Source organism: Oncorhynchus tshawytscha, linkage group LG09, assembly GCF_018296145.1.
Source record: "Oncorhynchus tshawytscha isolate Ot180627B linkage group LG09, Otsh_v2.0, whole genome shotgun sequence".
NCBI lineage: Eukaryota > Metazoa > Chordata > Actinopteri > Salmoniformes > Salmonidae > Oncorhynchus > Oncorhynchus tshawytscha.
Window position 1 is genome coordinate 71,840,438 of NC_056437.1, and position 116,318 is coordinate 71,956,755.

The 116,318-nt window shown below is 45.5% G+C and overlaps 4 protein-coding genes across 7 annotated transcripts; 1 reads left to right on the top strand and 3 right to left on the bottom strand.

The window, feature by feature from the left end:
• Positions 1-5,255: 5,255 nt before the first annotated feature.
• On the bottom strand, positions 5,256-17,965 carry LOC112258610 (glycylpeptide N-tetradecanoyltransferase 1). 4 transcript variants are annotated; one of them, XM_024433104.2, is made up of 12 exons: positions 17,810-17,965; positions 15,532-15,640; positions 15,123-15,267; positions 9,616-9,734; positions 9,350-9,441; positions 9,034-9,150; positions 8,695-8,865; positions 8,476-8,584; positions 8,148-8,318; positions 7,724-7,891; positions 6,936-7,073; positions 5,256-6,658 (listed from the first exon to the last, which is right to left on the bottom strand). In XM_024433104.2, exons 1-12 carry the CDS (start codon positions 17,917-17,919, stop codon positions 6,638-6,640), a joined length of 1,470 nt encoding a protein of 489 aa, XP_024288872.1. In that variant the 5' UTR covers positions 17,920-17,965; the 3' UTR covers positions 5,256-6,637. The 4 variants fall into 4 exon arrangements, with proteins under 4 accessions (XP_024288872.1, XP_024288870.1, XP_024288869.1 ...); XM_024433102.2 differs by having other exon boundaries at positions 15,526-15,640; XM_024433101.2 differs by having other exon boundaries at positions 15,526-15,643; positions 17,810-17,951.
• A 2,458-nt stretch (positions 17,966-20,423) lies between these two features.
• On the bottom strand, positions 20,424-50,171 carry LOC112258602 (1-phosphatidylinositol 4,5-bisphosphate phosphodiesterase delta-3-A-like). The gene is made up of 15 exons (XM_024433081.2): positions 49,811-50,171; positions 36,013-36,180; positions 29,245-29,473; positions 28,246-28,375; positions 27,141-27,366; positions 26,601-26,802; positions 26,343-26,487; positions 25,721-25,873; positions 24,634-24,765; positions 24,367-24,520; positions 24,019-24,135; positions 23,432-23,610; positions 23,073-23,208; positions 22,457-22,606; positions 20,424-22,363 (listed from the first exon to the last, which is right to left on the bottom strand). Exons 1-15 carry the CDS (start codon positions 49,905-49,907, stop codon positions 22,215-22,217), a joined length of 2,367 nt encoding a protein of 788 aa, XP_024288849.2. The 5' UTR covers positions 49,908-50,171; the 3' UTR covers positions 20,424-22,214.
• Positions 50,172-54,136: 3,965 nt separating this feature from the next.
• Positions 54,137-56,053, top strand: LOC112258618 (protein HEXIM1). Its single transcript, XM_024433117.2, has one exon. It carries the CDS (start codon positions 54,496-54,498, stop codon positions 55,609-55,611), a length of 1,116 nt encoding a protein of 371 aa, XP_024288885.1. The 5' UTR covers positions 54,137-54,495; the 3' UTR covers positions 55,612-56,053.
• A 5,746-nt stretch (positions 56,054-61,799) lies between these two features.
• Positions 61,800-102,817, bottom strand: LOC112259182 (rho GTPase-activating protein 23). Its single transcript, XM_042327376.1, is given in 26 exon segments — positions 61,800-62,831; positions 63,042-63,073; positions 65,134-65,227; positions 65,584-65,625; positions 65,782-65,907; positions 66,128-66,217; positions 66,527-66,600; positions 66,741-66,819; positions 67,098-67,250; positions 67,474-67,592; positions 67,699-67,817; positions 67,934-67,995; positions 68,232-68,540; positions 69,310-69,447; positions 69,624-69,663; positions 69,782-69,893; positions 70,617-70,772; positions 80,703-80,877; positions 80,879-82,288; positions 84,033-84,087; positions 86,412-86,490; positions 87,373-87,459; positions 87,966-87,990; positions 93,884-94,081; positions 101,023-101,185; positions 102,660-102,817. Coding segments are annotated over 26 exon segments (4,959 nt in total). The 5' UTR covers positions 102,803-102,817; the 3' UTR covers positions 61,800-61,952.
• Between the last annotated feature and the right edge of the window lie 13,501 nt (positions 102,818-116,318).

Below are 116,318 nucleotides of genomic sequence, written 5' to 3' on the forward strand. Positions count from 1 at the left end.
CCTAAACTGCCTCCAATGTCATTTTAGAGAACCTGGCAGTAAGGCCAACTGAGTCAAACCACAGACCACGTGCATGTCGTTGTGTGGGCAAGCGGTTTGCGGATTTCAACGTGGTGGCAGTGGGGTTATGGTATGGGCAGGCATAACCTATGGATAACGAAAACAATTGCATTTTATCAATGTCAATTTGAATGCAGAGATGCCGTGACGATATCCTGAGACCCATTGTTACAGACCTGGATCTATCCTACCCTGCCTTTCTAAAGCCAAGTTAACAAAACAGATCACCGTTCATTTCGAATCCCACCGTACCTTCTCCGCTATGCAATCTGGTTTCCGAGCTGGTCATGGGTGCACCTCAGCAACGCTCATGGTCCTAAACGATATCATAACCGCCATCGATAAGACAATACTGTGCAGCCGTATTCATCGATCTGGCCAAGGCTTTCAACTCTGTCAATCACCACAGTCTTATCGGCAGACTCAACAGCCTTGGTTTCTCAAATGACTGCCTCGCCTGGTTAACCAACTACTTCTCAGAGTTCAGTGTGTCAAATCGGAGGGCGTGTTGTCCAGACCTCTGACAGGCTCTATGGGGTGGCACAGGGTTCAATTCTCGGGGAGACTATTTCCTCTGTATACATCAATGATGTCGCTCTTGCTGCTGGGGATTCTCTGATCCACCTCTACGCAGACGACACCATTCGGTATACTTCTGGCCCTTCTTTGGACACTGTGTTAACAAACCTCCAGACGAGCTTCAATGACATACAACTCTCCTTCTGTGGACTCCAACTGCTCTTAAATGCAAGTAAAACTAAATGCATGCTCTTCAACCGATCTCTGCTCGCACCTGCCCGCCGTCCAGCATCACTACTCTGGACAGTTCTGACTTAGGCATTTGTAGTTGTCCACATTTTCTATGTGTCTGGTTAGACTAAACTCTCCTTCCAGACTCACATCAAGCATCTCCAATCCAAAATTAAATCTAGAATCAGCTTCCTATTTCACAACAAAGAATCCTTTACTCATGCTGCCAAACATACACTCGTAAAACTGACCATCCTACCGATCCTTGACTTTGCCGATGTCATTTACAAAACAGCCTCCAACACTGTACTCAGCAAATAGGATGCACTCTATCACAGTGCCATCCATTTTGTCACCAAAGGCCCATATACTACCCACCATTGTGACCTGTATGCTCTCGTTGACTGGCCCTCGCTTCATATTCATCGCCAAACCCACTGGTTCCAGGTCATCTATAAGTCTTTGCTAGGTAAAGCCCCGCCTTATCTCAGCTCACTGGTCACCATAGCAGCACCCACCCGTAGCACGCACTCCAACAGGTATATTTCACTGGTCACCCCCAAAGCCAATTCCTACTTTGGCTGCCTTTCCTTCCAGTTCTCTGCTGCCAATGACTGGAACCAATTGCAAAAATCACTGAAGCTGGAGACTCATATCTCCCTCACTAACTTTAAGCATCAGCTGTCAGAGCAGCTTACATATCATTGCACATGTACATAGCCCATCTGCAAATAGCCCACCCAACTTCCTCATCCCCATATTGTTATTTATTTTTTTGCTCCTTTGCACCCCATTATCTCTACTTGCACATTCATCTTCTGCTCATCTATCACCCCAGTGTTTAATTGCTAAATTGTAATTATTATTTTGCCACTATGGCCTATTTATTGCCTTACCTCCCTAATCTTACTTAATTTTCACACACTGTATATAGACTTTTCTATTGTGTTATTGACTGTACGTTTGTTTATTCCATGTGTAACTCTGTGTTGTTGTTTGTGTCGCACTGCTTTGCCTTATCTCGGCCAGGTCGCAGTTGTAAATGAGAACTTGTTCTCAACTGGCTTACCTGGTAAAATAAAATTTTTGTGCCATTCATCCGCCACCATCACCTCATGTTTCAGCATGACAATGCACAGCCCCATGTAGCAAGGACCTGTACACAATTTCTGGAAGCCTGCATACTCAGTCATGCCACCCATTGAGCATGTTTGTTCAATGGACTGATTTCCTTATATGAACTGTAACTCAGTAAAATATTAGATTTTTTTTATTTCACCTTTATTTAACCAGGTAGGCAAGTTGAGAACAAGTCCTCATTTACAATACAGTAAAAACAAGGCTATGTACGATGTGAGCAAATGAGGTGAGATAAGGGAGGTAAAGGCAAAAAAAGGCCATGGTGGCAAAGTAAATACAATATAGCAAGTAAAACACTGGAATGGTAGATTTGCAGTGGAAGAATGTGCAAAGTAGAAATAAAAATAATGGGGTGCAAAGGAGCAAAATAAATAAAATAAATACAGTAGGGAAAGAGGTAGTTGTTTGGGCTAAATTATAGGTGGGCTATGTACAGGTGCAGTAATCTGTGAGCTTCTCTGACAGTTGGTGCTTAAAGCTAGTGAGGGAGATAAGTGTTTCCAGTTTCAGAGATTTTTGTAGTTTGTTCCAGTCATTGGCAGCAGAGATCTGGAAGGAGAGGCGGCCAAAGAAAGAATTGGTTTTGGGGGTGACCAGAGAGATATACCTGCTGGAGCACGTGCTACAGGTGGGCGATGCTATGGTGACCAGCGAGCTGAGATAAGGGGGAGGATCTTGTAGATGACATGGAGCCAGTGGGTTTGGCGACGAGTATGAAGCGAGGGCCAGCCAACGAGAGCGTACAGGTCGCAACGGTGGGTAGTATATGGGGCTTTGGTGACGAAAGGGATTGCACTGTGATAGACTGCATCCAATTTCTTGTAATTTTTAAATGACATCACTGAAGTCGAGGATTGGTAGGATGGTCAGTTTTACAAGGGTATGTTTGGCAGCATGAGTGAAGGATGCTTTGTTGCGAAATAGGAAGCCAATTCTAGATTTAACTTTGGATTGGAGATGTTTGATGTGGGTCTGGAAGGAGAGTTTACAGTCTAACCAGACACCTAGGTGTTTGTAGTTGTCCACGTATTCTAAGTCAGAGCCATCCAGAGTAGTGATGTTGGACAGGCGGGCAGGTGCAGGCAGTGATCGGTTGAAGAGCATGCATTTAGTTTTACTTGTATTTAAGAGCAATTGGAGGCCACGGAAGGAGAGTTGTATGGTATTGAAGCTTGCCTGGAGGGTTGTTAACACAGTGTCCAAAGAAGGGCCAGAAGTATACAGAATGGTGTCATCTGCGTAGAGGTGGATCAGAGACTCACCAGCAGCAAGAGCGACATCATTGATGTATACAGAGAAGAGAGTCGGTCCAAGAATTGAACCCTGTGGCACACCCATAGAGACTGCCAGAGGTCCGGACAGCAGACCCTCCGATTTGACACACTGAACTCTATCAGAGAAGTAGTTGGTGAACCAGGCGAGGCAATCATTTGAGAAACCAAGGCTGTCGAGTCTGCCGATGAGGATGTGGTGATTGCCAGAGTTGAAAGCCTTGGCCAGATCAATGAATACGGCTGCACAGTAATGTTTCTTATCGATGGCGGTTATGATGTCGTTTAGAACCTTGAGCATGGCTGAGGTGCACCCATGACCAGCTCTGAAACCAGATTGCATAGCAGAGAAGGTATGGTGAGATTCAAAATGGTCGGTAATCTGTTTGTTGACTTGGCTTTCGAAGACCTTAGAAAGGCAGGATAGGATAGATATAGGTCTGTAGCAGTTTGGGTCAAGAGTGTCCCCCCCTTTGAAGAGGGAGAGATTTTTGTTCAGTATATTTATTGCATTCATTCATTGGATGTTTTAGTACTTTGTGCCAATCATAAATATTGAATCTCATTCTAGATCTGTGGTGCCATTGTACTTCAATCTCTGACATGAGTATTGACAAATCATTATTCTTGAAGTGCACAGTTTACTCATTTCCAAATGAACAGAATACTAATTTAGAAAATGTGCTTGCTATACAAAAGGTTTAGACTCCCACAACACTATTAGTAAAAATGCATCATTTTGCATATGCTCTTTTCAGCAGAGGCAGGACAAATCTGCCAGTGGAAGACAGCCCTCTCCCTGTGGGTTGTTTCAGACAGTCATCTGGAGGATACAGCCACAACCTTGAAGAGCCCCCCCCCCCGCCACTGGAAAAAACGTAAAAGAACAAGATTGAACAGTCAGCCTTTTATTGCAAACTCAGAGACATATATTTATTTGAAATGTATGGCTTTGGCCAAATGGTTTTCTGTAATAGTCAAAGCATAAGCTATTATAGATAGTGATCAACCGATCGTAAATCCTTAATCTAAGGGAGTGTGACCCACCCAGATCCACGTACCCTCCATGAATCAGTGAGACCAATCCTGTGAAGTGAAGAGCAACTGATGCTGCCAACACTCTCTGCAAGAACGTCCTTGGAAAACAATAGTATGCTCAAGAGCTGAAGAGGTTTAAAGACAAAAATATTTCCTTACCACAGGACACTACACTCAGAGGTGTCGAACCCTCGAACTCGACTTCGAAGCCAGTTCCACTGCATTTTTTAATTGTTGCCCTCTAATCAGGGACTGATTTAGACCTGTGGTGCACTAAATTATTTGTACGTATTATGGATACCCATTAGCTGCTGCCAAGGCAGCAGCTACTCTTCCTGGGGTCCAGCAAAATTAAGACAGTTCATACAATTTTTAAATATTACAATACATTCACAACACACCTTGTGCCCTCAGGCCCCTACTCCACCACTACCACATATCTACAGTACTAAATCTATGTGTATGTATATGCATGTGTCTGTGCCTAGGTTTGTGTTGCTTCAAAGTCTCCGCCCCAGGTTGAACAGAAAACCGAACCTCGTAGGGGAAGAGTTGAATACCCCTGGTGTAGAAGCTGCTGGGTGCCTTCACCTCCCTGTTGCTCCTCATTGGTCATCAAAGGCTTGGAGTAACCCTGGATTGTAAACTGTCATGGTCAAAACATATTGATACAACAGTAGCTAAGATGGGGAGAAGGCTGTCCATATTAAAGTGTTGTTCTGCCTTCTTAACACCACTATCAACACGGCAGGTCCTGCAGGCCCTAGTTTTGTTGCACCTGGACCACTGTTCAGTCATGTGGTCAGATGCCACAAAGTAGAAAATTACAATTGGCTTAGAACAGGGCAGCACAGAATCCAAATGAATTATTTTGCCTGATTTTGGAGTTACACCTCTTAAGTCAAAGGGGTGATGGGTAAGGCAGAAGTAACTCAGTGAATATCTTCATGATAAATGAAAGGATAGAAATCACCTGAGAGCAACCATTACAAAACCTCACAGCAACTTCTATATTTTATTTTGCACAAAAATCCCCCTGCATCTTCACATTTGTTTTCCTGCATCATAAAACCATGAGACCAGTTATTCATTTCGGTTTGCATCCCATCCAACACTCTACATAAAAACAAATAGGTTTACTTGGGGTGTTACCCAGCCCCCTCCCCGGCCCAGGTCCCCAAATCCTTGACAGTTTTAATTCTCAATTTCAGAGGTGTTCTACCCACAAACAGTATCCAGTCCCTTCCGTGCCCCGTCTCAGCAGCCCCCACCCAACCATTTCCCTACTCCAAATAACTGCTCTCCCGGCCGCAGCTTTCAAAAAAAGAACTTTAAAAATAACAGTCCGAACTACTCCACTTTGTTAAGTTCTTGTTGAAAGCTGTTCCATTTATACGGTCATTGTTGTATTTTCTTCTGAACAGGGCTTCTGAATGGGTCATGACAGTTAGTAAAGATGGGACAAAAAAAAAATATATATATATATATAAAAGAAAAAGATGAAGGACAAAACCCCTCATTTACCCCTCGGTCAGCTGTGTACAGAGTCAAGTCTAGAACGCTATAGCACAATAGCAAAAGAAGAAAAACATTGACAGAAGCCCTTGTCTTGTGTCCACGTTGGATATTAATGACCTTATCTTTTTTTTTTTTTGTTCTTCTTCCTTTTTAAATGTTTTTGATTGTTTTGATTTTTTTCTCTCTAACACTGTACTTCTGGGATGATGAGAGATTTCTTTTGAAAAAGCGCATTGCACACATGAAGGAATATAAAATGTTAGCGTCTAGTGCAGGGGTGGGCAATTCCAGTCGAGGGCCTGCTTGGTGTCCCAGTTTTGCCCCAGCCACAGCTAACACACCGGACTCCAATAATCACGATTTTCAGTTTAGAATGCAATTTGATTCAATCAGCTGTGTTTGCTAGGGATGAAGAAAAAATGTGACACCAATCAGGCCCGAAGGACTGGAGTTGCCTACCCCTGGGTCAGTATGTGTTAGTATAATTTTCCTGTCATGTCTGTCTTACTGTACATGTATGTTGTGTAGTTACACATGTGTGTTATTTGGCGAATTGTGCAGTGTGTGTATAAGATATCTAGTACAATCATGACAGACTTCAGTTGGGATGGTAACTAAAATGGCTTAAGGTCCATGTTATGGGAGGGAGAGAGAGAGAGCATGGAGAAGGACCAACTCCCCCGACTCCCTGCCTGGCAGCGGTAGTGCAGGTCAAAGTTCAAAGGTCAAGAAGTAAAAATGGGCAGTGGGTTCTCTTTCCTGAAGCAGGAAGTCCATCGGTCCATCTGTCAGGTGGTCAGTGCGTTTTGTGGTCTCCTGGCCTAACTGTGACGCTCAGTGGGGGTGGGAGGGGTTGGATGTCACTGTAGTACTAAGCCAACCTGTGAACCACAGAAAAAGGAAGGAATCAAGTCAATGGTTCCCTCCTCTCTCATTACACTTCCTCCTTTTGTACTAGAAAAAATAACTATTTAGCTCTTAGTGGTGGATATCTCCATAGGCATGATCTAAATACCCCTTGGTTTACAGTACAGTCTAGGGAACAAAAAACACTGTTTCAATATCATCATATTACCATGGATAATTTATATCAATGTGAAAAATAGTCATCTCTCTAGGAACTGACTGAACTATCAGTAAATATGAACCATGACGCACCTTCTCTGATCCCATGCTAGGACACTTCCAATTGTACAGATAATACTGTAGATTCCCATCTCCGATGCCAAACTTGAGCTTCTCAAGGAAAGTCTTATTCTCCATCAGGTCCAGTGCATTGAAAACGTCAAACCCTTTCTGGATATTGACGATAGGGATGAAAGAGGGGGATACAGAGAGATGGGGGAGAGGGATTGAGTTGTGTATAATTCATTGTTATCTGAGTATACAAAAAATTAAGAACACCTGCTCTTTCCATTACAGACTGACCAGGTGAAAGCTATTATCCCTTATTGATGTCCCTTGTTAAATCCACTTCAAATCAGTGTAGATCAATGGGAGGAGACAACTAAGATATGTGTGCCATTCAGAATGTGAATGGGCAAGACAAAATATTTAAGCGCCTTTGAACAGGTTTGGTAGTACGTAACAGGCACAGCAGTTTGTGTCAAGAACTGCAATGCTGCTGGATTTTTCACACAACATTTTCCTGTGTGTATCAAGCACGGTCCACCACTCAAAGGACATCAAGCCAACTTGACACAACTGTGGGAAGTATTGGAGTCAACATGGGACAGCATCCCTGTGGAACACTTGACACATTGTACAGACCATAGCCCGACAAATTGAGGCTGTTCTGAGAGCAAATAAGTGTGGGTGCAACTCAATATTAGGAGGATTCCTAATGTTTGGTATACTCAGTTTACACAGTAAATATTTGACCTGGTACCCAAATCCAACTCCCATTTGACCGCCGACCCCCAGCCACCTGAAGAGGACCAACTCACCGACTTGGCCAGAATGAGTGCGTCAGACATCAGGTCCAGCAGGGTGGTGGTGGTGTGCACGTTGTAGAAGGAGTAGGCTGCCTTGAGGCTGCGGTGCACTGGATGGTTCATGATAGTAGAGGGGAGCGTGTAGAAGCTCAGGAAGTCCGTCACCTTGCCCCCAGAGGTCTGCCACAGGGAGAAGACACACGTCCTCCAACTTTACATTCACTCAATTTTAGATGTGTGTGAAATGCATTTCCAGAGCACTGACATAATGTGAACAATGTTGTCAAGAGGTAGAAGAGTAGAGGGTATCTGGGTAGCTGTCCATATATGGTCGTGTGTAATGGTCTACTTAGTGTATACCATATATACTAAGCGTGTAAGGTGTTGTAATGTTATGGGTGTCTACGGTAGTGTACGCTTTATCAATGGTACTGACTACGACCAGGTAGGTGTCGATGATGCTCTCCTGGGGCAGCAGCCAGTGCTCCACCTCCTCGGGGCTCATGACAGGGGCCAGGTGGAACTGGCTCAGGTACTCCAGGAGCAGGCGATGCACGGCCGGGACATCCTTCCTGGTCATCGGCCGCAAGCCAGACGTCTTTGGGGACTGGAGAGAAGGAGATGGAAGGTCATGGCAATCATTTTCAATGGAGAGTTTTATGTCAACACAATAGACATTTCAAATAGAGGCATCAGGTGATGGCTGAGCGGTCGGGCGTTGTGCAGAGGATAGCCTCCTAATGGCGCTTTGCTCACGGACTCACCTCATTCAGACGGTACAGCTTCATGGTGCGTTGCATAGTCATGTTCCGGCTCAGGTGAGAGAACTTCACCTCGATCAGCTTGCGTGGGTTCAGAGAGCGATGCCAGTACCTATACAGATAACAGATTTTATAATCACTTTGTTTTTGTGTTTAAGAGCATATGAATTTGGTTGGATGGGTATCTGTCTGGTGTGGTTGGTGTGTCTCTCAGTGACCCACCTGCAGGTGCCCACAGGTTTGGGCAGTACCACACCAGCGGTGTAGACAGCCTGGAAGATGCCCTTCAGGTTGACCCGTCTGGTAATCTCTCGGATCAGGACTGGCGCTACCCGCTTGGAGCGCAGCTTCTTGTGGACGCACAGGAAGTTGATCTCCACCATCTTCTTATCTCTAAATGTCAAAAACAGCCTAAAGTGACTAAGGCCTCTTAATGTCTGCCTTCTTACAGCAAATGAACACAAGAAATGATATAGTCAAGGAGCAAATGAATATTACATCCCTATTGTTAGCTATATTAAAATACTACAGTGTATGGGAGCATGATGCATATTCACTGACTGGTCATAGATGCGGATGTTGGCAGGGATGGCACTGATGAAGCCCACCAGCTTCTGGTTGGAGTTCACCCTCACCCCACAGTGCCACTGGGGCAGCCAGCCGGGGGGGCGCAGAGCCCTGAGGTAGAGAGACATTACAATTACAGGTCAGTTCCCAACTATGAAAGAACCTGAGGGCCAGGTTTTCCTGGTCAGAAAAAAAAAACCTGCCTTTAAAAGATAAAACAACATAAAATAGCTGTCTATTGAAAGAGATTGTTACTCAGCTAGTCTCATTTATGTAACAAAGGTGACGTAGCTAAGTAATAAAGGGTTACCAGAGCAGAAACTCTGGGGAGTAGTCGAAGCGGAACATGTTGTCATCATCCTCCACGTAGTTCTCATTGAGCAGAGTGTACAGCTCCTTCAGCTAAGAGGAGGAAGAGTAACAGACTGAGCCATGGGAAAAAAGGTCTAGGGTTAAATTGAGTAGGGTAAAGTGGGGTCAGCTGTTGGAATAACCACAAGTGAAGTATTTTGATTGCTATCACTATATTGTTTTGGGACACTCTGGGGTGGAGGGGTTGTAGAGGAGCCTGCTCACCACAGCGGCATTGCCCAGGTCCAAGGCATCCCACGTGAAGCCTGGAGGAAGGCTGTAGGGCTCCTCCCGGATGTTGTCTTTGTCAGGCTCGATGGAACCATGTGATGTCACCATCTCCCCTAAGGTAAACAACAAAACGCAATGTAAGAGGATATTAGCAATCTGCATAATCAATGTAAAGATACAAAGCATACATCTTATTTAACCTTTAACTAGGCAAGTCAAATTCTTATTTTACAATGACGGCCTACCCCGGCCAAACCCTACCATGGGATTGAACCAGGGTCTGTAGTGACGCCTCTAGCACTGAGATGTAATGCCTTAGAACGCTGCGCCACTCGGGAGCCATTATAGGAGGTTTAGTCCAAAAACAGTGTGCCCAAGTGGACTACTCATATCAAATCTCTTCAGGTCACTACCGCTTTTTAGAAGACACAAATAAAATCCTTGGCCTATTTTAACAATGAAAAGCCTGTCTAAATATAATTAATCTACACTGAACAAAAATATAAACAACATGCAAAGTCTAGGTCAAATGTTTCATGAGCGGAAATAAAAAAGATCTCAGAATTGTTTCATATGCACAAAAAGCTTCTCTCTCTCAAATGTTATGCACAAATATGTTTACATCTCTGTTAGTGAGCATTTCTCCTTTGTCAAGATAATCCATCCACCTGACAGGTGTGGCATATCAAGAAGCTGATTAAACAGCATGATCATTAAACAAAGGTGCACCTTGTGCTGGGGACAATAAAAGGCCACTAAAATGTGCAGTTTTGTTACACAACGCCACAGATGTCTCAAGTTTTTAGGGAGTGTGCAATTGGCATGCTGACCGCAGGAATGTCCACCAGAGCTGTTGCCAGAGAAATTAATGTTAATTTCTCTACCATAAGCATCCATCATTTGGAGTCCACCTGTGGTAAATTCAATTGATTGGACACAATTTGGAAAGGCACACACCTGTCTATATAAGGTCCCACAGTTGTCAGTGCACTTCAGAGCAAAAACCAAGCCATGAGTTAGAAGGAATTGTTTGTAGAGCTCTGAGACAGGATTATGTCGAGGCACAGATCTGGGGAAGGGTACCGAAATATGTCTGCAGCATTAAAGGTCCCCAAGAACACAGTGGCCTCCATCATTCTTAAATGGAATCACAGACCATTTCAAACCCTACCGTAACTTCTCCACCATGGAATCTGGTTTCCAAGCTGGTCATGGGTGCACCTCAACCACGCTCAAGGTTCTAAACGATATCATAACTGCCATTGATAAAATACAGTACTGTGCAGCAGTCTTCATTGACCTGGCCAAGGCTTTTGACTCTGTCAAACACCGCATTCTTATCGGCAGACTCAATAGCCATGGTCTCTCAAATGACGACCTCACCTGGTTCACCAATTACTTCTCAGACAGAGTTCAGTGTGTTAAATCAGAGGGCCTGTTGTCTAGACTTCTGGCAGTCTACGGGGGTGCCACAGGGTTCAAATCTCGGGCAAACTCTCTTCTCTGTATACACCAATGATGTTGCTCTTGCTGCTGGTGATTCTCTGATCCACCTCTACGCAGACGACACCATTCGGTATACTTCTGGCCCTTCTTTGGACACTGCTTTAACTAACCTCCAGACGAGCTTCAATGCCATACAACTCTTCTTCATGGCCTCCAACTGCTCTTAAATGCAAGTAAAACTAAATGCATGCTCCTCAACTGATTGCTGCCCGTACCCGGCCGCCCGACTAGCATCACTACTCTGGACGGTTCTGACTTAGAATATGATGACAACTACAAATACCTTGGTGTCTGGTTAAACTGTAAACTCTCCTTCCAGACTCACATCAAGCATCTACAATCCAAAATTAAATCTAAAAGCCTCCTTCGCTCATGCTGCCAAACATACCCTCATAAAACTGACTATCCTACCGATCCTTGACTTTGCGATGTAATTTACAAAATAGCCTCCAACACAGTATTCAGCAAATTGGATGCAGTCTATCACAGTGCCGTCCATTTTGTCACCAAAGCTCCATATACTACCCACCACTGCGACCAGTATGCTCTCGTTGGCTGGCCCTCGCTACATATTCGTCGCCAAACACACTGGCTCCAGGTCATCTATAAGTCTTTGCTAGGTAAAGCCCCGCCTTATCTCAGCTCACTGGTCACCATAGCAACACCCACCCGTAGCACACGCTCCAGCAGGTATATTTCACTGATCATCCCCAAAGCCAACACCTCCTTTGGCCGCCTTTCCTTCCAGTTCTCTGCTGCCAATGACTGGAACAAATTGCAAAAATTACTGAGCTTGGGAGGATCTGCAGAGAAGAATGTGCCAAGATTGTAGTGTCATACCCAAGAAGCCTGGAGGCTGTAAACGCTGCCAAAGGTGCATCAACAAAGTACTAAGTAAAGCGTCTGAATACTTACATAAATGTGATATTTACATTTCTAAAAAACTGTTTTTGCTTTGTCGTTATGGATAATTGTATGTAGATTGATGAGGGAAAAAAAAAACAATTTAATCCATTTTAAAATAAGCCTGTAACATAACAACATGTGGAAAAAGCCAAGAGGTTTGAATACTTTCCAAATGCACTGTAGCTAGCTAAAAATGAGCTGGCTAACATTGAAATCAAATTGATGCAGTCAAGACAGGCACGACCAGATGGGATGAGAGACAAAATTGTCAAGGACATAGGTTATCTAACAAGGGCGAGTGTTATGGGACTTTGATCGCCAATGACATTATTTTGAATTGCGAAACAGGCCCTCCATTAATAGAGTTATTATGTTCCTCAACTAATTCAGCGCATGGTTTGTTCTCGCTCTGCACTTTTTCTAGGCCCGATGGCTGTTTCCTGGTCTCTTTTTACTCTGCTTCCGCCCACCTCCGCTACTGTTTTCTAGAAATCCCCCCTCCCCAGGTTCATTTGGAGCGAACTAGTGCTTCTACACCTGCATTGCTTGCTGTTTGGGGTTTTAGGCTGGGTTTCTGTACAGCACTTTGAGATATCAGCTGATGTACTAAGGGCTATATAAATAAATTTGATTTGAACTATGAGGTCCCAATAACAACAGTGGAGAAGATGGAGCGAACCATTACCTCATACGTGATGAAATGGCTGGGTGTCCCACGATGCCTGAGTAACATCAGCCTCTATGGCAAAGGGGTCCTTGAACTACCTCTTACAAGTCTAACAGAGGAGTACAAGTGCTCTAAAGTAAGACTTCAGATGACATTGAAGGACTCCAAAGACCAGACCATTAGCAAGGCTGCACCTCCCCTACAAACTGGATGGAAATGGACATCATCCAAGGCTGTGCAGCAAGCAAAATCAGCCCTGAGACACCAAGACATTGTGGGGAATATCCAGCATGAAAGAGGAGGCTTTGGCCTGGCAGCAAGCAAACCAACGTTCCATAAGGCAACAACATCATAAGAGCTGTTTATGATGTGCTTCCATAACCAAAAAAACTACATCAATGGTATGACGAGGACCTGACCTGCCCTCTCTGCCCAGCTCCAGCGACTCTCAGGCATATAATGACAGGTTGCAAGACCAGCCTCTCACAAGGTCGCTACACCTGGAGGCACAATCATGTCCCCAAGAGCCTGGCTGCAGCACTTGAGACCAAGAGGAGTGCAACCAATTCATTACCTCCAAAAACAAGCAATCCCGTCAAAACAACAATATTAATCCGGGACAGACAGAAAAGGCCCAAGCATCCTCCTACGAAGCCAGAAACTGGACACCTAGCCATGGCCCGGGACTGGAAGATGCTTGTCGATATTGGCCAGCAACTCATTTTTCCACCTGAGATTGCTTCTACCAACCTTAGGCCAGACATGGTACTCTGGTCCCCTTCACAAAAGGCAGTGTACATCATAGAGCTCACAGTCCCGTGGGAAAACTCTGTTGAAGAGGCCCTTCGAGTGCAAGAAACTGCGTTACAGAGTTGGCAGCAGACGCAACTCAGCATGGCTGGAATGCAAAAGTCTCGCCAGTTGAAGTGGGATGCAGAGGATTTGTGGCTTCTTCCACCATCAGGTTGCTGAAAGAACTTGGAATCCATGGACAGGCTCTGCGGCAGACCGTCAGAGCAGTTTCTCAAGCAGCTGAAAGAGGCAGCCAGTGGATCTGGATCAAACGGAAGGACCCTTGCTGGGCTATAACTTCATGACCCCCCCACCCCCACCTGAGAACCCAATTCAGATCCCTCCAACTTTTTATTTTTTTATTTATCCGTTATTTTACCAGGTAAGTTGACTGAGAACATGTTCTCATTTGCAGCAACGACCTGGGGAATAGTTACAGGGGAGAGGAGGGGGATTAATGAGCCAATTGTAAACTGGGGATTATTAGGTGACCATGATGGTTTGAGGGCCAGATTGGGAATTTAGCCAGGACACCGGGGTTAACACCCCTACTCTTACAATAAGTGCCATGGGATCTTTAATGACCTCAGAGAGTCAGGACACCCATTTAACGTCCCATCCGAAAGACGGCACCCTACACAGGGCAGTGTCCCCAATCACTGCCCTGGGGCATTGGGATATTTTTTTTTTTTAGACCAGAGGAAAGAGTGCCTCCTACTGGCCCTCCAACACCACTTCCAGCAGCATCTGGTCTCCCATCCAGGAACTGACCAGGACCAACCCTGCTTAGCTTCAGAAGCAAGCCAGCAGTGGTATGCAGGGTGGTATGCTGCTGGCATAAACTTGAGGGCATATGAGGTATGCGGTCAGCTGTTGGGCTGGCTCAGGGAAGAGGACGACCCTGCCTTGCATAGTCCCGTGGGAAATCTTAATGGGGCATGGGATACAAGCTAAGGCTTGATCACCATTTAGCTGGTCACCTTTGATGAGGGTGTTTAGTGATTAAAGGCCAAAACACCCACTGATTCGAAGGCACACTACTGAGGATGTGTCCCAAAACTGACATCTTAACCCAGTCTAAGAAATAAATCTCCCATGCCACTGTCAACATCACGGCAAATTTCATGTGAGTGCATACCATCTATTGGCACAATGGACAGTTTTAACATCTCGTCCTGTGTTTTATGATTCTGATTCATTTCTGTGATGTCGGACCAGGGCTCAGGTTTTCAGCTCACCGAGCTTTGGTCAGACCAGAATAAAATGTTCAGTTCTGATAAGAAATCTAAACTGCATTCCGGTCTCGTCTGCAGTCCGGCAGTGTCAAGTATGCATGAACTTTGAATTTATGGTGACTTTGTGAAGTAAATACGCTAGGTTCAAGGCTTCCATGAAACAACCTGCTTGGATATTGTGCTATTTTATTTTTGACAATCTGCTACTGCACATGTGTATTTTGTGGAATTGCATTAGTGCGACATTGGGGGAAAATTATGTAATTTCTTGCTTTTCAGGAAATGTGAAGAGTGGGCCCGGTACAGTCCCGGGATCCCGGTTACCCATGTTAATCCGTACTAGTCACTACAGTGAGGTTGTGGAGACATTTCTGTACCCCTGCCAAATGTCATACCTAGCTTGGGGACGGGCTGTGTGTCCCAGAACTGGTAGCTGCGTCGGCTTGCCTCCTCCATGGTTTTGGCAGGGCCCTGGCCTACAGAGAAAAGTTCAATTGCCTTTTGGATCTCCTGCAGCTTATCAGCAGGCAGCGAGTTCACCTGTGTAGAGAGAGAGAAAGAGTAATGTAGGGTTGAAAAGGAAATAAATTGCCAAATGCAAAACAACATCTGCACAGACAAACACACCCACTAATCTCCATTCAGTTTTGTAGAGGCCGTTTTCAAAAGTTACAGAACAATAAGTCAATGTCAGTCTTTCTAGCACTACTCTCGCAAAAGGAACAAACAGAGGGACAAACACAAAGCAAAAACATTTGCCCCCACACTCACTCATGTGGCCTACACACATGTACATACATCTACCTTGCCTAGCGGATCCTCCTCTGCAGGTTCTTTATTTGCCCCAGACTTCTTCTTCTTCTTTTTGTTTTTCTTCTTCTTGGCACCGCTGTCATCTCCCTGGACCTTGTCACTACCATAGGACAACAACAAAAAAACATGTAACTAGAAGACTTTCCATAGGCCAGGAGAATGCCACAACTGTTTCAGTCCTCTTCACTACCATCCTAGAATACACCGTTTTTTAAAAGATTGTTGCCAACCTAAGTGACCTTTTGTCTCAAATACACATAACTTACAGTTCATCCCTAAGCTAGTTTAAATTGGTTGGAGTTATTCCTCCATCCCCTGATCATCAATGACTCTAGAAGAGACCCCCACCCCCACCCCGAGGCCCATTTCCTGGGCAAGACAGGGAGACAGCAGTATACTTACAAGAACAGGGTAATAATCCCATTAGCGTCCAAGAGGGGAGTGAGGCTAGGGACTGGCCTGTATTTGTAACACCAGGACAGATGGTGAATCACATGACCCCCAGGGGGGGGTATGTGTGGCTATGCGTGTCTGTGTGTACGTGTGTATGAGGGAACAATAGACGACCAAGCATTCAATGGCTTATTCGACAGGCTTCCATTCTAGCAGTCGAGCCTAACTACCATCCAGAATCATTCACCCTTTGGTTTCATTTAGCTAACTAACGTTAACATGAATATTTGATTTGATAGCTAACTTATTTATCTACCTAGCAGGGTTCCAGATGCTCGCATACACGCTGACATTGTCAAGCCATAGAAGTGCTGTAATCCACACCCAGTTTAAATAGGTTGTTGTTGAAAGAACAAATATTGCTTCAATGCAAGCAAGAGAGTTTTAACAATGGTTGCATCCCAGCTAAACAAATAGCAAGCTAGCTACATGTCACTATATGGTTAGGCCAACCCTGCAATTTACAGAAGGAATGTTGAGCAGTGACTTTCATTTTCTCCTGGCAAAATAAGGGCGCTTTAGAGCTCAAACCCTGGCACTTATTTATGTTTTTTTTGGGGGGGGGTGGAACCTAACTAGGTAGCTCTGTGAGTGAGCAAGAATGAGGTAGCATAATAGTGATCACTTGAACAGGATTTTAACTTCTCTATCAAACATATGAAATGTGGTTCATTTTCTCTATAATTTAGCCTAACAGGGTAGAAATGTATGAGTGGGCCAAACAGACTAACAACATGAAACATGGAAAAATAGATAACAAAAATGTGTGTTTATATTGTTGTACCTCTGCACCACCGTTTTCCCACCAAAGAAATTATGCAACTTCCTGAATGTGGTGTCATTTTAGAAAGGGATTGTTTTCGTAAATGGAGAATTACAACAAACTATCAGGGACAAAGAACATCTTAAATAATAAATACAATAACCATGAAAAAAAACGTTATTGATAAGACAATTTAACAAGGACTATAAAATAATGTAGATTTAAAATATTACAGGCTTAATATTTCATGGAAGTTGATAAATAATGTTTTAAAAAAAAAGCACAACATTCCCTTTCAATAGCCATATTTATGTGTTATGGTAAAGTACACCTGACCATATATTTAATGCCTTTTGGAATCCACATTTTACACTAAATAAGAAGTGACATTTCCTGGGGACAGAACATGCAGCGCATGGTAGGAATGAACCAAATACACTAAATACATTAGCACCCATCATGCTGGTGTTGCTATGCTGAAAAGGAAAACAGACGATGCATCAGAGTAAATAATATGTTGATTGTTTTTGACAGACACTGTCACAAGTTCGGGAGTCAGCTAGCTAACAAGTCAACGTCGTAAAAAGTCATAGCTGCCTAGCTAGTTAGCTAACGTTATTAGTGTCACATTTGAGTTAGGACGTGGTATTTAACATTTGGGCGCTGTTCTCGATTCGAATGCCAGGTGTTCCAGTTTAATATTTTACTGCAATCTGATTTGTGTTGGTCTTCACCGCATAACTGTATTTAATTTATCATAATAATGGGTTCAATTTCTTGTGCAGTGACCGAAGGTAGTTAACTAAGCCTCGCGATAAAAGCAAAAGGAGGAATGGGTTGAAACCCCGCCCACAACAGGAAAATACCCTATTTAGATCCAATCAGAACGAAAAGCAGGTAATTAGTAAACCGTTATCACCAATCGTTCAAAAGAAAGTGGGAGGGATTAGTTGAATTGGTATGCCCTACCTTAGGTTGCATCGTATCTTTAAAACGAGCGTAAGCGCATGACACATTTTCTATAATGCTACAAAAATAAGTTTGCACCCTTACCCATCATCAAAGTGATGCTCTTCATTTTCGCAATCACTGCAATGTCCATGGTCTTCTTCTACTTCCTCTTCTTTCTCCGGCTTCGGTGCTGTCTCATTCTCATCCGCCATCTTTAAACCAGGAAGTGAAGAAACACCGCGTGCATTCAACTCCTCAACACAACCTGCGATACTATTGGCTGACTGTTGTGGTGCATTCTGGTTCCTGTAGTCATTAATGTGACAGGTTGTGAAATCTTAATTTTAACAACACTTTCGATGCAGGCAAATGGATGCATAAGGCTTCATAAGGTACAAGTCCCTAAACAGGTTTGAGCCTCAGTTGCCTATTAAGCAATGTCACGTAGTTGTGACTCACTCAATGATTTATAAATACACACTAGATGATCGCTCAGATGTGAACTAAAAATAGAAACAATTTAATAAAACAAATTTCCTTTAACTATTGTTTTTAGAAAGTACCTCTTTTACTGTCCCCACTACAACAAAAGTTACTTAAATACATGTAAATTGTAATACTGTAGACTTCCATTCATTTCTATGAAGGACAGCTTGCAAACTGCAAATAGTCTGTGTAGCCATTTGATTAGATGTTCAGGAGTCTTATGGCTTGGGGGTAGAAGCTGTTTAGAAGCCTCTTGGACCTAGACTTGGCGCTCAGGTACCGCTTGCCATGCGGTAGCAGAGAGAACAGTCTATGACTAGGGTGGTTGGAGTCTTTGACAATTTTTAGGGCCTTCCTCTGACACCGCCTGATATAGAGGTCCTGGATGGCAGGAAGTTTGGCCCCAGTGATGTACTGGGCTGTACGCACTACCCTCTGTAGTGCCCTGCGGTCGGAGGCCGAGAAGCTGCTATACCAGGCAGTGATACAACCAGTCAGGATGCTCTCGATGGTGCAGCTGCAGAAACTTTTGAGGATCTGAGGACCCATGCCAAATCTTTTCAGTCTCCTGAGGGGGAATAGGTTTTGTTGTGCCCTATTCACGACTGTCTTGGTGTGCTTGGACCATGTTAGTTTGTTGGTGATGTGGACACCAAGGAACTTGAAGCTCTCAACCTGCTCCACTACAGCCCCGTCGATGAGAATGGGGGTGTGCTCTGTCCTCCATTTCCTGTAGTCCACAATCATCTCCTTTGTCTTGATCACGTTGAGAGGTTGTTGTCCTGGCACTATGGTGTTGAACGCTGAGCTGTAGCCAATGAATAGCATTCTCACATACTGTAGGTGTTCCTTTTGTCCAGGTGGGAACGGGCAGTGTGGAGTGCAATAAAGAATGCATCATCTGTGGATCTGTTAGGACGGTATGCATATTGGAGTGTGTCTAGGGTTTCTGGGATAATGGTGTTTATAAGAGCCATGACCAGCCTTTTAAAGCACTGCATGGCTATAGACATGAGTGCTACGGGTCAGTAGTCATTTTGGCAGGTTTCCTTAGTGTTTCTGGGTTACACGGACTATGTTGGTTTGCTTAAAGCATGTTGGTATTACAGACTCGGACGGGGAGAGGTTGAAAATGTCAGTGAAGACACTTGCCAGTTGGTCAGCGCATGCTCGCAGTTCCCGTCCTGGTAATCCATCTGGCCCTGCGGCCTTGTGAATGCTGACCTGTTTAAAGGTCTTACTCACATCGGCTCCGGAGAGCGTGATTACACTATTTTCCGGAACAGCTCGTGCTCTCATGCATGTTTCAGTGTTATTTGCCTCGAAGCGAGCATAGAAGTAGTTCAGCTCGTCTGGTAGGCTTGTGTTACTGGCCTTTACTATTTATATTTTTTACAACTTATACTTCACTACATTCCTAAAGAAATATTGTACTTTTTACTCAATACATTTTCATTGACAACCCAAAGTACTCATTACATTTTGAATGCTTAGCAGAACAGGAAAATGGTGATATTCACACACTTATCAAGAGAACACATGGTCATTCCTACTGCCTATGTTCTGGTTGACTCACTAATCACAAATGCATCTTTGAAAATAATGTCTGAGTGTTGTAGTATGCCCTAGCTGTTCATACATTTTAAAAACAAGAAAATGGTGCCACCTGCTTAAGGAATTTGAAATGATTTATACTTCTACCTTTGATACTTATATTTTAGCTATTACATTTACCTTTGATACTTAAATATATTTCAAACCAAATACTTTTAGACTCTACTTCAAGTAGTATTTTACTGGGTGACTCACTTTTACTTGAGTAACTTTCTACTAAGGTATCTATACCCTTACTCAAGTATGACAATTGGGTACATTTTCCACCACTGTATGATGCACGGATTTATGTCTTTTGATTTCACATTACTCGTACATCTTTACAACATCTGGATAGGTGAAACGAGTAAAACTTACAAATGGGGCTTTAATCATCTACACTGATACTAAATGAGTTGTGATAGTTTGATGTTCTCCAATGAATCCAGCACTACAGACGAACTAGACATTTATACGGCAGAAGGAGGCTCTGTGTGTGTGTTGTGTGTTAGGATGTTGTGAATACTATCTCCTACTTCACTTCCCTCAAAAATAAATCTGTTTTCTCACACAAACACCATTCAAGCACAAAAACATTGGAATAGTATGCCAAATTTGAAAATACAGAAGGGCACAGTTGGGTTAAAATATTTTTTATAAAAACTGAACATGCTACTCTTGGCTTTCACACAGACAAAGAAATACTGTACTAATGTCACTTACTATACTGATGTCAATGAGTATATTGCTCCTGAAGCTCAGGGAAATTATTTGTTTCTATAGTACTATAAAGACATACCATCTTCAAAGTTTGGATTCAATGGCTTTTTGTTGTTAAATAGACTGGGAGACCTTTCAGATTTGGTGGCTGGATTTAAACACTGACCCATATGAATCTGATGCCCACAGAAATAAAAGTCACAACAAAGTACACAATGAAAGAGACACTAAGGTAAACAGGTAAGAATACTGTCTTAGCAACTACAAGAAAGAATACTAACAGCTGTTTCCATTGAAATAAGGCAAATAAGGCATTTCAAACTGTCAAAACCATTTGCTGGTTTTCAAAATTAAAGTGACTTTGAATTTAAATTTAGATGACCAGAAGAAAGAACACAAATAATAAAGTAGTAATAATACATTCTACTAGTACATTATGGATTACTGCTTCGAAATGAAAAAATGAAAAAGCTAATACTTCAATTATATGTATTCAACATAATCGTGGTCAATTGCATTAGTCTTGATTTGACCCTCTGTAACTTTGATGCTGTTTTTATTTAGCAAAAGGAAGTTAGTGTCAGAGAAAGTACATGCAGTATGCAAATAAATTCATTTCACTGAGAGAATTAGAATACTGTAACTACATTAGAATCTAACATTTTACAACAATGTTAAATATAATCTAAAAACTTCTATCAGCAATTTCACACAGAAAGTAGTGTGTTTCATCATTTGCAACAAACACAATTTGTTGCCAACACATTAAGTGTTGAAATGTATTAATTCTGTCACTAAGGTTAAGGCATTCATTCAGTATTTTGGACTGTGTCATGCCAAGTGTGACAGACCAATACCACGACAACTAGACTTAATTTACAGATAAAATTGAGTCAATAAACACTATCGTTGTCTTGGAAAAAGGATCACAACTACAAGTCTTGCCCTGATAAAACACGTCTAGAAGTTTCAACCATAATATTCTGTAATAGTAAAAAAGTTTGAATAATTGATTGGATATATATAGATAGTGCTTTTCTACCAACCGAGGTACTCCGAGAGCTTTACATAGTAGAGGGAAACTCACCTCATCCACCATCAATGTGCGGCACCCACCTGGGTGATGCCCGGTGACCATTTTTGTGCCAGAACGCTCACCACACATCAGCTAAAAGTAGCAAAAAAGTTAAATATTTCTTAACTTTAAATATGTAAAAAATGTCGGGATACATCTTCATGATCTGCTCCAGGGACTCCAGGACACAAATCTGGCTTTGAATATAAAAACAAAAACTCTATATTGGCTTCATAGTAGGCAGACGGCTGCCAGGTAGAGTTCTGGTGTAAAACAGGTCATTGCCAAAGTCATGTCTCTATGGAAACAGACACAAACACTCAATGCACTGACGACAGAGTACAGAATACTCTCACAACAGCAACACGCCAGTGACTTTCTCTCCCAGCCAACACTATTCATCAACAGGCAAGACTATCATCCAGGTTTCACTGAGAAGGAATGATGTCTTCCTCTCTGTAGCCAGGGAACCGTAGATGTCCTGACAATTCTAAATTGGGTGTATGAAAAGAGTACTGGGACATAGGCAGGTAGCAGCTTGTCCTTTTCACCCCAATTAGGGAGACTTTCCCCCCCAAAAGAGAAGCATGACGCTTATCAGATAAGTGTGGCACTAGTTCAGGTAGATATGCATCATGCTTTGCCCTTGCTCTTAGCCAAGGCCATGCGCTCGGACACAGTCTTGATGGGGACCCCCTTACCGGACACCTTGACATGGATGAAAAGGGTGGAAGGAGAGAGGCTGGAGCCATCTGCCTTCAGCAAGTGGACATGGCGGTAACCTAGAGAAAAATAGACCCACTGGTGTCAGTGTCACCTCACAGACACACTAGCTACACAAACACCCCTACAATACAGAGACAGTATCCTAGTACCTGTACGGAGGCTGGTGAAGGGCAAGGTGTACTGGCCCACAAAGTCATTCTTGGCTTTGTGGTCATGGTCTTCCACTACAAAGCGTACCAGGGCCAGCTCAGGGACCTGCAGCTGGAAGCTCAAAGTGCTGTCCCAGCGTGGGTTAAAACCTGCAGGGGGCATAGGAGAGCTGTCAGACACTGCCATCCAACACCATTCACAGCCTGAAACTACTCAACAGACCGGGATAATGGCACTCTACACCGGGATAATGGCACTCTACACGAGAAGTATCATTTTCTGGTACTCACATGTCTTAGAAAATTGTACTGAGCAAAGATAATGGAGTAGCTGGGGTATCTATCATGTTTAATTATCATTATGGTAAAAATAAATATGGGAGTACGGAATAACGTTCCTGATCAATTTCCTGTGTGGAATAGTGCCCTAGGTGGTGGGAGTCATACAGGTGCCCTGGAATACTTATGTTATTTCATGGTAAAAAAATAATTCCTAATACTATTATGTTCTTCTAATTCTATTTCTAATATGGTTCATATGTGAACTCAAGGGTGTATACAACCCATTTTTTGAATGGGAGTATAATAGATGTGCAATAGATGAGTGGAAGGTTACCATTGTTGTCGATTCGGTGGGTTTTGTCTCTGGAATTATCAATGGCCACCCCGTGAATTTCCACCCACACCTGCGGGTCCACAATGGAGTTGGGCTTGTCTGTGTTGATCTTAGGCAGCTGCTGTGCTGATAATATCTGAACACAAAATCACCCCAATTACTTTTTTTGCCTTTGTAAATAAAACTCTAATATGAAAATGATTCAAATGATTTTACAAAATTACTAATAAGGTGAAGTAGTTTACTACCTTGGTCTGCTTCCATAACACTGCTAACTAAAATGTGCCCTACTATTCCAACAAGGCAGTTACCACATATAAACCACCACAACAGAATCTGATTCCCAGCAGGTTTCTCACCCGTATGGTGAGCTGTGTTGGGATGTGTCCTGGCCCACCTCCTGTGATCTCTGGGTTGAAGCTGGAGCTGGGGCTGCACAGGAAGCTGGGCTTGAGGATGTATCCACAGCGGCCGTTAGGCAGGAAGCGGCCCTGGTTCAGATCCATCTGCTCCCCTGGAGTCTGGAAATTCAGAGCCACTGCAGAGAGAGAGAGAGGACAGACAGGGGTGTGAAAGGAGACCACAACTACTCACAACTACTCATAATAACTAACCTCACACTTTGCTGCCTGGTAAAGTGTGTTTTGTTGTTCACCCCTGTGAGTAGAGAGCTGGGGACAGGGGTGACTAGAGAGCAGGGGACAGGGGTGAACAACAGAACACACTTTACCAGGCAGCAAAGTGTGAGGTTAGTTATTATGACTATTAAAGTGAGGAATAGGAGGCAAATACCTAACATTTGCAATGCTCTCAGAGGAGGCACAATGTAAAATAGCTTTCTATCTCCAGGGACTTCCAGGCTAGATAATGTTAAATAAATGAGCCACCTGTACCAACTCCCTCCTCCATCCCACCTCCCACACCCCTTCCAGCCCAGAGTGCTGACCCATCGAGCAGCCGCCGTTCCACATATCCTGGGGGTCGTAGTTGGAGGATTGGAGGCGCTGCCCGGAGGGGTAGATCCGGCTCAGCTGCCTGCTGTTGTGTCTGACAAACAGCTTTCCTGGAAGGTGATGAGAGGACAGGGTAAGAGATCCACTACAGTACCTCAAACGCATATAAAAAAAGACAGACACACACAAATGTGCACGACAACATGATGCACAAATGCACCCATGTATACAAGGACTCTCTCTAAAACTACAGTGCCAGTAAGAACTATGAGTCGGATCTAATCAGGAACTGATTCACAGAAAACTGTTCTGTTCGAGGTATGTCTTCCTAAGCCCCTTGCCGGTGTCCTTGATGTGTTTGAGGGCGTCATTCTCATTGAAGGATGACAGCTCATCGGGTGGTTTCTGGGCAGAGTGTTGGAACCCGCGGAAGGGGACACTTCGACAGTACACCACCAGTTCAGACAGCTCTGGGCTCAGCTTAGATGAGACCACCTGAGCCAGAAACACAGAGTGCACATGAGAAAAGCTTGATATATTGTATGTTCCTGATCAATTTCTGTAGACTTAGTGCCGTCTCAGTCACATGGAAGGTAAATGTGTAGCACCTTGGCAGGGTCCTTTTTGTTTCTGCTTGATGCCTCGTCGTCCGAGCTGGTATCAACGCTGCTGGTTTTCCCCAGCTGGTTCAGGTGCTGAACATCCTTCTTCCCCTTCACCAGGATACGACCCCTAAGCTCCTGCAGAGGGAATAAAGAGATGCTTCAAAACATATGTAAATATTCCTGTTAGTATTCCACCATCGTTCCATAAACATGCGAGGGATGGGAGAGAGAGGAGAAAAATACAACATGTTTCTTATGCAGAAGGGGACAGGGGTGAGTAGAGAGCCGGGGACAGGGGTGAGTAGAGAGCCGGGGACAGGGGTGAGTAGAGAGCCGGGGACAGGGGTGACTAGAGAGCCGGGGACAAGGGTGACTAGAGAGCCGGGGACAAGGGTGACTAGAGAGCCGGGGACAGGGGTGAGTAGAGAGCCTGGGACAGGGTGTGTGTCCTAGAGAGCCGGGGACAGGGGTGAGTAGAGAGCCTGGGACAGGGGTGTGTCCTAGAGAGCCGGGGACAGGGGTGAGTAGAGAGCCTGGGACAGGGTGTGTGTCCTAGAGAGCCGGGGACAGGGGTGAGAAGAGAGCCGGGGAGAGGGGTGAGTAGAGAGCCGGGAGAGGGGTGAGTAGAGGGCCGGAGACAGGGATGTGTGTCCTAGAGAGCCGGGGACAGGGGTGAGTAGAGAGCCGGGGACAGGGGTGAGTAGAGCCGGTGACAGGGGTGAGTAGAGAGCCGGGGACAGGGGTGAGTAGAGAGCCGGGGACAGGGGTGAGTAGAGAGCCGGTGACAGGGGTGAGTAGAGAGCCGGTGACAGGGGTGAGTAGAGAGCCGGTGACAGGGGTGAGTAGAGAGCCGGTGACAGGGGTGAGTAGAGAGCAGGTGACATGGGTGAGTAGGAGCAGGTGACAGGGGTGAGTAGAGAGCCGGGGACAGTGGTGAGTAGAGAGCCGGGGACAGTGATGAGTAGAGAGCCGGGGACAGTGATGAGTAGAGAGCCGGGGACAGTGATGAGTAGAGAGCCGGGGACAGTGATGAGTAGAGAGCCGGGGACATGGGTGAGTAGAGAGCCGGGGACAGGGGTGTGTATCGTACCTCAGGAGAGGGCAGGTCCTTCAGAGGGTGGTCTTTGAGGGGCTTGGTGAGCAGCCTCTTGCCCAGGATGGTGCGCAGGTGTCTGGCCATGACTGTCTGCTGCTCCACCGTACAGTGGTTCTCAAGGGACAGGATCAGGGGGTACGGGGAGGCCTAAAGGAAAAAACAAGGGTTGGTTCATAAGAGGCCACTCATTAAAATGTAAGAGAAACCATAAGCTCATTAGGAAATAAGCCAGGGTTTATTCTGGACTACACTGAGGCCAAGAAGCTGTTGGACAGTCTTATTAGACTCCGAGCCAAGACTATGACTGTATCTTGAACTGCATGTTGGCAGAGGCAGAAAGTCAACAGTCTAGATTGGTTTTCAGCCACTGGCCTGCTGCCATTTACTTGTTAACTCTATTTTGTTGAGATGAGGAATACTTTGCTTTCCATAAAGAGTCACATACGGAAGACATATGTGCATGATGGTTAAGGAGAAACATTTGGCCTCCCTATAAACCACATAACCATCTGTCCATCATCCCCCCCCAACCCACTAAGAGGGTCTCACAGGACAGGTGTGCTCCCTTTTCATTGTATTTATTTTGCTGTTGTAATTTTTGTAATAAATTGCTCACCTTGAAGGCATACTGGGCGATGGTCTCGATGACCTCTTTGAAGGGCACCTTAGAAGTAAGGGTGTGTCCATGGTAGATGACAGGCTCTCCTTTGTCCCCGTCCCAACAATCCAGCTCCACACATCGACAGCCCTGGTTCAGAGCTCTGGTTCACACAGTACATGTTCTTAGTGTGCGTGTGCATGCGGGTTTATGTGTTTTGCATCTACGCGCCTGCATATGTATGTTTGTGTGCGCATATGTGTGTGCATTCAATACCTGATGTATGGCTCGGCGCTGCTGGCGCTGGTGACCTGGTCCTTGGTGAGGTAGGTGTTGTGTGAGGATGAGATGAAGTAGTGGGCCAGAGGTCTGGTCATGTCCTGGTGCACCCTGGCGTGGTCGGGGTTAAACACATCGTTCTCCTGGGACAGCATGTACACGGTGAAACCATTCTGGGTCATGAACTGGTTGTTCTGGGCTGCAGGGAAGACATCAAACCATCAACCTTTTCTGAGGGTTATGAACAGGAAGTGACGGGTACAGACATGCTCATACGATTGTGGGAAAATAAAAGTCAGGTGCGGAACTGGCCCTGAATTTGCAGCAATTAAATCACGTAAAACGTAAATGCATAAAACATTCAGATGAATGAAAGCACAGCGAATATAAGGAATGTAGTATAAAAAGATGTGAAAACGTATGCATTCTGGATTAGTCGCTCTGGATAAGAGCGTCTGCTAAAGGAATCAAATGTGAAATGTTTTGGTCAGAAAAATCCAAGGCTAAAAGGATGTTCCCGTGTTTCTTCGGGCCTACCCCAGTCGTTGAGCTCGTAGGTACGGATGAGGCTCTGAGCGTGGATCAGTGACGCGTCCTCCCCCTGGTCTCCCAGGAAGTCTCTCAGCTCAGCGGTGGACAGAACACAGCCGTTACCAGAGTAGTGTCTGAACACCGCGTCCAGCTCCGGCCGCCTCATCAGGTCCCTGCAGAACTCTTCGATCTCTACGTGGTCCAGACGGCCGTCACACGACCGGTCAGCTTTCTGAGAGAGGGACGGACGAATAGAGGAGAAGGAAGGACAGACAGAGAGGAGAGGGAGGGAGGGACAAAGAGACAGATGGGCGAACGGACGGGCGGACAGACAGAGAGACCTTGGTTAAGGCTGATCTGATTAAAAACACTAAACATTCACAACCCCTCCACACATTTTCAAAGTAGTTCCCTAAAAACAGAGAGCTAGATCAAAGTTAATACCTTCAATTCTTATAGGTGAGCCATGTTTATATTATCAAATGCCCAGCAACCCCATCCACTCCCACAATTCATACCATATAGACAAACATACACTCCACACATACTGCACTGCAGTTGGTTTGATATTCAGTCTCTGAGGAGAGGGCTGGGCAGGGTTGGAGAAGGAATCACATGGCGAAGGAAGGAGCAGGAAAACAAATGGACATTAACGGAGAGAGGAGCTGAGAGACGTAGCGGTAATCCTCAACTATGGAGAAATGACTGGCTGCCTGATCATTTGAGAAGGGGATGGGGAGAGGGGGAGAAAGGAGAGGGGGAAGATGGAGGAAGATGGGGGAGATGGGGGAGGACAAGACCTTCAGGGGAGACAGAAAGACAGCAGTAGAGAGAAGAGGGCGGGAGAGAGAGAATGAGTGTGTGAGTGAGAGAGTGAGAAAGAGAGCGAGGGGCCTCCTGGTTGCTTGCCACTGGGTTGGTAATTGAACACAGACTCCAGGCTGGGAGAGAAACGCAGCCCCAAACAGCACACTGGGTAAACAATGGCCTTCAACCAACAACAACATCTCGCTCACACACATAAGCACACACCCATGAAGTCAAGGCCTATACGTTAAACATTAACGTACAAGCATACTAAACGCTGCACACACATACAGCATGTGCTCACCTTGAATAGCGAGCGTGCGTACTGTTCATTCAGGTCTATGTTGATCATCTGCAGCAGGCGTTTGACCTCGTCGTAACTCATCTTCCCATCGTCGTTCTCATCAGCCCGTCTCAGGTAGCCACGGATCCAGGTGTGGGGGGTTAAGGAGAGCAACCAGGGGAGCATACTGAACCTCTAACCCGAAACACATCCTTAAAAGTACATATACTATGGTATATACACAAAACACATCTATACATACAAGCAGAGTTGATGCACATGCATACTGTATATAGGCACATTACAGCCCACATCCAACTATGGGTAAGGGTCAATTGCATCATTTCTTAATTTACAGCAATCCCGGAATCAATTGTGTAACCAACCATTCAGAGGAGGATAGGTGTCTAATTCAACTACCAGGAATTGAAATGGAATACACCCCAGTCTATGATTCAGATGTGTGTTGGCTGTAGATACATGTCCTGTTGTGCCAACATCCATCTGAAGTCAAAATACTAAAAGCCTCCTCCAAGGCCACTAGCGGAATAGAACACAGGGCTGACGTAGAGAGAGGAGCCTATGACACCTCCCTCTTCCAGGACACACACAACAATAGGAGCTATTGCAAACACTGCTGGGACCTGCCAGTGTTAAAACCGCACCGCACTAGCCTGGACATGCCCCAGAGCCCCTACTGCTCTGTTCTCAAGATCTGGCTTTGCCTTTTACACAAGTGTGTCTGTCGTACCCACGTGTCGCTAACAACCCAGCGGCTATACCAGGGATCATGTTTGACAGGATATCCAGACTATATTTAGACGCTGCTTCTTTGCTGGGCCATTGCTGCACATCTTAGGTATGCTGTGGATGCGGGATGGTGCATGTGACAGTGTTATGTTCAAAAGTCAGTCACCATTGCGATCCTGGCTGCCCAGCCTGCACTATATTTACCTTGAGTCGAAAGCTGGCAGCCTGGCACAGCGCAACAAAGGCCCACAGGAGGGGGGTAAAGGATATTGGTCCAGTTTCTCCTTCTGGGTCATGTTGGCCACGCGCTCCTTCAGTGTGCGTATCCCCTGGACCCAGCGCCTTGCCTCCTCCTCACAGGGGCAGAGGAGGTCCAGACTCTTCCTGGCTCCTCTGAACACCACCGTGAAGCACTGATTCTCTGGTACCGACCCGGATAGCCTCCGCAGAGCCTCAGACTGGCAGCCCTCACGCACACACTCCACCTCTGTCACTGAGACTGGCACAGGGAGAGGTGGGGGAGGGGAGGTGGGAAAGGAGGACGGTGGGGGAAGCAGAGAGGGGGATTGCATTAAATCTGGGTGAAGAATAAACAGAATGACAAACGGCACCAAAACACGTGGAACTTGGGAGGGAGGCTCGGAGCTGAAAGGTCGTGAACTTCAGGGGGAGTGTGGTAACACCCACATAGCAGTGTGACATGGCATCTCGGTGCTGGGGTCCTGATTTGGCAGTTAAATAATACGACCTGTACAGACACAGACCTGCGTCAGCTGCGGCTGCACAATATGTTTGCAACTCAGGCCGACATTCATCTGCATGACAAGGTCCAAATTTAACTAGCAACTCAAGTGTAGGCAGGACCTTTGGCCCAATACCATGACGTGTTTGTGTGTGTAACGAGATAAAGGAAGAAAGAAGGATGCCGTCTCATTGACTTTTAGAGAGATTATCATGCATTTCAGATCTCATTGATTTCTAGAGAGATTATCATGTACTTTAGCTCTCATTGATTTCTAGAGAGATTAGCATGTATTTAAGCTCTTATTTATAACAGTAACAACTGTGGGAGTGGGCAGGGCTTTACACGTGATGGCTGACCCTCTGCCCAGCAACACAACACCAGCCTACGACCACATTACCCTTCATGCACCACATCCAGAATAAAGCCCGGTGAAGATTTCAAACATAAGACTATGTCCACTACAACGACAAACCCCATATCCCTTCATTAATTGAATAGCTAGAATTGTGGTTGGGTTGGTGGAGTAGCTTTCAAATCAGTCAGTTGATTTAAGTACATTTAGCAATGCCTTTCTACACTGGGATCAGCTTTCCAGGCAAATAGTGACACACAGATCAACGATGGCTCAGCCACAGGGCTGACAGTGCCAGAGGCAACTGTCTCTTCTGACAACGGCCTCTTTCTGCTGAACAGCTCCCGCCTCTCCGCCTCCTCAAAATCGCTGACAAATTCCTGCCCCATCGCTCCATGACAAGAGTGACATTTCAATGCGGAGAGTAGGGGGGGTGTGGTGTGTGTGTGTGTATGAGACTGGCACAGCCAAAGTGTTAAGTGCGGTGCATATTCTCTTAAGCCCATCTGAACAGAGGGGATCATGCTGAGCTGCATGTGCCAGACCCAAAAGGCCCTTGAGACCACCTGTAGTCAGCATGTGTGTGTGTGTGTGTGTGTGTGTGTGCGCGCGCGCGCGCGCGTGTTAATGAGCATGCATACGTCCTTCGACTCAGCCACTTTTGTGTTATCAGTAGCTGTCTGCTGAAGTGGTCAGCCTGCCTTTGTCCTGTGGCCTGTCAATGTTCTGTAGCGTTAGCCAAGTGTGACTGAAGTGATACCGCAACACCGCCACACTGGCTCTAATTGTGGCCTGATTGGGGGAAGACGACGTCACAACCCCTGACCCCCCACATCAGCCACCTGGCCTCTCATCCTACTGTACATGAGGCCTTATCCAGAGACATACAGTGACTTCAGAAAGTATTCAGACCCCTAGACTTTTTCCACATTTTGTTAGGTTACAGCCTTATTATAAAATGGATTAAATCGTTTTTTCCTCATCAATCTACACACAATACCCCATTATGACTAAGCAAAAACAGGTTTTTATAAATCTATCCAAATTTTTGGAAACATCACATTTAAGAATTCAGACCCTTTACTCTGTACTTTGTTGAAGCACCTTTGGCAGCGATTACAGCCTCACGTCTTCTTGGGTATGACGCTACAAGCTTGGCATACCTGTATTTGGGGAGTTTCTCCCATTCTTCTCTGCAGATCCTCTCGAGCTCTGTCAGGTAGGATGGGGAGCATTGCTGCACAGTTATTTTCAGGTCTCTCCAGAAAAGAGAGAACCCCTAACCCTAAACACATCCTTCAGTGGCGCTCTGGAGCAGGTTTTCATCAAGGATCTCTGTACTTTACGCCATTCATCTTTGCCTCAATCCTGACTAGTCTCCCAGTCCCTGCAGCTGAAAAACACCCCCACAGCATGATGCTGCCACCACCATGCTTCACCGTAGGGATGGTGGCAGGTTTCGTCTAGACATGATGCTTGGCATTCAGGCCAAAGAGTTCATGAGTTCATGGTTTCATCATCAGGCCAAAGAGTTCTTGGTTTCATCAGACCAGAGAATCTTGTTTCTCATGGTCTGAGAGTCTTTAGGTGCCTTTTGAAAAAACCCAAGCGGGCTGTCATGTGCCTTTTACCGAGGAGTGGCTTCCGTCTAGCCACTATACCATAAAGGCCTGATTGGTGGAGTGCTGCAGAGATGGGAGAACCTTCCAGAAGGACAACCATCTCCACAGAGGAACTCTGGAGCTCTGTCAGAGTGACCATCAGGTTCTTGGTCACGTCCCTGATCAAGGCCCTTCTACCCAGATTGCTCAGTTTGGCCGGGCTCTAGGAAGTCTTGTTGGTTCCAAACTTCTTCCATTTAAGAATTGATGAAGTCACAGTGTTCTTGGGGACCTTCAATTCTGCAGACATTTTTTGGTACCCTTCCCCAGATCTGTGCCTCGACACAATCCTGTCTTGGAGCTCTACGGACAATTCCTTCGACCTCATGGCTTGGTTTTTGCTCTGACATGCACTGTCAACTGTGGGACCTTATATAGACAGGTGTGTGCCTTTCCAAATAATGTCCAATCACTTGAAATTACCACAGGTGGACTCCAATCAAGTTGCAGAAACATCGAGGATGATCAATGGAAACAGGATGCACCTGAGTTCAATTTTGAGTCTCATAGAAAAGGGTCTGAATTATTATGCAAGTATGGTATTTCTGTTTAAAAATGTTAATACATTTGCAAACATGTCTCAAAACCTGTTTTCGCTTTGTCATTATGGGGTATTGTGTGTACGTAGCAAAATGTGGTAACAAGTCAAGGGAACAGAATCATTTCTGAAGGCACTGTATATTTAGAGAGTTGGGACAACATTTATATTGCTCGAATTCTAGACATTCAGTTACATAGCATTGTTTACATATTCCCCATGTGATGTTAATGGGGAGCTAATATGGCTGCCATTTAATGTTGAAGTGTCATGTAAATGCATCATAATGCAGAAACCGCATTAGCCCAACTCTCTAAACACATGGATCTGTCCGTATCCATTTCCCACAGCAGCGGGTGCTTCCTGGGTCCTTGAGGGACTGCGATGGGAGAGAACTGGGGACATAATCTGAATTACATGACCGAGGAATAGTCCTTAGTGAAGTGACATAGTGGGGGTGGATTGTGCAACAAGTGAAAGAGAGAGAAAGAGGAGAAAGAGAGAGCGAACAAGAGATTTAAAAAAAAAGAGAGGCAGATGAAGGTAGAGCGAAAGAGAGCGTTAGAAGAAGGTCATGCAATTACAACCTCCCATCAGCATTATCCCATTCATAACCGCTGTCCCTCAGCTTGCCTCCCAGCCCAGGGTGTGTTAAGGTTAGCAGCAGCGCTATCAGACTCGGACTAGTGGGCGTTAGAAGGTATTAAAGGAAGTGTTGTGTTCCACTTGAAGTGAACCAATGTGGCTGTATGCTGTCTGAGTCGACATGATGAATGTGCTCTCCTGACCTTGGCATGTTTAACCCGTCATAAAACATCTCTTAAACCTTGTAATCATTACCTCGACTTTGGAACTGAGTGGACATAAACTTGTCTGTGATGTTTTCACTCTGTGTGTAGGTGGGTGTGTTTGCATGTGTGTTTCCACTCTGTGTGTAGGTGGATGTGTTTACATGTGTGTTATCTAGATCACTAGTATAATATGTTTGTACAGTATGACTCAAAAATTAAAAGAAAAAAAAACATCTGATTGACTTCGGCAACTCCAAAGCACCGCCAGCACTAATTCATAAAAGGATGTGTGTCAGAGACATGTTTAGACTCTTTAAATGACAATCTCAAAGATAGTAGTGTAGTGGTGGTCGGCAAGTCATGGCCAAACCCTGCAATTGGGAGGTCCAAGAGGTTTACCCATTTGATAGGGCTAAAATCTGACACAAGCGTATACACACACATCCTTCGTCATGCATGCTAACAACAATAATTCGCCTGTGCCATCAGATTCCTATGGGCAGGGCAGAGGAGCCCTATATTTGTCCTATAGAACATGGAGAGGGGGCAGAGCCATGGCCTCTCATTTACCGGAGGGATATTTCAAGAGCAATCTGAGAGGCAACCCTGTAGGTGTAGATGTCTTAAACTATATTGAGATTTACTACTGGTTTAGGAGACCTGAGGACTCTAAGCGCTTCACCGGCTGCCCACTTATCCTTCTCCTTAAACCATTGAACTTTGTGTGTGTGTGTTTTTGGCTTTACTATCCTTGTGGGGACCATAACTCACAAGGATATCAAAACAAGGAAAGTTAGCACAATTGGGGACATTTTGCCGGTCCCCACAAGGAAAAAAGCTATTTTAGGTTTAGGGGTTAGGAATTAGGGTTAAGGTTAGAATTAGGGTTATGAGTTAGGTTTAGGGTTATGTTTAAGAGTTAGTGTTATATTTAGGTTTACAGGTTTATGGTTAAGTGTTCTGGAAAATAGGATTTTGAAAGGGAATAAATTGTTTGTTCCCCACAAGGACAGTAAAACAAATGTGTGTATGTGTGTGTTTTTTTGTTTAACTATCCTTGTGGTACCAGAAGTCCTCACAAGGATAGTATAAAAAAGGCAAATTCGACATTTTACCAGTCCCCATTTGAAAAAAATGCAATTTTAGGCTTAGGGGTTAGGTTTACAATTAGGGTTAGTATTGGGTCAGGGTCACAGTTAGGTTCAGGAGTAGGGTTAGGGATAGTTTTATGGTTAGGGTTGGGGGTAAGGCTTAGGGTTTAGGTTTATGTTAGTGTTAGATTTATGGTTTGGGAAAATAAGATTTTGTAAGGAAATCAATTCTTTGGTCCCCAGAAATATGGCAATACAAAACTGTGTGTGTTTGACAGTGTGTGCATGTGTGTGCATGTGAGGAAGGGGAAGCGGTCAAAGGTTTATGATTAGAAATAGCTTTCCCACTGTTTAAATGGGCCAAAACATCTAGGATTACTGCCAACATTTCCTCTCTCTCTTTAAGGGTGTTGTGATCATTAGAGCACTAATATGAAGTGCATGCTTCCCTTTCTGATTGGCTCATTGCCTGCAAAAGGTTAGCGTGCTGAGGTAAACCAATATTTTCGAGGCTAACGGATAACAAGGTCTATGTTCACTGTTTCTAATGCAGCTTGTGTCCTTTTTACACCTCTTTGTAACCGTGGTTGACTGATGTGAACCTTCAGCAGGTATGTGTGTACTATATGGATGCATTACTACAGGTGACACTGCCAAAATAAAGGAAACACCAACATAAAGTGTATTAATAGGACATTGGTCCACCACGAGCCAGAACAGCTTCAATGCACCTTGACATAGATTCTACAAGTGTCTGGAACTCTACTGGAGGGATGACAACACAATTCTTCAAAGAGAAATCCCATCAGTTGATGTTTTGTTGAGGGTGGTGGAAACGCTGTCTCAGGCGCCGCTCCAGAATCTCCCATAAGTGTTCAATTAGGTTGAGATGTGGTGTCTGAGGCGGCCATATGGTTTACAATGTTTTCATGCTCATCAAACCTCGTTCCCTGTAGATGGGAGCATTGTCATCCTATGGGGACATGGTAGCCAAAATAATGGCATGCCGAGCCTTTATATACATGACCCTAAGCATGATGGGATGTTAATTGCTTAATAAACTCAGGAATCACACCCGTGTGGAAGCACCTGCTTTCAATATACTTTGTATCCCTTATTTACTCAAGTGGTTCCTTTATTTTGGCAGTTACCTGTATCATACAATTACACAGGTTATAGCATCTGACTTAAATCCTAGCTCACAGCATAGTATCATAATTAAAGGCAAATAATTAAAGGCAAATGTAGACAACAGGGCATTATTGGTGGTCAACATGAAAAGCCTAAACAGCTTAGGACAAAGAGCTGGCTATATTAGTGTACTGAATCAAGTCTAAGAGGATGGTTGAATGGACTAGAACAGGGAGTGTGCTTGTGGAAGTCCTGTTCGTTTGTTTATACATTATTATTTTCCTGTATATAGTCTTCCCTTCATACAAGGCTACTTCTCCTAATCTGATATCGGTTAAGCTTCCTTTCCAACTATTGCGAAAGCCTCAGATCCTGAAAATCAAAATGACCAAAACATCCCCCTCTCGTGACCACTCCCCATCCACACTCCTCACTTCTCTTCTGCTCACTCCCCAACTTTCTTCTCAATCTACACCTACCCTCTACCCTCCCTTTCCCTTAATCCACATCCTTATCCTTTCTCCTTCTCCTCCCTTATGCCTCCTTTCTCTCCTAACCCACCCATACCTGCTCTTTTCCCCTCATCCATCCCTCTCTTTTCTCTCTCCCTCCCCATACCTACTCTTGTCTCCTCATCCAGTTCTCTCCTTTCTCTCCCCCTCCACATACCTCCCCTTTCCCCTCATCTGACCCCTCCCTCCACCCCTCCGTCCCCCATTGTATACTCACAGGTCTGTTGTGCCTTGGCCTTGCGGGAGCTCTTGGTGGACTCACACCACACAGTGACCCCGTCCTCCAGCAGACGCAGGCTGCGGCTCTTCTGCCACCTCTGGGAGCGTACCTTCACCATGTTGGAACCGTGCATCATTGCACGGACATTCTCATCATCCAGCACCCCTGGAAACACAAACACACACACAAATACACTGTTATACCCTTTTTTGGTAACGTGTAGTATCACTGTGAATTTTCCAGTATGATGTAATATAGTATGTCACTGATACCATGTCATTGTTGAACACACCCTTATATCATTCACTCAGGTCTATTTCAAATGGTAGGCCATCCACACCAAGCTCCACTGGCAGTTCATTGAGAGTTCAGTCTGTCTGATCTACTGTCATAAAATGTCAGCAGAAGTCTATGAGCCATATTCCTTCTTGGCCTTCCCTCGTCATGCCGTTACAGTAAAATGACTGACGTTTATTTGACTGTATAGTGACTCATAAACACTCAGTATCATGTGAGGATGAAAAGGGGAGGGCTAGGAGTCATTTATGAAAGAGAACAAGTATGCTAACAAACCAGTCAAGCACAATCCATTTCAATATCTCCACTGTGGTTGTAATTGTGTGTTGAGGGCTTGGAAGCAGTGGGTGTTCCAGGGATGACTCACTCACCTTTATACATACAGCAGTCACCTTCCTTTGGAAGCACCGCTGCCATGACTCACAAACACAGGCCATGATCTCATAATTAGGGCCTAAACATAGGACTTTATTTCATATACAAACCCCTGAAAGGAGCAACGCTGCTTCAAAGTTGACATTCAGGTTACTGAAGCAGGAAATCACCACGGAATCTACTGTCTTGAGAGAAGACAAACTTTTCTACATGTGAGTCAGAACATGCTTATTTTCCTTGGTTCGTTGCGGTATGCGGTATAAGCCAAGCCAGACCTTGGAACGCTGCACAACAAAAGGAAGAAGTAGAATGGTAGGATTTGGAACAAATGCCAATATTCCAAAGATTAATCTCCCTCACAGGCCAGAGGCAGTCCAACAGAGTACCGGAAAGGGGTTTACAGAGCTGCAGAAACAGTTTGTCACAAACAACCAGTCAGTCAGTCGGTCAGTCAGTCTGGAGTTGCAGCAGCTCATCTAGACAGGGAAACCTATCACTGCTAATGGTTATTTAATACTAATGTGATTCACAGATACAAGTCTGCTATCCCTGATGTGCATGTCACAAGTGACCTTTTAGAGAAAAACAAACCACCAACATCAGAAATGTTGAGCAGCTTTATCATCTATGAGCAGAGTTAACAGACAAATATGGAAAATTGAGGGGAAAGATGGGCAGAGCTGTAACAAGACGTGCACCGTCATTGTCACGCCCTGACCGTAGATTGCTTTGTATGTTTCTATTTTTAGTTTGGTCAGGGTGCGATGTGGGTGGGTATTCTATGTTGTAGGTCTAGGTTCTCTTTTTCTATATGTTTGGCCTGGTATGGTTCTCAATCAGAGGCAGCTGTCTATCGTTGTCTCTGATTGAGAGCCATACTTAGGTAGCCTGTTTTCCCATTTTGAGTTGTGGGTGATTATTTTCCGTTTCAGTGTTTTCACCATACGGGACTGTTTCGGTTTTCCTTTATTCTTTTGTTAGTTTGTATTCCGTGTTCAGTTTATTAAAGGCATCATGAACACGTACCACGCTGCGCTTTGGTCTACTCCTTCTTCCACCAACGAAAATCATTACAGTCATGTTGTAAGTGTACACGGTATTGTGTACTTGGAACTGCATTCAGACACTACTGAAAACAAAGAGATAGTATTTTCTCTGTTTCTCTGTCTGACAGTTGGATACCTCTTTGGTTCTCTGCAGTAGGTGAATTGGACCTCGTACACTGTTCAACTCTGTTTTCACCTGTAAAATAGGATTTCAAAGGAGTGCTCTGAAAGAAACTCTCCCATCCTCCCTCCTCGAAGTCTCTCAAGTATATCCTCAAAGATTTACTTCAAAAACTGTGGCCATGGACGCCCTCATCTATTATTTCTCTTGAATCAGCTAAAATCCCTTTCAGAGTTCTTCATACTGCCAATACCATGCCAGTCTGTGACTGAGCTCTTCACAGGCTTCCAGAGCTGGCCTCTATTCACTACAAAGTGCACACATTTTGTCCAGGGCCCATAGTAGTCCCAAAAGTAGTGCACGATAGGGAATAGGGTGCATTTAGGTCCTGCTCAAAAGTTGTGCACTATATAGGGAACAGGGTGCCATTTGGAACGTAGATGTTGGCTATGAGAGACTGTATCCATGAGCAGCTCAGTGCTCTCACCCACTCCCCTCCCCTTCTCCCCCAAAGTAGAAAAGGGGGGAAGCAAACTGAGCCCAGCCGTGTCTCCCTCTCTCTCAAGCCGTTGGTCAAACACAAAGAGAACCCCCTTCCTCCTCCTCCCCAACCCCAAGCTTCCCCCATAACAACCGTGTTTTTGACACAGTCAGTCACCAAGCTGTTACCACATGCAAGGAATTCCCACAGGCTGAGCATTGAGCACAAGGACCCTATTAACAGCAGGTCAGTGACCATGCTAAGCTGTCCTAACGGAGTTGTGTTCTCGCTCTGCCCATCCTCACACCACCAACCCTAACCCTTTTTGAGCCTGTTAAATGATTATTCCTGGACCTACTGTTGTCACCTCACTGACCTCAACTCCATTATTTTCTCTCTGTCCCGTCCCCATACCTCCCCATCCAGGAATACATATGAGAAATCTGTGCACATGGGTACATATGCAAATGTTCAGGGATGCAGGATACCCCCACTGCCAACAGAGCCAAGAAGGAGAGAGTTTTAGGATCAAGCACTCCATACGGTAACACTGCTGTAATGAAGCACATGTGGGTGTGAGGGGAGAAAGAAGGGGCTTTGAGGCCCATAAGCGGGGTACCCTGCTCATCACAGCTCCTACAGCAAGCCAAGGAGAATTTTGTTGACACGCACTTTGTCATTTGGGCCAGCATAACAACCTGGCTGGCTAGCAACGATTAAAAAAAGGTATGTGAAACCAAGCACACAACAAGATGGGGGTTCTGAACAGAGAGAGAGCGAAAGAAGGAAAGAGAAGAAATAATTACTACAGCAGAAGAAGTGAATGACGAAATAAAAGGTTGGGAAATGGAGGAGTGAGACTTTGAGAGAGGAACAAGACAGGAAATAAGTAAGTGAAGATAGTGAAGATACAGAATAGATAGGGAGATTTCTGGGCATTGTTGGACCTAATATCCTGAGACACAGCCAGGTGTCTCAGGGTAAAACAGAGAACCAATTATAACATGGGATCATTCATTTGTAATAAATCAATCAATCAAATCATAAATAAATAAATCAAATCAAACTTAATGTCACATGCGCCGAATACAACAAGTATAGATTTGACTGTGAAATGCTTACTTGCAAGTCCTTAACCAACAGTGAAGTTCAAGAAGAGTTAAGAAAAATATTTACCAAATAAACTAATGTAAAAAAATAACAAAAAGTAACATAACGAGGCTATATACGGGGGATACCAGTACCGTGTCAGTATGCGGGGGTACAGGTTAGAATTATTTCTACATAAGGGTTATTTGTAGGTAAGGGTGAAGTCACTATGCATAGATAATAAACAGCGAGTAGCAGCAGCGTACAAAACAAATGGGGGGGTCAATGTAATAGTCTGGTGGCCATTTGATTAATTGTTCAGCAGTCTTATGGCTTGTGGGTAGAAGCTGTTAAGGAGCCTTTTGGTCCTAGACTTGGCGCTCTGGTACCACTTGCCGTGCGGTAGCAGAGAAAACAGTCTATGATTTGGGTGACTGGAATCTGACAATTTTATGGGCTTTCCTACGACAGCGCCTATTATATAGGTCCTGGATTGCAGGAAGCTTGTCCCCAGTGATGTACGGGCCGTACCCATTACCCTCTGTAGTGCCCTGCGGTCAGATGTCGAGCAGTTGCCATACCAGGCGGTGATGCAACCGGTCAGGATGCTCTCGATTGTACAGCTGTAGAACCTTTTGAGGATCTGGGGACCCATGCCAATTATTTTCAGTCTCCTGAGGGGGAAAAGGTTTTGTCGTGCCCTCTTCACAACGGTCTTAGTGTGTTTAGACCATGATAGATCGTTGGTGATGTGGAAACCAAGGAACTTGAAATTCGACCCGCTCCGTCGATTTTAATGGGGGCCTGTTCGGCCTGCCTTTTCCTGTAGTCCATGATCAGCTCCTTTGTCTTGCTCACATTGAGGGAAAGGTTGTTGTCCTGGCACCACACTGCCAGTTATCTGACCTCCTCCCTATAGGCCGTCTCATCGTTGTCAGTGATCAGGCCTACCACTGTGTCGTCAGCAAACTTAATGATGGTGATGGAGTTGTGTTTGGCCACGCAGTCGTGGGTGAAAAGGGAGTACAGGAGGGGACTAAGTACGCACTCCTGAGGGGCCCAAGTGTTGAGGATCAGCGTGGCAGACGTGTTGTTGCCTACTCTTACCATCTGGGGGCGGCCCGTCAGGAAGTCCAGGATCCAGTTGCAGAGGGAGATGTTTAGTCCCAGGGTCCTTAGCTTATTGATGAGCTTCGTGTGCACTAAGGTGTTGTACGCTGAGCTGTAGTCAATGAACAGCATTCTCACATAAGTGTTCCTTTTGTCCTGGTGGGAAAGGGCAGTGTGGAGTGCAATTGAGATTGTGTCATTTGTGGATCTGTTGGGGCGGTATGCGAATTGGAGTGGGTCTAGGGCATCTGGGATGATGCTGTTGATGTGAGCCATGACCAGCCTTTCAAAGCACTTCATGGCTACCGACGTGAGTGCTACGGGGTGGTAATCATTTAGGCAGGTTACCTCGCTTCCTTGGGCACAGGGACTATGGTGGTCTGCTTGAATTATGTAGGCATTACAGACTCAGTCAGGGAGAGGTTGAAAGTGTCAGTGAAGACACTTGACAGTTGGTCCGCGCAAGCTTTGATTACACGTCCTGGTAATCCACCTGGCCCCTGCGGCTTTGTGAATGTTGACCTGTTTAAAGGTTTGCTCACATTTGCTACTGAGAGCGTTATCACGCAGTCATCCAGAACAGCTGGTGCTCTCGTGCATACTTCAGTGTTGCTTGCCTCGAAGCGAGCATAAAAGGCATTTATCTCATCTGATAGGCTCGCATCACTGGGCAGCTCGCGTCTGCGTTTCCCTTTGTAGTCCATAATAGTTTTCAAGCCTTGCCACAACCGACGAGTGTCAGAGCCGGTGTAGAAGGATTCAATCTTAATCCTGTATTGACACTTTGCTTGTTTGATGGTTAGTCTGAGGGCACAGCAGGATTTCTTATAGGCGTCCGGATTAGTGTTGCTCACCTTGGAAGCGGCAGCTCTAGCCTTTAGCTCAATGCGGATGTTGCCTGTAATCCATTGCTTCTGGTTGGGATATGTACGTACGTTCACGGTGGGGACGACGTCGTCGATACACTTATTGATGAAGCCGATGACTGAGGTGGTGTATTCCTCAATGCCACTGGATGATTCCCGGAACATATTCCAGTATGTGCTAGCAAAACAGTCCTGTAGCATAGCATCCGCGCAATCTGACCACTTCCGTATTGAGAGTCACTGGTACTTCCTGTTTAGTTTTGGCTTGTAAGCAGGAATCAGGAGGATAGAATTATGGTCGGATGTATCAGTCAACATGCAGTACATTTGATGTAGGAAACATCTTTCTCGGTCTCCATGTCTGTCTGTGGAACTAAGTACTGGTCCCATGGGACCTGCTGTAAACATTGGTGTTGTATTGATACTAAGTAAGAAATGAGCCAACTGAGGTCAAAATAGCAGTGTTGAACTCAATCAAAACAATGCTCTCAGACACAGACTGGGACAGAAGCCAAGGAAAACATTGAACCCTGATAAGGAGAGGAGAGCACATCAAAGAACGGGACAACTAGGCTGAGAGGGTTGACATTAATTAAGGCAATGATTTTCTGAGATCACACCGATAAAGATATGAAGAGTTTTATTCCAAACCCCCATATATCCATTTTCAGAAATGTTGGTAAATTAGCTTTTGATGTTTAAAGAATTTATGAAAGAGATTGGTGTGTTTTGTTTTACTATCTAATCATGGCATGTGATTGTTCAATGACAGACATGTATTTGTTTAAAATATAGTGCATTCGGAAAGTATTCAGACCCCTTGATTTTTGTAACGTCACAATGTATAAATAATGCAAAACTGTTTTTTAGAAATTTTGCAACTGTATTAAAAATCTAATACTGAAATATCACATTTACATAACTATTCAGACCCTTTACTCAGTACTTTGTTGAAGCACCTTTGGCAGTGATTACAGCATCAAGTATTCTTGGGTATGATGCTACAAGCTTGGCACACCTGTATTTGGGGAGTTCCTCCCATTCTCTTCTGCAGATCCTCTCAAGCTCTGTCAGGTTGGATGGGGAGCATTGCTGCACAGCTATTTTCGGGTCTCTCCAGAGATGTTCAATTGGGTTCAAGTCCGGGCTCTGGTTGGGCCACTCAAGGACATTCAGAGACTTGTCTCTAAGCCACTCCTGCATTGTCTTGGCTCTGTGCTTAGGGTCGTTGTCCTGTTGGAAGGTGAACCATCGCCCCAGTCTGAGATCCTGAGCACTCTGGAGGAGGATTTCATCAAGAATCTCTCTGTACTTTGCTCCGTTCATCTTTGCCTCAATCCTGACTAGTCTCCCAGTCCCTGCCGCTGAAAAACACCCCCACAACATCATAATGCCACCACCATGCTTCACCATAGGGATGGTGCCAGGTTTCCTCTAGACGTGGCGCTTGACATTCAGGCCAAAGAGTTCAATCTTGGTTTCATCAGACCAGAGCACCTTATTTCTCAAGGTCTGAGAGTCTTTAGGTGACTTTTGGCAAACTCCAAGTGAGCTGTCATGTGCCTTTTACAGAGGAGTGGCTTCAGGTCTAGCCACTCCACCATAAAGGCCTGATTGATGGAGTGCTGCAGAGATTGTTGTCCTTCTGGATGGTTCTCCCATCTCCACAGAGGAACTCTAGAGCTCTGTCAGAGTGACCATCAGGTCTTTGTCACATTTTTGACCAAGGCCCTTCTCCCCCGATTGCTCAGTTTGGAAGGGTGGCCAGCTCTAGGAAGAGTCTTGGTTGTTCCAAACTTCTTCCATTTAAGAATGATGTAGGCCACTGTGTTTTTGAGGTCCTTCAATGCTGCAGAAATGGTTTGGTACCCTTCCCCAGATCTGTGCCTCGACACAATCCTGTCTTGGAGCTCTACGGTCAATATCTTCGACCTCGTGGCTTGGTTTTTGCTCTGACATGCACGGTCAACTGTGGGACCTTATATAGACAGGTGTGTGCCTTTCCAAATCATGTCCAATCAATTGAATTTACCACAGGTGGACTCCAATCAAGTTGTAGAAACATCTCAAGGATGATCAATGGAAACAGGATGCACCTGAGCTCAATTTAGAGTCTCATAGCAAAAGGTCTGAATACTTACGTAAATAAGGTATTTTTGTTTTTAATTTATTTGCAAAAATGTCTAAAAACCTGCTTTTGCTTTCTCAATATGGGGTATTGTATGTAGATTGTTGATTTTTTTAAAATGTAATCCATTTTAGAATAAGGCTGTAACGTAACAAAATGTAGAAAAGAGAAGGAGTCTGAATACTTTCCGAAGGCACTGTACAGTGGGAAGAAAGGGTATGTGAACCCTTTAGAATTACCTGGATTTCTGCATAAATTGGCATCTGATCTTCATCTAAGTCACAACAATAGACAAACACAGTCTGCTTAAACTAATAACACACAAGCAATTACACCTTTTATTTTCTTTACTGAACACACATTCACAGTGCAGGTTGGGAAATGTATGTGAACCTTTGGATTTAATAACAGGTTGACCCTCCTTTCATAGCAATAACCTCAACCAAACGTTTTCTGTAGTTGCTGATCAGACCTGCACAACAGTCAGAAGGAATTTTGGACCATTTCTCTTTACAAAACTGTTTCAGTTCCACAATGTTCTTGGGATATCTGGTGTGAACCGCTCTCTTAAGGTCATGCCACAGCATTTCAAATAAGGTTGAAGTCAGGACTGACTGGGCCACTCCAGAAGGTCAGGACTGACTGGGCCACTCCAGAAGGTCAGGACTGACTGGGCCACTCCAGAAGGTCATGACTGACTGGGCCACTCCAGAAGGTCATGACTGACTGGGCCACTCCAGAAGGTCAGGACTGACTGGGCCACTCCAGAAGGTCAGGACTGACTGGGCCACTCCAGAAGGTCAGGACTGACTGGGCCACTCCAGAAGGTCAGGACTGACTGGGCCACTCCAGAAGGTCAGGACTGACTGGGCCACTCCAGAAGGTCAGGACTGACTGGGCCACTCCAGAAGGCGTATTTTCTTCTGTTCAAGCCATTCTGTTGTTGATTTACTTCTGTCTTTTGGGTTGTTGTCCTGTTGCATCGCCTAACTTCTGTTGAGCTTCCATTGGCAGACAGATAGCCTTACATTCTCCTGCAAAATGTCTTGATAAACTAGGGAAGACATTTTCCAGTCGATGATAGCTAGCTGTCCAAGCCCTGAGGCAGCCAAGCAGCCCCAAACCATGATGCTCCCTCGACCATAGTTTACAGTTCGGATGAAGTTGGTGTGCTGATGTTTTGATGTTGGTGTGCTGTGCCTTCTTTTCTCCACACATAGTGTTGTGTGTTCCTTCCAAACAACACAACTTTAATTTCATCTGTCCACAGAATATTTTGCCAGTAGCGCTGTGGAACATCCAGGTGCTCTTTTGTGCAATTCAGACGTGCAGCAATGTTTATTTTGGACAGCAGTGGCTTCTTCCATGGAGTCCTCCCATGAACACCATTATTGTTTAGTGTTTTACGTAATGTAGACTCGTCAACAGAGATGTTAGCGTCTTTCAGAGATTTCTGTAAATCTTTAGCTGACACTCTAGGATTCTTCTTAACCTCATTGAGCATTCGGCGCTGAGCTCTTGCAGTCATCTTTGCAGGATGGCCACTCCTAGGGAGAGTAGCAACAGTGCTGAACTTTCTCCATTTATAGACAGTTTGTCTTACCGTGGACTGACTTTGAGATACTTCTGTTACTCTTTCCAGCTTTATGCAAGGCAACAATTCTTAATCTTAGATCTTCTGACATCTCTTTTGTTCGAGGCATGGTTCACATCAGGCAATGCTTCTTGTGAATAGAGAACTCAAATTTTGTGAGTGTTTTTTATGGGGCAGGGCGGCTCTAACCAAAATCTCCAATCTTGTCTCATTGATTCGACTCCAGGTTAGTTGACTCCTGACTCCAATTAGCTTTTGGAGAAGTCATTAGCCTAGGAGTTCACATACTTTTCCCAACCTACACTGTGAATGTTTAAATGATGTATTCAATATAGACAAGAAAAATACAATAATTTGTGTGTTATTAGTTTAAGCACACTAAGCACAAACTGCAACAATTGGCAAACACCGGCATGGATATGTGTTAATACATGTGTGGCTGATGTCATCGACCTGGCCAAGGCTTTCGACTCTGTCAATCACCACATTCTCATCGGCAGACTCAACAGCCTTGGTTTCTCAAATGACTGCCTCGTCTGGTTCACCAACTACTTCTCAGACAGAGTTCAGGGTGCCAAATCGGAGGGCCTGTTGTCCGGACCTCTGGCAGTCTCTATGGGGGTGCCACAGGGTTCAATTCTCGGGCCGACTCTCTTCTCTGTATACATCAATGATGTCGCTCTTACTGCTGGGAATTCTCTGATCCACCTCTACACAGACGACACCATGCTGTATACTTCTGGCCCTTCTTTGGACACTGTGTTAACTAACCTCCAGACGAGCTTCAATGCCATACAACTCTCCTTCCGTGAACTCCAACTGCTCTTAAATGCAAGTAAAACTAAATGCATGCTCTTCACCCGATCGCTGCCCGCACCTGCCCGCCCGTCCAGCATCACTACTCTGGACGGTTCTGACTTAGGTATTTGTAGTTGTCCACATATTCTAGGTGTCTGGTCTGACTGTAAACTCACCTTCCAGACTCACATTAAGCATCTCCAATCAAAATTAAATCTAGAATCGGCTTCCTATTTCGCAACAAAGCCTCCTTCACTCATGCTGCCAAACATACACTCGTAAAACTGACCATCCTACCGATCCTTGACTTTGGCAATGTAATTTACAAAATAGGTTCCAACACTATACTCAGCAAAGTGGATGCAGTCTATCACAGTGCCATCCGTTTTGTCACCAACGCTCCCCATATACTACCCACCACTGCGATCTGTATGCTCTCGTTGGCTGGCCCTTGCTTCATATTTGTCGCCAAACCCACTGGCTCCAGGTTATCTATAAGTCTTTACTAGGTAAAGCCACGCCTTAGCTCACCGGTCACCATAGCAGCACCCACCCGTAGCACGCGCTCCTGCAGGTATATTTCACTGGTCACCCCCAAAGCCAATTCCTACTTTGGCCGCCTTTCCTTCCAGTTCTCTGCTGCCAATGACTGGAACAAACTGCAAAAATCACTGAAGCTGGAGACTCATATCTCCCTCACTAGCTTTAAGCACCAGCTGTCAGATCACTGCACCTGTACATAGCCCATTTGTAAATAACCCATCCAACTACCTCCTCCCCATACTGTTATTTATTTATTTGGCTCCTTTGCACCCCAGAATCTACTTGCACATTCATCTTCTGCACATCTATCACTCCAGTGTTTAATTGCTATATTGTAATTATTTCGCCACTATGGCCTATTTATTGCCTTACCTCCCTTATCTCACCTCATTTGCACACACTGTATATAGACTTTTTCTATTGTGTTATTGACTGTATATATGTTTATTCCATGTGTAACTCTGTGTTGTTGTTTGTGTCGCACTGCTTTGCTTTATCTTGGCCAAGTTGCAGTTGTAAATGAGAACATGTTCTCAACTAGCCTACCTGGTTAAATAAAGGTGAAATAAATAAATAAATGTTTAAATGTGATGACCCTCCCACTCTGTCTGCCGAATGCTCTCTCTTTGCTCTTGTTTTCCTTAATAAGATGTCGGTGGGCGGAGCCGGGAGGGTCGTCAGCAAAATGGGACACAACTGGGCTCGGGTGTCCCCCCCATTCATTGAGCAGACTCTCTCAACGCAGACAGTTATTTTTGATTGTGGCATTTTTGTGGCTTTTTTTTGTTGTTCTGGCACATTTCAACACACCTCATTATCACATCTATGCACGAAACCACTCACTTACACACACCATTGTTTACTCGTTTATAGTTTACTTCAGTTAATACATATATTTGTTATTTCTTGATCTCCACGTTCTCTCCCTTATTTGTTACGGGGTTACAAGCCGGTTCATGACACTGATATTGCAGTCTCTCTGCAGTCAGACAGTATGCACCTGCTGGGTTAATGACATTTGGAGACAACCTTTGACCCTTAACATTTGATAAACACAGGGCCACTGGGAACTAGGTCTATGGAGACTTTACTTTGGAAATGTGTCTTCACACATACCCCAAACAAATCACCCTCCCCTAAAGATTCCATACTACTACTGAATGCTATTTCACATGCTGGCAAAAGGTACAAGCTAATAGAGACATTTTAATACAAAGCAAATCGTTTTTAAATGCAGGTTCTCCTTTGGAGTGACTTAGGTTCTCCTATTTGATGTGCCAAAACAGCTTGTGATAGGCCAGAACTGCAAGGCCAGCAGAACTTCTGACCTCCTGCATTCCATCCAGTTAGACACACCCATCTGATACTGTTAGTTTGGTCTGTCATGATAAACAGGACCTTGTGCATGGAGAGTTTATGGGGAATGACACAGTTAATTAAATAATACATTTTTCACCCACCCATGTGTTGCATACACAAATACTCACATGTACAGTACCCGAGTGCCCCACAAATCATTTCATGGCAAAGGTATATGCCCATCAGGATGAACATTTAAATATGTATACATTTAGCGTAGTCACATTCTGTGATTAGCACAGGTCAGTGTGCTAATCTCAGAGGCTTTCAGAACAAGAGGTCATAGAACCAAGTCTGACGTGTGTCAATTGAAACAAGGGTCTCAACTTGATGTCTTACTTGAATGATCGTGAAAGCTCAAGTATATTTCTAAAGTTGATAAAAGTTGTTCGATCATATGCTAGTAGACAGACGTTACTAGATTGAAATGGGAACAAGATTTGCAGGGTGAAATGAGCAGAGAATGGTGTTAATCTGTTTGAAAGCACACACATGTTCCTACAAGCATTCAGTGTTTACCGTGCCAGACCAACTACACAAAATGAATGCTGAAATGTCTTTCCTTTCTTGGTGCAAGGAGAGGCAAAAAGAGTACTTTTTAATCACATGTTTTGGTTAGCAAAGCACATTCAATCTTATTCCAATGTTTTGGGAATCAGTCATCAACACAATTTCAAAAGGTTTACAGATTTCTAGCCCTCATGCCTAGCTTGTCTGTTTGGGACTAATGAACTAGATCCACGGAACAATCAACAAATATATTGATCGGTCTGTGCTCGCGGCAAAGAAATCCATAACATTATTCTTAAATCCGATATTCCTCCTACTTTAACACACTGGCTACATTTTATATCTAGCTACATCCCTTTGGACAAGATTTTGTATAACCTTCCCACAACCCATCCATGGCAATAAGAGCGAATAAATAATGAGTGACATGTTTATTCATTTGTAAAAAATGGTGTTGATGTGCTTGTTTTTTGTTTGTCTGAATTGCCGTACCGTAATAGGTATTATTTAACTCTCATGTAATTGTGGTGAAATTGTACTTACACATGCTAATAAATATATACAGCATATACACAAAACAAGAAGAGGAAGCTTGTGTGTGACATATAAATACACACAGACTCACATAGTATGACATGGTTCTGTCGTCTATATTGACAGATATCCAGAGGCTTTGACAGGTGCTCTGTCCATCCTCAGCAGTTCTCTATTTTAGTTGAGGTGTGACCGTGAGATGGGGGTGGGGGTGGGGGGGGATGAAGAAGGGGGGTGTGGTGGCCTTGGTGAGTGGGTGGTGGGAGAGCTAGGCACTGGGTCAGAGTTGTTCGTTGGTGAGTGAGGATCTGTGGGAGTGGGGTGGAGAGCCTGGGGGTCAGTGAGCTGTTGGACACCGCACAAACTCCCACGCACACTCTCCACTTGAGTTGAGCTCTCTTTTCACACACACACACACACACACACAGGTAGCGTGTGTATGTTTACAAAGACCATTGCATAAGCGGATATCAAGCAATAGTTTATTTCGTTTAGCAAAACTGATTACCGCCAAGGCATATTGTTCTCCATTTATCTTCCTTGCATTATAAGTTGTCAATCAGAAGAAGTCTTAATGTCCATATGTAAACATTCAATGCCTCATGATAACTTGAAAAAAAACACAAAAAAAACAATGCCAATGGATGTGGAACGCAATAGCTTAACTGTCATTAACCTTACCCTGCACTGATTTCTTTCCCCTTATGGACCAGAGCAACACACATATACACCGGACAATAATAATAATAACTTGTCAAACAATCAACAGGCAAAACTGAACTATGTGCTCTTATATCTGTTGTAGCAAAATTAAACATGATTCAGGGAAACAAAAGAGAGTAATACTGACAGAAGACAGGTTCAACAAGATTCAAGGAAGCAAATTAGTAATATTGACAGAAGAAGAAACGTTTTTAAACCGATGAGAGTCGCAATTCTCTTACCCAGTTTCCTAAGTGGGTCCTGCGTCTTGGGTTGGGATTCCACTGCCTTGGGTTCATGATGCACGGCGGTAGGAGGTTTCTTGCTCCTGCCCAACATGATGCAAGTTCCAATGCCGTCTTCGTTGTAGTTTTCTGTCTGTGGTTCTCTTTGACTGATATGAAAAAGTCAGGGGTGTGTAAATTGGGGGAAGCGCAAATTCCCAGTGCAGGTGCCGTTTTTTTAACTCTTCAGCAAGTCTTGAGTTGTGTGTTTCTCCGTTGCGTCACCAGGACAGCGCACTACAGTAATTAATTCCCTTTCCATGTGAAGTCCCTCCCATAGCAGTACGTAATCTGAGTCCAGCAAGGGGCACAGAAACTATAGAAAACTATACCCACAGACGCAAATCAAATCACCTGTACCCACAGTCACACAGACATACGTTCATATAGCTTACTTTCTTTTAACATAGCAGCCTATCAGGGGCATCGTGGTCATGGCCAAAAGAAAGTTTCACAATCTCACTGACCAATTTCATAGGTAGGGTCTATTATTATGGTATTTGAATCGATCTAATAGCGTAGCCTACACTTCATGGTTCATGAAGAATTGCAATGAATCATATACAGCCTACAAGCTGCATTTATTTAGTGTTCTTTAGCGCAGTTAAAGCGCAACGGAGAAAATGACGGGTGGCATGAAGCAGTGTTTCGCACTCCAAACACAAGCTCCATTCACACTGCATTGTTTTGCATTACAACATTCACTCATACACACAGCGCCACCCACCTGCAACCCACGTTCAAAGTCTTATCATTTGGCGCCGCCTAGCGGGTGGGTGGGGTGTAGGCAGGAATTACTAAAGTAAGAAAGCCGCTGTCATGAGAATAATGGATCATCTGGCTATTGCTTTATTACAACCAAATTCAGTGAAATCATTCAAGTAAAGTGCCAAAACGCATAAACTGTATACTTCGACTATGCCTCTAACACATTGACTAAACGGTTTCATAATATCGCAGAGGCTGCAAGTAGCCTGGCCTAATTCTGAAGATAAAGCTATTTCTATAGCCTATCCTGCTGTTCTGTTCAAAGCCAGGCTGCAGTGGTGATGCACATGATCAAATAGCTCTGAGCCCAAGTTATGATGTATTACTACTTCTACATCCATATATTATTAACATACAAAGTCAATTTGTGCAAAGCTTTTGAAGGGCACTTGGGTTAATATGTGCTATATGTCATTGTAAGTAAGCCGGGGGGGGAACACTAACTGTGGATTAGATGAATAGGTCTTGGTCTGCGATACTGCAGTGGCAAACCCGTGGGGTCGGGACTTAATTAGGTTTCAATAAGGGTATAAAGAGGATAATTAGGAGAAGGAGCGAGCTCAGCTGTAGGTTCCAGGCCTAGGGGAGAGAGGCATGTTTCACAGACCATCTACAGACCTATCCCTACAGCATAGATGCAAGCTTCTTCACTCTCTCTCTCGCTCTCTCTCTCACAGAACGGCACTGGGTCCCCTAATAACTAATGACACCTGATCCAAAGGCATCCATTTTAGAACAACCATTCAGGCTCTGTAAGCTTTGATGTGTAATATCAAAACAGAAGACAAAGGTTAGAACAATATAATGCACATCCATATATTTATCTAAATACAGTATATGGCTCTGATATGTTATGGGAAAATCCCAAATGGCTATAGAATAGATCTTTTGACCCATTCTCAGTTGTACCCAGCCGTGTTGCAGTATATATAGGGTGAGAGATTAACTCATGTACAATAATCCTCTCAGAGGCTCTGATCCAGGAGCTGCTGTGCTCCTGCCCAGGCATCTAGAGCTTCCACCGAACGCCACTGCCTCTGTAAACACCCACTACCCTGCAACACGGCTAATCATTTGACTAACCCTACCCTCCCTCCTGGTCCCCCCAGCAATCACTCCCTTTTCAGTAAACAATAGGTTATATGACAGCTGATAGATACACAAGTTTGGCTGGTATCTGTCAATTGCCAAAAGTTTGCCTTGGACTGACTAATGTCTGGTCAGCCTACTTTGAGTGTGTGTGGTACATTTTTGCATTTGTGAGCTTGCTACATATGTAGAAATGTATTTAGCACAACTTACAAGGGCATATGTACTATATATTAGCCTCTTTAATTCTGAGAGTTATAGCTAGCAAGCACCTCACACCAAACTAGTTAACCCTTATTTAACCAGGTTGACTGAGAGAACACATTACAGGAATAGCGCCTCATAGCGAAAGTTCCTCCTAGTTTGGGCCTATACATTCGGGCATAGCCTACTCTTGCGTCAACTGCTCCAAGAAAAATGATGATGAAAGGACCAAGAAAAAAAAGAGGATAGAAGGGAGAGATGCTCAATAAGAGAAAGCAATGGAGCAAAAAAATAATAGATGAAAGAGAGGACAAAAGAATGTAAGAGAGAGCAAGGGGTTGTGAGTGGGGGAATGATTGAAGATGACAATTTAGGAGAAAATCAGGATAAGAGTGAATGTGATTGAGAGAAAGGTCTATGGTATGAGGGGGAGGGGATGCCTACCCACCGAAAAGTAGACCTACATGCATATAGCCTACAGCAGCCATCACACACAAAGTGGGAACCATGTAAAATGCCACTGAGATGTGCCCTCTCCATGTGGGAGGAATCTTTAACCTGCAGAGAATAAGGATATTGCATATCAGTCAAAATATACAGACACTGTCATTTCTGTCTTGTGTCCATACCTTCAGTGAGATTTTCAAATAATGCATTCAACTCTGTATTTGTTATGCAAACATATGCCGTGTTTGAAGAGGTAATTACTCAATTATGACAGTTTGAAATGATATATGCTGCTTACATTAATGCAGATATAATTAGGTAATTTAAAAGACTAGCTATTTCAACCACAGTAGAGACCTAACTACCAGCTATCCTAGCTAGTAGCTGTATGCTACTAACTAGCAAATCAGTGCTAGCTCAACATTTAGTTTGATTGCATGTTTTGAACGTTGTTAGCCAGCTAGCTATATTACAATACTGTGTCCATCGATACTCCCACTTTAGTGCAGGATGTTTGCTTAGTTAGAACGTGGTTATGGTAACATCCATAAAAATAAGGAATTGGCTAGCTAACTAGTTATTATTGGTCCTGGTACCTAGCTACTGGTCGAGCAAGCTCACATGCTAATTAATGATTTCAACCAGCTTGCAATAGGCTTACATTCTACAATATGCTAATGTATACGAGTATGAAAGCGTTTGCCAAGACAATACAATATTTGGATCTAAAGTTGTATATTTCACTGCACATGCATGTGTGACACTAGTTAGCACATTAGCTAGCCAGCTAACCTTAGTCGGCAAGCCTTTATAGAAATAGAAACTGGGTCAAAGAGAGGCACGTTTAATCAACTGATAACTAATCGTTGACAATAAGCTTAAACGTAACTCTAAAAAGTGGGCAATTGTGTTATTTTAACATTTCACCATTGTTTGTTGTTCTGTAAAATTGAGTGGGACTTGCTACTGGCTAGCTAGGTCTCGATAAATAAAATGTCGCTTCTTTACGCGTCGTTCCACTCTTATCCTTGCGCATTAGTGGGAGGCGAGGGAAATATCGCTCCGCACCAGAGAGAATAATAAAAAAACGAATAAAGTTAAACCCTACACTATTTAAAACCACATAAAATAACTGTGTAATTGTTTAAATATTAACAAAATGAACATAGTGCATAGCCGTTAGTTAATCGTTTTTCTACACGGTCTGTAAAAAAGGACTAGTTTGTTGAGGATGACGGGTTCATTACCTTTAGAAAGAAAGGATTGTCTCAATGTTTGTGGGAGTGATACAAAGCAAAACAATCATTAATAGATAAAAGACACGACATACTCCTATGTCATAATTTATTAGTGGTATACAGTATAAGTGGAATATCGATTAATGAAGATTAATTCGCAGACTCTTCAAAACGTGAACTAATTCCCCCCTCCATTTATACATGGTAGCGTCTGAAAGAATGCCCCGGACTACTTTCCTCTTGGACCCAATGTGCACTTGATTGACTCTCGGGATAACCAATAATAATATGATTTAAGCTTAGCAACAGTGAATATGCAATTTTGTCCAATAGCAGCAATGAGAGGCTGGTCCTATATCCTAAAACATGATTGGCTTAAACTTTCGATAAATCCCCTAGAATTGTGGGTCAGGTAGTTGGTCATGGACGGTCTCGCTAGTAATTTACCTACATTGGAACTACATATCCCACAAAACAAGTAGAGTCAAGAAAAGCAGCATGCGCACTGGCGGTGGTAGAGTTTATATAAAACCGCGAACTCATTCTGTGGTAGCATACTGGACAGTCACTGTTGTGGAGATGAAATACGAACCTGAGAAGGATTACTAGCGGCACCGAAATAGTTAACCTTAGTTCGCTAGCTAGCTACAGTAGCTCTGACGAATCATTCGAGAAGTAACAAGTGTTACCATTCATAACTTTGTTTTTAAGAGTAGCGATAGTGACCGTTTCGAAAGTTAGCTAAACATTTCTTGTCAAGTAAATGTTGCTCATATTAAGACACAGAAACAGTATACTTAGCAAAAGTTTGCAAAATATATTTTAATTAACATTTAGTTTATTTCGCAACAACGGTTGACATGTGGTAAGGCGAACAGCCCAACAGCATACACCAGGATGACAGAACCGAGCATTGAGAAGACCCATCACCTGAAAACTTCAGATACCCCATCAAGTGGGAGAGGAAGAGTTGTGGAGCATCCCCAAACCAATGAGAGCCGTGGACTTGAGACTGGCGGTAGGGGGCGATATGGAGATAAACAGCAGCAAGCAGAGAGTGACGGCGGGGTTATCCCTGCAGACAAGTTGTGGCAAATGCAAGGCGGGCAGAGGGAGGTGTGCCCAAGATTCGTTGCCGGAAATGCACTTCCTAAGTGCCCAGCAGCAACACAGCCCTGCCAGGAACCCGGAGCAGATGCAGCCGGAGAGGGTGGCCTCGTAGCCCACGGAAATAGTGGAGATGGACCGCACGAGGAGACCCTGAGTCAAGTGCAAGGCGAGTGTGGGAAGAGAACCGACTCTGGCTCTCCAGGCGCCGGGGCAGCTGTAGATGCGCGTCAGGGCAAGAAGAAACACAGGCGTCGACCATCCAAAAAGAAGCGTCAATGGAAGCCCTATTTTAAACTTTCTTGGGAAGAAAAGAAAAAGCTTGACGAGCGAGAGACCGAACGAGCGTCCCGAGTGAGAGCGGAGATGTTCGCGAAGGGGTTGCCCGTTGCCCCCTACAATACAACGCAGTTCCTTATGGATGAACACGACCGAGAGGAACCGGATCTGAATACCGAAAGTGGTCCCCGACGTCAGTTGGGGACTGGTGCTCGCCCAGAGGACACCGCAAGTGAGGACGAGCTTTTCGATGTGGAGGAGGAGGAGGACTATGGCAGTGGTGGTGGCAGCGACGGCATCGGGAGGCCTGGAAACGCAGGTGGGGAGTTTCTTCAGAGAGACTTTTCCGAGACCTACGAGAAATACCACATCGAGAGTCTTCAAAACATGTCCAAGCAAGAGCTGGTTCAAGAATACCTGGAGCTGGAGAAGTGCATGTCCCGTCTGGAGGAAGAGAACACCCGCTTGCGGCGCGTTACCAACCCGGACATCACAGATGATAGCCAGGTGCCCCAGTCGAATTCGGCGCGGATCAGAGAATTGGAGGGTGAATTGGAGAGACTGAGGGCGCAGAACAGTGAGCAACGTCCGCAGAGCAAGGAGCAGATTGTCACATTAGGTGACTAGAAATGGATAGAACAAGGTAAAATATGGAAACGAGGGGACTAAACAGGACTTTAAAAAAGTGTCACCAGTTTGTTAACTCTGGAAGTTTCAGTGACTTGCGTTGCAAAATTTGAGCATTCTTTTCTATTTGGACTGTAAGGCGCCTGTTTAAAGTTTTTCAATAAGTAATGTATATATTTAAAATAATTTTCTTTTTTATAAAGAGAATGTATTTGGAAATACGTTTTTGTTTCCCTGGTATGCATGTATTAAAATACTCTATCCCACAATTTGTTAAATCAGCAGGACTGTTTGTCCAAATGTAACATTTGTTTTTTAAAAAAATGCTTCTTTTGAGAATTTCAAATAACTTTCCCAAAATTAAATGTGCAAATTAACATGTACACAAACAATTGTTTTTTTTCCCTTTTTCGTAGGGGGTAAATAAAGATTTTGCCTGATACCAACAAAGTATTTGGCTATTATCTGCAAGCCATTTTACAGCTATTGACTTACATCAATTTCTTTTCACTATTTAGGCAGATGTAAAGTGATGGAATATGCCTAGTTTTTCAGATTCATTCAGATGTGTCCTTACTATCCTTAGATGAACCAGTACCAAATCAGGTAAGTTGTGACTGCATCACTCATTACCACTATAGAAATGATATGCAGGTTGCATAATGCAACCATTGGTAAACAACTGCCATGAATCTACAGCCATGTATTTAGATATGCAGGGTTGGGGAGTAACTGATTAGGAAGTAATCTGATTAAGTTAGTTTGGGTAATCCAAAAGTTATGTTGATTACCATGTTGGACAGGTAACTAAAGGATGACATTTAGAAAGTATTTTTTTATTTTAACTAGGCAAGTCAGTTAAGAACAAATTCTTATTTACAATGACTGCCTACCCCGGCCAAACCCTGACGATACTGGGCCAATTGTGTGCCGCCCTAAGGGACTCCCAATCACAGCTGGTTGTGATATAGCCTGGAATCGAATCAGGGTCTGTACCCAACCCTGGATATGTCTGTAGCTGTTGGTTTTGTAAGGTCTCACGACATATCCTTACAAAAGCTATTTTGTACTCCAACTCTCAATAGGTCACCTCTTGACCTGTCTCAGTGGTATGCGAAATGGACCTAATGTTGCAGGCTAAAGCTCATTGAGCAGATGACTCCGACTTGCTAAAATAGTCTTTCTAAACAAGGCAAGGGTCCTATTGGAGTTGCATTGCCCTACTTCCATGGTATAATTTGGGATATGGAACTTATTGGGCCACGGGTAATCAACGCATGTCAGGGAAGAACTTTGTCACTTTTTCATTACATTTTGCTATTACTCATAAAATGAGATTGGTAGGCTTAACATTCACATTGAATTCATTCAAAAACAAATCCAATGCAGGTCAATGAAATTAGTAATTTTTGTTCTTCAGGTCCAAATCATTCTAAAGTATCCAACATTGAGTGTTGCTCAATTAAGTTACTTATGTATGAAACTGGCCAGGGAAAACAAACCAATGCATGGATTGCTGTCATACCTTATCCATAGACTTACAGGGTAAGGAAACCAATATATAATTTTTAAAAATTTATTTTACCTTTATTTAACTAGGCAAGTCAGTTAAGAACAAATTCTTATTTTCAATGATGGCCTAGGAACAGTGGGTTAACTGCCTGTTCAGGGGCAGAACGACAGATTCGTACCTTGTCAGCTCGGGGGTTTGAACTTACAACCTTCCAGTTACTAGTCCAACGCTCTAACCACTAGGCTACCCTGCCGCCCCAATTTGGGTGAACTATCCCTTTAAAGAGAGGAAAGCTAATAATAAAAAATAGATAAGTAACGCTGACCCATTTAGCCTGGTTTCAGACTCAGAGATAAAATGTTGTCAAGAACATTGACACAAAGTTGGAAATACACTTCTGTGTCAATATATTCCAAAATGGTACATTTTATGTACAACGTGGGCTGTGGGCAGAGCAAATGAAATCGCTTACCAACTAGAGTTGTTTGTACTTAGATTGCTAGCTAATTGTTAACATACCTCTGTCTAAAACGCAGGTTTGGTAACTAGCTATAGGGCTGGTCAAAATATGCATATATTTACCATGCTAGGCCAGCTAACGACTTCCTTGTTTTTAGCAGGACTTTGCTAACTTGTTAGCTAGCTAGGTTTTACGCAGATTTACACACTTAAATTCTCCAAATCAAACGAGGTTTACCGACATACAATACACTGAAACAAATGTATACAAAACTTCAGGAATCTTAATTGAATCTACTGATATAATTTGCACCGATTTCGAGTTGTCAGGTCCTCTCTGGATGCATTCAGGGAAGTGGGGTGCAAGACTGACTGCTCTACACCATAATTATGGGTAATGTAGTTCCAAGATTCATCCGTGATGGAAAAAAAATACAGCATTTTTTATTGTGGTGCAGGATGCATTGGGTGGATGCCAATCAGTGGTGTCACAAACCTGGTTCCACTTTTTTTGTTTGTGAATTCATTTTGTTCATGTGGACTGACATCCTTCCCAATTTCAATGAAATATCTGAAACTGTTGCCTGGAATGACACATGTCAGCAATGATCACAGAATACTATTGACATTAAACATTTCCAAAATTATCAAGCAACTGCAAAACATTTTTCAAACTTAATTCTGTTTATTTACATCATATAACCTTGCTTTGAAGCAAAATGCCATCAAATGAAATGGTTCCAGGTGGATAACCTTTAGACAGGACATTTTCTTATAAGATTGTTTACTCAAAGCAATTCAAAATGTACTTTACACAATATGTTACATATCAAGGCAATATGTACAAAATATTATCAGACATAATAACAAACTAGGTATATCACACTTCAAGAAATGGACAGCTAAACACACATTGAGTGTTGTCAGAGTTTTCTAAAAATGTTTTGTATTTCTTTTTGATGAAGGCATGAGCAGTTTGGTTCAGCTCTGTTAAGCTTAGCTGTATGTCTCCTATTGGCTGACAGTTTAAATGTATACAGTTAGTTCATCAAACAAAATCTAATGCAAATGAGTTGGTCCCATATTACCCTGTTCTAGGTATTGATTACCCTTACTTGGGGCTTGTTATGTGAACCATACAAAACACTGTCCACATGAAAGAACCACTGTGTGTGAGAAAAGCAGTTGAGAGCACCATACCTTCCCTCCCCTTGCAGCATCAGGTGTTCTGCTGTTTGTTAGTGCTTGTTAGATGCAAACCGACTGCATAGACAAGTCCTTGGCCAGACACAGTGTGCTTTTAATGGCCTCCCAGAGAGGCTGCTCGTATGTACGATACACGTCTTTGGGTCAGCGGATAAGATGTCAGCACAGCAACGAGAAGAGAATGGAATCAGTCTGGCTCATAACTAAATGTGAAGGTTGAGGCTTCTGGCGTTGAGAGTCTGGAATAATGAGGGTTAATGGGGAGGTGAGGACTGGCCATGGCACGGCAGCACAACAACACTCTAGAAATCAGGCACTTGTAGGGCAACTCTTGAGGTAAGACAAGACTAACTAAAAGTCAATGACATTTTACGATGACAAAATTCCTGTCAGGCAAAGGGGGAAACCAAAGAATAACTCCCATATGACATTGGTCGAGGGACAGTTAATAAAGAGTATTTGGAAATGGAAACTCATCTTGGACCATGGCCAAGAGAATGGTATGTCAGTCTAGAAACACAGCAGACCCAAAAATGGATACTTATGGTAACCACATTTCTGCAATCAGTCATTTGTATCCAGGAATTCTGAAGCACCCCACTCACAGTGGTTATTCAATTGAGTCTAACCTTATGGAAATGTATTATATGACATGAAAAATCATGTGTAGATGGCTTAAAACTTGAAATATTCCTGATAATATAACAACTAAAATATAATTGACAGACTTTACAAAATGTAACTGTGTGTATACATGCAGGTTGCATTTATAATCCTTGACGTTTAACAGGGCATGTTGTCAATATTTCGCGCTTTCTCGGTCACCCATAAAATGAAAACAAATGTTTCCTCTGGTACACGTAGGCAGGTTTGGTCAAGCAAATTATTACCAACTAATACTTCATCCAATTGAAAAAGACAGTTATGATAGAGTTGATGCAAGGACAGTATGTGATCGTTCTTTGATAAGAGAGCTGAGATGCATACACACATTATTTTGACTTAAATTAGGTTATGGTAGATAAAGCCCTGTTTGCTGCCAAATCAGATAAGCATTGTCAGCATAAGGTAGATAGTAGTGTCAGTAAGGGGAGAGTCCATTGCTTTCTTCAAATGCGGAAATGGATGCTAATCCAGCCATGAAACGGAGAGGCATTTCAACGGCCACAATTTTGACTGGAGAATGTTAATGTTGGATGAGTTATTCTATTTTTGCTAAATGAGAGAATGTATTTCTGCATAGTACTGTGAGTCACAGAGAAAGGCCGTCTACGAGGAAACAAGGAACAGGCTTTAAGTCAGGTTCAGGATTTTTCTTTTTTGTTCGTTTTAAAAACAGGTACATCCGAGAAGTCAAAACACAATAAAAAGTACTTATTCTTTTCATACAAAAAATATATATATATATATATATAATATTTACTGTATATAAAACAAAAAAAATTATATATTAAGGGAAACATTTCAAGTAACATCTTGAAGGAAATCATGGTGCACCTGTGTGCACTTATGTAAACCATAAAACAATAAAAAAAATAAAGATAATGTAATATATATATTTACAAGGTTAACTTAACAAGGCTTTTTACAAATGTTACAAAATAGTTCAACACACAAACACCTGCACACTCAAACATACTCACGAGTATTGTCAGGCAAACACACATATGTACAGACAGACAAACTTTAACGAAGACAGTGTGTGTGTGTGTGTGTGTGTGTGTGTGTGTGTGTGTGTGTGTGTGTGTGAGAGAGAGAGAGAGTTATGTTATTTCTGTGTGTTGGCAACTAGTTGAGTGTTAGAGCCAGTTGTTCTGTGGTCATCATAGTAACAGAATATTAAGGAAGACTGATATAGAAGTCAGTGCTGGGGCCAAAGGTTAGACAGAGTTCTCCCTTAAAACTCACATTCCAATACTGCTTGTAGTCTTCTTATAGTGTATGTGCTGATCTCTCAGCTAGTGTGTGTGTGTTTGTGTCTGTATGTGTGTGTGAGTGTGAAAGACAGAGAGAGAGAGCTCACAGTCCTGTTGAAAGTTTCACTCTGTGAGGAACCCTGGGTAGGCTTGGTTTGGCATGCTCTTCCCTGTGCATTGGGAGAGGACAACCCACTTCCTGTGTCAGACAGGAAGCAACCGAGAGGACAGGAAGGATCCTATTATTCAGTAACACACCGTCTGTCTGCTGCCTGCATGAGGGAGAGTTCTTGGCTTTAATATCAACTGTGATGAGGTCTGTCTGTCTGTGCGTCTGCTGCCCCATTGCAATTTTGCATTATTTTATTTTATTTTTAAAACACACAAAAGAAATAAGCTTTGGCAAATACTGGAATGCCCCTTGCCATGCAAATGGAGTAGACTGGAGGCCGGAAACTGTTCTCAGACCTGTCACAAGACCCCTTGTGTCTGTCTGTGGCTCTGCTGTCCACTACCCACTGCCATCATGCAACTGACTCAGGGTCAGTACTATCTGACCCTCTAACACAGCAGCCCTGGCTCAGCAGCTCAGGGGAGGGAGAATTTGAGAGGGAGGCCAGGGGCCTTGTAACTTACAGGCCTATGAGTCTTTGTCCATACTTACAGGTACTGATGGAACCTGGAGGCTGGTGCTCGGCGTGTGACGGGGGGATTCTGGCCCAGGGGAAGAGGGTGTCTTGGGTCAAGCTCCTGGTGGTCGAGGGGTGATCCCTGTGGTTTGCCCTGGTTGGAAGTGGCCAGCGACATGGGGAACTTGTTGGTGGCTAGCGCAGGCCTCTTGTCGCCTGACTCGGTAGGTGAGACCACCACAGTGTGTCTTCTCCAGGCCCGTCTCTTCCTCCTCGTCTCCGGGGAGAGTGGCTTCCTCAGCCCCACGATGCGCAGGTCATCAGCCGAGCCCAGCAGGCGTGCACGCACCTGGTCAGCCAGAGACCCTCGCCCCTGACCCTGCCCTGTCCCGCTGGGGGTGAAAGAGGCAGCCTCGCTGGGGGGCAGGGCTTCTTTTGGCCGGGGTGGACGTAGGCTCTCCTGGCTGCTCCCTGAGGAAGGGTTGGTCCTGGATCGGTTCCTCTGGGCCCCTGGTGCCCCAGCTCCCTCCTCTCCTGAAGGCCCAGGGAGGTCCAGAGAATGAGCCTTGGTCTTCCCTCTGTCCTTTAGCTTCTTCCTGGCCAGCGTGTCACACTGGATCAGCTTGTGGGAGTTGAAGGAGGGCCGGGGGTGTAGTCTGTGGGTGGTGGAGGAGGAGGAGGAGGAGGGGGTGGTGGATCGCGCCCCACCCTCGCTCCTCTCCCCAGGGTCCTGAGTATGTGTGGAGGGGGTGGGGGTGGGGGTGGGGGTGGTGTGCTGGGTCGTAGGGGAGACAGGGTGGGGTTTGTAGTGTGTGTAGAGGAAGCTTCGTTGTGCTGCTGTGGGGGCTGTGTGGGGGTTGGGGGTGTGAGGGTGGGTGTAATAGATGCAGTGGGGTGTTTCTCAGGTCTCTCCTGGGTAAGGGAGCGTGAGGCAAATCCGCTCTCATTGTCCGTCTCGCTCACTAGCTCGCTGCGCTCGTCGTCAGCTTCATCGCACCGGCCCTCAGACGCCAGGCTCCGCCCCAGTGTGGAAAGGGTGGAGTAACCGGAGACGATAGAGCGAGCATCCTCTGGCCCCCGCCACACCCTGCCCTTCACCTCTGCTGTCACCACCTCTTCCTCAGAGAGCAGCATCACCGTCTGCCCTGCTTTCTCTTTCTCACTACCGCATGGCATGCTGTGAACTATCACCTCCTCTACCTTCTCTTTCACTCTCTCTACTACAGACTCTTCTTCTTCCTCCTCCTCATCTTCCTCCTCCTCTTCCTCTGCTCGTGGGGCGGTGTCTGTTCCTGCCACCACCAGCCCCGCCTCTTCTCCCTCCTCCGCCCCCAGGTGGCTGGCTTTGATTGGCTCGTGCTCTGAGTCGTCGTCTGTGCTGCTGCCCACGAGGCGGCCGTTGTGGCGATTCCTGCGCTTGCGTCCGGTGACGGCGGACATGATGGACAGGGTCAGAAAGTCCTTGGCAGTGAGGTCTCGCTTTGACCCCCACGAGCCCTGAGGCAAAACAAAGTCACATAGGTCAAAGGTCGGAGGATTTACACAACCTCAACCATAACTAGATGGTGTGAAGAAAAATGTTGTTACTTGCTTCAGCTCTTTGAATGTTTTTTTTTGTGGTGGTGAAGAAGATTGTTTTGTGTCTGTGAAGCTGCCCTGTGTGATATGAGTGGCCAGAACAGTATAGTAGGCTATCTGAGGCCTTACCTTAGATTTAGCTGAGTCACTGTTGGTTGAGTCTAAGAGAGGACAAAGAGAGAGGGTCAGAGGGGAAGGTACACTGTAAAGCTGGTCTGTGTTACATGGGAGGAGAGGAGGAGCGTGAATGGCTGTGATGGGGGGGCACAGAGCTGCTGCTCAGAAAACAAATCTTTCTGCTATATCTAGCTAGCTAGAGCTTTAAAAACACACCATTTTGACACTGTTATAACACAGGAAATATTAGGGACTGCTCTAATGCAACACCAATCCAATTAGGAGAGAGTTGTGAATCCTCTGTGCCCACCCTCTACCCGTCACCTTCCCCTGGGGAACAGAACCATACAGACACTGGTCACACACCATTAACACACAGAACAACATGTCATCACTAACCACTGATTGTCATGGAGTTGATCAAACTGACTGGTATGTGACAAGGGTTGTTGGAGAGAGGGGCGAGGGTGGGGAAAAACAACAGCATTAAGGAATCACAGGAGGGAAGGCAGAAAACAAGGTTGAGTAAAGGGTTTTTCAATCACCACACACACACTCACGCCCTTGCTCTCACTCACTAGCTCTCACTCCCACTCACTAGTTCTCACTCCCACTCACACTCACTAGCTCTCACTCACTAGCTCTCACTCACTAGCTCTCACTCACACTCTCACTCACTAGCTCACATGGTCTCCCTCACATGGTCGCGATCACACGGTCTCGCTCACTCACTCACACTCACTAGCTCTCACTCACACTCACTATCGCTCACTCACTAGCTCTCACTTTCATTCACTCACACTCACTAGCTCTCACTCACACTCACTAGCTCTCACTCACACGCACTAGCTCTCACTCACACGCACTAGCTCTCACTCACACGCACTAGCTCTCACTCACACGCACTAGCTCTCACTCACACGCACTAGCTCTCACTCACACGCACTAGCTCTCACTCACTAGTTCTCACTCACAAGATCTCACTCACTAGCTCTCACTAGCACTCACTCACAATAGCTCACACTCACTAGCTCTCGCTCTCACTTACACATGCTCACTCACACTCGCTCACTCACACGCTCTCACTAAAATGGTCTCACTCATACATGCCCTCACTCAAAATACACACACAGTCTTGTATAACTAACCTTGTGGGGAGACAATTCAGTCCCATTCGAAATCCTATTTTCCATAACCCTAACCTTAACCCTAGCTCCTAAACTTAATTCTAACCTTAACCCTAAACCCCATTTGACCTTGCGGGGACCAACAAAATGTCCCAGTTGGCCAAATATTTTGTTTGTTTACTATTTACTATTCTTTGTTTGTTTACCACACACACACACACACACACACACACACACACACACACACACACACACACTAAAACCCCAGAGTAGCACACGAGAGGGCCTATACAGAATGAGTGGAGCAGGTGAGGTAGACAGGACAGACAGATGGAGAGATCACTATAGAGGGGCTTTCTCTCTCAGTGACAGAGAACACAAAGTCATTAATCCATTAGTCAGACTGGGTGACAGTACAGGGTCATCCTCACACACAACTCCTGCCTTAGTCAGACGGACACTGAGAGGAAGCCGAGAGCAACTTCCTCTGAAGATGGTGACACATACCAAACACACCCACCCACTTTTTTACTAACAAAACACCATCACACCCAAACTCACTATTTCTCACGCACACAAACACAAACACACACAGGAATTGGCAGGGGAAGTCCCATCCTACCGCAGTGGCTGCTCCACAGGCTCAGCTAAGAGAGGGATGCAGCGATGTAGAAGAGACAGTGAAGGATGAGTAATAAAGAAGAAAAGAAAACCAGGTGAGAGGAAAGAAGCACACAGTCTAGTGATCAAATCAGGAAGGAGAGAAACTCGGCAAGGGCAAATCATTTCAAATGTATGTCATGCCTATTTCCTGATTGTATGGGATTGGTTCAACTGTGTGGCTGTCAATGATTGTTGACAGTCACTGATTGGCCAGTTCGGCCACAGTGTGAACCGTGATTGGTCTGCACAGGCTGTCAGTAGCTCAGTGCAGGTTGTGATTGGATGCATTTGAGCAGTGGTGGGCGGTCCCTCACCTGACGCCTCCCCTAGCAGAGCGGTCCTGCCGATGTTGGAGAGCAAGTGGTCGATATTGGGGGCAGGCACCAGGTCCTTCGTGTCTACAGGAGTCTGAAGGGTAGAAAGGCATTGAGTCATAAACAACACATGAACACTGGATTTAAGTCCTGCATCAGAATCAGTGACTGTGTCCCAAATGGCACCCTATTCTCCATATAATGCGCTATTTTTTTCACGGCCCATAGGGCTCTGGTAAAAAAAAGTAGTGCACTACGAAGGGAATAGGGTGCAATATGAGACGAGGGCAATGACGCATAGGTAAGATGTACGGTATCATAGCACATCCCCAGGATTCTACTTGGGCTGTTTACTGGAGCAGATGACACTGTGAGCTCCAACATGACCGTGTGAACTGAACAGCCGTCCCCACATAGTTTCCACAGTTTGCAGAGTAAGTCCCACTGTACCTTCTCATCCTTGTCCAGGTCCTCACTGAAAAACCAGAGATACTGTGGGAGGAAACAGAGAGAGAGAGAGAGGAGGCAGAGAGAAAGAAGATATCTGTGAGAAGATATTCCGACAGGGTAGCGCCAGCTCATTGGAGGAGAGCTAACATGAAGCCAGTAAACCGGTTTGTCATTGGTTGGGATTAGAGGCTCACTCACGTGTTGGATGAGCGTCTCGACTATCTTGTAGCGGTCAGGCATGTGAGTCACCATGTCTGTCATGTTGTCTTCAGACGTCCGCACCAGCGTGGGCCCGAACACCAGGGCCAAGTTACGAGGTTCCATCTACACGCACAGAAACAATACACCTCCTTATAAATCAGTCTCCCTGAATCATCTGTTACTGTGGCGAACACGCGTTTAACACATCTGAACTGTGACTCTGTAAAAAGTAGGGCACTTTACATAGGGAATGAAGTGCCATTGGGTCCGGGACAAACGCTGGGCACTATATAGGGAATAGGGTGCCATTTAGGACACAAGCCTATAATAATAGTATCCAGACCTTGTTTTTCTCACAGTGGTCAGCTACCGTCTTCAGATGGCCAACCAGGAACTTGAGAGTGTGGTAGTAATGGTCTGGTAAGTCACGGATCTAACACAGAGAGAGAGAGGAGAGAGAAGAGAGAAGAGAGAAGAGAGAAGAGAAGAGAGAGAGAAGAGAGAGAGAAGAGAGAGAAAGAGAAAGAGAGAGAAAGAGAAAGGGAAAGAGAAAGGGAAAGAGAGAGAGAGAGAGAAAGAGAAAGAAAGAGAAAGAAAGAGAGAGAGAAAGAGAGAAAGAGAAAGAGAGAGAGAGAGGTCAACACTTCTGAGTATCCTGTGTAATCTGTCAGCCCTTGAACAGATCATCCTTCCAGGGAAAGACTATACCGGATATGCAAATGTTCAGACAACGTTCACATACCAGTTTCTTCATGGTCTTTAGCCGGTCCCCGGCATTCTCCATCCGGTTAGCGTCGATGAAGTCATTGTACTTATCTGTGAGGATGAGAGTAATATGAATAGTTACAGTACATTGAAATAAAAAGTTACATTCAACTGTAACTGTTAAAAGGAGGATGAAGGAGAGTTTATTCCTGCCTTCTACTGGCGTCTCATCTAACGAAACGGGGACTCACCGTCAGTGAAGAGGGGCTCCGGAAGTTTCCTGAAGAAAGACTTGAGCAAGCTGCTGATCACGTTCAGGTCCTGCCATTTCTGTGAAGCGGTAAGAACAGGGAGAGAGAGGTCAAAGGCAATACTAAAGGGCCAACCGTCAGAGACACGGTTGGATAGAATAGTTGGTCATGTCATCCTTTCCCTTTGCTGAACACTTGTAAACCCCACTGATGCTGTTTAACACCATCCCACAGATGACTAGATATACTGTGTCTATCTAATCCAGTCATGGATTACTGTGCCTATTGCTTACTGTACGTTAGGTTGTGTGTGTGTGTGTGTGCCCGTGCGTGCGACTGGGGTCCTGCTCTGCTCACCTCCTCTGCAGGGTTGATGTCCGACCCCTTGTTGAGCTGGTCCTGAAGGCTGGACACCACTGCGTTGTTCCCTGGGACCCTGTAGATGCCGGTGTACTCCAGACCCATGTCCTCCACCAGCCCACAGCAGATCTCCACAATCATAGGGATGAACTGGGAGGACAGACAGACAGGAGAGGGGAGGGTCAGACAGGAGTGGACCCACATACCTTACCAGCACACAGATACATCATAGTAAACAGTAGACACACACTGACCCATACATGTCCATACGCCATGCATTTTCAGTAAATACTTTCACAGGGCATATAAACACGCACAGAATGATACATTTACAGAATATGATCCGATTAGAGGACGGGAGGCTCTGGCTGACCTTGTTGTTGGCGGCTGGCTGGCAGTCTTCTAGCCGCACTCCAAAAGCCTTGGGCCCTGACTTCTTGGACTTCTTCATGATGTTGATCCCCCATGGCGACTTAGGGGGGCTGCTCTCATCTGGGGACAGACAGAGGGACAGCGAATCAGACAGACAGACAGACAGACAGAGTCAGAACAAACATCCATCTGGAATGACCACTGCTGGTTGGTTCCTGCCTCTGACCTTTGCCCTCAGGTTTGGGTGAGCGCGGCGCCCCGGCAGCGTTCTCCATCTTGGCCAGCAGGAAGGAAGGCTTGGCACGGGACACCCTGGGAGAGGAGTCCGGCTTGTTGCCTGTTGGACTGGAGGCAGGGGGAGACAGAGAGAAGACTGTTACAAACTGACTCTGCCAGGCAGGACAAGCAAGATGGATGTACCAAACACTACTGCTGTATAGTGACAGGCATGTGTCCTTCACCTCTGTTTCCTGTAGTCATTGAGCTTCTTACTGATCAGAGCCTGTCTTGAGAATCCCAGCTCCTGAGACAGACAAACACACGGTCCACTCCCTCATCAATACAGCCTTACACTGTAGCAACACCAGTGAAGAAAGGTGACATGTGCAACAATGTTACAGGAGATCTAGAAATAGAATGCAGTGTGTGACTTAAGATATGAGGGTTGTAGAGTCCGAGTTGAGAGGTCAGAGGGTTCTAGGTTCAGAGTTGAGAGGGGAAAGGTCAGTTGAGAGGTGAGAGTGGTGCCCTCTGACCCACCTCATTGTCGGTCTTGCTGTTCTCGCTGATGACCTTGATCCAGTCCAGCATGTCCTCTCTGTCCTCGGCCTGCAGCAGGTACTCACAAAAGTCCTGAGTGGTCAGACGCAGCGCGTGCTTGCGCTTGGTCTCGCTGTACGCTATGTCCACCAGGCAGCCCCGGATGCTGATTGGCTGCTCCTCGTCGGCATCGCCTCCCAGAGTGGCGCCCCGCAGGACCGCCTCCCTCTTGTCCTTGTAAAGGAAGAGCGAATGGGAGCGCAACACTGAGAAGACCCGCCTCCACGGACGCATGCCGCTGCCCACCTTCTGTAACACACAACGGAACGGAGACAGAGAGGACAGAGAGAGAAGAAATGGAGTGAGAGACAGAGAGAAGAAATGGATTGAGAGACAGAGAGAAGAAATGGAGTGAGAGACAGAAAGGACAGTGAAAGAAGAAATGAAGTGAGAGACAGAAAGGACAGTGAAAGAAAAAATGGAGTGAGAGACAGAAAGGAAAGTGAGAGAAGAAATGGAGTGAGAGAAGAAATGGAGTGAGAGAAGGAATGGAGTGAGAGACAGAAAGGACAGTGAGAGAAGAAATGGAGTGAGAGAGAGAGAGAAGAAATGGAGTGAGAGACAGAAAGGACAGAGAGAGAAGAAATAGAGTGAGAGACAGAAAGGACAGTGAAAGAAAAAATGGAGTGAGAGACAGAAAGGACAGTGAGAGAAGAAATGGAGTGAGAGAAGAAATGGAGTGAGACAGAAAGGACAGTGAGAGAAGAAATGGAGTGAGAGACAGAGAGAGAAGAAATGGAGTGAGAGACAGAGAGGACAGAGAGAGAAGAAATGGAGTGAGAGACAGAAGAAAGGAGTGAGAGACAGAGAGAAGAAATGGAGTGAGAGACAGAGGACAGAGAGAGAAGAAATGGAGTGAGAGACAGAAGAAAGGGAGTGAGAGACAGAGAGAAGAAATGGAGTGAGAGACAGAGAGGACAGAGAGAGAAGAAATGGAGTGAGAGACAGAGAGAGAAGAAATGGCTCAGGTCCTATTCCTCTACTCGTTCTTTCTTTCTCTCTCCTCCCTCTCTCTCACCTTGCCCTTCTCCGTAAGGATCTGTTTGTAGTGCAGCCATCCCTCTCTCCATATGTCACTGTAGCTGATACTGCCCAGCTCCGAGGTGGAGTGGCGTTTGGAGCGCACCTCCTCCGCTGCCCCCAGACTGTCCAGAGACTAACACACACACACACACACACACACACGACAGGTTTTTAGGATAAACACACCTAAAAATGAATGGTTTCAGACACACTCTCCTAGCTGCCAGAAATGGAAGGTCCTCTGCAATCTGCAGTGTGGTCACGTGTAGGATACAGCCAACTATTATTGTGAAACAGGGAAAAACTCACCCCATCAGTGAAGAAACTCTTCACTCTCTTTGGCAGCCTCCTATGGAGAATAAAAATGACTACTGTAAGATTTACTACGAAATGAATTGATCATATGATTCAGATGAATCCCTCCTAATCGATTCCCACGTCTCCCCCCCCGGTGATCCATTACTCACGAGAAGACGCGGCCCTCCTCTCTGAAGGTGTTGAGTCCCTCGTCACATGACTTGGAGCGCTCCGTGGTGATGGCTAGAAGATAGGAGGAACGGCGACTGGATTTAATACTGCCTGCTCAGTGGGAGACGGAGCGAGTGAGAGAGAGAGGGAAAGAAAGAGAAGAAAGTAGATGTAATGGTAGTCAGAGGATGTTAATAAAGGAGTTTGGGGTTAGCAGACGTGGGAGGGTGGTTGACAGAGAGGTGGAGGGTGGTTGGGTGCGGTGGCTGGGGTGAGGTAGTGGGTGAAGAGGTGGGCTGGCAGGATGGAGTCAGGTTAGGTTAGGTCTTCTCAGGTCACTTCGCTCACTACTGTCATGCAAAGGGAGTCTGTCTGCGTGTCAGACTGGACTAAAGCTGGGTGTACGAAGACCACTGGACTTCATGCTCTAGTCTATAAAGAGGAAATGTGGACCCTATTGGTACAAAACACACTTTCTCCAAAAAGGTAGAGAGTAACCCCATTCACTTCAATGACGCACATGCATCTGCCTAGGCACCCGAGGAGTGACTACATTTGCTTTAGGGCGCGCATGCATCTTACCAGGCACAAAGAAGTACACAAGACCTACTTACTGGAGGCCATTATACCTCCTCGCCATGGAAAAATTGTCAATCAACTCATGCAGAGAAACAAAGGAGCATCCTGTGTACAGTAAGCCATTCTCTCCATAGATGTGGAGGTGGCATGTTTGCTAGCATGGTACCAGACACTGCAAAGAGGTGTGCTGGGTTCTGGTATGGCTGCATGCAGGGGGGTCGGTCCGGGGTAGTCCGGCTCAAGGGGGGCACTCACTGTAGTCGTGTGAGAAGAGCCTGGTTAGAGGGAAGGTGAAGGTGGGGGAGGCGGGGCTGGTGACGATGGTGGGAGCTGAGCTCATGCCGCTGGACACCACAGAGGAGGCGGGCACGTGGCGGGCACGGAGGTCAGCGCTGGGGCTCGTCGGCTCATCTGTATGGAGGGGGGTTAGGGAAGGATAGAGGGAGGAGGAGAGAGAAGCATGGAGGAGAGGGAAGGGAAAGGGCAGAGGGCAGAATCAAGGGTGAGAGGACGAGAGGGAGGAGAAGAGGGAAGGATAGAGGGAGGAGGAGGGGGAAGGATAGAGTGGAGGAGAGGGAAGGAAAGAGGGAGGACGAGAGAGAATAGAGGGAGGAGGAGAGGGAAGCATGGAGGAGAGGGAAGGGAAAGGGCAGAGGGCAGAATCAAGGGTGAGAGGACGAGAGGGAGGAGAAGAGGGAAGGATAGAGGGAGGAGGAGAGGGAAGGATAGAGGGAGGAGGAGAGGGCAGGAAAAGGGCAGAGGGCAGAATCAAGGGTGAGAGGACAAGAGGGAGGAGAAGAGGGAAGGATAGAGGGAGGAGAGGGAAGGATAGAGGGGGGAGGAGAGGGAAGCATGGAGGAGAGGGAAGGGAAAGGGCAGAATCAAGGGTGAGAGGACAAGAGGGAGGAGAAGAGGGAAGGATAGAGGGGGGATGGGAGAGCGGTGAGGTACCACCACAGGGTCACTATAAAGGACAGAGATACTGTTTTCACACGGAATGTTCACGTTCTCTGAGAACCATTGACACGACACATTACTTACGTACTTCACTTTCTTTGTCCTCCCAACACGTAAATACAATGCACACAGATTATAACATGTGTTCTATGAAGCATCCTCAAAGAGAGAGTGGAAGAAAATACTCAGAAAAGACTAAAGACTAAGACTAAACTGCAATGTAGAACTTCAATAACGTAACTGTAAACGAGCAATACTACAGCTCTATTGTGTAAAAAAAAAACACACACACACAATAATAATAATAAGGTGGAAAGTAAAACGGCATAAAGAGAGACTAAACCAACGCCCTAATGGTGTACCTGTGTCTGCTGCCCCCATGAGAAGAGTTCTTCAAATAGAAACGGAAAAGGCTTTGGTACCATGTAATAACGCTCGGTTTCAGTTCTTTATCAACTAGCGTGTTGGGAAGTATGTGTAAGGGTGTGTGTGATTCCTTGTGTTGGTTTTTATGCTCTACACACACACAAAAGGAAACTATGTATTGCTTGCAGTGATAATGTCTTAGCTGTCATTTCAAGGTTGAATGGCAGAAATACACGAAACAACCATAAGTAATATATCCCAGATCAGGGTTGGGGAGTAATGGATTACATATAACGTGTTACATATAACTGATTACAACAACAAAAAACGAACTGTAATCTGTTACGTTACCAGCAAAAATATTGTAATCGGATTACAGAGTCCTTTGAAAAACTAGATGATTACTTATAGGATTCCTTTTAAATTCAGAAAGGATGTTACCGAAAAAAAATCTTTGACACCTTTCTGTTCTCAAAGACATTGAAATCAGCGTTAAAAAAAAGGAGCAGGTTTACGTTTGTTCCACCTGAGCGAGTCTGACCACAAGTCAGAGACCACTGTGATGACCACGCCAAATGTGTTTGATGGATCGCGGGTAAAGAGCAGGAATAGGCCTCGGTAGGTTTACAGTCCAAGCTATGTCTTCCAATGGTGCGACTGCATGTCAGCATCCAAAGATTCTACATCCTACTTGAATAAAGGCTTGGAGGCGAGGACGACAGCAACGGGGTAGCCTGCGGGCGACACGGACATCACTTAGAACTGATATCTACATAGATAACGCATTGATGTGACACACACTGCCGCTCGAGCTATTTGTTTCTTACGGATTGTCGTCGTTGTAGGTGACTGTGTATTTTGACCCAATAATGGTTGAATGTAAGAGGTTCAAGCTGCCAATCACGTATTGTTTTTGTGACTGGTGGACAGTCAGTTGCTCTTGCAACAGCTGCATGGTGCAGATCCCAGCATTTGGAATAACAGTTTGAGAGACTTCCTCCCTTCTAAACTCCCCCGTGGTATTGTGCTCCACATACTGTCAAAAACAAGCTTAATTTAAGAAGACCACGAGTGGGGCTTTTGTGTCTCAATCTAATTCGTCCTGGTAAAAAAAACAAATCCACGGGCCTAAACGGACACATGCTCAAACTTGCAGACTTTTGATAGGCTTAACACAGCTACAAATGATTCTTCTCTCTCGGTCCTCAAATGATTATAAACAGAGTAGGCTAATAAGTCCTTTGTTTTTGCGTCATGCTCAGGTAAAACTGTTTGGCTAATCTATATTTCCAAGTCCAATTCTTGAAGATCAAGGGGTATTGAATGAATTGGAATGACTGGAAATCTGACAGACTTTTATTTTATTTTAAATGTCACGATATAGCCTTATCGTATTACAGGGGTGTGTGCTTAGTCCCCTCCTGTACTCCTTGTACACCCACCACGGCCAGTCCACGCACCACTCCAACAACATCATCCAGTTTGCTGACGACACGACGGTGGTATGCCTGATCACCGGTGACGATGAGACAGCCTACAGGGAGGAGATCAGTGACCTGACAGTGTGGTGCCGGGATAACAACCTCTCCCTCAACGTCACTGAGACCAAGGAGCTGATCGTGGACTACAGGAAATGGGGGTCTGAGTAGGCCCCCCATCCACATCGACGGGGCTGCAATGGAGCAGGATCAGAGGTTAAAGTTCCTCGGGATCCAAATCACTAAGGACTTAAAATTATCCACACACATCCCCCTCAGGAGATTGAAATAGTTTGGCATGGGGCCCTGAAATTCAAGTTCTACAGCTTCTTGACAGGCTGCGTCATTGCTTGGTATGCCAACAGCATAGCGCTAAAGAGGGTGGTGCGGACAGCCCTGTACATCCCTGGGCCTGAGTTCCCTACCATCCAGGACCTCTATATCAGGCGGTGTGAAAGGAAGGCCCGGGAAATCGTTAAAGACTCCAGCCACCCATGTCACAGACTGTTCTCTCTGCTTCCGCACGGCAAGAGGTACCGTTGCATCAAGTCTGACACTAACAGGCTCCTGAACAGCTCATTTTCAAAGACTGCTAAATAGACCCTTGTATATATGTTTTTGCACTCTCTATGCACACTCATAGAACTCTACACAATCACACACACTGACGTTCCACAACGCACATACCATGCACACACATTTATACTGACTTTACACACACACGCACATATAATCTTCATTTACGCTGCTGCTGCTGTTTATCATATATCCTGATGCCTACTCACCTTACCCTTATATAATATATATATATATATATTAGAGGTCGACTGATTAATCGGAATGGCCGATTAATTAGGGCCGATTTCAAGTTTTCATGACAATCGGAAATCAGTATTTTTGGGCGCTGATTTGCCGATTTGTTTTATATACCTTCATTTAACTAGGCAAGTCAGTTAAGAACACATTCTTATTTTCAATGACGGCCTAGGAACGGTGGGTTAACTGCCTCGTTCAGGGGCAGAACGACAGATTTTCACCTTGTCAGCTTGAGGGAGACTGCCTGTTACGCGAATGCAGTAAGCCAAGGTAAGTTGCTAGCTAGCATTAAACTTATCTTATAAAAACAATCATTCAATCATAATCACTAGTTAACGACACATGGTTGATGATATTACTAGATATTATCTAGAGTGTCCTGCGTTGCATATAATCTGACTGAGCATACAAGTATCTAAGTATCTAACTGAGCGGTGGTAGGCAGAAGCAGGCTCGCAAACATTCATTCAACATTCATTTGCCAGCAGCTCTTCTTTGTGCATCAAGCATTGCCCTGTTTATGACTTCAAGCCTATCAACTCCCGAGATAAGGCTGGTGTAACCGAAGTGAAATGGCTAGCTAGTTAGCGTGCGCTAAATAGAGGGATGGAAGCTATACTGTTACACTGACAATACTAAAGTGCCTATAAGAACATCCAATAGTCAAATGGTATAGAGGGAAATAGTCCTATAATTCCTATAATAACTACAACCTAAAACTTCTTACCTGGGAATATTGAAGACTCATGTTAAAATGAACCACCAGCTTTCATATGTTCTCATGTTCTGAGCAAGGAACTTAAACGTTAGCTTTTTTACATGGCACATATTGAACTTTTACTTTCTTCTCCAACACTTTGTTTTTGCATTATTTAAACCAAATTGAACATGTTTCATTATTTATTTGATGCTAAACTGATTTTATTGATGTATTATATTAAGTTAAAATAAGTGTTCATTCAGTATTGTTGTAATTGTCATTGTCATTGTCATAAATCGTCCGATTAATCGGTATCGGCTTTTTTGGTCCTCCAATAATCGGTATCGGCGTTGAAAAATCATAATCGGTCGACCTCTAATATATATACACACCTCTATCAATCCAGTATGCCTGCACATTGTAAATATGGTTTTGGAACTGACCCTGTATATAGCTACTGACCCTGGAAGTTGCAGGCTGGAACTGACCGAGTATATAGCTACTGATCCTGGAACTGACACTGTATAAAGCTACTGACCCTGGAACTGACCCTGTATATAGCTACTGATCCTGGAACTGACCCTGTATATATAGCTACTGACCATGTATATAGCTACTGACCCTGGAACTGACACTGTATATAGCTTCTTACTTTCTCGTGTTCTTATCTATGATTTTTTTTCTTGTTTGTTTTTGTTGTACCTTGTGATCTTTTGCACTAATTATTGATTACTGCATTGTTGGGTTTATAGCTCACAAGAAAGGCATTTCACTGTTGTGCGCGTGACATCAAAATGTGAATCTTATCTGTATCAAAGTACAAAGCAATGGGTTAAAAGAGGCCTACATACACCATAAAGTAAAATGCAACATCCATGTATGGCCAGCTATGTAAACTCTAAAGTTGGTTTATCCTGCAATAGATGTCGTTTAATTGGTAATATTCATTTTTGTCTTCTGCTAATGCGTCTTAAGTAGTCTAAAAGTAACTGAAAGTAATCAGATTGTTACAGAGTTTGGGTGATCCGAAAGTTACATTACTGATTACAATTGTGGACAGATAACGAGTTAACTAACGCATGTCATTTAGAAAAAAAAAATCTAATCAAATGTATTGTTCACATACACATGGTTAGCAGATGTCAATGCGAGTGCAGCAAAATGCTTGTGCTTCTAGTTCCGACAGTGCAGTAATATCTAACAAGTAATATAACCTAACAATTTCACAACAACTACCTTTTACACACAAGTGTAAAGGAATGAATACGAATATGTACATAAAAATATATGAACGAATGATTCCCGAACGGCATAGGCAAGATGCAGCAGATGATATAGAGTACACTATATACATATGAGATGAGTAATGGAGGGTATGAAAACATTATATAAAGTGGCATTGTTTAAAGTGGCTAGTGATACATTACATCAAGATGGCAAGATGCAGTAGATGGTATAGAGTACAGTATATACATATGAGATGAGTAATGTAGGGTATGAAAACATTATATGAAGTATATGAAGTAACCTACCCAACCTTGTCCAAGATAACCACGCAACGTTCATTTCAACCAGTCTAAAACACACACAAGGGGATGTGAAACCAGCCAGCCACAACACACTTTCTGACTGACACAGAGGATTATGGACCAGACTAGTGTTTGCATGTAGAGAGGGAAGGGTAAGGTTTTGCCCATGTTTAACTTTTGTAGCTTCAGGTCCTAATGCTGGCCTCACTAATAACCACGGCTGCTGTGCCTGTCTGAATACCTTCACTAAACAGCAGAGGGCAGCAGATCTTCAGTCTCAAATGGAAGCAATGGCTCAAAACCGACTTGGCTCTCAACTCGAAACCAGCCCCTATAGGCTTAACATGAACTTTTGAAACTTAATGGTGTGCTTTCTTGTATTGTTATACAAGGTGCTCAAAACATAACTTGTCATGCAAGACTCGTCCCTCTCTCCCCCATGTTTCTTCTCTGACCAAACATACTTCTCCACAGACATCATTTATCTCCCCTTTATTCCTATCTGCTTCCACTTTCACTGTCTTCCACCTGCTCCCTTCTGTTTCTCGACATCTCCCTCACCCCTCCTCTTCGCTCTGTATCAGTCCGTTTCTCGTCTCGGTGCTAGGGCCAGCCCAACAGAGGCAATAGGAGAAGGGGCAGAGGCGGAAACATTCCCAATCTGGGATGTGGAATCTGCCTGTTTACAGCCGAGCCCAGAAATAGCCGCTCTCGCTGCCTGTGGGTTTAACAAGGGCCATCATTAACAGAACCAGAACAGCAGAGCCAGTAGAGAGAGGAGCCCTGGGTGGGAGCCACCACAATACTGGCCTTAGAATGGAGCAGGGCTCTATAATACCACAGCATACTCCTACAGCCTACTACCACTTCTCTATAGGAGATGCCATGACCTCACCCGCTCACACAGAGACACAGACAGAGGGTGAAGGAGAGATTTCTTCTTTGAGAGCATAGGCCATGTTTTGGCCAGCTCAGTGTGTGTGTGTGTGTGTGTGTGTGTGTGTGTGTGTGTGTGTGTGTATGTATGTATGTATGTGTGTGTGTGTGTTGTGTGGAGGGTAGTGGCTCTGTGTGTCTGTTGTGGGGAGGGTATAGTGGTACACAAAGGCAGCATTGAGGGCGGTGGGCACAGAGTGCAATGCCTGAGGCTGGCAGTGTGACAGAGACAGTCTGGACCCCTACTGTACTGTGCCTCACAGGGGGTTCCACTACCACCAGGCCTCCTGTCCTATCATCTACAATACTGGGTTCCCCAAAAAAGGAGGCTCAGGGGGTACAGTATAACCTGCCATCCTAATGAGACCCAGTCCTAGGATTTACAGTAAAAATGCTCCAATAATGTAATTCCTTTCATTGGTTTTGTTACCGCAAGCTACCAACACTATTCAAAAGGAGACTACAGTGAGTGAAAGCACCATATAGAGAACGCTAAGTCAAACTAACGATACTAGAGGGCAAGAGAATTCAACCACCGTCCTGGACAGCACAGACTCTGTGCTTTTGTGTGTCCGTCTACTACACGGCCTCTTCATCTACAGTCAAGCCTATTAAATCATGCTCCCAAACAACCAGATCACAGATCCTATCAGGGAGAGGGACAAAAATGGAGAGATCGAGAAACAGCAAGAGAGAAGTTTTAAGTTTCAGTCTTTGGTCTTGAAACGTGCCTCAGCTTGCCGCCCTGTCTGCCTAGTTTCGGTACATTTTTGCTCTGAGCAGGAGGGAAGAGAAGGAGCAAGAAGTTTCTCCGTTTTCTGGTTCTCTTCCCTATTAAATCATTTCATTTATATGTCTCCCTCTCTCTCTAGGTTCCGTCACAGCTTGGCCCAACATTGAGGGCATCTATCGATCTCCCCATTTCAAACGTAGGTACAAGTTTCCGTCGCAGCTCATTTGAATATGATTTGCACTTTGCTGACCTAGGTTGTTGTCCTGACCAACTGAGGGAGTAGCCTACCTTGCCTAGAGAAAGTCTACCCCCCCCCCTTAGATTTTGTCACATTTTATTGTGTTACAAAGTGGATTTCATTGTCATTTTTGTCAACGATCGACACAAAATACTCTAAAGTCAAAGATGAATGAATAATAAAACACTAGTGTGACTTGATTAGTTAAGTATTCACGCCCCTGAGTCAATACATGATAGAAGCACATTTGGCAGGCGATTACAGCGGTCTTGTAGGAGCTTTGCACACCTGGATTGTGCCACATTTGCCCATTATCCTTTTTTTTTTAAATCTTCAAGCTCTGTCAAGGTGTTGGGGATCATGGTTAGACAGCAATTTTCAAGTCTTGCCATAGATTTTTAAAGCAGATTTAAGTCAAAACTGTAACTTGGTCACTCTTTGCCCCGAAGTCAAGCATATCCATACCATGATGCAGACACCACCATGCTTGAAAATAAGGAGGCAGTAAACTCAGTGATGTTTTGGACCAAACATAAGGATTTGTATTTAGGCCAAAAAGTCTATTCCTTTGCCGTGTAGTTTTTGCAATATTACTTTCATGCCTTATCGCATATATAAGCAATATTTTCATTCTGTATGTTTGTATTCTTCTTTTCACCCTGTCATTTAGGTCAGTAATTGTGGAGTCACTATAATATTGTTGACCCATCTTCAGTTTTCTCCCATCAAAGCCATTGAACTCTGTAACTGTTTTAAAATCACCATCGGCCTCATGGTAACATCCCTAAGCAGTTTCATTCCTGTCCTGTAGCTCAGTTCAGAAGGACGACTGTATGTTTGATGTGTCTAATTATTAACTTGACCATGCTTAAAGATATATTCAATGTCTGATTTGTTATTGTTACACATCCACCAATCACTGCCCTTCTTTGTGAGGCTTTAGAAAAGCTCCCTGGTCTTTGTAGTTCAATCTGTGCTTGAAATGCAATACTTGACTGAGGGATAATACATACATATGTGGTATGTATGGGGGACAGAGGAAGGGTTGGTCACTCAATCATGTCAACCTCTATTATTTCACACAGTGAGTCCATGTAGCTTATGTGATTTGTTAAGAGACATTTTACTCCTGAACTCATTTAGGCTTGCTTAAACAAAGGGGCTAGATACTTAGGCAACGATTATATTTTAGTTATTTCATTTTTATTAATTTGTTAAAATTGGCTAAATGTTCTTTTCACTTTGACAATATGGAGTATTTTGTGTAGATCAATGACAAAAAAACAAGACAATTAAATCGATTTCAATCCCACTGTGTAAATGCAACAAAATGTGAAAAATGTTCAAGGGGGTGTAGACTTCCTATAGGTACTGCATGTGGCCCTGGCCTGGTCCTGCCTTAGCTGTGGTTGGTTGGTTTGCCTGTGGTTTGACCGTAGGGCTGGAGGCTTATGGTCTGTTGATTAGTACTGTACATGTTGGAGTAGTTGGCTATTTAGTGAGGCTCTGATATGTTCATCATGTGTTCTTTCAGCAGCAGAGCAGAGGCAACAAGCTGAGACATGACCAGATCCCTCCTGTTCTGTTCTCACAAACACATACACACACACGGTACATACATACATACGCACATACAAATGTGTGATGACAGTAGAACACACACGTAGTACGCAAATACACAAACGTTCAAACAGTTACAAAGCCCAGAGGGTCACCTCAGTAGATCCAGGCATAATGCCAAAAGTTATGGTTATTATTAGATTTTCAACCAATTCATATATACTATTATTCAATGTTTTTGTCATTTAGCAGACGCTCTTATCCGGAGCGACTTACAGGAGCAATTAGGGTTACGTGCCTTGCTCAAGGGCACATCGGCATATTTTTTTACAGAGTCGGCTGGGGGACTCAAACCAGCAACCTTTTGGTTACTGGCCCAACGCTCTTAACCGCTAGGCTACCTGTTGCCCGACTTGGCTGGAACTAAAAGGGAATTCATGGCAGTGACGTAGTGAGAGAAAGATATTCTCCCTGTTGTGAAAGCAGACAGACTGACAGATAGGTGGACAGACAGACGTACTCTGATCACAGACACACGCTAGTGAGACATAGAGCCAGCTTCCACCTCATCTCGGTCTGAGAGACTGGGTGAGGAGGAGGAGGAGGAGGGGGGGGGGTAGTGAAGTCCCGTAAATTATGATTCAATCAAACACTACTAATACCGTCTGCGGGAAGTGCCAGTATTACCCAACACAAACAAAGACACAGACTGGAGACAGAGTAAGGAGAAGCCCGGAGCCTGGCCACACAGGCAGAGACCGACAGAGGAAATGAAGGGCACAGAGAGAAGGGTTCTATTCTCTAAATACTGGCCAAGTCATAGTCTACGTCCTCCCATCTTTCTGGTCAATCTGGTAAGCTTCTTGTTTGTTTTTACAAACAGTTAGTTTCCAGTAAGTTCCAGTAAGATCAATCAGGAGGAATATGTTTGTGTCATAAACAGAAGTGGGAGTGATGAGGTCTGCAAGTTACATGGAGGGGTAGGGAGAGGAAGAGGAGGAGGTGTGTGGGGTGGTAGAGGTGCTTACCTATAAAGGGAATGGAGGCCATTGCGTCATCCTCTACAGACAGGGGGGCCAGGTTGCCATTGGTACGGTGCGGGGCACCATCTCCTGAGGGGCGAGGGGCGGGGGCAGCATTGTGGGGGTCAGGGGGAAACACAGGGGTTCCGTGCCGTCTACAGGCAGGGTGTAGTGGGGGTGGCGCATGGCGTGGGTGCTCCTTCGCCCCGTGGGGGTTTCTGTCTCAGTTTGACCTCCTGGGTCTGAGCTACCAACTCCACCTGGCCTTCCACTGCCCCTCTCTCATGGTTGGTGGGGAGGTAGGCCTTGTCAAGGGGCTCAGGGGTGGTGGAGGCCAGGGGGGATGGAACTGAGGGGACAACACCCTCAGGGGGGCAGGTTTTGGGGGTGGGGGCCCAGCTGAGGTGGGGGCCAAGGTAGGAGGGGTCCCTGAAGGAGGGTTGCTGCATGATACGGCCTGTCTTGCGGTTGAAGGAGGGGCTGTAGCTGCGGTAACCTACTGGCTGGTCATCCAGGCTCTGTCCGGTGGGCAGACGTCTGCTCTGGGGGGCTGGCTGTTGGGGCTGGGGCTGGGGCTGGGTATGTGAGTGGGACTGTGATTGGGTTTTGTGGTGCGGCTGTGCTAGACGGCCCGTAGAGGGGGCCGTCGCAACACCGTAATGGTTCCCCTGCCTCTGATAGGCCTCAGTCCTGGGTGCTTGCTGTGAGGCCTGCTGCAGCCAGGCGGGCCTCTCGAAACGGGGTGACCCCAGCATCTCCAGCGAGTGACCATTGCGGTCGTACTGTACCAGCAGGTTCTCCGACCGGGCTCTGTTGCCGTAGGAGGAGTGGTGACTCTGGTCCCGGGCCCCCTCCCAGTCTCTGTAGGTCCAAGAAGGGTCCCCGTGGGGGCCGGGGCCTGACTGTTGCAGTAGCATCAGGGTGTCCTGGGAGGCGCTGTGGGGCCAGCCACCCGGACCCCGTCGGTGGTGCCCGGGGCCTGTCTCACACAGCCTGTCCTGAGAATAGCTGCGGTGGCGTTGGTGCATGCTGCCACTGCGGCCCTGGCGCTGCTCAGCAGCTTGGCTGTAGTACCACTCAGACAGGGCCTGTTGGCAGTGATGGCTGCGGCTGGGGCTGGGCTGGAGAGGGCTGGCCCAGGCCTGGCTGCCCTTCCGGGGCTGAGAGGAGGCGGTGGTGGCGGTGGCATTGTGGTTGACGTAGTGGACACGCAGAGGGCTGCTGAGGGGCCCTCCTGAGGAGGAAGATGAGGAGTAGGAGCGGCCCCTGGTCTGTCCCGTAGGCTGCTGCCCGGTCACACCGCACTGGATCTCCTCCACCCTGTGGGGGGGGCTACTGTGTCCGCCCAACCCCTCCTGCCAGCTGGCCGGGCTGCCCACGGTGGAGCGGTTGTCCAGCGGGGACAAAGGACTGGCGGAGCCTGCCCAGCGGCTCCAGTTGTCCAGCTGGTTCTGGCCCATGAGGGCCAGGGCCCCAGAGGGAGGCTGGGACTTGGCGCGGGGAGTGTAGCAGAGGGGCGGGGGTACCGGAAGGTTCCGGGCTCCCCCTGTGTAAGGCTCGTTGCCCCTCAGGTAGGCATCCTGGGAGTATGCCTGTAGTGGGAGACAGAGAGGCAGAGAGGTGAGACACAAACAGGAGGAGTTCAGGTGACGAACAGAGGTCAGAGGGGAAGGAAGGAGCGATACAATTGCTTTGACAGTCACAGGTTTGACCGGCACAGCATTCAAAAGCTCCTTGTTAACTTTGATGTTACACAACAAGCGACGTCTAGAATCATCTGTGTTCATCCTCCTACCACCGCAGTCTGCTCAGCCATGGTGACTGTTAGGGGCCCCAACTCAGCCTCCAACACAAACACAGCTACTAGTTAGCTGCAGGCACTAGTACGCGCCTTGAGCAAGAGCCACAACACAGCAACCGTCTGCATCCACACAGACACAGAGCAATGTTCCAAATATACCGCTACAACAAAAAACACTGACTTAAAACAACAACAAATCTGGATCTATCAAAACAAGCACAAAATCTTACTGTTACGGCGAGCTTGATCCAATACGCCCGCAACAACACCACACGTCTAAAGTATCGCTCAGCGTTCAGCCCCTCAAGCTACAGCCGCAACACCGATTAAGAAACTACAAAGCTACAGACTTAAAACCACTTTGCCCAAAATTAATTTATATCAAAAGGCAACACTTAAAGATGAAGTGTTCAGGCTTTACCTCAGAGAGCAGGGCAGGCCCACACTCAGTCTGGCAGTGTCTCTCAGGCTCAATACTGGCTTCAAGTCACTCACAGAGGAAGAGGAGAGGAGGGGAACTCTGTTTGCTTCCCACAGACACTAACACTCCCGTTGCTACGATTTACCGCGCTCTCCCTCTCTCTCCTTCTTTCTCGAGGTTATGTCTCGACTTCTTCTTTAGACTCCTTTTTTTTTTGTCTCTCTCGCTGTTCTTTCTTGCCATCGGTCGAACTTTCTTCTTCGTTCAGTATGCTGTCCTCAGACAAGCCCTTCCAAACTCTCTCTCTCACACTCTCTCTCTCTCTCTCTCTCTCTCTCTCTCTCTCTCTCTCTCTCTCTCTCTCTCCCTCTCTCTCTCCTGGGAGGGTGGAAGGGGGCATCTCTCTCTCTCTCTCTCTCTCTCTCTCTCTCTCTCTCTCTCTCTCCCTGTGGGAGGGTGGAAGGGGGCATGGCTAGAGCTGGTGATGTCACCACTGGAATGCAACCGATGCCCGTGGTGCGTTGAGGGGTGGAGTGAGAGGAGAGAAGGGTGGAGGCGTGGAGGGGTGGGGGAGTGGTAGTGGGGTTGAAGGAGGGCAGTATTAGGAAGAGGAAAGACGTGGTGCTTGGTGGGTAGGGGGTTGTGTGTGTGAAGCCCAGGTCGGGCGCCCAGGTCTGGGAGGTTGTGTCAGCGTTGTGCCCCTGGGTTGCTCCTCCTGGTCCAGAGGAGAGGCGGTGACATGCTCTGCATGTCTGGTCATGTGAGTAAGTGGTGGAGCAATTTATGGACCGAGGCAAAATGTGTGTGCGTGTGCGTGTGCATGTGTAGGTAGCCGCTTTTCATGTGGCGCTTCGACAGAACTTTGGATAATAGCTTGAATGAATGTGTGTTGTAATCTAAGGACAGACTAGAAAGCATCTGCGTCACAGCCTAGCTAGTTCCTGAGAGCTGAGAATGTCAACTCAAAGCAATGGAATGACGATATCCAAGATGTTCTCTCTCTGTAGTATTAGTGTTCTTAAATCAACGAACTTATCAATGAATTTGTCAGGTATTCATTTCTGAGTATTTCTATTAGGGTGTAGTGTGGTTGAAATATCATACTCACACTTACCAGCTGCAGCACGTCTTCACCTTTTGGCATTATAGAGACCTCCAACACACTCTCACTGTGGAGGGAACGAGAAGAAAGGAGAGAGGAACAAGAAAGAGAGGGCAAAGAGAGGGGGAACCGAAGAGAGGGGAGAGAAGGAGGGAGGAAGGGGAGAAGGGGAAAAGGAACATAGATGGAAAGGTCGGAAAAACAATATAATTCCACATTTTTTCCAAACTCTATCATGTTACAGTAAGAGAAGACTTTCCCCCTGTTGTGACGAAGGGTTTTGTTTTGCTGTGAGAGGGGTTGATCAGCAACCATGTCACAGGAGACCCTGTTGACGATGACCCTGGTGACTCTACTGCTCTCAGTGGATGTGTTCTGGACACTCAATGCTCCAGGCTATTCTCTTCAAGAGGAAGTGCTCACACAAGTCGAGGAAGTGCTCACACAAGTCGAGGACGACTTACACAACTGAACATGTTCCACATTCCAGAATCATGCTATACATACATAAAAATGCAAAGTAAACGACACGAGACATGTCTCGTACATAAACGACACATACAGTGCATTCGGAAAGCACTCAGACCCCTTGACTTTTTCCACATTATGTTAAGTTACAGCCTTATTCTAAAAATAATTAAATAAATGATTTCCCTCGTCAATCTACACACAATATCTCAAAGACAAAGCAAAAACAGGTTTTTCGAAGTTTTTGCAAATGTATATATTTTTTTCTACAGAAATCCCTGATTTACATAAGTATTCAGACTGCTATGAGACTTGAAATTGAGCTCAGGTGCATCCTGTTTCCATTGAGCTCAGGTGCATCCTGTTTCCATTGAGCTCAGGTGCATCCTGTTTCCATTGAGCTCAGGTGCATCCTGTTTCCATTGAGCTCAGGTGCATCCTGTTTCCATTGAACTCCGGTACATCCTGTTTCCATTGAGCTCAGGTGCATCCTGTTTCCATTGAACTCAGGTACATCCTGTTTCTACAACTTGATTGGAGTCCACCTGTGGTGAATTCTGTTGATTGGACATGATTTGGAAAGGGACACACCTGTCAATATAAAGGTCCTACAGTCGACAGTGCATGTCAGAGCAAAAACCAAGCCAGGAGGTGGAAGGAATTGTCCGTAGAGCTCCGAGACAGGATTGTGTCGAGGCACAGATCTGGTGAAGGGTACCAAAAAATGTCTGCCGTGGCCACCACCAAGACTCTTCTTAGAGCTGGCCGTCCAGCCAAACTGAGCAATCCGGGGAGAAGGGCCTTGCAAGGTCAGAAGGGCCTTGGTCTGCCAGAACTCCAGAGTTCCTCTGTGGAGATGGGAGAACCATCCAGAAGGACAACCATCTCTGCAGCACTCCACCAATCAGGCATTTAGGGTAGAATGGCTAGACGGAAGACACTCCTCAATAAAAGGCTCATGACAGCCCGCTTGGAGTTTGTCAAAAGGCACCTAAAGGACTCTCAGACCATGAGAAACAAGATCCTCTGGTCTGATGAACCAAGATGAAAAACTCTTTGGTCTGAATGCCAAGCATCACCTCTGGAGGAAACCTGGCACCATCCCCACGGTGAAGCATGGTGGTGGCAGCATCAAGCTGTGGGGGTGTTTTTCAGCTGCAGGGACTGGGAGACTAGTCAGGATCAAAGGAAAGATGAACGGAGGAAAGTACAGAGAGATCCTTGATGAAAACCTGCTCCAGAGAGCTCAGGACCTCAGACTGGGGCGAAGGTTCACCTTCCAACAGGACCACGACCCTAAGCACACAGCCAAGACAACACAGGAATGGCTTCGGGACAAGTCTCTGAATGTCCTTGAGTGACCCAGCCAGAGCCCGGACTTTAACCCGATCGAACATCTCTGGAGGGACCTGAAAATAGCTGTGCAGTGACATCCCCCTGATCCAACCTGACAGAGCTTGAGAGGATCTGCAGAAAATAATGGGAGAAACTCCCCAAATACAGGTGTGCCAAGCTTGTAGCATCATACCCAAGAATACTCAACACTGTAATCGCTGCCAAAGGTGCTTCAACCAAATACTGAGTCTGAATACTTATGTAAATGTGACATTTCAGTTTATTTTTAATTCACCCTCTGAATAGCACACATACACAATCCATGTCTCAATTGCCTTAAAAATCCTTCTTTAACCGGTCTCCTCCCCTTCATCTACACTGATTGAAGTGGATTTAACATAATTTTAAAACCCTGTTTTTACTTTGTCGTTATGGGGTATTGTGTGTAGATTGATGAGGGGGGAAAAAAAACTATTTCATCCATTTTAGAATAAGGCCGTAAAAAAGTCAAGGGGTCTGAATACTTTACGAATGCGCTGTACATACTGTGGGTACACACAGACGCACACGCAGTACAGTGGCTCTTACCTGTTCTGTATGAGGGCGATCACCTGGGAGTAGGTTTTCCCCAGGACACTCTCTCCATTCACCTTCACCAGCCGATCCCCTGCAACACACATATTTAAATCCCAGTGTGACCAAACACAGCACAGATATTCAGTGATACACTCTCAATAAAAAAAGAACAAGAGCAACCCCTCCACCCCCACCTCTCACTGACCCCCCAGACACAGGACTCCTGCAGAGGAATATCCTGGTGGGGAAGGTCAGGGGAGGGAAGGTCAGGGAGACCCCAGACCCAGACTTCCTGCTGAGGGATGTGTGGGGGGCGGTTAAGATAGGGACTGAGGATTTGTGTATGGAAATATAGAACTATGTGCTTTTGCAGTAGTTGCTGTGAAGTCAGGAAGGACACAGTGTCGCCTCTGGGTTTGTTGTGTGTTGATATACCGGATCATAAGCCTGAGGCAAAAGGCCTGGATCTGTTTGTGTTTGGCAGGAGAAGGGATGAGTCATTCGTTATGTGTTAGTGTGTGGATGTGTTTTGGTGGTGTGTGTGTGTGTATATTTATATAGGAGTAATGGTTTAGCTTGGCTGGGCTGCAGGGAGAGGAATGCTGCCCAGCTTAGCTTGCAAGACACAACAGGAAAACGTCTCTAATTAGCTCCAACTTACACTGCTGGGTGTTTGTCAGCCTGTGTCATTCTGTTCTCATCACAGTATCATTACTAATTTCCTAAGACAATAATGCAACTTTAATGTGCGTGTGTGTGTGTGTGTGTGTGTGTTTTTGCTGAACATGGTCTGGTGGGTATCCTTGTTGAATCATTGGGAGCACCTGACTCCTTCCTATCATCCTATCATCCATGTGTGATCATATCGGACGCTCCTAAGGTTATTTCCATTGCAAATCAGGCTGTTCCTGCACACACGGAGTCTCCTGTCCCTCTCTTTCTCGTTCTCTTTCAAAACAGACATTTTCCTTACCTGTACACAAGCCAGCCTGGTGAGCGGGACCTCGCTCTTTCACATTCTTGACAAATATGGTGTCCATTGGCTCCAACCTACTTCTCCCTACATGGCACAATGCAGTATGTTACTGTCACTTCATTCTTCAATTGATTAAATAGGACCTGATGATAACTATTAAATATATCATTGCCCACTGGGCACAGACAATTCAACGTCTATTCAATGTTGGTTCAACGTAATGTCTTTGAAATGATGTGCAAACAACAGTGAACCAGTGTGAGCCTAGTGGAATTATACTATAAGCGTCAATATCATGACATGAGCATAAATACCGCCAATAATCCAATTGAGACTCAATAAAAGGACAACTCTATGCACAGGTCCAAGTTCAGGTTCACTCCACCTTTTCTTAACAGTGGGCATTACAAGCTAAAGAATCAAACTGTTCTAGGAACAGTGTTTTGGAGCCACAAGGTCATCGGCAGCAGTGGGACTCTCCTGCAGGGGAAGCAGTGTAGCTAGAGGGGGACCCTGGCTAGGAGTGGCGGTGACATCACCGAGACACCAGAGTCTAGTGGTGACGGTGTTGACTGAGGGAGACAACTCACCCTTTCCATTCCCGTTCTCCTCGTCCTGTGAAGACAACGAAAAACAACATCAACACTGATATCCAGGCCCATACAGACAATGTCACCCAGGGAACAAAGCTCCATGGCAGCCTAAACACCAGTTCACAGAACGTCCACCTCTTTCCAGGAAACCAGAATGACACAGGTGTTAAGGAAGGGTGGAGTTGGGTGAGGAAACATGAGCTCATTGTAATGGCTGAAATGGAATAAATGCAACAGAGTCGAACATGTGGTTTCCGTATGTATGATGCGTTTGATACCGCTCCATTTATTCCATCCCAGCCATTACAATGAGCCAGTCCTCCTTTAGCTCCTCCCACCAGCCTCCCCTGGTGTGCACGTGTGGTTGTTTGTGTGAATGGAAGCTGCCAAACGCTCAAAGTGTCCCCTCAGCTCTTGTTCATGCAGTGTCTGTCTCTGTGCAAAACATATCAAATCAAACGTTATTTGTCACACGCGCCGAATACAACAAGTGTAGACTTTACCGTGAAATGCTTACTTACAAGCCCTCAACCAACAGTGCAGTTCAAGAAGAAGAAAATATTTACCAAGTAGACTAAAATAAAAAGTAGTAATAAAAAGTAACACAATAAGAATAACGAGGCTATATACAGGGGGCACCGGTACCGAGTCAGTGTGCGTGGGTACAGGTTAGTTGAGGTAATCTGTACATGTAGGTGTGGGCTAAGTGGCTATGCATAGGTAACAAACAGCGAGTAGCAGCAGTGTACAAAAGGAAGGGTGGGGGGTCAATGTAAATTGTCTGGTGCGGTAGCAGAGAAAACAGTCTATAACTTGGGTGACTGGAGTCTCTGACAATTTTATGGGCTTTCCTCTGACACCGCCTATTATATAGGTCCTGGATGGCAGGAAGCTTAGGTCCTGGATGGCACTACCTCTGTAGTGCCTTACGGTCAGATGCCGAGCAGTTGCAATAACAGGCGGTGATGCAACCGGTCAGAATGCTCTCGATGGTGCAGCTGTATAATATCCTTTTGAGGATCTGGGGACCCATGCCAAATATTTTCAGTCTCCTTGGGAGGAAAAGGTTTTGTCGTGCCCTCTTCATGACTGTCTTGGTATGTTTGGACCATGAAGGTTCGTTGGTGATGTGGACACCAAGGAACTTGAAACTCTCGACCTGCTCCACTTCAGAGGGAGGTGTTTAGGCCCAGGGTCCTTAGCTTAGTGATGAGCTTTTCAAAATTAATATATTATGAAGGGAACTTTGCAGTATTTAGGAACCACAAAGACAAACGGGGCTGGACAGGGATCTTAATCAACTTTGTTTACTGGTTGAACGCTGAGCTGTAGTCAATGAACAGCATTCTCACATAGGTGTTCCTTTTGTCCAGGTGAGAAAGGGCAGTGTGGAGTGCTATTGAGATTGCGTCATCTGTGGATCTGTTGGGGCGGTATGCGAATTGGAGTGGGTCTAGGGTGTCCGGGAGGATGTTGTTGATGTGAGACATGACCAGCCTTTCAAAGCACTTCATGGTTACCGACATGAGTACCACGGGGCGATAATCATTTAGGCAGATTACCTTCACTTCCTTGGGCAAAGGGACTATAGTGGTCTGCTTGAAACATGTAGATATTACAGACTCGGTCAGGGAGAGGTTGAAAATGTCAGTGAAGACACTTGCCAGTTGGTCTGCGCATGCTTTGTGTACACGTCCTAGTAATCCGTGTGGCCCAGCGGCTTTGTGAATGTTGACCTGTTTAAAGGTTTTGCTCACATTGGCTACCGAGAGCGTTATTACACAGTCATCCAGAACAGCTGGTGCTCTCATGCATGCTTCAGTGTTGCTTGTCTCGAAGTGAGCATAAAAGGCATTTAGCTCATCTGGTAGGCTCACGTCACTGGGCAGCTGGCATCTTGGTTTCCCTTTGTAGTCCGTAATAGTTTTCAAGCCCTGCCACAACCGACGAGCGTCAGAGCCGGTGTAGTAGGATTCAATCTTAATCCTGTATTGAAGCTTTGCTTGTTTGATGGTTCGTCTGAGGGCATAGCGGGATTTCTTATAAACATCCGCATTAGTCTCCCTCTCCTTGAAAGTGGCAGCTCTAGCCTTTAGCTCAGTGCGAATGTTGCCTGTAATCCATTGCTTCTGGTTGGGATATGTACGTACGTTCACTGTGGGGACGACGTCATCGATGCACTTATTGAGTAAGCCGATGACTGAGGTGGTGTATTCCTCAATGCCATTGGATGAATCCCAGAACATATTCCAGTATGTGCTAGCAAAACAGTCCTGTAGTGTAGCATCCGCGTCATCTGACCACTTCCGTATTGAGCGAGTCACTGGTACTTCCTGCTTCAGTTTTTGCTTGTTAGCAGGATTCAGGAGGATAGAATTAGGGTCAGATTTACCAAATGGAGGGCGGGGGAGAGCTTTGTATGCATCTCTGTGTGTGGAGTAAAGGTGGTCTAGGATTTTTTTCCCCCTGGTTGCACATGTGACATGCTGGTAAAAAAAAATGGTAAAACTGATTTAAGTTTACCTGCATTAAAGTCCCCAGCCACTAGGAGCGTCGCTTCTGGGTGAGCATTTTCTTCTTTGCTTATGGCCTTATAGAGTGGGTTGAGAGCTGTCTTAGTGCCAGCTTCGCTTTGTGGTGGTAAATAGACGGCTACGAATAATACAGATGAGAACTCTCTTGGTAGATAGTGTGGTCTACAGCTTATCATAAGGTACTCTACCTCAGGCGAGCAATACCTTGAAACTTCTTTAATATTAGACGCACCCGCTGTTATTGACAAAAATACACACACTCTCACCCCTTGTTTTACCAGAGGTAGCGCCTCTGTTCTGCCGGTGCATGGAAAATCCTGCTAGATTTATATTTTCCGTTTCTTTATTCAGCCACGTCTTGGTGAAACATAAGATGTTACAGTTTTTAATGTCCCGTTGGTAGGATAATCTTAATCGTAGGTCATCAATTTTATTTTCCAATGTTTGTCTTTCATTCTTCTTGCTAACATGCAATGGGAGTTTACTCGCTCGCCTCCGGATTCTCAGAAGGTGATTAGCATGTGAAGCTACATGGCACGTGAACCATCTTCTTTTACAAGCTGATTAGCATGTGAAGAGTGACTTCAGTGGTATCCCAGCCAGTTCTCTCAAACAAACACACCTGTTCTGGTTTAGGAGCTCCTAATGTTCAGCACACACACAGCAGAGACACTCAGACAGGTTTGACTGTCTGCAGGTGGTGATGTCATACACAGAGCTAAACACGTGTAGTTGTCTGCATCAGACAGACGAGGGCAGCACTGATCACACAGTCTGTCTGTCATAGGTGATGTTTGATAGGGTGATAGACTGATGTGGGCACACACACACACACACACACACACACACACACACACACACACACACACTGAGCTGAGTGGACAGTTTGGGGTGACTGGCTCCTGCCTGGCTTTAGGCAGGGCTGAGTGGGCTCATTCCTGCCTCCACAGACAATAGTTTGGGTTTATGGCCAGAGAAAGGAGGGCTGCCGCCCCAGAATAGACCCAGGAGCCAGGGAGGCTCCCCAGCTGAGCTGACCACCTGGCTGGACACATGCGGGCCTGTGGTGGGGCTGAGGACCGAGAGATGGAGATGCACTATCCTCATCTCTACATCTCTCTCTGATTCTCTCTCTCGCTCTGTGGATATAGATGTAGGGTTAGGGACAGCTGTCATGCATGCACTGATCAGTCCGTTAGGACAATCATCAGGCATGTGTCCATGATGAAGGGAGTCACATCATACAGCTCTTTGATGTGGCCCCAATGATGGGCAGTCACCTCTGAGGCCCCTTCAGATGGGTAGGGACAAAAGGCTGCGTTCTCTGTGCCACTAGCTGCCCCTCACAGCAGCATGTGACCCTGGGGATAGGACAGGACAGGCAGCAGTGTGCCCATTGTCCGTGGTGGTTCTGGTAGAGGGCATGGTACTGCCGGTCCAGGCTGGGGGTAATATGAAAGCGGTACCAGGCAGGCCAGGACAACAGAGCCGATTGACACTTCTGTGTCCCAAATGGCACCCTATTCACTTTATAGTGCACTACTTTTAACCAGGGCCCATGGGGCTATAGTATACTATATAGGGAATAGCGTGCCATTTTTGGGACACACAGACTGTGTCCTGTCCTTACTGCAGCTGCTGGGCTGGGGGTTGAAGGGGTTCATCATAATAGGGCCCTTGTTTTGGCTGTAACCCCCCCCTCTTCGTCGCTCTATTTCACATCTGTAGCTCTGTCTGCCCGACAACTCAGAGAACAAAACAAAACACCCACCAGGATGATGCTTTTTCTGATGAGATTGTTATCTATGATGCTGAATGGCTGTATAGTTAAGACGGGACATATCTTTCAGTAAACCACCGTTGTTGTCCCTGTACTGTTTCTTACAGCAGTGTCCTACTTTTGGAAAAAGGTATTCGTGAGCCAAAAGGTACACTGGCTGTGGTAGAATTGTCTGTCCATAGACAGTAAAACAGACTTAATGGAATTATCTCTCTCTCTCCGTAAATCAGTCATACAGGAGTATGGGGGTTGTGTATCACCCTTCCCCTTCTGTCCTTCGCTTGCTTATCCATCTCTACTCTAATAACAGGGCTCTTCTTATGACATCCATCTGTCTATGTCCCTAATCTGATTAACTCATATGAGTCTACCCCAACACTTTAATTGGCCACGCTGCTTTAATCCCTGCATTTAATTGGCTATGCTTGGCTTGTCCCCCATTGTGTCCTAATTCTCTTGACCTTTACTGCTCCTGTGTTCGGATTGATCTACGACCTTCCTGCCCTGTGATCTGATTGGCCCCGTCTTAATGCTCCAGCGATATGATTGGCTCAGTCTTACTGCCCCAGCGATCTGATTGGTCCCGTCTTAATGCCCCGGCGATCTGATTGGCTCAGTCTTAAAGGGATAATCCACCCTAGAAATGAAATGTGACGAGATACTTCATCATGATACGGTTCTCGTCCCTGGAAATAGTGATAACAAACTATCACATTTCATGATGCTTTTAAAATAACTACCTGAACACTCCATATCGCCAAATAAGCCAATAGGGGCATACTTGTGTAGAACACATCCATCTGTCTATATCGTCACAACAAAGTCTATATTTTGTTGAAAAGTCCTTAAAGTTCACAGTGCACCTTCAAATTAATAACCTTTCTTCCTTCAACGACCATGACACAAACCTGTTTTCTCCTCGAGTTGCCATAGCAACCGGACTCACACAGCTTTGCAGTAGAAATGCGATCGCTACCGTGTCGAACATGGTGATATTGTAACTCCTAAATAAAGCAACACCTCGCGGCACAACGCCTCTCCCCTATTTGACCTAGATAGTTTGTGTGTATGTCTTGATATGTAGGCTACGTGTGCCTTTTTGAAATTAATGTAGTTCTGTCCTTGAGCTGGTCTTGTCCATTAATGTTCTGTATTATGTCATGTTTCATGTTTTGTGTGGACCCCAGGAAGAGTAGCTGCTGCTTTCGCAAAGGATAATGGGGATCCTAATAAAATGCCAAAATTGATAGTGCAGTTTGTTTCAGGGATTTTACAACTAGCTACTGTAACAACTTCACATGCTGATATTGACTTTGGTACTATTGTGTGTAGCAATTTTTTAGCTAGCTAGACAGCCTTTCTAGAGAGAGCATTGCATTATGGGGTTTGTAGTCGACTTGAGCACTGCAGATTTCTACAAATATGTTTTTTGCTTCCTAATTTATTCTAAACGACGAAATGCAATTTTTCTTCACAACATATGTTGCTCTCACATATTAGCGTTATTTAACAATGTAAATCATAGGAATCTGTAGATTTGAGTGGATTATTCTTTAAAAGCCACAGTTGTCACTGTCTGGTGTTTTGTCCAGTGGTGGTACCTTGAGGCTGGTGTGCAGGGCAGACTCTGGTGGGTAGACGATGAAGTGGCGCAGCGTGAAGCCGAAGCCCTGTGAGTTCTTCTGGAGTAGTAGCGTCCGGGGACCCTGCCAGCCAACGCCAGCCCCCTCTCCTCCCACCCCCATCGCAGGCCGAGGGTTGTCACCGGCTGAGGAGAGCCCATCTCTCCAACCCTTTGCCTGTTGAACAGAGAGAGAATAAAAACATGTGAGACTCAGGTCATATCCCCAAAACAATCACTTATGTCACTCCAACGGTCAACACTCCATCAGTACTTCACCAGTTCCTCCTTCCAACCAAGTATTCCCAGGGAAAACTTTCATAACTTTATGGAACTGGAACAAAGGTCAAACGACATCCATGCTACAAGAGCCAGGCCTCAGAGTGACATCACCACTTAACGGGCTGCTGGTTACTTCATTAGTGACTTCCCCTGCAGGCAAGAATAGGAATGTGTCTGTTTCTGTCCTGGGAGACTGGCGGACAATGAGTGTGGGTGTGTATCCATATGCTTTAACGCTAGTAGGTGAGAGTTGAGCATGGCTGGCCCATAGGGTCAGGCAGTCCCCACATGGCACCCAGCACCACAACAATGTCCCATAAACCACTAAGGGGTCCTGGGGGGTGCGGCCGCTGTCAGGAAGAGCCCAGGTCTAGACGGAGGGGAGCGGGGGGGGTGTTCCGTCCTGAGCTCACCCAGGAATGCTCAGGACGGAACTCTAGACAATTAAGGAATGTCTGTAATCAATCAGGACTGACCTTGGTCACCTTGCACCAGCGTGGTGTGAAAGGGTCAGGGTGATCCTGAGTAGATTTCCACTCATTTTCCCCAAAGAAAGCAAATAACAAACATGACAGATACACGTGAGAACTAACACCCTGATGCTGCTGCTCCAACCCACATATGTCATTCAAACACAACCACCTGACCAAACAGGGATGGGAGGGAGACAACCTTCCTAAACGTAAATGAGCCTATACCTCTGGACTCTTCTCTATGGAAGTACACTTACTTAACTGTACCGGTGTCTCTCCTCCTGACTCTCCACTCTGAGGGTGTGTGTGTGTGTCTATATGTTTTAATGCTAGTAGGTGAGTGGTGAGCACGGCTGGCCCCCAGCTGGCTGTAGCCCTTCATACTTGTACCAGTATGCGTGTTGAAAATGGTGCCTAAATTGGAACGCAGTGGCTGCACCGTAACATGCAATACATGACATCAGAGCTCAGGGTCTCCACTTCGACAGCACTTTAAGGGTTTTGACTGACATCCGTTCTGAACCTGAGCACCTGGTGATGAAGTTGGCCCCATCTCTCCCACTAATTGGGCAACTCTGGCACAAATTTGTCGTTGTCTGAATGAGGGAAGTGCTGTAAATGAAGAGGACTCAACGTATTTTGAAAGATGAGAAGTTGAAAGTGATAATAAATACTGCTTTGACGTCCTACAAGTGTGCACTTCACATTTCGTTGGGATTTATAATGGACCGTTTTTGGATTGCGTAAACAACAACGGTAATTGTGTGATGGCGGGGATGCAGGGTTGTGTTCCAACCAAAACGACTACAAGTGTGCTTGCTCTAGTTCCTCAACGGCACAGCTAGGAGAGCTCAACAAGCACCTTATAGTTGAAGACTCCTCTTTGAGTCATAAAGTGCATCGAAACGACTTAGGAACTGTGTACACTTTGGAGAGGTGTTTGGCCACTTGGAGACACCAGTCAGTCCTCTGACTCAAACCCATGTTTCTTTTTATGTCTTATGTTACATCTACCCCACATTTTCCAGGAAATGTTCTTATCATGTTCCTGAATGTATTCAGAGTATTTTCAGATTTTGTTATAAACAAATGCGGCAAAAAAGTACATTAAAAGCAAAACGTACATTATATCAATAGTGTAATGTTTGGATTCAGTTTTGTGTCAGACGAACTGTCCTCACCTCTGGTCTAATCATTTCCCCATAATCTCCAAATGGTTCCCTTTGAATTGCTACCATGGTTATGGATATGCTTTCCATATTTCTGCTGTAAAAAAAAACATTTAAATTCAGCCCTATCCATATAGGTTAGTTCCCACGTGTGTAAGGGGTTAACACCCAACACAAACCCTATATTTCACTTCCTGTGTCCCTTCCCCCCTCCACACTACTCTGACCTCGCAGGGCCAATCACCCGGTCCGCTCAACAACAGGAAGTGGCAGGCTGGGGACAGGAAGTGTGGTACCGTAGAGGAGGGATAACCAGGCATACAGAGCACCTATAAATACAAAACCCCAGGGGGTTGGGGGTTTGTGCTCCATCCCTCCCATTCTACCGCTCTCCCCTCTCCTCCCTTCCACCATCACCACATATACATTCTTGCCATATGATCCAGCTGGAGTGACCATTACAACACATCCTCTCTTTGTCCTCCTCTCCTCTTTCCTGCTCGATGCACAGCTCTCCATACAGGTGATGATGTAACCTTGTTCTCACCGTTTCACAATGCCCAGGCAACTCTCCCACATTTCATAAACAGATGAGAGACGAGAGGCATGAGAATAATAAGGGAGAAAGTTTCAATGAGAGATGCATGAAAGTGAGGGGGAGGGAAGAGAAGGGAGGAAAATAAAGAGAGTGAAAATGAAAGAGTAGGCTTAGGATATGAAGAGAGAAAGAAAGAGACTAGCCAGAGGGAATTCCAGAGGGAGCGGTTGGTTTGAGGCATGTTGAAACACACACTGACGGGGACTGGCAAGGAGGGGGTGAGGAGAGCGATGGAAGGAGAGAATGATAGAGAGGGAAGGAGCGAGTGGAGAGGGCAGGAGCGAGAGCAGGCTGGGCCAAGTGCGAGACAGGTTCCAGCACGCTGGTTTCGACCGCACAGCCCCTCCCGGCGCTGAGAATACCAAACCCTGTGATTACCCCAAACACACAGAGACTGGAGCTCTGGGCCAGAGATGATTCCCACTGCATGTCAGCCTGCCTGCCTGACCCTGAGTGTGTGGGTGACGTCTGTGACTGCCTGACTATTCTCCACTAAACACCCCCACAACAAGTCTCCATCTAACTACAGTAGGTTTACACTCCAGCCTCTAGGTTACACTCCAGACAATGAGGTCTAGCATCATTGATTAAATTTACATCTGTCTGTCAGCTTATGTAAAACCTGACTGTATTTAGGCTATATCTAATAGTCTTTCCATGGCCACTCTCTCACCAACCTCCTAGATGAGGAAACCTTTCTCTAGTCTAGCCAATCCAAAAGGGGAACATTTGGCACTTCAATCTGCACTTCTCTGACATCTGCCTAGATCCCTCAAATCAAACCGAAGTGTATTGCTCGCGTACACAGATTTGCAGGTGCAGCGAACACGCTTGTGTTTCTAGCAAACGACAGTGCAATAATACAACAATACACACATAATCCAGAAAAATAAAATAAAGAAATTAAGATCTATCAGAACGAGCAATGTCAGAGACCGGCATATAAATATATACGTATGTATATAAATATACTGTACATACATATAGTGGTGTGTGAAGACAGTATGGACAGTATATGAATAGAAATGGTGTGTACAGCCATAGTTACATAGCAGTGATTCTAGAACAAGCTCACATGAATAGGCTAATCATGATACACAAATGACAATACGGAGCCCTGCCACATGCCATTAATTAGGATAATTAGCACATCTACAGGCACCATAATGAGAACACCTATTAAAATGCCATGTGGGGCCACCAGGAAACCATACACAATATTTCCCATCATTCCTATTCATCTATATTAGAGGTCGACCGATTCATCGGAATGGCCGATTAATTAGGGCCGATTTCAAGTTTTCATGGCAATCGAAAATCTGTATTTTTTTGGGACACCGATTTGGCCGATTATTATTATTATTTTTTACACCTTTATTTCATCTTTATTTAACTAGGCAAGTCAGTTAAGAACACATTCTTATTTTCAATGATGGCCTAGGAACGGTGGGTTAACTGCCTCGTTCAGGGGCAGAACGACAGATTTTTACCTTGTCGGGGGATTCAATCTTGCAACCTTACAGTTAACTAGTCCAACGCTCTAACCACCTGATTACATTGCACTCCACGAGGAGCCTGCCTGTTACACGAATGCAGTAAGCCAAGGTAAGTTGCTAGCTAGCATTAAACTTATCTTATAAAAAACAATAAATCAATCATAATCACTAGTTAAACTAGTAATATCATCAACCATGTGTAGTTATCTAGCGTGTCCTGCGTTGCATATAATCGATGCAGTGCGTATCATTGCTCCAATGTGTACCTAACCATAAAACATCAATGCCTTTCTTAAAATCAATACACAGAAGTATATATTTTTAAACCTGCATATTTAGCTAAATGAAATCCACATTAGCAGTCAATATTAACCAGGTGAAATTGTGTCACTTCTCTTGCGTTCATTGCACGCAGAGTCAGTGTATATGCAACAGTTTGGGCCGCCTAATTTGCCAGAATTTTACCTAATTATGACATAACATTGAAGGTTGTGCAATGTAACAGGAATATTTACACTTAGGGATGCCACCCATTAGATAAAATACGGAACGGTTCCGTATTTCAGTGAAAGAAAAAACGTATTTGGCCGATTAATCGGTATTGGCTTTTTTTTGGGCCTCCAATAATCGGTATCGGCTTTGAAAAATCATAAATCAGTCGACCTCTAGACTATATAACCACATTGTGTTGCTATTGGGGTGGGCAGCAGACAGGTGTCCATCTCACCACTACTCTAACATTCATATCAGGCAGTACATCTCCAGCCTACCGATGATAGTTAGGAAGTGATTGTTAAGCTATATTAGTTCAGTGGTGAAGAAAAGGAATGCCTGAAAGACATCACACACACACAGACACACACACACACACGCACACACACTGGGGGAACAATGGTCTTTCAAACAGTTGAGAGCTGCATCCCGTTTGAAAAGTTGGGCTTTACAGAAGTTTACAAATGCTGACACGCTTTTAATCCAGAGACCCACTGTCCGCTCCGTAGCACTGGTCTGAGAGCTGGACGGATGGGTGGATGGGGGACGGATGGGTGGATGGGGGACGGATGGGTGGATGGGGGACGGGAGAAGAGAAAGGGATACAAACTGAAGAAGTGACAAGCACTGCTACTTTAAGGTTCAATAGTTCTTCCTGGTCAGATCAGGAAAAACCCAGGGCCCTAGCTACTGTGTATCGAAGGCCCTCCCACCTGTATTATTGTCCTTATTCCGGCTCCTCTCCAAGCCAGAATACATCCTAGTTCAAACTAGCATGACAGCCGACATCTGACTGTGTGTCGGTACAGTTGAAAAGGCCAGCCGCACCATGGCAGCCTTTTAAACACATACAGTATTTCACAATCGAGTATAAACAGTCATTCAGCAAACCTGACGCACAGCTTCAACAATAACGTCTCTGTCTTTTACACAACTGCCTGAATTCCACTGTCTGTCTGTGTGTGTGTGTGTGTGTGTGTGTGTGTGTGTGTGTGTGTGCGTGCGTGTTTGCTCAAGAACCTGTCTGAGCCCTCTGTCAGATCGAGTCAGTTGATGTCACATCAGTTAAACAGGGTTTTCTCCTCGAGCAACTCTGCTGAATATGAATCTCCAGTAACACATACCCCCCCTCACCCACCCTCCCTAAAACGGTCTCTAACCTACACCCCATGGGGGAAATAGGTAGGACTGGAGTGCCGAGGCTAGCACTACATTACTATCTGCATAATTATCCTCTTATTGTTTGTCTAACCAATTAAATTGTCGAACCTGAGCTTTTAATCTACATGTCCGTAATAAAGCCATTTTGTGGGGGAAAACGTATTCTGATTGGCTGGGCCTGGCTGCCAAGTGAACTGTAAATTGTTGCATGCTGCATTTATATTTCTGTTCAGTATACATCCACAGATCCTAGCCATAATAACCCAAACTCTCCTTAAAACCTACACTCAGTGGCATACAGGCAACAGTAAAGTCTATTAGGCTACTGGATGGATCAAAATGTGTCTACTCCCATCAGAGAGAGTTACTGAGAGATTCCAGGACTGATGCTGTGCACATTACTGGTGCTACTATCCTGGTCAACACAATTACAGAGGGAGCAGGCTGAGATTCCAGGACTGATGCTGTGCACATTACTGGTGTTACTATCCTGGTCAACACAATTACAGAGGGAGCAGGCTGAGATTCCAGGACTGATGCTGTACACATTACTGGTGTTACTATCCTGGTCAACACAATTACAGAGGGAGCAGGCTGAGATTCCAGGACTGATGCTGTCCACATTACTGGTGCTACTATCCTGGTCAACACAATTACAGAGGGAGCAGGCTGAGATTCCAGGACTGATGCTGTACACATTACTGCGAGAGGCCATTACTGTACACAGACAGTGTGTTTACTCCAGCTGTGTCTGTATACTATAGCCTGGTCCTGCCTGCCCACATTCCCCAAGCCGCCATTTCTCAACTGCATGTCTGAGAGAGAGACAGAGAGAGAAAGCAAACACACACTGCGCTTCACACACACACACACACACACACACACACACACACACACACTGAGTGCACATGGATGAGAGATGCCCTGAATCCCCCCCAAACTGCCACATAACAAGCCCCTTCATCTGCCTTAACTCACTAGTTAGTAACACCCCTCCAGGGGGAAACAGTCAATATGGCACAACCCCCTAAAGAGGACAACACAACTATAGCTGATGCTTAATGATTACTGCATTATTGTCGCTCACATTCAGCATCACACTGCCACATACAAACCAGTGGAGGCTGCTGAGGGGAGGGCGGCTCTTAATAATGTCTGGAACGGAGCGAATGGAATGGCATCAAACACATGGAAACCACTCATTGCGTTCCAGCCATTACCTCGAGCCCGTCCTCCCCAATTACGGTGAAATCAACCTCCTGTGACCGACAGAGAAAAACACGTGAGGAGAAGCTCTATCTCGCTAACACACAAACAAGCATACACACTGCACAATTTGCAAAACACCAGTTCCACTTAACTATATGGATACCTCAACTGAGATTCTGAGGTAGACCCACAAACCTCCACCTTGCTGGGGTGTGGTGGGCACTGGGCACAGTCCTTACCCTGGGCTGGTGAGAATGTTGCTGGGCACGGCTGCCGACCGGGACTGGCCTCATGGTGGGGGGCGAGGGCAAGGGGGCACCACGCAGCACTGCCAACCAGATACAGCGAGGCTCGGCGGCACTACAGTCCACTCCTACGGGATTCTGGAAGCACCACTCTGACCTAGTTGGTAGAGCAGGGTAAGGGGGCATAGCCACGGGCATGGGGGCACATAGATTACCCAACACGGGCCGACCCGATTCCAACATGGGCCACACACAGGAGGAGGCAAAGTCTTGACACTATCGCACAAACACGCTATTTTCCAGTAAATTACGCAAGTGTCAGTGTAACACCTACATCCTCTCTGGCCAAGTCAAACTTCCATTGAGATGAACCAATCAGTGAAAGCAGAAGCCAAGAGGGCTGAGTAGCTCTTCAGATGGACCAAGATCATCCCTGAAAAGAAAGAAAAAATCCCAATAGTTCCAACCAACTCAGTTCAGTCTAGTCCCCTTTTCTCCTCGGTGTTCCTCTCCATCCTGATGCTGGCACGTCCCCAGATACATGCCTTTAGTTCCACATCACAGTCTCAAACTCCTGACCTCCAAGGACGTGAAGGAGCTTTCCAAGGCACATACACTCACACGCACGCTGGGGGGTGCACGCATGCCGTGGTGAGGCGTTCTAGGCCCTGAAATTATACTAAAGACGTCCTGGAGAGCTGATGTACGCCAGAGTGGTAGCAGAGAGGTCTAGTTTCCCTACAGACAGACGGTCTGACTGACTGACTGACAGAGCGACTGACAGACTAACTGACAGTGCCTCTCCACTCCCAGCACAGCAGTGTCCTGTCCAGTGGTGTTCAGCAGGACACAAAGCCACTGTGTCTGTCAACCCCCCTAACACACAAACTGTCACAGCTAGAGGGCTGGCTCCTCTGTCTCCTCTGTCCTCCCTCCTCCTCTCGCTCTCTCTCTTTCCCGCCCTCCCTGTCTCTCTCTTCCCGAATCTCTTTTTTTCCCCCTCCTTCTGTCAGCCTCCAGGTCGCTGTCCGGCTTCACTTCTACCAATTCATCCTTTGCTCCGTCTCTGTTCCTCGTTCACGCTCTCCCTACTCTGTTCTCTCCTGTCTGCACTCTGCTCCGTGTGATCCCCTCACTCCACGATCATTCCAATCTGTCACGCAAAATCCACTTTGAGAGAGCCAAAAACACACACACAACATCCAACATGTACACTGTGAACACCAAGGGCCGGGCCCCGACACTGTGCTCCACTCTTGAAGTCCGGATGGAGTTTAACTGTAGGCTGGTGATGTGGTCTGCCTAAATCCAACAGCAGGTCCCTGTGGCTCTGTCCTGCCCTGTGTGTGTGTACAGGGAGTTTAGTGGCGCTTGTGTATGTGTGAAAGAGACACAGACACCGTGACACAGCTATGATGCCAGCACTCAACCTCCACCCCCCCTCCACTCCCCTCCACTCAGGGGCCCCCTCAAAAAAAGTCAGATTTCAAACACAAAGAAAAGAGACAGAGCGCAACAGAATAAAACAGCTGCAATTGGACATCAATTTGACACTGGCACCCCCCACACTAAGTCATGAATTCACACACAAACACTAAAACAAACAGTGACACACACAGCAGAGTTCTCACCAAACCTCCAGGGGTCCTGAGTGGCAGGCAGGTGACCATGGTGAGTCTGACAAAGCTACGGCTTCATGCCCTGATCCTCTCTCTAGAAACTCACTACATAGACCTGTTACAGGTGAGGTTAGACTGGTTTCACCTGCTGCCATACAGTAGGACAAGCACCAACACGACCACAACACCGGAACACACACATGGTACACACACTCTCTAAAACACACACACACACACCGTGCTCTCCAGACACACACAGAAAATACACTTTGCAGGCTCACCTAGTGTATGTTGAAATACAATAAACATCAGTGGAGGCTGGTGAGGGGAGGACGGCTCATAATGACGGCTGGAACGGAGTGAATGGAATGGTATCAAACGCATGGAAACCATGTTTGATGTGTTTGATACCATTACCACCTGTCCTCCCCAATTAAGGTGCCACCAACCTCCTGTGATAAACACCCACCAGCTATACACAAATCAAAATCTGCAGACATACAAACTGTACACAAACACACTACACAAAAGGGAATGCTCCTTCCACACACAGACACACACGTGGTCCATAGAGTCACACACGTGTATAAATACACACTGCTGGGGTGTAATTACGCTCTCATGAAGACTCAAATCTTATAGGCTGTGGGCTGTGCTCTGACTGTGGGCTGTGACTGTGGGCTGTGACCGTGAGGTGTTGTGTTCAGCCTGTGGTCAGACCGGAGGTTTGGGTTCTGACAGACTTCCAAGCAGAACCCGCCCAGGACCGGACGGAGAGACACCTCCAAGCAGAACCCGCCCAGGACCGGACGGAGAGACACCAGGACCGGACGGAGAGACACCAGGACCGGACGGAGAGACACCAGGACCGGACGGAGAGACACCAGGACCGGACGGAGAGACACCAGGACCGGACGGAGAGACACCAGGACCGGACGGAGAGACACCAGGAGCAGATCACTCAGGGGGGACGTCCCATTCAGAAAAAGACCACAGCCAGATGGAAGCTTCAGAAGGGGACTGGCCTTGACAGGGGATACTGTGTGTATGACATCATAAGCTGGCACCCCCCTACGATGAGCCTACCTGGTTCAATCAATGAAAACGATCTGCTTATCACAAGTGCAGCATTGTGAGAGACTCATACTGAATTTTGCCGTAGAGTTTTGCCAATAACAGACAAGCCCAATTGGGAACAAAAGATCACTGTCTCTCCCTCTCTTTAGTGACCTGTGACGATATTTACAAAAACAGGAGAAGGAGAAGCAAGCAACAGAAGAGAGGAGAGAAAAGGTGTTGAGTTACAGTTCACACGGAGGACAAAGAAGTCACACACCGTGCGCTGTCACAATACCACCGTTGCCACCAGTGACCCATGCTGGCCGCTGATTGGCGCACAGGTACACATTCCTGCTACGTTGTGGTTGGATGAGGCCTAAACACCACTAGCGCCTGAACATCCCGGGAGAAAGGGAACTCCTGTATGCCTGTCTGTCTGTGGCTCGTCGTCTTCATTACTTCGTCATCGTAACCTCGCATTCGCCCCCTAAAGCCCTTGAAGTCCTGAAATCAAAGAGTGTGAGATTCAATCGGCACACGCCGCTAATCTCTGGAGAGACACCACACTGTTCGCCTCTTGCCCCCACCCTACCCTACAGCCGCCCTGGACCTTCGCCCTCCCTGCCATGGGCACCACCGAGCCAGAGAGTGAGTGAGTGCGGAGGGAGCGCCTGCTCACAGACAGATTAGTTGGTAGATAATACCCTTCATAGTGACGCCGACACCACCGGTCAGTAGATTAACTAACACAGCCCGATGGGGACACAGTCCGATGGGGACACAGCCCGATGGGGAAACAGCCCGATGGGGAAACAGCCCGATGGGGACACAGCCCGATGGGGACACACATGGGGCCCGATGGGGACACAGCCCGATGGGGACACAGTCCCCGATGGGGACACAGTCCGATGGGGACACAGCCCGATGGGGACACAGCCCGATGGGGGGGACACAGTCCGATGGGGACACAGCCCGATGGGGACACAGCCCGATGGGGACACAGCCCGATGGGGACACAGCCCGATGGGGACACAGTCCGATGGGGACACAGCTCGATGGGGACACAGCCCGATGGGGACACAGCCCGATGGGGAAACAGTCCGATGGGGACACAGTCCGATGGGGAAACAGTCCAATGGAGACACAGCAGAGCATGCCCACTCCCATTCTTCACTGACTGAGAACCACCAGCCAAAACAACCCTCATAGACACAGCTAGCTGAGCAAGACATCAGGCAGGATCTATATCAGAGAGATGCAGGGGTATAAAGTACTTAAGTAAAAATACTTTACAATTTTGACCATTTTTACTTCACTACATTCCTAAAGAAATATTGCACTTTTTTACTCCATACATTTCCCCTGACAACCCAAAGTACTTGTTACATTTTGAATGCTTAGAAGGACAGTAAAATTGTGAAATTCCCACACTTATCAAGAGAACACGTGGTCATCCCTACTGCCTCTGTTCTGGAGGACTGACTAAACACAAATCGTGTGCCCCTGGCTATCCGTACATTTTAAAAACAAGAACATGGTGCCGTGAGCTTTGCTTAATATAAGGAATTTGAAATGATTTATACTTTTACTTTTGATACTTAAGTACATTTAAAACCAAATACTTTTAGTAGTATTTTACTGGGTGACTTTCACTTCTACAACTTTCTATTAAAGAATCTATACTTTTACTCAAATATGACAATTGGGTACTTTTTCCACCACTTAAGAGACACAAACAGTGTGTGTGTGTTTAATAAAAACTTGGCAAGTCAGTTAAGAACAAGTTCTTATTTACAATGATGGCCTGGGAACAGTGGGTTAACTGGTCTAGGAACAGTGGGTTAACTGGTCTAGGAACAGTGGGTTAACTGGTCTAGGAACAGTGGGTTAACTGGTCTAGGAACAGTGGGTTAACTGGTCTAGGAACAGTGGGTTAACTGGTCTAGGAACAGTGGGTTAACTGGCCTAGGAACAGTGGGTTAACTGGCCTAGGAACAGTGGGTTAACTGGTCTAGGAACAGTGGGTTAACTGGTCTAGGAACAGTGGGTTAACTGGTCTAGGAACAGTGGGTTAGGAACAGTGGGTTAACTGGTCTAGGAACAGTGGGTTAACTGGCCTAGGAACAGTGGGTTAACTGGTCTAGGAACAGTGGGTTAACTGGTCTAGGAACAGTGGGTTAACTGCCTGTTCAGGGGCAGAACGACAGAGTTTTAACTTGTCAGCTCGGGGATTCGATCTTGCAACCTTTCGGTTACTAGTCCAACGCTCTAACCACTAAGCTACCTGCCGCCCCAGCCATTGAGCTGTGTTAGAGTGAGAGTGAGACGTTCAGTGTCAGTGAGAGAGATCAAACAAATGACTATGCGGGCAAAACAGGGGGATGTTTTCAGCAAACACAGACACCGAGACAAGAGTTTAACAAGAAGAAACTCGGGTCACTGAGGACAAGGTGGCTATGAAGGTGTGTGTGTGTGTGTGTGTGTGTGTGTGTGTGTGTGTGTGTGTTGAGAGGTTTTCCTCTAGGTCTATGTTTCCAGGTCAGAGTCATGGCCAGCCCAGAGGAATCCACCACTCTACACAGCCTTCCACTGTCACTTTAACTCCCTGTGTGTAGCTAGAGACACATACAGTAAGCACAGTGAAAACGAGAGGAAGAGAACGAGAGAGACTAGGAAACTGGTGGACTCTGCCCATCAGTAGAGAAAACATTAGATAGCAGAACAGTCTAGACAGACGACCATTACCCCCAGCAGTGGATCCTATGAAAAGCAGTGGATGGATAAAAAAGGACCGGTCTCTTTTAAGCAGGTTCATTTTAACTCTAATCTCCTGCAAATCCACGACACACAGAGGCCCAAAGGCTGAGTTCACAGGGTGCAGTTACAGCTCTCTGGCCACTAGAGGGCAGACATAACATGCAGCTCAACGGCAGATGTGAGAACAGAGTGGAAACCCACACACAGTTAGTTTTACTGTAGTAGGATGGCTGTGTCATCACAGGGCTTTCAGTGCAGGGGATGGATGTGCTTGGAAAATATGGTGTTAGTCTGAAGGTGTGAGGTAATGTAAGCACTGGTCTACAGTCAGTTTTAGTTTCCCTTTCTAATGGTTATGGCTAGGGCTGGGACAGTGTACTCTGACGGGAGATCAGGGGTGAGGTCACACCTGTTGTGAGAAGGAAAGAGTGGTAGGAGGCCAGTGGCAGGTGGAGTTGGGGAAACAAGAGCGGAGTCCTCTTACGTCTTCGTCCCCCTCACCTCTAACCCATCGACACAGCTGAGAGGAGCAGGGTGGTCCCTCCCCTGCCTGGCCCTGTCTGACTGCATGACTGTCTGACCGACACAACACGCCCCATCTCTCCAGCAGACGGGTAACAAACAAATTAGACCCACCTGACCCTCGACTTTTCCCACAGGAACGCAGACAGCACGTTATGGATGCATTCCACGTGTGTGTGTGTGTGTGTGTGTGTGTGTGTGTGTGTGGTGACCTCATGCTGTTCTAGTTGAACCATGTGAGATCATGTGAGTTCTAACCTGGGCCAACCCAGACTGATCCACACTCTCACAGACACATCCATCCGACCCGGATTCCCCTTACTCATACAAGCAATGACACACATTCAGGCGCACACACCACCACACGCACGCATTGATGCATACAGTGATTACAGGGAACACGGCACTACTGGGGTGAGACACATAGTGGAAGATGATTGGCTGAGTAGAGAGCTCAGAGAGAGCTGATTGGCTGAATGTGGATATCAGTGGGATACAAGGAGGTGGGTGTGTCCAATATATCCTTCAGTGAACATCCATGACCCCACTAATGCCCAAGGGGAACATAGGATACATGCGTCAGGCAGCCAGCCTGAAACCTAGCAGGCCAGAGAGGGAGAGAAAGAGAGTTGATAGAGATTATAAATACAACTCATATGTATGTTGATTTAATTTCCCTACTTGCACATTGTTACAACACTGTACACATAGCCATAACATAACATTTGAAATGTCTCTATTGTTTTTAAACTTTTGTGAGTGTAATGTTTGCTGTTCAGTTTTTTTGTTTATTATCTATTCCACTTGCTTTGTAAACATGTTTCCCAAGCCAATAAAGCCCTTTGAATGGAAGAGAGAGACCGAGCGAGAGATCGAGAGAGAGATGTAAAGCAGAAACAAAAGATGGAGAAGTAGCAGGCAGATGGAGAGCAGAATGAGACATATATGATCACTCTCACACACACACACACACACACACACACACACACACACACACACACACACACACACACACACAGGGCACTAATATCCCTAAATATGGAGTTATCCTGTGGCTGGGTTTGTTAAGTATAGTCTTCAGTGTGGTCAGAATTCCTCCACTGGCTGTACTATACTGGAAGATGCCTGCACGAGGACTAGGGGTTGGAAGAGCTTGGAGGATGTGTGCTTTGATTGGGAAGACACACATCCACCCTATGGCAGGGGTTTTCAAACTGTTCTAGCCCAGGGCCCCCGCCCAGCCAAACCAGTGACCCAGGGCCCCCCATCATATGTTAGCAAAACAATAAATCACATATTTTCTTATCATCGGGTGAATGCTATTGGCAAGCAGAAGTAATCAACATTTTAAAAATAAATAGATTTGGTAGACAGTTTTATAAAGGAAGTGTAAACTCTAAACTAGCTAGAGAGGCATCTTGACAGTGTAGAGAAAATGTTGCTGTAGTAAAGCCATTTTGAAAACAAATTCAATTGAGATAAGAACATTTAGCAGTTCTGAAGCAAATTTCAAGCAATTCTACACTGTTTGGCATGGAGCTGAGAGACAATTTTACAGTTTTATAAAGCTAATTTCCTGCAATGCTATGCATTTTGCCATGGCTAATGCTGTGTTCCTCTGTTCAAACATTATAACAACATCTATGGCCATGCGCCCTGATGTTTCAATTCTCCCTGACTGTCTCGATTTAATTTGATCGTTAGGTCTCTAAAGATGGTATTCGATCTGTTTTTCCATCCAGAAAATTACCACTTAGACTGCCTGCCTAAGAATGTTTTATATAGAAAAAAAACATGTAATTAGCTCCAATGACTGTACTTTCCTCCATATTTCATGGAGAGTTTGAGATTTTGCAATGAAGTCATTTGTCTACTTCCCCAGAGTCGGATAGCTTGCTAACGGTTCCTGTAGACTTCCGGTCATTGCGCTAATTCTAGCTAGCATTGGCACGTGAAGCTACCTCTAACTTCTCTTATACCGGACGCAGAGACATAAAAATGGCATGCACGATGGTATTCTGTTGCAGCGAGCATTCAAAAAAATCCCACTAGGGTGCCACAGACCCCAGTTTGAAAACCCCTGCTTTAAGACACACCCACTGCACTTAAATGTGGTGTGCAGGTCTCACCCCCATGGAGCATTATCAATAGGTTGATGAATAATTAACTAGTATGAGCTGTTGGTACATGAAGGAGGGGGGGGGGGTGGAATACTGAGGTGAGAGACCCAGCCACATCAACCTTCTCCCTGGTTGTGCAGCACTTCAATGCCACCAAGGGAGTTCTGGTGCTCGTATCATCTGACCTCATGTTCTCATGAGTCATATACACACACAGAAAGAGACAGACAGACACAGAGAGAGAGAGCGAGTGAGAGAGACAGACAGACAGAGAGACAGACAGACACAGAGAGAGAGAGCGAGTGAGAGAGACAGACAGACAGACAGAGAGACAGACAGACACAGAGAGAGAGAGCGAGTGAGAGAGACAGACAGACAGACAGAGAGACAGACAGACACAGAGAGAGAGACGAGTGAGAGAGACAGACAGACAGACAGAGAGACAGACAGACACAGAGAGAGAGAGCGAGTGAGAGAGACAGACAGACAGACAGACAGACACAGAGACGAGTGAGAGAGACAGACAGACAGAGAGACAGACAGACAGAGAGACAGACAGACAGACAGACAGACACAGAGAGAGACAGTGAGAGAGACACAGACAGACAGACAGACAGACACAGCGAGTGAGAGACAGAGACAGACAGACAGACAGACAGACAGACAGACAGACAGACAGACAGACAGACAGACAGACAGACAGACAGACAGACAGACAGACAGACAGACAGACAGAGACAGACAGACAGACAGACAGACAGACAGACAGACAGACAGACAGACAGACAGACAGACAGACAGACAGACAGACAGACAGACAGACAGACAGACAGACAGACAGACAGACAGACAGACAGACAGACAGAGGGGAGATATGAGAATTTCATTCTCCCTTTACAACCCTCCTGGGCTTTCCTGTCTCATTCTTCCTTTTCTCCCTCCCTCTCTCTCTCTCTCGCTCTGTCTCTCCCTCCATCTCCCCAACAACTATCACACACTAAGTGGAGAGAGAGTGATACACTTCAGCCTACTGGTTCCTCATTTGAAGCTGTTTGTTTATGAGGAGAGTTTGTTCACATTCACTGAGACAATCGCATCTAAGAGATGATGGGGTAACTGGAACGGCACGAGACGGGGCGTGTCCAAATTGACCTGTTTTTACTCAACTGTGAAATTATTCTGCTCTAAAAATACACCCATGTTCTGAGCATGTCTTTTTTGTTGTTGTTCTGTTCCTCTCGGTGCTCGTTATTCCACTTGAGTACAGCAGCTGCTCTTCTTGTGGTCGCCGTCGACAACGTTGCAAACCCCTGCCCATGGGCACCGCTGTGCCCATCTCGCCTGACGACCATCCACATCACTTCTTGCTACTACACCTCTGGAGGACATCAATCTCATCATCAGGCGAGATGACATCAAACGGTGACAGGCACAATGACAATTCTCCACCCCACCACCATCAATAACATTACATCTACCAACTCACTCTCCCACTCTCCCATCAATAAGTCTATAGGTCATTCTCTTCCAGAACCCTTGCACCACTAGTCTACATCTAGTAGTGTCTGTCTGAAGGTTGCTGTGAGAGGCAGCGGCTGGGTCTTGTCAGGTACAGAACCTCGTCCTGATTATGTCTCAACATTAACATCCATCTCCCTGTGTGTATTCCATGTAGCATGTAACTTAAACAGAAGAACGACAACATCTGGCAGAGAGCTACTCCCCCCCACACACACAACCACTGGGAGCAATCAGAGCATCACGATTGGCCTCCGCTGCAATCACTGCCCCCACCCCCTCCCTTTTTCCCTTTCTTTCTTTCCTTCTCTCTCTCACTCTTTTTCCAGTGTGTTTTCAGAAGTAGAGTGTAGCTCCAGAAGCCACAGGGTTTCAGCAGGCCTCTGTGCCCCCCAGGCCCCGGCTGTCAGTATATTTAGCCGATCTGAGCCTCTATGTAATTAACAGATGAAAATTATAACTTTGAACCGGGGATGACGTTTCTGTTTCCCTCCGGGGCATGGGCAGAGACTGAAACTGGACCTGCCTGGCTCATCACGGAGCCACACCGGGCAGTGGGCCAAAGGCATGGGCGTGATGGAGCCAGCATTGAGCCAAGATGGAGGAGGACTCGCACCGATGGATGGAGTGTATAATACTCAGAGCCAGGCAGGGTCTGAATGTTAATAATACAGTCAAGTTAGATGGTCAATCACACCACACTGGAGTTTCCATTTGAAGTCAGATGGCTTTTACATTCCTACCACGATCCAAAGACTGGAGGAGAATGATGGAGGAGAAAGATGGAGGAGAGGAGAGTTCATTGTCCTTACTGTACACACAGGAAGACATATATCCAACACACACACACACTCATACACACAGTGTGAGCAGAGTGTGAGTTTGAGCACCGTTTCTAGGTGGGAAAAAGGAATATGTTCACATTTGTTCCCTCTCACTCTCCTTTCTCCCACTGTCTCATTAACATATACAGTTGAAGTTTATATACACCTTAGCCAAATACATTTAAACTCAGTTTTTCACAATTCCTGACATTTAATCCTAGTAAAAATTATCTGTCTTAGGTCAGTTAGGATCACCACTTTATTTTAAGAATGTGAAATATCAGAGAGAATGATTTATTTCAGCTTTAATTTCTTTCATCATATTCCCAGTGGGTCAGACGTTTACATACGCTCAATTAGTATTTGGTAGCATTGCCTTTCAATTGTTTAACTTGTGTCAAATGTTTCGGGTAGCCTTCCGCAAGCTTCCAACAATAAGTTTTGTGAATTTTGGCCCATTCCTCCTGACAGAGCTGGTGTAACTGAGTCAGGTTTGTAGGCCTCCTTGCTCGCACACGCTTTTTCGGTTCTGCCCAAAAATGTTCTATAAGTTTGAGGTCAGGGCTTTGTGATGGCCACTCCAATACCTTGACTTTATTGTCCATAAGCCATTTTGCCACAACTTTGGAAGTATGCTTGTGGTCATTGTCCCTTTTGAAGACCCATTTGTGACCAAGCTTTAACTTCCTGACTGATGTCTTGAGATGTTGCTTCAATATATCCACATCATTTTCCTCCCTCATGACGCCATCTATTTTGTGAAGTGCACAAGGCCCTCCTGCAGCAAAGCACCCCCATGCTTCACGGTTGGGATGGTGTTCTTCGGCTTGCAAGCCTCCCCCTTTTCCTCCAAACATAACGATGGTCACTATGGCCAAACAGTTCTATTTTTGTTTCTTGAGACCAATAGACATTTCCCCCCAAAAGTACGATCTTTGTCCCCATGTGCAGTTGCAAACCGTATTCTGGCTTTTTTATGGCGGTTTTGGAGCAGTGGCTTCTTCCTTGCTGAGCGGCCTTTCAGGTTATGTCGATATAGGACTCCTTTTACTGTGGATAGAGATACTTTTGTACCGGTTTCCTCCAGCATCTTCACAAGGTCCTTTGCTGTTGTTCTGGGATTGATTTGCACTTTTCATCTCTACGAGACAAAACGCGTCTCCTTCCTGAGCGGTATGACGGCTGCGTGGTCCCGTGGTGTTTATACTTGCGTACTATTGTTTGTACAGATGAACGTGGTACCTGCAGGCATTTGAAAATGCTCCCAAGGATGAACCGGACTTGTGGTCTTGGCTGATTTCTTTTGATTTCCCCATGATGTCAAGCAAAGAGGCACTGAGTTTGAAGGAAGCCCTTGAAATACATCCACAGGTCCACCTCCAATTGACTCAAATGATGTCAATTAGTCTATCAGAAGCTTCTAAAGCCATTACATCATTTTCTGGAGTTTTCCAAGCTGTTTAAAGGCACAGTCATCTTAGTTTATGTAAACTTCTGACCCACTGGAATTGTGATACAGTGAATTACAAGTGAAATAATCTGTCTGTAAACAATTGTTGGAAAAATGACTTGTGTCATGCACAAAGTAGATGTTAACAAACTATAGTTTTGGTAAGTCGGTTAGGACAAGAAATTTGTGGAGTGGTTGAAAAACAAGTTTTAATGACTCCAACCTAAGTGTATGTAAACTTCTGACTTCAACTGTATCTCTCTCAGTCTCTTTCTACCATACCCAATCCTCCCATCTCTCCCAGTCTCTTTCTACCATACCCAATCCTCCCATCTCTCCCAGTTCTGTTTTTCATTCACTGCTCCAGTCCACACGTTCTCTCTATCAGCACTTAAGAGTCAGTGAACTCTCTCTCTGCTGGAGTGGAGGACAACGTCCTAGGGAGTGTGGGACAGCAACAACAGCACAGCACCCAGCCAACGAACAGAACAGAACACACCACTAAACTCGAACAACTCGCTGCCCTTTTCTCTTCACAAGGCTTTTCCCCATTCAACATTCTGTTCCCTCACTCTCTAATTAAGTGACCCGTCAACATATCTGCCAAAACTCAGAGCTGGAGCTTCATTGTCGTTCACAAGAGACCCCACAGCAGACCAAGGGAGAAGAAAGCAGAGACCAGGGCAACCAGAACTAAGAGGAACGTGGTCGTGCTACGCTGTGCTAGTCTGGACTTGAACTGCTGCTGCTCCCACTATCCACACTGTACACTGGGATAAGGCGATGCAGAGATGACACAGAGGTTTTGGGGCTCCGCCCCCCTGATCCAGCGTCTGATCCAGCCGTGCCCTATCCTCCACTGGCACAGAGATGACACCCAGATAGGTCCTTCTCCCTGAGTATGTTTTGAAAAATGTCAGGATAACCTCTCCTCGTCCTCACTATCGTCTCATCTTCAGTAGAGCTGCACACTCCTTCCTGTTGATAGAAGGAACGCTGTACAGCCCAGCCAGCCGTGCATGCGTGTGTGCGTGCGTGTTCTAGACCAGTACACAACCCCCCTGCTGGTTCTATATGCCACAGGCTCTGCCTTATATTTCCAAGTGTAATTTGATGAGATACATATGCCAGGCCTGATGGCCATTCTGTGTCTTTAGCCTCTGTCACTGTGTGTTAGTGGCCTTTCCTGCATGCCAGAGAAGAGCTTAGCTGTGGGTAGAAGATGGAGGCTGGCATAGACTCAGAGAGACGGGTGCCTCGAGCAGTTGCCCCTCCAAACTGTGAGAGTCTCTATGTTCTACACAGCAGACAAAGGTCAGATACAAGACACTCTCAAGTCAATTAAATTCAATTCAATTCAAGGGGCTTTATTGGCATGGGAAACATATGTTTACATTGCAAATGCAAGTGAAATAGATAATAAACAAAAGTGAAATAAACAAAGCAGAATTAACAGTTAACATCACACCAAAAGAATAAAGACATTTAAAATGTTTTATTATTGTACAGTGTTGTAACGATGTGCAAATAGTTCAAATAAATAAAACATAAATATGGGTTGTATTTACAATGGTGTGTGTTCTTCACTGGTTGCCCTTTTCTTGTGGCAACAGGTCACAAATCTTGCTGCTGTGATGGCACACTGTGGTATTTCACCCAGTAGATATGGGAGTTTATCTGTGGTCTGTGTAATCTGAGGGAAATATGTCTCTCTAATAGAGGTCGACCGATTAATCGGAATGGCTGATTAATTAGGGCCGATTTAAAGTTTTCATAACAATCGGAAATCGGTATTTTTGGGCGCCGTTTTCCGATTTTATATTATTTATATATATATATATATATATATAGATATAAAATACCTTTATTTAACTAGGCAAGTCTGTTAAGAACACATTCTTATTTTCAATGACGGCCTAGGAACGGTGGGTTAACTGTCTCGTTCAGGGGCAGAACGACAGATTTTCACCTTGTCAGCTCGGGGATCCATTCTTGCAACCTTACAGTTAACTAGTCCAACGCAATAATGACCTGCCTCTCTCTCGTTGCACTCCACAAGGAGACTGCCTGTTACGCAAATGCAGTAAGCCAAGGTAAGTTGCTAGCTAGCATTAAACTTATCTTAGAAAAAAATAATCAATCATAATCACTAGTTAACTACACATGGTTGATGATATTACTAGATATTATCTAGCGTGTCCTGCGTTGCATATTATCTGACTGAGCATACAAGTATCTAAGTATCTGACTGAGCGGTGGTAGGCAGAAGCAGGCGCGTAAACATTCATACAAACAGCACTTTCGTGCGTTTTTCCAGCAGCTCTTCGTTGTGCGTCAAGCATTGCGCTGTTTATGACTTCAAGCCTATCAACTCCCGAGATGAGTGAGACTGGTATAACCGAAGTAAAATGGCTAGCTAGTTAGCACGCGCTAATAGCGTTTCAAACGTCACTCGCTCTGAGCCTTGGGGTGGTTGTTTCCCTTGCTCTGCATGGGTAACGCTGCTTCGATGGTGGCTGTTGTCGTTGTGTTGCTGGATCGAGCCCAGGGAGGAGCGAGGAGAGGGACGGAAGCTATACTGTTACACTGGCAATACTGAAGTGCCTATAAGAACATCCAATAGTCAAAGGTTAATGATATACAAATGGTATAGAGGGAAATAGTCCTATAATTCCTATAATAACTACAACCTAAAACTTCTTACCTGGGAATATTGAAGACCCATGTTAAAAGGAACCACCAGCTTTCATATGTTCTCATGTTCTGAGCAAGGAACTGAAACGTTAGCTTTCTTACATGGCACATATTGCACTTTTACTTTCTTCTCCAACACTTTGTTTTTGCATTATTTAAACCAAATTGAACATGTTTCATTATTTACTTGAGGCTACATTTATTTTATTGATGCATTATATTAAATTAAAAGAAGTGTTCATTCAGTATTGTTGTAATTGTCATTATTACATATAAATAAATAAATAAATAGTCCGATTAATCGGTATCGGCTATTTTGGTCCTCCAATAATCGGTATCGGTGTTGAAAAATCATAAATCGGTCGACCTCTACTCTCTAATATGTTCATCAATTGGGCAGGAGGTTAGGAAGTGCAGCTCAGTTTCCACCTCATTTTGTGGGCAGTGTGCACATAGCCTGCCTTCTCGAGAGCCATGTCTGTCTACGGCGGCCTTTCTCAATAGCAAGGCTATGCTCACTGAGTCTGTACATAGTCAAAGCTTTCCTTAAGTTTGGGTCAGTCACGGTGGTCAGGTATTCTGCCACTGTGTACTCTCTGTTTAGGGCCAAATAGCATGCTAGTTTGCAATGTGTCAAGTAATTATCTTTTTGTTTTCTCATGATTTGGTTGGGTGCAATTGTGTTGCTGTCCTGGGGCTCTGTGGGGGTCTGTTTGTGTTTGTGAAC

Excerpts from the sequence above, each read along its gene's own strand:
- LOC112258602 (XM_024433081.2), bottom strand. The coding sequence starts at position 49,907 with ATGTTGGGCAGGAGCAAGAAACCTCCTACCGCCGTGCATCATGAACCC. Across the intron at positions 26,803-27,140 it reads CTACGAGCTCAACGACTGGG|CCCAGAACAACCAGTTCATG; the intron begins GTAGGCCCGAAG and ends TCTTCCCTGCAG. Across the intron at positions 23,209-23,431 it reads CAACACAGCTCACCATACGG|ATATTATCAGCACAGCAGCT; the intron begins GTGAGAAACCTG and ends TTTTGTGTTCAG.
- LOC112258618 (XM_024433117.2), top strand. The coding sequence starts at position 54,496 with ATGACAGAACCGAGCATTGAGAAGACCCATCACCTGAAAACTTCAGAT.
- LOC112258610 (XM_024433101.2), bottom strand. The coding sequence starts at position 17,919 with ATGGCGGATGAGAATGAGACAGCACCGAAGCCGGAGAAAGAAGAGGAA. Across the intron at positions 9,735-15,122 it reads ACAGCCCGTCCCCAAGCTAG|GGGAGATGGTGACATCACAT; the intron begins GTATGACATTTG and ends TGTTTACCTTAG. Across the intron at positions 7,892-8,147 it reads TCGACACCTACCTGGTCGTA|ACCTCTGGGGGCAAGGTGAC; the intron begins GTCAGTACCATT and ends TCCCTGTGGCAG.